General features: G+C 38.6%; 6 protein-coding genes and 2 pseudogenes across 6 annotated transcripts; 7 read left to right on the plus strand and 1 right to left on the minus strand.

Moving 5' to 3' along the window:
• The first annotated feature begins 4,152 nt into the window (after positions 1-4,152).
• On the plus strand, positions 4,153-14,276 carry LOC143879520 (polyamine transporter RMV1-like). Its single transcript, XM_077381953.1, has 2 exons — positions 4,153-4,653; positions 12,490-14,276. The coding sequence occupies exons 1-2, from the start codon at positions 4,528-4,530 to the stop codon at positions 13,933-13,935; spliced, it is 1,572 nt and encodes a 523-aa protein (XP_077238068.1). The 5' UTR covers positions 4,153-4,527; the 3' UTR covers positions 13,936-14,276.
• A 1,189-nt stretch (positions 14,277-15,465) lies between these two features.
• On the plus strand, positions 15,466-23,362 carry CLPP4 (CLP protease P4). Its single transcript, XM_077381963.1, has 2 exons — positions 15,466-15,983; positions 22,652-23,362. Exons 1-2 carry the CDS (start codon positions 15,541-15,543, stop codon positions 23,133-23,135), a joined length of 927 nt encoding a protein of 308 aa, XP_077238078.1. The 5' UTR covers positions 15,466-15,540; the 3' UTR covers positions 23,136-23,362.
• Positions 23,363-26,543: 3,181 nt separating this feature from the next.
• On the plus strand, positions 26,544-39,455 carry LOC143879544 (protein CYCLOPS-like). Its single transcript, XM_077381984.1, has 11 exons — positions 26,544-27,379; positions 28,349-28,398; positions 30,071-30,211; positions 32,298-32,346; positions 32,477-32,529; positions 33,515-34,200; positions 35,273-35,319; positions 35,428-35,473; positions 35,811-35,859; positions 37,127-37,255; positions 38,646-39,455. Exons 1-11 carry the CDS (start codon positions 27,062-27,064, stop codon positions 38,767-38,769), a joined length of 1,692 nt encoding a protein of 563 aa, XP_077238099.1. The 5' UTR covers positions 26,544-27,061; the 3' UTR covers positions 38,770-39,455.
• Positions 39,456-41,693: 2,238 nt separating this feature from the next.
• On the plus strand, positions 41,694-47,730 carry LOC143879537 (replication protein A 70 kDa DNA-binding subunit A-like). The gene is made up of 2 exons (XM_077381971.1): positions 41,694-42,222; positions 45,230-47,730. Exons 1-2 carry the CDS (start codon positions 41,954-41,956, stop codon positions 47,271-47,273), a joined length of 2,313 nt encoding a protein of 770 aa, XP_077238086.1. The 5' UTR covers positions 41,694-41,953; the 3' UTR covers positions 47,274-47,730.
• A 5,507-nt stretch (positions 47,731-53,237) lies between these two features.
• Positions 53,238-63,435, plus strand: LOC143879552 (mechanosensitive ion channel protein 10-like). Its single transcript, XM_077381996.1, has 5 exons — positions 53,238-54,524; positions 56,837-56,960; positions 57,802-58,095; positions 58,212-58,414; positions 62,886-63,435. Exons 1-5 carry the CDS (start codon positions 53,305-53,307, stop codon positions 63,145-63,147), a joined length of 2,103 nt encoding a protein of 700 aa, XP_077238111.1. The 5' UTR covers positions 53,238-53,304; the 3' UTR covers positions 63,148-63,435.
• Positions 63,436-86,156: 22,721 nt separating this feature from the next.
• On the minus strand, positions 86,157-89,181 carry LOC143881906 (SNF1-related protein kinase regulatory subunit beta-1 pseudogene; annotated as a pseudogene).
• A 9,919-nt stretch (positions 89,182-99,100) lies between these two features.
• Positions 99,101-109,203, plus strand: LOC143879560 (mechanosensitive ion channel protein 10-like). The gene is made up of 5 exons (XM_077382007.1): positions 99,101-100,387; positions 102,696-102,819; positions 103,664-103,957; positions 104,074-104,276; positions 108,654-109,203. The coding sequence occupies exons 1-5, from the start codon at positions 99,168-99,170 to the stop codon at positions 108,913-108,915; spliced, it is 2,103 nt and encodes a 700-aa protein (XP_077238122.1). The 5' UTR covers positions 99,101-99,167; the 3' UTR covers positions 108,916-109,203.
• An 11,760-nt stretch (positions 109,204-120,963) lies between these two features.
• LOC143845390 (cyclin-dependent kinase F-4-like) lies at positions 120,964-124,081 on the plus strand (annotated as a pseudogene).
• The last annotated feature ends 4,952 nt before the right edge of the window (positions 124,082-129,033 follow it).

Consider the following 129,033-nt stretch of genomic DNA (forward strand, 5'->3'; position numbering starts at 1 on the left):
TTGAAAAAGCATTGAGCGCAACATATTTAATAAAGTACGGTGCTTTCTTTCTGAAGCACCATTTTGTTGTGGTTAGGGGTGGCCAACCGGTTCGGTTCTCGGTTCTCGGTTCATTTTTTTTCGGTTCTCGGTTCTCGGTTCCATGAACCGTAAGAACCGAACCGAACCGTAGTACACAGTAGGACCGAACCGAACCGGACCGAAAATAATCGGTTCGGTCCGGTTCGGTTCTTCGGTTCTAATGGCTAATTATTAATTATTAATTATAATTTATAAAAACTTTTAATTAAAGTTATAATATAAGTTACTTTCTTATTATAAGAATAGTATTAACTATTACTTATTAATATTATAAGTAGTTTATATTATTAAGTATATATATAATAGAATATAAAAATATTATATATATATATATTCAAAGTTCGGTTCTTCGGTTCCGGAACCGAACCGAGAACATTAGACCCGGAACCGAACCGAAATTTTTCGGTTCTTCATCAGTGGAACCGAACCGGACCAAAAATATTTTTTTACAGTTCGGTTCCGGTTCGGTTCTTCGGTTCTGGTTCGGTTCTGGCCACCCCTAGTTGTGGTGTGTAGAGAGAGGATATACGTAATTGTATACCATTCATTTCGAAGTATTCTTGAAAATTAGCATTAAGATATTCACCTCCGCCATCATATTGTAAAAAATTAATTTTATGATTCAATAAATTTTCAATCATAACTTTGAAATTTTTGAATTTGGTGAAAAACTTCAGATTTACGAGTTAGTGGATATACCCAAGAAAATCGTGAGAAGTCATCTAAAAATAAAATATAATATCGATATCCTGAAAATGAAGGTACTGGAGACATCCAGACATCATAATGAAAAATTTCTAAGGGAACAGTAGGACGAGAAGTAGAATTTGACAAAGGCAATCTAGTACTTTTGCCAATTTCACAAGCTTGACACAAAGTGTTCTTACAATTAATACATTTGTAAATGAAAAATATGCTTAAAAGAAGGATTACTAGGCTGGCAAAGTCTATTATGCCATATACGTTGGGAATCACGAACAACAGAGAGGGCTTCAGCTTTGACAGGTTCAACTCGAGCGAGAGATGGAGGAAGAGGATATAATGATCCATGATTATTGCAATGAAGAAGAGGCTTCTTCATTACCATGTCCTTAACACAAAAACCAAAGGGATAAAATTCAAAACATACATTATTATCAGAAGCGATTTTTTGACAGAAAAAAGGTTTTTCTTAGTATTAGGAACTACTAAAACATCATTCATTTCAAAAAGATGATTAGAAGATTTTAAAACTGAATTTCCAATATGTGAAATATGTAATAAATTACCATTACCAACATAGATACAATCGGACCCAGAATAAGGAATTTTAGAAGAAACAATACCTTCTGAAGATGTCATATGTGATGTTGTGCCAGTATCCGGATACCATGCCTGATTGAAAGTATCTTTTTGATTCATAGCAACAAATGATAGAGGGATTTGATCAACCGTCTAGGCTTGATTAAAATGGTTTCGACATTCAAGTGCAGTATGATTTGGTTTACTGCAGATTTGACAGATTTCTAATTTAGGAATGAGTTGGGGTGGACGTCCAAGAATACTTTCAGAAGAATTTCTGAGTTGGGCAGAGGAAAAATTTTGGGCAAGATTTTGGGGTCGTGGATGAAAATTTCCTCGTCCTCTTCCAGTATAGTTATTGTTGTTGAAATTGTAGTTGTTGAAATAATTACCTCGTCCTCCACGACCATGAATACCACGACCACCTCGATAACCACGACCACGATTGGCAAAAAAAGGCATTGTCAATCGGTGTAGAAGATGGATGTTGATGTATTTGTCGATGTTCTTGAGCAAGTAGAATAGGAAGGATTTGATCGAATTGAGGAAGAGGAGGTCGAGCAGTTATGGCAGAGACGAAACTATCATATTCTAAGGTAAGACCTTTAAGAGTTTGTATTACTAAATCCTCATCTTCTAAGGGGTGACCTATGGCACTAAGAGAATCAGAAATTGTTTTGATTTCTTGAAGAAATAGTTCCATTGATTTGTTTCCCTTTTTAAGGTCATTGAAGTCGACTTTCAATTGAAGATATAGTGTGTTTGCTTCGTCATGAAAAAGTTTTTCGATTGCTGTCCAGGTTTCACGGGCAGTAAGAGAGTGATAGGGTTTGAGAATCTGTTGAGAGGGTCGCATTAAGCCAAGAAACTACTCTATCATGTATTCGTTTCCATTGTATATACTCATGATTTACAACAGGGATGCCTGAGTCATTAAGTACAGAAGGAGAAGGAGAGATAGAGGTACCATCAACATGATGAAGAGCATCATGGCTGTTAAGTATTGGAATGAAAAGAATTTGCCAAAGAATAAAATTTTCATTATCTAAAGTGATAGAAACAAGAGATTTGATGTTCGTGATTTCAAAAACAGGATGTGAAAAAGTTGAAAGAGAAGAGGATAAAATTGTTTGAGTAGGAGGATCATTTGTTTGAGAAGGAGGATCATTAACTTGGTCGGTTGGTTGGGGAGGATCAGTTGAAGGAATGGTGGAAGAGGCCATTAGGAAAGGTAAAAGATGGAAGTTGGAAGTTACTGGTGGGGGGGGGGGGGGGGGGGGGGATTTGGGCCTCTGATACTAAGGATGTTCAATCGGTTATAACCGAACCGAAATAATTTTGGTTATCAAATTTTGGGAACCAAAACCGGACCGAATAAAAATTCAGTTATTCGGTTATAACCGAATTGTGATAGAAAAAGACCAAAAAAAATCTATTTGGACGGTTTGATCGGAGGGCTATGATCAATCTATCGAAACGGTTTCTTAGGCACAGCCTACTGAAGTTGTTATCAATCAAATGGACGGTTTGGATCGTCATACGGAGTGTCCATACACCATTTTTTGAAAAAATAATGTTTATTTTTGGTTAATTTCGGTTAATCGGTTAACCGAATTTTTTCCCCGAGATAACTGAAACCGAAACCGAATAACCGAATTAACCAAAAATAAAAACCGAAACCGAACCAAATTAGCAAAAAACCAAACCGAACTGACCGAATCAATTCGGCTCGGTTCGGTTAAAACCGAATAATGAACACCCCTATCTGATACCATGTAGAAAACAACGATTAGAATAATTGAAGCCTTACAACCTTCTGTTCTGGTTGTATGCTATTTATATTGAATTATGTAACTTACAAGACAATAATGCCCTTCTAAGAGCACAATATTACAAAGATTATAATATACAAATAATTACATGCTATTAGAAACTGGGCTATTGATGTCATGTGGAAATCACCCAATGGGATGGACGTTCCTCAAGTCAGGGTGAGAATTGGATGATCTCTTGGTGCACACTGCCACAAGGAGATGGAAGCATAGATGGGGTGCTTAGTGCACCAGTTGCTAGAGGAAGAAGAAACACACCGTCCACATCCTCTCCAACACCCACAAGCTACACTAGCTGAATGGTGTTCTTGGTTACAAAGGAAACATAGAAACATGCATAATAATCTTTTGCCTTTCCCATACAATACTTATAAGAGCCCAATTTCACCTTCAACATATAGGGTGTCTTTACCAATTATGCACCCTTTTGATATCGGCCAAGAGAGTGGCCCATGCCCATGGATGGACACACATACGGGGTGCCCATATCATTTCGGAACCAAGGTAGCAACAATGTGTCTGTCTCATATCCTCTTTGTGCACTAGATGGCGCATTGACCCTAACCCCTAGATAGGGACTCACATTCCATTGGCCTCACAAGAGGCCACCGCCACACGATCCGACCCTGCGGATGATGCCCAATCCTTGCACCTCTATCCTATCCATAATACGAACATTACAAACTCAGGAATGGTTGGAGCAGGTTGAGGTCAAGGTCAACCCTAACCCAACATGAAATAGCATTCCCTCAATCATAACCCAACCCTATCAGAGCCTCAGGGTGACTCTAAATCACTCAACCCTAACCCAGCCCATCTAACCCGAAATTGGGTTGAGTTGAGCTGGCTTGGTTCGGGTCCACCTTGTGTCAAACTGAAAAATACAATAACCCAAAGAAAATCAAGATAAAATAAGAGGACATAATCAAGTTTGGGTCTCGTCGGGTTGCCAAGGCCTCACAACCTAACCCAACATGAAATTAAATTCGTTCGGCTTTTCCCAACCCAACGAGATGCCAATCCAACCCGAGCTCTAATCGGGTTGAAGCCGTCGGGTTCGGGTTGAGCCAGCCCAACCCAAGTTGCACGCCTAGACTGCCAGCTATATGCTTGAAAATATCGGCCTCCAAATCATATGTATTATTTAAATTAACATCTCCTTAAGTTCGAAGAAGAAGTATGGGCACCACTCGCCATTCTTGCTTCTCATGCCCCCCTTTTTAATCTTTCCACCCCCTTTTTTGCAGAGTGCAGACACTAGGTACCGATTCCCAAGTGCATAAAGCATCTCTTTTTCTCTTTCTCGGGAGAGATAATAAAGAGATAGAAAGAGATGCAACACGCGGCCCAAGAACAGTCCGATAAATCCGGAAAAGGATCCGAAGACGCAACCTTACAAGCGCCACCTGTCAACTGCTCTTCTCCGGGCCATGAATCCGATGGATCGCAGGAGACCCAGGTGAGGAAATTCATCCAATGGATATAATTGAGGCTATAATACGCCTCATGTTATCGAGCTTAACATACTCACCAATAACCACATGCCATTTTTTTTCCACCACTCAATCATGCGCAATTTAGATAGCCTCCCCCCGAACAGATGTTCTATACTACTGACCTTCTTCCAAACGGCTCCCTGGGATGCTAACTTGTGCCTACCGGCACGTCAAAGTATAAAAGATAAATAACACCTTTCTCCAACAACTTGAGCTTTTGGAGAAGTTGGTAAGTTAACACACTCAAGGGTCTTAGCCTGCGCACCGAGGCTTAATGTCACCTATTCTTTCTCCGAATTCTAAACCAGAAAAGAATACTTTCCTCCTATTTGTTTTTTGGGATTTTTGCTGATTAGTACGTAAATGGCAAAATAATTGCTTATTAGTAGTCATACTTTTAGAAAATATTTGCTAAAATGTCCATAAAACTCATCTACATCAATTTTCTCCGTTAAAAACTATAATATGCCCCAACCCATTTAATTGGTTTTAGCATTTTTTGATTTCCTTTCATTATTTTCGGAAAAAAACACTAGGAAATAAGCAAAATATTATCTCTTCCAATATTATCTTCGAAAATCTTGTAGAATCTTTCAAAGTTGTTAACATTTTAGCCCATTTTGATTTTCCTTTGACATTCTACCTTCTTCTTCTCTTAAGAATAGAAGCTAAACCCTAGTTCTTATTCCCAAAACAAAACTAAAACCCTATTGGTTTGTAAGAGATTTTTGGGAACTGTAGCAACTCTTTAAATACAAGATGGATTAGTGCTTCTTTTACAAAATGCCTTCCACTTAGACCCCATTGGATTATAGGAATTTTATTGGAAATGTTCGGAAAGGAAAAAAATCTAAAGTTTCTTATTCCTTATACATAAAAAAAGATAGGTAAACCAACCCTATTCAATTTTTCAGTTAGGGACCTTCGGTTTATGATGTTATCCTTCTATTTTAATGAGACATAATTCCCCTCTTAAATCATTGAATGAAAAAAAAAAATTCATAGAAATAATTTCCCATCAGAGTTATTTTCTGGCAATCTAACAAGACAGGAATTTCTTGGAAAAGTTAGAAACGAAAAATATTCCTAAATTTTCTTACTTTATTCCTACCATATTTAATTTATTTTAGAGAGATTTTCAATTTATTTAATTCCTAAAATGATTTTTTTGTTGAAGGATTTTTGAAGAGAATATTGAAAGAGATAATATTTTACTTATTTCCTAGTTTTTTTCCTAAAATAATGGAAGGGAAATATAAAAAACTCTAAAACCAATTAAATGGGTTGGGGGATAAGTCTGCCGATTAAATGGTTTGGGGGGGGGGGGTAAATTTGGCATATTAAAAATTTTAACGGAGAAAATTGATGTAGATGAGTTTTATGGACCTTTTAGCAAATATTTTCTAAAAGTAGGACTACTAAGATAATATGCTTTTCTTAGGGACTTAATAAGCAATTATTCTGCCATGCAAGGACTAATAAGCAAAAATCCCTTGTTTTTTTTCGTTTTTTAAGAAAAGCAAGAGCTTAAAAAGGTATGCGTATACATTAAGCTTTTACACATCCTGGATGCGTAAATTAGCCTTATTTAATGTTTTGCCCTTTAACGACGTAAGTCTTGTTCTTCAGAAGGGATAGGGTTTCAGATTTTCTCAGATTCCTTCTTTGGGTCTCGTATTGTTAGGTACCTTACCGATACGCCAAAAGCTCCAGAGCTGATTGAACGCGTTAAGCAAGGCCCTTTAAACCTGTCACATACCAGGCTGGTCCCACCTAGTCCCATACTTAGGCGGGGCCCCACTTAGGACCGTAACATACCACTACGCTTCCGAATCCGCCGTTCTCGGCGGCTCACTCTGTGATGGCTTTCACTCTGGCCTTTTTTCCAGATAGCCCTTTTCATAGGTCGCCCTTTCGGCGACGGCCCATTCTGTGGCAACTTCACTTTGGTGGCTTTCACTCTAGCTTTTTTTTTACTAGGTAGCCCTTTCTAGGTAGTCCTCTCCACAGGTCGTCCCTTCCGTGACTCGAACACGGGACGTGGTGGTTGGTCTGATACCAAATGTTAGGTACCTTACCGATATGCCAAAAGCTTCGGAGCTGATAGAACGTGTTAGGCAAGGCCCTTTAAACCTGTCCCATATAGGGGTGTCAACGGATCCACTTCGGGTCAGATCCACCTATGTCATAGTCACGATCCATTCAAATTCCTTATTGGTCGGGTCGGAGTCGAATTGTTCTTCGGATCCTACTTTCCACGTCATTATCACTATCCATTTTAATTCGGACTGTCCATCGGAGTGTCCTATTATGTCCCACTAAGCTAAGTAAACAATTATTTTTTAAAAAGAAAAGAAATAGAATGGCAGTCCACTATTAGTGTTTCTCTATGCATTTTCTTCAACTAAATTAAAAATTTATCTATGTTTAATCTATGAGTATAATAATGCTTGTAAACAATAAAACTAATCAAAATTACGTACACAAATATAATGTATAACTATTATCAAAGAATATGTTGCATAAAGAACAAAACCCCTCTCTCTTTTCCTTTGTGAAAGTATGAAATGAAACGACTGAAATGAGTGAAATCGCATTCCCATTCAATTCATTATGTGATAAGAGAGGTTTTGACCAAAATACCCTTAATAGAACGGTTAGCATTAACAAAATTTAAAGAGTTTTTTTCTAAACCATTTTGGATCGTGACTATCCAATGGGCATATGTGGCATGCCCATACACAATCCAAAATTTTTCAGATCCCAGATTTGATGATCCGCAATATGGCCATGGATCTTATTCATATGTTTAGATCCCGTTCATTAGCATTTGGATTTGGACGATCCATCGAACCGTCTGGATCCATTGACACCCCTAGTCCCATACCAGGCTAGGTCCCACCTAGTCCATACCTAGGCGGGCCCCCACTTAGGACCGTAACACCTATTGATGATGGGAGAGCTTCAACAACAGGAAAAATGATTCAGTATTTATTTGTTTGAATGGTTAGCCAGTCTTGTATTCCAGTTCTTTGATTTTTCTACTTACTCTTTATTTTTATTTATTTTTTTAATGATGAAATCTGGTAAGATATTATTATGTACTGGCCACAATAGGGATTTCAAATTACTGAATATACTTCAGATGAGGTTGTTGCAAGCAAAGGAAAATCTAGGGCGCTGATACCACCCCCCCCCCCCCCCCCCCCTCTCTCGGACCCAACAGCATTGGTGGAATGGTGGGCTCATCTTTGAACAACGTAGGCCCCGCCCATACCACACCATAGAATAATCCAAACCGTCTATTTGATGGGCCATAAACGTAAATAGGTTGCGTCTCAAAATATCATTTCCATAGGCTGATCCTAGCCCTCCGATCTAAATAGAAACTACATCTTATGCAACCTATATAGATTGTAGGGTTGTGATCATCCTATGGAAATGATTTTTGGGGCACAACCTATTTACATTGTGACCCATCAAATGAATGGTTTGGATCATACTATGGAGTTGGTCGTAAAGTAACAATAAGGCCCGTTCACAACATAGGATGATCCAAGCAGTCCATGTTTTGGATAATCCTATGGAGTTGGTCGTACAGTAACATTAAGGCCCAATCGTAGGCCACACCGATATTTTTGAAATTGAAGCGTACCATCCACAACATAGGATGATCCAAGCCGTCCATGGTTTGGATCATCCTATGGCGTGGTTCGTACAGTAACATTAAGGCCCAATTTAGGCACCACCCATATTTTTGAAAATGAAGTGTACCGTCCAGGCCATAGGATGATCCGATCCGTCCATTTGATGGGCCATAACGTAAATGGGTTGTGCCCCCAAAATCATTTGCATAGGATGATCACAACCCTCCAATCTATAGAGGTTTCCATAATAAGTAATTTCTCTTTATATCTGAGGGGTAGGATCATCATATGGAAATGGTTTTTTAGGACACAACCTAGTTACGATGTGGCCTATCAAATGGACTGCTTGGATCATCCTATGGTCTGGACGGTACACTGTCATAGTGGGTTGGATTTGGGCACCAAGGAGGAGAATTTTAGGGGCCGTTCCTGTTGTGGAGATAGAGAGAGAGAGAGAGAGAGAGAGAGAGAGAGAGAGAGAGGGTCTAAAGGTGGGAAACGTGAATGATTCAAGGAGGGTGAGGACACACTACGTCATACAAAAGAAAAAAAAGGGTCGTTAAAGCCTAACGTTTAAAGTTAGCCAGCGGGCGGGGGGGGGGGGGGGGGGGGGGGGGGGGAATATCAGCGCCTAAAATCATTTTTTTTGTAGCATAAGTGGACCAAGTGGTTGACCCAGATGAAAAATTAGATCTTGTCTTCTATTTTATGATTTATTATTTTCTATGCTTAAATTTAGGAATTAAGAAATAATAAAAATTGGGCGCTGATATCCCCCTCCTCCCCCGTTTGACGGCTGGTTAACGTTTTCCCACCATTTGACCGGTCTCTCTCTCTCTCTCTCTCTCTCTCTCTCTCTCTCTCTCTCCACACACAACAGGAACAGTTGGTGGGCCCAACAGAAACCTTTGGTGGAATGGTGGGTCCATCTTTGAACAACGTAGGCCCCGCCCATACCACACCATAGGATAATCCAAACCGTCCATTTGATGGGCCATAAACGTAAATAGGTTGCATCCCAAAATATTATTTTCCATAGGCTGATCCTAGCCCTCCGATCTAAATAGAAACTACATCTTATGCAACCTCTATAGATTGTGGGGTTGTGATCTTCCTATGGAAATGATTTTTGGGGCACAACCTATTTACAATGTGGCCCATCAAATGGACGGCTCGGATCATCCTATGGTCTGGACGGTACACTTCATTTTCAAAAATATGGGTGGGGCCTAAATTGGTACGAACCACACCATAGGATGATCCAAACCATGGACAGCTTGGATCATCCTATGTTGTGGATGGTACGCTTCAATTTGAAAAATATCGGTGGGGCCTACGATTGGGCCTTAATGTTAGTGTACGACCAACTCCATAGGATTATCCAAACCATGGACGGCTTGGATCATCCTATGTTGTGGATGGGCCTTAATGTTACTGTACGACCACATGATGATCCAAACCTTTCATTTGATGGGCCAACCCTTTTGGGGGCACAACACTTTACGTTATGGCCCATCAAATGGACGGCTCGGATCATCCTATGGTCTGGACGGTACACTTCATTTTCAAAAATATGGGTGGGGCCTAAATTGGGCCTTAATGTTACTGTACGAACCACACCTTAGGATGATCCAAACCATGGACGGCTTGGATCATCCTATGTTGTGGACCGTACGCTTCAATTTGAAAAAATATCGGTGGGCCTACGATTGGGCCTTAATGTTACTGTACGACCAACTCCAAAGGATTATCCAAACCATGGACGGCTTGGTTCCTCCTATGTTGTGGACGGGCCTTAATGTTACTTTACGACCAACTCCATAGAATGATCCAAACCATTCATTTGATGGGCCAACCCTTTTGGCGGCACAACACATTTACGTTATGGCCCATCAAATGGACGGCTTAGATCATCCTATGGTTTGGACGGTACACTTCATTTTCAAAAATATGGGTGGGGCCTAAATTGGGCCTTAATGTTACTGTACGAACCACACCATAGGATGATCGAAACCATGGACGGCTTGGATCATCCTATGTTGTGGACGGTACGCTTCAATTTGAAAAAATATCGGTGGGCCTACGATTGGGCCTTAATGTTACTGTACGACCAACTCCATAGGATTATCCAAACCATGGACGGCTTGGATCGTCCTATGTTGTGGACGGGCCTTAATGTTACTTTACGACCAACTCCATAGAATGATCCAAACCATTCATTTGATGGGCCACAATGTAAATAGGTTATGCCCCTAAAATCATTTCGATAGGATGATCACAACTCTACAATCTATAGAAGTTGCATAAGATGTAGTTTCTATTTAGATCGGAGCGCTAGGATTAGCCTATGGAAATGATATTTTGGGACGCAACCTATTTACGTTTATGGCCCATCAAATGGACGGTTTGGATTATCCTATGGTATGGTATGGGTGGGGCCTACGTTGTTCAAAGATGGGCCCACCATTCCACCAACGGTTTCTGTTGGGCCCACCAACTCCGCGCCCTAAAAATTACAGTAAAACCTGCTGGTTTAGTGTGAATTTTATTGGCAATCTATAAAAAACACATCTTTAAGCCGTAATGTAAATGCAGATTCTGAGTAAGAAAGCTGCGCTTGTATTGGGTTTCTCTCACCTTTCAATTTACAATGAAAAAGCCAAATTTCATCTATTGATATTTTAATTTGGCACACGGAGATGGAGGAGGAGGAAATGTTTTGATTCAGTTTTGAGTTTTGTGCTCTTGGTATTAGTCTACAAATTAAGAAAAAGCCCATGGTTATTTTTTTTACAAATTAAGAAAAATCCCTATTTTAATTTTTTTAAATTTTCTCTGCAATCTACAAAAAAAACACATCTTTAATCCGAAATGTGAATACAGAATTTAAGGAAGAAATCTGCACTTGTATTGGGTTTCTCTTACATTGCAATTTAAAGTGAAAACCCCTAACTTTTTTCTACGATTGGGCCTTAATGTTACTGTACGAACCACACCTTAGGATGATCCAAACCATAGACGGCTTGGATCATCCTATGTTGTGGACCGTACGCTTCAATTTGAAAAAATATCGGTGGGCCTACGATTGGGGCCTTAATGTTACTGTACGACCAATTCCATAGGATTATCCAAACCATAACCATGGACGGCTTGGTTCGTCCTATGTTGTGGACGGGCCTTAATGTTACTTTACGACCAACTCCATAGAATGATCCAATCCATTCATTTGATGGGCCACAATGTAAATAGGTTGTGCCCCTAAAATCATTTCCATAGGATGATCACAACCCTACAATCTATAGAGGTTGCATAAGATGTAGTTTCTATTTAGATCGGAGCTCTAGGATTAGCCTATGGAAATGATATTTTGGGACGCAACCTATTTACGTTTATGGCCCATCAAATGGACGGTTTGGATTATCCTATGGTGTGGTATGGGCGGGGCCTACGTTGTTTAAAGATGGGTCCACCATTCCACCAACGGTTTCTGTTGAGCCCACCAACTGTTCGTGTTGTGTGCGTGTGGGGAGAGAGAGCGCGGGGGTGGGGCGTACCCGCGCCCCAAAATTACGCCAAAACCTGCTGTTTTACTGTGAATTTTATTGGCAATCTATAGAAAACACATCTTTAAGCCGTAATGTAAATGCAGATTCTGAGTAAGAAAGCTGCGCTTGTATTGGGTTTCTCTCACCTTTCAATTTACAATGAAAAAGCCAAATTTCATCTATTGATATTTTATTTTGGCACACGGAGATGGAGGAGGAGGAAATATTTTGATTCAGTTTTGAGTTTTGTGCTCTTGGTATTATTCTACAAATTAAGAAAAAGCCCATGGCTATTTTTTTTACAAATTAAGAAAAATCCCTATTTTAATTTGTTTTTTTTATTTTCTCTGCAATCTATAAAAAAAACACATCTTTAATCCGAAATGTGAATACAGAATTTAAGGAAGAAATGTGCACTTGTATTGGGTTTCTCTTGCATTGCAATTTAAAGTGAAACCCCCCAACTTTTTTCTATTGATGAATGATTTGGTACGCAGAGATAGAGGAAATATTTTGATTCGGCGTTTGAGTTTTGTGCTCTTGGTCTTATTTTACAAATTAAGAAAAACCCATGTTTATTTTGTTATGAATGTGATTATGAATGCAGAGAGTGAGTAAAATATCAGAAGGGCAATCTTCTGTTCAGATGGCAGCGTACAATGGTTTACATTATGAAGGGCTTGAAGGAGGAAAACCTAGAATGGAGAATTTCAGAAAAGTTTCAGTTTTACCCCTAATTTTTCTGATATTCTATGAGGTATCAGGCGGTCCTTTTGGCGTTGAGGATACTGTAAAGGCAGCTGGGCCCTTTCTAGCCCTAATGGGCTTTCTAGTCTTCCCCTTTATATGGAGTATTCCAGAGGCCTTAATAACTGCAGAGATGGGCACAATGTTCCCAGAGGATGGAGGCTATGTCGTTTGGGTCTCGTCTGCTTTGGGTTCATATTGGGGTTTTCAGCTGGGTTGGATGAAATGGCTGGGTGGTGTTATTGATAATGCTCTGTACCCAGTTTTGTTTCTAGACTATCTAAAATCAGACATTCCAGCTCTAAAGGGAGGTTGGCCTAGGATTATTGTCATCTTAATACTGACGGTCGCGCTCACCTACGTGAACTATAGGGGTTTAACTATAGTCGGATGGGTTGCCTTTCTTCTCGGTGTGTTTTCTCTCCTCCCTTTCGTAGTTATGGGATTCGTTTCCATACCGAAACTAAAACCTTCACGATGGTTTGTGGTGAACATTCACAATGTGAATTGGGGACTGTACGTGAACTCACTTTTTTGGAATTTGAACTATTGGGACTCAATTAGTACTTTGGCGGGGGAGGTGCATGAGCCCAAGAAGACTCTACCCAAAGCACTCTTTTATGCTCTGATTTTGGTTGTTTCCGGGTATTTCTTCCCACTTTTGATTGGTACTGGAGCTACTAAGTTCGATAGAAAAAAGTGGACTAGTGGGCACTTTTCAAAAATGATCGCGGGGGCCTGGTTGAGCTGGTGGGTGCAAGGGGCTGCAGCAATGTCAAGTATGGGTCTGTTTTTGGCTGAAATGAGCAGTGACTCTTTCGAACTGCTCGGAATGGCGGAACGTGGAATGCTTCCCGAATTCTTTAGCAAAAGGTCTCGTTATGGAACTCCTCTTGTGGGGATTTTGTTATCTGCCTCAGGTGTGGTTTTGCTGTCTTGCCTGAGTTTTCAAGAGATTATTTGCTCCGAGAATTTACTATACTGTTTTGGAATGATCTTAGAATTTGTGACATTTATAAGGTTGAGGATGAAGTACCCTAGGGCCGTGCGACCTTATAAGATACCTGTGGGAACTGTTGGTGCTGTTTTACTGTGCATTCCTCCCACTGCTTTGATTGTTGTGGTTTTATATCTTGCTTCTCTCAAGGTCATGGGAGTAAGTCTCGCTGCCGTGTTGATCGGGCTTGTTTTGCAACCGTGTATGAAATACATTGAAAAACGGAGATGGCTCAGGTTCTCCACAAACTCTGACCTCCCAGATTTTAAACCTGCTGAAAGTAAGAGTAGTGACTCTGAGCCGAAGTGAATTAGTCTTCTATATGGGCAGGTGAAGTGAAAATCTCGTTGTTTTTCGATCCCGATGCAATGTACAGAAGAATCTCCATACAAGAGAGTTTCTTGATGGCTAAATTATCTAGTTTCTATCAACCTTTCCAGGGTGACACTTAAACACGTATTGTAGCTTTATTTAGCCAAACTTTGTATTATAGGCTTATATATGCTGGTTTTCTTGATGGCTAAATTATCAAGTTTCTATCAACCTTTCGTGGTGGCATATAATCACGTATCTTAGCTTTATTTGTATTAGACGCCTATATATACTTTTTGTAATTTGCAAGCTTGCAATCAAAGGAAATATATTGACAATCTTATCGCTAGGATGATCCAAATCGCCCATTAGATGGGCCACAACCTACATAAACTGTGCCCCTAAAATCATTTCCATAGGTTTATCCTGACCCTCCGATCTATAGGGGGTTAGGATCAACCGTCTAACATTCAGATCGGAGGGTTAGGATTAACCTATGGAAATGATTTTTCGGGCACAACCTATTTAGGCTGTGGCCCATCTAATGGACGGTTTAGTTCATCCTATGGTGTGGGCCATACCTTACTTTTAATAAAGTGAGGAGTTCCCTCATCAAAATACAGTAGTGCTGATAACATTTCCATCTATTTATTTAAAGGATTTAAGTTGAAACTATAGGTTTGTGACTGCTGATAGGGTTTTATATCGCTCCTTCACTCTTTTAGGCCAAAGCTACTTAAGGCAATAGGTTACTTCTCTCATGGTATGTAACGCAATGTAGTGTCCTTCTTGCCACTTGGAGACACTAGTTTCGTGATTTTTGTTTCCTGATTTTTAGTCACTTCACCCACCGTACCACTCTCTCACCACCTGGAGACACAAGCTTATCTCATGGTAGCCAAATGTGCCCTCATAAGAACAGGTCCTTCATCAATTGTACAAGAAACCAAATAGGTTGTAAAATTTAGGATCTTGGTAGCCAAATGTGCCCTCATAAGACACAAGCTTTGAGTTGTTCTACCTTGTCTTTGCCAATCACATATCTTGTATTGCCATTAGGTCTCCGACTCTCAGCATTCCCTCGGCTTGCTTATTGATCCAATGGGAGCGCACTCGGAGCTGGTTTTTGCAAGGATTTCCTTCCTCTTTATTTTACGAGAAATGCTAATGAGGAATGATAAACTGAAGGGCACCCCCATTAGACAATCTCATCAAAGGGCATTTTTAATAGCAGAGAAAAGTATGTCATCAAAGGAATAATAAATTCACTTTTTCAAGATGGTCCAATGGTTGCGCCGTTTTAACTGTTTTTTTTTTTCTTTGCAAGCGCGCCTTTCAGTCTATCATTCGTCACTAAATAATGGTTGCTCTAGGGAGATGGTATATTCACACCCTTAACACCTTTTTTTCTCCCCGGGCCCTTGTACTGTAAAAAAGAGTCGACAAAAATACACTAGAGGAGGGTGACCCGGGGAAGAAGAGGGGGCGAATATATAATTTCCCTTATAAATCCTTTTATATTAGTAAGTGGCTGATTAGGGAGACATTTTGGGAGGCCATCTACATATATCTTGAGAGGGTTACTTCCAGAGAAACAACACCATGAACTCGCTCTCTGTTTCAACTCCTCTCACCCCCCCTTTTCTCCCATCTTCACCCTCTTCCCCATCCCTTAAACTCCGAACCCCTCTCCGCAAAACCCACATTTCCCCAATCCAATCTCATATTTCCTCATCCGTCGCAAGCGCTTATGGCTACCGCCCTAAAACTCTCCCCGTTGCCCTAAACCTAGGGTTAGGGTTTGATTTCGAATCTTCATCTTCTTTCTACCCATCTTCATCTTCTCCACAGACTCCGGCCACCGCCACGAGAGGCGCAGAATCCGATGTCATGGGTTTGCTGCTGAGGGAGAGGATTGTGTTCTTGGGAAGTAGTATTGATGACTTTGTTGCAGATGCGATTATCAGTCAGCTTTTGCTTTTGGATGCTCAAGATCCCACTAAGGATATCAGACTCTTCATCAATTCCCCTGGCGGGTCGCTGAGGTATAAGCTTTTGTCGTAAATTAGGGTTTCGTTTTGTTTTCTTTTGGTGATTGAGTTATTGTTTGGTTTTTGTGATTTTACATTTGGTTGTTAGTAGGATTCCCGAGCCTCTTTAGTTTGCCATGAGAATTTGCAGGACATAGAAGAGAAATATAATAGAGAAAAATATATAAAAAAGTTGTTTAAATTCGAGAGAGGGAGAAAAACCTCCAAACTTTCATTCAATGAAACTTCTCCCTTTTTACAAGCCATAAGATGGCTATTATTTAATAGCAAAATAACTAAAATCTAGGCTAAAGAAATGTAACGGAAGTATTTATAAAAAGAAAGATAAAGATCTAAATAAGATGAGATAAGGGAAAGATAAAAGAGAGTAGAAGATAGATTTGCGGGATCCTCACATAAACATGGTTTGATCGGTGAATATGAGGAAATGGCATTCGGGTTGTGGTACCATTTTCAGCAGCAATCTGTTCTAACTTATAACCATCTATACAATGTGGGAGCTAAGATGAAGTTCTTTTAAAAATTGCTCTCTTCAGTTTCTTTACTGTAATGCCACTTTCATGCTTCACCCCTTTCCAAAATTGTACAATTTGTTTAAGTTTTAGGGGCTTGTTATCTTGCCATTTATAGTTTTGCATCAGTATCATTACTTAAGCTGCATAATTTCTGATTAGTGACTTGCTTTGATTCATTATGCTTGCATTTTTCAGCTTTGGGACATTGTTTAGTTAGATATTCAAATGGTAACTTAGCCAGCACAGAAACCATTGAGCAACCTCTAGCATCTCCAGATATACTCAACATTTGGGTTTTTGGGTTTATTTCGCCATCCATTTCAAATGGACATATGGCCCAATTGATCAACGCCATCCAATCGATAATCTAACAAATCGCTTAGATTGCATTTTCTATTTTAGTTAGAGGGATTCGCTATGGACCATTGCAAAAGTCATTTCGCCTGTCATCAAGCCCATCACGATCCTGAGAAGTATTCTACCTCAACTCTTTAGGCCAATTCATCATCGGTAATCTTAAGACTATTTTCCTAAATCTATGGCTTATTTTTGCAAAAATATGTTACCAACGATCCTCATGCGGAAGAAGCAGTGAAGCACCCATGTACCTTCTTTTCTTTTTGGTTCTTTTGATTTCCATTTTGTTTTCGCACTTTAATGGATTATTCTTTAGTGATGAACTAATTCAACAATGAAACTACTAAAGATGGCAAATTCAAAAGCTTCTCTACGAATTTTCATTTCGTAATAGCAAGCAGTGTAACAAACTCTCTTCTGGAATCCCACCATATTCAAAAGCTTCTCTAGGAATTTTCATTTCGTAATAGCAAGTTCTGAAATCCTACCATATTCAAAAACTTCTCTAGGAATTTTCATTCCGTAATAGCAAGGGTAACAAACAGTCTTCTGGAATCCCACAATTCATTAAACCCATTTTTCGATACACCTATTCTAAACCCCAACATATCTCCATTCTCTCTATATATTTGCATATACATTATTCATCGTACATTCAACATCTTCTCTCACTCCTTCGTTATACCTCAACCCATCTCCCATTCTCTCTCTATTCATTGACTCAACAATAGATAATGGAGAAGCTTCATAGCTTTCTTCTCTCACTTCTCGTCGTGCTCGTTCTACCAACAACTTCTTCTCACTTGAGCGAGAATTTCTACAAAAGCGTATGCCCCAATGTTGAAGACATTGTCCGTGGTGCCGTCACTCAGAGCTTTTTTGGGTTCTTGGATCTGCTGAACGAAGATCCAAGTCACCATCTAGTTTCAGGTGAACCATCTGACGACAAGAAATGGTGCTAGGCAATGATCTCGATTTCAGACACGACGATGAGGGCATTCTTGATCTTAGTGGCAACCAAGGTTTTAAATTTCGGTTTCGGGATGCGTTTCGGTCCTTGTCGAAACTAAAATTTCAGCCAAAATTTCGAAATTTTGAACGAAATCAATTGAAATCATATGACATCATATTTTGTAACGTACCAAATTTCGACGAAATCCCCAAAATTTCTGTAATTTCGGCTGAAATTTCGGGATAATATTAAATATTAAACAAAATCCATATTTTTCTTGATATTCCTTAAATTTCTGGGGAAAACAAAATTTCGATCGAAATTTCAAAAAATTCGGTCGAAATTTTGTTACATTTCGACTTTATGCCGTTTTGGTTTCGCTCTCGACTGAAAGCCGAAATTTCGAATTTCGGTTGAAATTTAAAACCTTGGTGGCAACCTCCTATATGAAACTCGTCTTTGGAAGCAATATCCATCTTTGATATCCATAACATGGTAAACAGAAGGGGTTGACCTTCTAGCCCAATTGGTTAAGGCTCTATTCTTCAACTTTGAGGTCGGGAGTTCAATCCCAGTGTACCTACCAAAAAAACATGGTCAACAGAAATAACAATGGAGATCATGTTACAGTTGCTAGAGAAGTAGAGGCCATCGTATTCGTGGTGATGATGAGAACTAGTTGGTGTGCTCAAAATGGTGAGAACCTTGAGAATTTTTTGTTATGGAAAGCAGAGAAGAAGTTGAAGAGTCTCTGGGTTTCAAAGGCTAGGGATTGTGAGGGACTAACAAAAAGGTCTCTATTGTGTAGAGGTAGGTTGAGGTTCTTGTAGCTTTGTAGGATTTTTTTTTTCTTTTCGTCTTCCTTGTCAAGATCTCACTAACCATTGGATGTAATTCCCATCCCAACCTTCGGTTCGATGTCAACGTTTATCTTCCGTAGTTGTTGAAGGATGTAACGATGTATCGAACCATTGTTCTTTTCATAAATGCGATGGGTGACTCTTGTTTCTCATGCTCGCAATGTAAATCTTCTGAAAGCTACCAACCCTAATACCCTATCTAGAATACATTGTTGTTTCCATAGAAGCAGCTATGACATAGTTTTTATATGGGTCACGTGGAGCAAGCTCCTACAAATCACCTTGAACATGCTCTTTTGATTTTCTATTCTTCACAATATCAATCCAATAAAGAAGTCCGGTCTTTCTCGATCCCTCGATATGAGCTGAGTAGGACTTAATGAATTCATGAGGCGAACATATATTTTATAGTTCTTACTGTCTCCATGGATGTAAGGCATGCTGGGGCATAAGCTCCGAGTGACGGCGCCACAGACAATCTCTTCAACATTGGGGCATATGCTTTTGTAAAAATTCTCACTCAAGTGAGAATGAGTTGTTGGTAGAACGAGCGCGGTGAGGAGGAGTGAAAGAAGAAAGCTATGAAGCTTCTCCATTCTCTATTGTTGATCCAATGAATGGAGAGAGAATAGGAGATGGGTTGGGGTATAATAAAGGAGTGAGAGAAGATGTTGATTGTACGACGAATAATGTATATGCAAATATATAGAGAGAGAATGTAAGATGGGATGGGGTTTAGAATATGTGTATTGAAAAATTGGTTCAATGAATTGTGGGATTCTAGAAGACTGTTTGTTACCCTTGCTATTACAGAATGGAAATTCCTAGAGAAGCTTTTGAATATGGTAGGATTCCAGAACTCGCTATTACAAAATGAAATTCCCAGATAAGCTTTTGAATATGGTGGGATTCCAGAAGAGAGTTTGTTACATTGCTTGCTATTACGAAATGAAAATTCGCAGAGAAGCTTTTAAATTTGCCCTGTTTAGTAGTTTTATTGTTGAATTAGTTCATCACTAAGAATAACCTATGAAAGTGCAAAAACAAATTGGAAATCAAAAGAAGCAAAAAGAAAAGAAAGTACTTGGGTGCTTCACTGCTTCTTCCGCATGACGATCGTGGGTAACATATTTTTGCAAAAATAAGCCATAGATTCAGGGAAATAGTCTTAAGACCACCGATGATGAATTGGCCTAAAGAGTTGAGGTGGAATACTTCTCAGGATCGTGATGGACTTGATGACACGCGAAATGCCTTCCGCAATGGTCTCTACAAATCCCTCAAACTAAAATAGAAAATGCAATCTAAGTGATTGGTTAGATTATCGCTTGGATGGCGTCGATCAATTGGGCCATATGTCCATTTGAGTATATCCAAGTCACTTTCTAGTTTCAGGTGAACCATCTGACGGGAAGAAATGGTGCTAGGCAATGATCTCGATCTCGGACACGACGATGATGGCATTCTTGATCTTAGTGGCAACCTCCTATATGAAACTCTTCTTTGGAAGCATTATCCATCTCTGATATCCATAACATGGTAAACAGAAGGGGTTGACCCTCTAGCCTCAATTGGTTAAGGCTCTGTTCTTCAACTTTGAGGTCGGAGGTTCAATCCTAGTGTACCTACCAAAAAAACATGGTCAATAGAAATAACAATGGAGATCATGTTTTTTGAAATGGAACAATGGAGATCATGTTATAGATGCTAGAGAAGTAGAGGCCATCGTATTCATGGTGATGATGAGAACCAATTGGCGCGCTTGAAATGGTGAGAACCTTGAGAATTTTTTGTTATGGAAAGCAGAGAAGAAGTTGAAGAGTCTCTGGGTTTCAAAGGCTAGGGACTGTGAGGAACTAACAAAAAAGTCTTTATTGTGTAAAGGTAGGTTGAGGTTCTTGTAGCTTTGTAGGCATTTTTTTTTTCTTTTTGTCTTCCTTGTCAAGATCTCGCTAACCATTGGATGTAATTCTCATCCCACCCTTCGGTTCGATGTCAACATTTATCTTTCGTAGTGGTTGAAGGATGTAACGATGTATGGAACCATTGTTCTTTCATAACTGCGATGGGTGGCTCCTGTTTCTCATGCTCCGAATGTAAATCTTCTGAAAGCCACCAACCCTAATCCCCTATCCAGAATACATTCCATAGAAGCAGCTATGACATAGTTTTTATATGGGTCATGTGGAGCAAGCTCCTACAAATCACCTTGAGCATGCTCCTTTGATCTTCTATTCTTCACAATATCAATCCAATAAAGAAGGCTGGTCTTTCTCGATCCCTCGATATGAGCTGAGTAGGACTTAATGAATTCATGAGGCAAAATGTATATTATAGTTCTTACGGTCTCCATGGATGTAAGGCACGCTGCGTCAGAGCTCCAAGGATAAAGGATATTCAGAAGAAAAGCTGGGTTGGAAAAGAGGCGAAAAGGGATAGGGGAGAAGATTTGGGAGGAGAAAAATCTGCAGGAAAGAGACCATGTTTTTTCTTCTCTATACCAAAGAGATAGAGAGGTAATATTTCCACTCCATTTTAGCCATTCCACCTCTTTTGTCCCATTCTAATCTGACCGGTTGGGATGGTATTGGTTTGCGCTAAGCCAATTACCGTATCATTAAAAGAAATGTCCCTATATTTTTCTTTTCCTTTGCAGCCCGTTCTCTTCTTAACACATTTTCTAGTGAACATGAAGATATACAGATCGTTAGTGTACAGAAGAAACATCGCCTCGCTGGACTAGTTGCAATCGTGGTGAGAGATTCAAGTGAGGGTACGGAACATGAACCTGGAGCAGGCGCTGGCGGTGATGATGCAGAAGATGTGCTGCAAGTTCTTACGGGCCAAGATCAATCCGTATGGGCTCTTCTCTGGTGCACATTCTCGGTTCTTCTTATTCATTGATGAGGGCAATTTGGGAGGTTGAAGCCCTATTGGGCTAAGAAGCTGGCTAAGGTGATGCGGTTCATCCTACCAAAAGATTCGAAGGAAACAGGTTCCAGAGGAGAGGGAACTCGGTCTGAAAATGGGCCCTACATTTTATAAGGCGGTGTTTTCGTGTTAGTTTTATTTAAGTAGAGAGCCCACTAGGTAGCTTTTTTGTTCAGTGCTTATTTTGTTTTAATTTGCTTTTAAAGTTTGTGATAGGGCCCACCCGTTGGTATTTCAAGTTAAAAATGGATTACTTGTGTTTATATGTCGCTTAAGTTACTTGACCTGTGTTTAATGGTCACTTAAGTTCACTTAAGGGGGTCCACTATTGAGTTGGACGCAAGGCTTAAAGTGGAGAGAACATTGGTTGCTCTCCGCTCGTCATTTGAAGCAAATTTCTGTCCAGTACCAAATGAGATCGAAATATGAAATGAGAAGCAAGGGAAAATCTTCACCCAGGATATGGTGAGAGAGAGCTTCACATTTGTTTTGGTTTTTTAGTTGCTTTTGGGGTTCTGCCTCTTCTTGCACATTGCCTTTCATGGTTATTGCTGCAATTGTAAGAGCAACCCTACCATTGTGCCTGCGTAGCTTGAACTTGGTCTTTCCTTATCCTTAATTGAAAACCAGCTGTCGGAGATAGCCGGCTAAATGCCGCCATTTAGCTTTGTTAGACACACACACACACACACACACACACCGAGGCCTGATCGGTGAAGTGCTTCTTCATATGAAGTGGGTGACTGTAGGTACCCTTTCTCTTGCTTCTGGAATATTATGAGCATGCATGACATGGTGATATCTTGAATGTGCTTTGGGAACCTCTATCTGCATTCTTTATTACCAACTATGACAGTTGTCTGAAGTTGTGTTTCGTATTAAAATTAGATGTCATTAATGTACTTTTTCTTCTATTTCCTCAGATAATATAATTTATAGTTGTTTTGAAATTTTTTTTTTGTTTTCCTTTCCTTGATGCTATTCCGTGATTGATTGATTGTCCTTTTGTTTTGTTGAAACTTACTGTTATTTTATTTACATTTTCAGCGCTACTATGGCTATTTACGATGTGGTTCAGCTCGTGAGGGCTGATATTTCGACTGTTGCACTAGGTATTGCAGCATCAACTTCTTCAATCATTCTTGGCAGTGGCACCAAAGGCAAACGGCTTGCAATGCCCAACACACGGATTATGCTTCATCAACCTCTTGGAGGTGCTAGCGGGCAAGCTATAGATGTGGAAATTCAGGCCAGAGAAATTATGCACAACAAGAATAATGTCACTAGAATTATCTCTAGTTTCACTGGCCGCTCGTTCGAGCGAGTCCAAAAAGATATCGACAGAGATCGTTATATGTCCCCGATTGAAGCTGTTGAATATGGAATCATTGATGAAGTTATAGATAGAGATGCAATTATTCCTCTTATGCCTGTGCCGGATAAAGTTAAACCGAAACTGAATTATGAGGAAATAAATAAGGACCCACGTAAGTTCTTGACACCTGATATTCCTGATGACGAGATATACTAGGTGACGGGGATTTTGAAGCAATTATATCAGTCTGGGTTTTGATTTTTAATCTGCTTGTCACTTGTTTGTACAATTTAATTGCAGTAGCTGGAAAAGGCATTTTGTGATGTTAATTGCCTTGGATTATGAAACCACTTTGCTATTCCAGCTGTGATTCAGGAATTATGTCTGCAACTTTTCCAGTACTCTTTTTTTAGAGTTAAAAGTCAGAAAAGTGGGCTTTTGAAGTTGCTTTGTGAAGTATAAATCTTTGGTTATCAATTACTTCTGTTTAGTTAAAATCTCTGTAAAGCTAACACGGCAGAGTGTGGAATCTAGTGGGGTTGATTACTTTGGTAGAGAACAAAAACTATATGAAATTAGCTTGGAAGTATTTTGATGCATACCAGTCAAACTGCCTGGAAGCACTTATTGATGTATTCACATCTCATCCTCCAATCTAGTGCTACTTTTTCTTCTAATCTGTATTGTAGAAATAAGTCATTTGAAGCCAGAAGCTCTCAGAAACAGTTGAGTTCTCTTCATTTAAAACAACCTGGGGTGACTTTCTCTAGTACTGAATGCATCTTAATTGGACCTTTGAGCATCTTTTGCCCACCACTGGGATACATGATCAGGATCGTCCATTTCATGGGCCTGAACTTTGATAGGTATCAGGGGCCCAGAAACACACCAATCAGTGACTCTAAGTCCTAACGATTGTGGTACCACGATACCGGGGATGCATTTTTGCGATCGAATTTCTATGGTTAGTGTCTAATTGCAGTCTATTATTGATTGGATGGCTAAGATGATCTCGTTGTGATGATTTTTTTGGCATCACCTAACCGTGAAATGGCCCACCAGATCCTCAGCAACTGATGCTCCGTTTCTTTCGACTTGAAAATGGACATGACCCGAACTGAAGGGTCAACCCTAACCAAACCAGCTTTTGAATCTCTCAACCCTAACCAACCCATTCAAATCGGGTTGGGTTTGGGTTTGCCCCAGGCAAAAACAGAGAGAAAAAAATACAAAAGAAACGTATATTGGGTTCGGGTCGCAATAAAATCACAACAACATCAGAGGGACATGGTTGCCCAATGCCTCAAACCTAATCAAACCCAACCCAAGTTGCACCCCCACTGGAAATATAAAGAAATCCATCAACCATGTTGAATTTGTAGATGCAAGGAAACAAAAGAGTCGCTGGAGCTAATAAGGACCGGCTTAGAGTGTGTGAAGTGCAAAAAAAAACTAAATAGTCTGAAAAATTAAAGGAATTCATCAACATCTGAATCTATAGGTGCAAGGAGACAAAAAGAAAGTGATGAGAGCTAGCTAGAATTGGGACTAGTTGATCCTTCGCTAAATGACACTGAAATACACAAGTTTCGATTTCCTATTAAACTAGAAACTTGTCCATGTTGCTGATTTCATCTGAATCTGACCACAAGTTTCACAGTAAGCAACTTGATCACAGAACATTAAGTTAATTGCATCCTCAAAGTTCAACAATATTAAAAAATAAACCGGATCTGAAAATTTTGTGACTTACGATCTTTGGCAGCCGGATAGTCGGCTAAACATAGAGTATAATAAGAAATATATTAAAGTCTATTTGTTATTTTCCGTAGTTTCAAAACTCCACTGCATCAATTAACTTGCCTGAGTTGACTCCCTTTTACCTTGGCCGCGTTGTTGTTTGAGTCTGTATATTCCATACAAAGTCAGCCAAACTGCTGAGGCACAAGCTCGACTATCTACCAAAGCTCTTCGGTCTAGTCATGACCTCCTGCTACGGCGGGCCATAAGAGCAATTATGTTCTTTAACCATTCACAGTGGCGCTTTTGTGTGTTTTCCTATGTGGATAATAAAAAAATGGAAAAAAAAAAAAAACTGTGAAATGGGGTTTGGCAAATCCAACCCAATCCGCCTTCTCAAAATCCCAAATTTTGAGCAGCCGTATGTGCTGAATTGTCAAAGCGAAGCTTAGTCACTCCAAGTGATTATGTTAGGTCAGTTTTGCTTGCTCTAAATTTGGAAAATGAGAAGACTTTAATGATGCAACCTAAGCTTTTCATTTATTTATGTTTTTTTTTTAGAGAATATTTATAGAGTTGATTACTGTCCTGAGTGGGGACAAGCCTAGGTATAGGACTGGGTGGGACTTAGCCTGGTATGACACAGGTTTAGAGGGCCTAACCTAACGCGTTCCATTAGCTATGGAGCTTTTGGTGTATTGGTTATGTACCTAACATTTGGTATCGCAGCAGCCAGCACGTCTTGTGTTTGAGTCACGGAAGGGGTGACCTGTGGAGAGGACTATCTGGAAAATGGAAAAAAAAAATAGAAAAAAAAAGCTAGAGTGAAAGCACTCACAGAGTCGGCTGTGGAGGACAGCTGATGCTGATGCATGATGGAATATTATAGTCCTAAGTGAGGGGCTACCTAGGTATGGAATTGGGTGTGACCCAGGTAGGTTTAAGGGACGGCCTTTTGGCATACTGGTTAGGTACCTAAGATTCAGCAATTCTTTAGTTTTTCCAAAGAAGTGGCTGAGATTTGTTCAAAAGAATGGAATGCGCTCTACCTATCATCTAGTTGGAAATTATGTTTGCGGAGCCACACAATGACTCGTACGTTGTAGGGATTTCCTAGGCAATTGCATGGAAAACCATCCCCTGAAAAGTGAGCCAGTGTGGTTGTTCTCTCGTGCAAAACTCAGCTGCGAAATAGCTTTTATCACAAAATTGCCTAGGAAAGCCTTATATTATATCCATGGTTTTAAATTTCGAACGAAATCCGAAACAAGATTGAAACCAAAATGCACCGAAACCGAAATTTCAGAAAATTACCAAGTTTCAGTTGAAATTTCGCTATTTATTTAGTTTTCGGCCGAGTCCGAAACCGAAACCGAAAATTTAAAATCATGATTATATGTCCCTATCTGGAGTGTAGGATTTTTTTTCTTGAAAAGTATGGAAAAGATTCTTTTTTTTTTTGGGAGGATGATATTTTCACTCCCTGCAGTACGCATTCGCCCCACGGTTAACGTGATTTGACGTCAAAAAGCGTTAAAGTTGTCCAGTCCAAGTTAAATGGGGGTGCGAATGCTTACTACAGGGGGTGAAAAATATGTTTTTCCCCTGAATTTATTGCTTTTTCATTGTTTGAAAAAGCACTAGAATTGTACGGGAAGCTTCAATTGCCCTCGAAATAAGCCATAACCATATAATTTTCCCTCCAAATTGTTCGTTTTTCGTTTCTTTAGACGTAAAATGGCTGGCCTGGAAACAAATGCCGATTCCAGCGTCTGATTCGGGCAATGAAAGTTGGGGAAGGTCATTTTCATGGCTGCCGTCGTCCTCATTCTCCGTCAATTAGTACCTAAAATCTAGGTTTCTTTTGACGAATAAGACAAGCTCTATGTTTGGAATCTAAAGAATACTGAATTCGCAGATTCTTTTGCTCTATACTTGTTTATTGTCACCAAATTTATTAATTTATTCAAACATATTCATTTCCGTATAATCTTATGAAGCAATAGGGTTTTGGACGGTCTAGATCCTTTTAGATTTTCCTCTCATAGAACATATACAATTTACTGAATTTTCCAATGTAAGAATATGTCTATAGGACTTTGAGTTTATGATAATCAATCAATCTCGTAGAGATTCATATGGTTCTTTGATAGTATACCTGGGTTTCTTACAATTTCTTGGCTGGTGAATTAGCAAGGTTCTTGGATTGTATACCTGGGTTTCTGTCTTTTGTTTTGAATTTAGGGTTTCTTACAATTTTTTGGGTACTGAATTAGCAAGGAGAGTGATAAAATTGGAATTATTGATGATCTGTAAATTCGATTTTTTAGCTGTGGTGGATTCTCAATTTCGGTAGTGTAGACGATTATTCCATCCTATTAAGAAGTGGATTGTCAGAGAATATGATTCAAGATGGAAGTGAAAACGGATTAGACGATAATCATTTTCATAAAGTGGGCAGTGATAATCAGAATCTGAATTCGTTTCAATCTCAATCATCTGAGAAGAGGGAGGCGGAGAAGCCCATCATGGAGACAGAGGGAAGGACTTATTCTGAGTTATATAGGAATTCTAGTGAAGAGATGTTTCTGAAATCGTTGATGGAAAACTCGCTTGGAATGGCAGCTCCAACCATGGAGAGTCTGGGGTTTAAGAATCTCTCTCATAACCTTCGTGGAGATAGCGAAGAGCTCTTCAACAGTTGGCTTATGAATGGAGAGGCAAGCAATTATACTTGTTTTCTATTTTCTTTTTCTCTTCTTTTTTTATCCTCAAGGGAATTTTTCATTAGTTGAAGGCCTTAGAGAACAAGGACAACTGTAGGACCAAAAGGTCAATTTTACTTAATAGCGGAAGGAAACCGTGAATTCTACATACTTACACAGGAGCTTTACAAAGTTTAAGTGTAGATCCATTAAGAATTTTCCCTTAGATTTTGTGTTTTAAGGGTTTTAGTTTTTTGTGTTTTACGCTTTCCTTTAGAAACACATGATAGTTTTAAGGGAACATGTGGTAGTTGGAATTACAGTTGAGTGGATACAGTGAAATTGTGACCATGAGAAAGAAACATAAGCACATAGCAAGAATATCTTTTGACAGAAGCCAAACACGGTTTGTAAGTACTTGACAAATCCTGATTTAAAATCCTAAATCTTCCATGTTCATAGAGAAGGTTATTGGCAACTGATTGCCTTACATGTCCTCATTTTCCATTGGAAGGATATGGGGAAAGTATGATTAGGAGATATACAGTAAGTATAAGTGTAAGAAAATTTATTGATATGTCACTGGTGAAAACTTTCTGAAGTGCTTGAGGAAACCTGATTTCAAGATTTAAATTACTGGAATACCTCTATGGTTCTTCTGTTGAAAATAATTTCTGATTCTCTGGTCAAATGTGTGCCACATTGAAGTGGCCAATTTTGGAGTTGCTAAGGTGGTCTGTTAAGGCGTGGGTTATATCATTTTATGCTACGTAGTTTGGTATCTGATTTCCTATCTTTCATAGGCCCATTTGTATATGTTTAACAAATGCAATAAACAAAATGTGGAATGGAGAACTTTTGCTGACCATCCTCACGGTCACTTCATGAAGGAAGTTTAGATGCTACTTGAGATTCTATTTTCTCCTTGTAGATTTTCTTTTTCATAGATATGTGTTTCACACATATATCTCTTTGCATGTTCAGGGCTACAATTCTACAAGCATAGCACATCGTACTCGACAATCATCTAGAAGGTAAGTTACGCTGATTATTCACTTACAATGATGTTATTTCCCATTGTTGAGTGTCTGTCCGTAATTGTTTGAATGTATTCAAATCTATAATTACTTTGAATGAATCCAAATATATAATTACTTTTAAGAGGCTAATTGTAGATTATGGCAGAAGTCCATTTACATCTTTGTATTAAGGGATGATGTAAGACCCGCAACTTATTGGGAATGCAAAGCTGTGGATCATTTGTATGCGCATAATAATAATGGGTACTCAGACATTTTTTTTAGCTTGAAGAAATTTAAATACATAGGTGATTAAACTATTGCCATAAAAAATATTTAACATGCAAAACTTCAATTAGATTTTTTTTCTTTTTAAGCATTGACTAGAAATTTAGTAAAGGAAAATCAAAATTACAAAATGAGCAGAGAATTCCCCACATGAAAAACGTCTCTATTTGACCATATCTCACTATTTAATCCACCACCCTATTAGCATCTCTTCGTACATGAAAAAAAGAGATGTACATCTCTCTAAAATTCCCAAAATCTTGCCAATAATGTCTGCCAATCTCCAGGGAATGGGCCTTGCTAGCACATTCATTTTATTATAGTAGAGGAATGATGACACAAAAAATATAGTAGAACAATTATTGTATGCTAATATTTGGTTAATTGTAGCCTTTAAGATCTAATGTATTTGACTATTTGTGAATCATATTTATATGATCAAATACTTTTAGATTATTTGGTAAATAACACTTATTCAAACTGGAAAAAATGTGAAAGTACTTAGACAAGAGGCAGAGATTACTCAATACATACTTCTTGCTTTGATACATCTCTCACTAGGTCATCAGCTTTCTCCATTGCTCATTGCTCTTGCTGTTAAAGATACAAGAAATCCTCACGGTCCCTTGATTTCCTTAAAATCCCAAAACATCATCACAAGGGTCCCCTTTTAACTAGAAGCTTCCCACTATCCCACTCAGGAAAAGCCTTGAACCTTCTGTAAGTGCACTAGTCTCCGCTACATTTGAATCTTTTATGCCTCGGATGCCTGAAAAATTGGAGCAAATGTCTCTTTTTATCCCTAACACCACTTCAATTCCTTCAAACTTTGAATTGCAAATCAAACTCCCATCAAAGTTAGTTTGATAGTGCCATCCAAGGGTTCCAATGAGCGGATATTGTCGCTTGATTTCCTAAAAAAATTTGCATGTAAAGGATTTTTATTTCTCCTTGGAAATTGCATTATTGAAACTTAAAATGGACCCTTAAAAGATCATCGACTTTGGATACAGAGAGAAAAATACTCTCTAACTTGAGATGGACTTTTTAAATTATTTTTCCCTGTTATATTATCTGTTCATTACATTAGCATAATATGCCACTTGACATCCTTTGGATAAGATTCTCACAAAATTAAAACTTTGGTAAAAAATCAAGTTATTGATGATGCAGTTATGATCTTATTTTCATGGATATCAACTTTAACGAATCATTGCATGTCTCTCAGGGTGATATTCCTTTTGCTGACCATCCTCTCTCTCTCTCTCTCTCTCTCTCTCTCTCTCTCTCTCTCTCCTTACTTTTAGATGTAGATTCCATGTGTTCAATTTTCAAGCATCTTCCTATGGGATATCTGGTATACTTTCATAGATCACTAACCTATATGAAATAAACACAGGATATCAACTGAACTTGCTGCTTTGTCAAGTCAGCAACATGGGGGCACGCTTCAAAACAGAAGTAGTAATGATAATTTATCTCAACAAAATTTGGGCATGTCAGATGAACTGTCAAGTGGACTCAACCAACGTTCACTCAGGTGGCTATTTTAGCTTTACCAGATCTTCAAATATAGTACTGCCCCCTCTTTTGGATGGCTATGTGGTGTTCACATTCAAGTGATATATCACGATAGACATCAGCGATAAGATTCTTGTATCTATAAAATAATGCTTAATTTTCTGGTTAATTATATGATCTGTCTTCTCTTGTTGACATTTCTCATTTGACACCATCACCAGTACCCCTCCCTCCTTTACATACATTTGCTACATGTACCTTGTTCAATCCCTGGGCATATTTGGTTATAATTCAGATATATTTGTGATGTGGATTGTAGGCCCAATAAGAGGCATATTTGCCGATTAGGACATTTAGGGATTTATTTCCATGTTATTTAGTTTCTAGGATTATTTCTCTTCCCTGGCCTGCATCAATTTGTTGACTGCCGCTAACTTTTACTAAGTACTACATATATTTGTTGACTGGTGCTAATTCTGTAAAGAAGTTTCTTTCTGTAAAGGTGGAAACTGATTCGGAACTAGTACTTAAGTAAAAATTAGTGATTTTTGTTATATTACATGTATAACTGGATAATTGATGACTAAAAGCTGTTGGTTTTCTTACCTTGATCATATTTGGTGTTGTTAGCAGGAAAATGAACTAACAGCAAATTCATCATAATGTCAACCGTTTGTTTTTTGTTCATATCCGTTGTTGAATTGTACAGCTGGACCCTTTTTTAATAAGTAGGCAGTAGGCTTCTGGTTTATGCATTAATATTGTTAAAGTATAAAAGATAAATAACGCCTTTCTCCAACAGCTTAAGCTTTTGGAGAAGTTGGTAAGTTAACATGGTATCAGAGCCAAAGGTCTCGAGTTCAAAACTCCCGGATGGAAAAAATCCACATGTGATGGTCGGCCCAAAGTGGGACCCCATGTGCCACGTGTTTGCCAAGTGGGCCACACGTGCGAGGGGGGTGTTAAAGTATAAAAGATAAATACCTCCTTTCTCCAACAGCTTAAGCTTTTGGAGAAGTTGGTAAGTTAATAAATTCATTCATTGTCTTCATAGCATAATGTTCTTTGTTTGTATCTGGTGCATCTAGTATTCTTTTATTCCCACATTGGCTAGTGCTAGTGATTAATTTTTTTTACTTTAGTGCACATTTTATTTTTTACCTTTTCATTAATGAGAATCAGCACTTCTTTTACATCATCATATTCTCTAAGGATGTGGCGGGAAATGCACAAGAGTAGCTTACAAATTCTTCCAGTATGATCTCTAAATATCACCTAATTGAGTCTGGCTTCTTATATACTATAGTGAATAGTTGGGGGTTCCACGCGAAAGCAAAGGTCCCACATCGGAAAAGTTAATGGATGTGGGAGGGCTTATAAGGACTTGGGCATCCTCCCCTTAACGGCTAGCCTTTGAGGGTGAGTTCTACCCAGGTCCCAACAAGTGGTATTAGAGCTGGGGCGTGGTAACCCCAGTGAACATTCTTTTTTTTAATCTTTTCATTACTGAGAATCCCTTCACCTAATTCTTTCATTTTTTTCTTTCTATTTTCAAAGTGGTTTTGCATGATTTCTGTTCGTCTGATCTAAATCATGAAGATCTATTAGATTCCGACTGAAACAAGATTAGAAGTGTTGAAATGTGAATCCTTGGATCAAGTTCTATTCATGGAATTGTGGGATTTTTTCTGTTCGAGTTAAAATCCGTATTTCTTCTCATTTTATGGATTAATTGTAATATGCCAAAAGCATGCGTGATTCGCTTAAAAAACCTGCATATGCAATGAATATCCAATTTGATTCTCCTTGAAAGGGCCTAACCAATCAAATGAGGAAAAGTTAGCTCATAGCGGCATATATGCCAGATGTCATGTGTTACACTATAGTGTATTATAATCAGTTGATGGATTGCATGAAAGGTCTCAACTATGTTGTTCTGTTCGATAACGGATTATAAGGTGATAAATTGTATGACCAGTCTTTTCAGGAAAGGATAGTGTCATTGTCATGAGTGACTTTACCAAGCTTTCACAATAGAAGTAGAACTGGTTAAGCTTTGAGTTTGTTCTGTGAACGCTAGTTAATTCTGCTTCTCCTCTTATCAGGAATACAGTAGAAAAAGGAATACAGGCTAGTAATTTGCATTTGGCCAAGGTTAGGTTATCTTCAACCCTATGAATATCACTGAGATATGTGATATGGATTTTTTTTTTAATGGTATATGTGATATGAATTTATTGTTCATTAAATCGGCTCATGATCTCGTATTTCTTCCTTCATGCAGGCATGGTTTCAAAGTTCTCAACCAATGACAAGAAGCCGATCCTCTGAACTGAGGTAATGTCAATAACAATCATAAATGAATGTCTAATGCTTGCAAGTTTTCATGCTTGATGATGAAGAGATAACTTGGCAATCTTTGGTTGACAATTTGGGAGTCTAGAGTTCACATCTAAGGAAACACAGCGAAGTATGAATGACTTCGTTAGTTGCTAGAAAGAGAAGGCACCTTAAATGACCATTTATTTTTTTCTTGAAATGATTGATATATTATTAAAAGGAAGAGAACAAGGCCCACGACCGAGGTGGTCAGAACTACCAGAAAAATGACCATTGAGTTATGTTTGCTTTTGTTCATTTTTTGTCAAACCATGCTCATCTTAGGTCTATTCTTTAGCCATCTAAAGAAAGACACATGGTTTAATAGTGGAATACTTCTCTAAGATTTTTTGTTACGATACGCCTCTTGTTAGCCACATTTTCCTTTGAAGATGCTTTTGTGATAACTACAGTTTTTGCGGTAAAGTTGGTTCCTCTGCATGGGAAGATTGATGTGTGTGTGTGTATCATATATTCTCTTTAATTGTTACTGTTTGAGATATAAAATTCAAATTGATACACATTATCCATTTGAATGGGCTTATTTTTTGGAACTTTAAATTATTAGGAAGAAACATTTTTGTTTGTTGTATTTGAAGCTCCATTAGAGAGGAGAGGAGATGGAGAGGAAAGAGAAGAGTAGAATATCTCTCCCTCTCATAAAACATAATATATATTTATGTGTGCGTGCGTGTGCGCACTATGTAAATTACACCGCTTCATCTAACACTCCCCCTCAAGCTGGAGTGTATAAGCCATACAACCCCAGCTTGTCACACATCATTCAACTTCTCTCTACCTAATGGTTTGGTAAATATGTCAGCTGCCCGGTCTCCCGATCTAGTGAAAACGTACGTACAAGTGTTACATGTAAAATCTCAAGAATACCCCTAATCGGGTATGTAAATTGCACTGCTTCATCTAACAAATTTCTCTCTTGCAGGAGGAGATATGCTGCTATGCAAAGCTTTCAAACATCACCAGGTATGGTAGCCACACATAACATAGCAGGAAGAGGTATTAACAGGATGACGCAAGAATTTTCAACCAGGACTAGTTTTTGTGACGTTTCAATGGGCGAAATGTCCAACCAATTGCGGACATTCATGTCTCCATCCACTTCATCTGCATCTCCTTTCTGCAATCCACCAACGGCCTCTGTAGATGCAGTTTCTTCTGTTGTGAGCATGCTGAAGGGTACCCTAGAACGCAAGAAACTTAGTAACCATGTTAAAACTGTTGAGGGCAGTTCTTTTGGATTTAATGGTGCTCAAGAAGTTCTGGCCAATATGAATTCTGACCAAGGAGCGGTGAATCAGATTACTGAGCTGTCAGGGAACTTTCAAGTAGTATCCCCTGTCCAAGTGAAAGATTTTGGGAATTTACAACCAATTGAGGAATCCATAGAAATAGATATTGAAGATTTTGTTTCTCCATCAAACCCACTTCAAATGACTTCTGTGTCTCAAGAACCTTCCCAAAGTGAATCATCTGCGGCAGCCCCTGTACTCTCAACCGGTTTTGAAGCATGTGATGGTCCTGCCAATTCTGGACAAACTCTATCGGTTTGTGAGAGCTCTAGAAAATATGTTGGAAATGGGGGTTCGGAACATGGCTCTAAATCCAAAGGTGGGTTTATCACATAAAATATATTTATTCACGGGTCCTGAATTATTAAAATGCATGGTTAAGAAATTGAATTCTCCTATGATCAATGTGCCTTTCAACATTTTATCGCCTGAATTATGATTTAAAACATATTTGTATTATTTCCATAGGCACCAATATGATTTGTATTGTTAAAGTTTTGAAGAATGCTATCTGATGTGGATGACTTCTTTTTTCAGTTTCCTTTTTATTTGGCTTTTCAGTTTTCACACGTCCATTTAACTTTTCTTTTATCTGACCATGCTTCCATCTGATATGGAGCAAACTAGTAATGATTAGTTTTTTTTTTATTATTATGGAAAGCCGCCATGTCACCATGGGGTTACATTCCATGATGTGTGGAGCAATTAGCTCTTCCTGATTCTGGATAAGTGGGAGCTCTCTGAAACCGAAATGTTTCCGTTTCCATGCCGACTGAAACCAAAACCAAAACCAAAATTTAAAACCTTGGTTCTGATTATCCACCTTGTTGTGGTAGGAGACTGCTAACAAAATTAAAATGTTTCAAGACTACTTAGCTGCATCTAGGCTCATATGTTGACCATAAGAATTGTTATATGTGTGTCGATATTTTATCCAAAAATGCTATCAATAGTTTGACACTTTGACTTACTTTTAACAATATATGTGCTTGATCTTGTTATAACAACCATGTCTGAAAGAATTAGCATTGATGGAACTCATTGAAATCTATCCCATGGAAATGATTGAAAAATTCTGTAAATAGTTCGACTGACTTAATCTTGAAATAATTGAAATAATCATGATTGGTATTTTAACTTCAGAAAGAACTGTAACACAGCTCTTTGACCCATGTGGCATATACAGCTACTGTTCTCCTGATGCAATTATAAAAAAGTTGAACGTATTTGTATATAATGTCTTTTCAATATGTTAGTTTAATTGGACTGCTAAGCATGTCACTTTGGAGGGATTTAATAATGCACATTCAAGTTTTTTTTTCTAATTGATATCCACAGTGAGACATCCATCAACATTTTGTGGTGATCTACCTTTCTTCTTTGAAATGCAGAACTGAGGGAAAGGATATTTGAGAATAATATTAATGACGAACGAAAGGTATGTTCCATCAGATATCAAGATCTGAGACAATGCATCCTGCTTGTATATGAGTAAGTTTTTTGGATTATTTCACTCATTTTTCACCACTGTGATGCTTTCTGACAGAAAGGAAATCTAGTTCGGATGGGATCGGTAACTTCAGTAGGTTCAGGTAATCATTCATTATCAACTTCAAATAGATTAGCCGTCCATCCTTTTCAAGCAATATTGTTCGTACAACTGTTTAAAAAAAATACAAATATTAAGCTCTTCTTTTCAGGGGACTATCATATGAGAAGAAATCCCATACATGTGTCATTTTGTCCATAAAGCCCCCAAATAATGAGAAAAATTATAACATGATTTTCATACTATTCACTCATGTTAAAATGCTCTTTACATACTAACTCCAAGAGCTTAACTACATTTAAAATCTATGTTTAAAAACTTATTAATATAAAAGCTATGTGGTCTCATATCATTTTCTCTAACTAACATAAGTTATGCAGTGGACAAGGGGGATCCGACAAAGAAGCGCAGGGTGGAGCGATCGCGCAAGTATGTACTCAACTGTTGTTTTATGGGTGGAAATCTGCCTAGCGACACCGCTATTTTTATGTTAGGTTTTATAAATGTAGAAAATGAATGTTCCCTATAATCTATTTTTCAGTAGGATTTCCAGGTTCTAATTATTTTGAGTTAGTCTTTCTAGATCGTAGCAGATAAAAGAGTTTCTTACGCATGGAATTTATGTTCTCTACTTTCAAATCTCGGAATGATTCTTGTGAGACTAGGAGATGAATGGAAGGCTGCCCTCAAGATGAAGGATGAATTTTAGAATCCTAACCCAATAATAACATATCCATAAAAAAGAAGCGGGAAATTTTGCACAATTTGTTGATCAATGGCACGATTTGTCAGTCGATCATCGAGCCCCATAAAAAAGAAGTGGGAATTAAAAATAGCAAAAAACAGCTTTTGCTATTGTTCTTTTCTTCAATTTGTTGATCAATGGCACGATTTGTCAGTTGATCATCGAGCCCATTGATTGCACAATCGCATCAGCAGTTATCACAAATTGTGAACTCCTTAAGTCCTTGTTGAGTTTCTTCTTAGGTCAACCTAAACCATCAATATGCTCATGTGCAAACTGATCTACATCATTCTCCTCGGGTTGGAGAGAACTCACCTTTGAGTTCAAGTTGTCTTCTTCCGAGGAAATGGGACTGATGCAGAGCCAACCAAGTGCTTGACATTGACTACATCATGGGTAAGGATATGATTTGGAAAATAATATCTGTATAAATCGTCATTAATTTCCTCAAGCATTTCTCAATGATTAATCGTTTAATGACTAAGCTTGCTATAGTCACCGGTTGAAAAACGGTCCTTTGTGAGGACAGACAAAACAAAATCACCAACATCAAAAAGTAGTTTTAGACGATGTTTATCCACATTAGCTTTATACTTTGATTTTGTACGCTCCAACTGATTGTGGACATGTGAATGAATCTAATAAAGATTAGCAACAATCCATATTATCGATCCCTTATCTCTTGACAAACTATATCTTCAAGATTGTCTAATAATTTTTTTTCTATCTCTTAAATGTTACATTGTAGATCTATATTATTAAGTGCCTTCGAAACTTCACTATGCGTTATGTGTACTCATGTATAGCAGTCATCACTTCGATATTTATTCATTCATCCTTGCAGGCAAAGGTTGAGTAGTTTCTTTTTTATGCTAGATGCAGACTTTTAGCTTGTTAGCTTATGTAAAACCAATATACTTCGGTTTCAACTAATATTTCTTGGTGGTCTAGAATGGCAGAGGCAAAGGAAAGAAATCAGATACCAGCAGTTCCATCTGATATGCAATCTATTCTAAAGCGTTGTGAAAATCTTGAGAAGGAAGTCCGCTCACTCAAACTTAACCTATCATTCATGAATAGGTAAATGCAAAAATTACATTAATTCATCAAAAATAGGATTTCATATAGTGATCAATTTATTTAAGTTGATTCTCATGTTACGGAAGAAGCATGACAATGCTCTTTGCAAAGTTAATTGCTTGGTGGTCAATTTTTACTTAGGCATCTTTTACTTATCAAGAGCAATATCTCTATGTCAAAACTTCTTCTATGATTTATCCTATTAATAACTCCCCTGTTGATACTTGGTGGAACGTCACTGTGATGATGAATTCGGGTAGCAGCTTGAATGGTTTCTTTCTGAAGATAAAAGATGATGTTGTTTTTGTGAAACAACCAATTACTCCAAAAGCTTAAGCCGTTGGAGATGGCTTTATTTAATCTTTTATACTTAACACTCCCCCTCACGTGTGGCCCATCTTTTTTTAGGGTTGGCCTACATGTGGCACATCCGCACATGTGGCCCCTCTTTTGGGTTGGCCATTATATGTGGATTTTTAATATCAAGGAGTTTCAAACCCAAGACCTTTGCTCTGATACCACGTGAAAAAACCAATTGCTCCAAGAGCTTAAGCCGTTGGAGATGGTGTTATTTAATCTTTTATACTTTAACAGTTTTGACTTGATTGATTGCTTGTTTCATTGTGTTATGTGGGCTCCGCTCGAGATTTTTTTATTGCTTGCATTGCGAAAAATCCCTATATGTGGGTTCCAGAGGCATCTAAAACTATGAACCATCTGGTCTGTGTGGTATTGGGTTTACCTTATCTCTGTATGTGGTTCCTTGTTGGTTAATATTCATTTTATTACTTATTTTATTAGTTTCATACCGCCATTTTTCAATTTTCATGCCAGACTTGTATTAGTCAAATTTATCAATGCACCTATAATCATATTAAGGTGGTATTAGAGCATAATTATTTCTTGTTTTTTCCATTTGTTTGGTCATTGTTTGGTTGTATAAAGATAATATGTTAGCATTTAAAAATGTCAAAAATATTTTGATGTTTGGATAGAACCTACATACTTGGCACTCAAGCTACAGATAACAGTTAAAATGACATCAGTAATGCTTTACAAATGTAAGAATGGAATCTATACAAATGCAAGAATGAAATAATTGATAAGCTGACATAAGTCTCAAGATGGCATACGGGCAAACACTGCGACATAAGTCAATCACTTTCAGCTTCCCTATCAAGAATAGAGAGTTCTATTAATTAATATATAAGCTCATAACAACTACTTGTGCCTTCTTTATTGGACTCTGAACTGTAAGCATTATCAGTTTTGGTTTATGGTCAGTCTCATAAAAAGCTATGGACAGACCATTTGAACAGTATCAATTTTAAGATCCAATACAAATCCATAATCTCCTAATTTCTTAAGCTGGTGTTATGTTAAACTTCAGGAAGGATTCCGAGCAGACCAAGCAAATCGAAGAGCTTCAGAAGCAAAATGAGGACTTGGTAGATGAAAAGGAGCGCTTGTTAGAAGAGATTGAGAGGATCCTCACGGAACCAGGCAAGATGTGAGCCTTCTTTATTCCGTGTGAACGAACATTCATGGCTGCTTGAGAAGGCATAGATATCAGTATTTAAAAGAACATTTGGTTGACCCATGGATTGATTGATTCATGGGTGTAACATATCGATGATCCCTCTTTTCATGAGATGGGAGAAGAGATGACTAGCAAAGCTACTTATCAATGACCTCCTCCTGGGGATCGATATATTTTAAATGTAACTATGGTTGATAGATTACAGTCTAACTAATCGCTTGTAGATGTTATTTCTCCACATAAAGAGGACATTGGTTTTAATCTTCCCCTTTCTGCTATGTTGGTAAAGATTTGATGAGGCGAGACCAAACTGGGGGACTGCTGACCTACTACTAAAAGCTTCAAACAAACCAAGCTGGTTGTTGGCTAACGTAAAATGAATATCTGAATGACAAGGAACCTATCTAATTTTCTTGTTTTTGATGCGGGAGCATCCCTGAGCACTTTATATCAGCCCCTGACTCGGTCATGAGCATTGGTTTTATGTGTTTCTGTTAGTACTATTGATGTATGATAGTTTGGGTCATGTCTTTAGTAGTCATTTTGCATTAGGTAATGGTAAGTTTGTCTTTTCCATGTATGGGCACCTTATAAAAGCCCTTTCCCTCTCATTATGTGGATTTTGAAATTGAATTGGGAAGTAAATCACCATTTGGAGAATTTGGAGGGATTTTCCCCCAACTTTGAGATTATTCTTCCTTTTACTAAATCCGTCCAAGAAAAGCGATTAGAAGCTTGATTTGCAAGCTTATCTGTTCATCATCTCTTTCTTCCTTGTTTAGCAAGTAATCTATGAATGCAAGTTGAGCTTTGCCATCCCCTTGAAAGGTCTTTCAATTTCCTTTGAGAAAGTTCAATGCCTTGAAGCAGATTGCAAAAGCCTCATGGATTGTTCAAGTCATTGTACGTATTTGAAGCTGAGATTTCCAAAGGCTGTATTAAGAGGCAAGAAAATCGTAGAGTTCACACTCAGGCCCTGTTCGTTTAAGATGATGACAACCGATTGTGAGTGTCAAACTGGTTATTGGATTGAAATTTAAACGTAATTTCGAGTCCAATAATCGGCTCAGTACTCACAATCGGTTGTCATAATCTTAAATGAACAGGACCTCAGAATACAAGCTGGAAATCAGCCTCATGTTCAAATGAGATTTGTGTAGTATGGATGAAATTGAAATACCAGATCTAATGCTCAGAAGCTTGCCTTTGTATATGTGTACATCCTCATTGGCAGTTAATCTGGCTAACTTATCAATGCTCAGCGGAGAAAGTTCATTTTCTTAATATAGTCATTGTTAAACAGTGTCATTAGGCTTTCATGTCATTATGGTGCTTGAGATCTAGGTTTTTACTGCCACAGAATTGTTTCAATTGACATGTCGCGCTTTGAGAATTGATCAGTTTCACTGCAGGTTTTCATTTTTTTAAAAATCTAGTACCGTATTAAACTCAAATTTTCGCCGTCCCGTTTTTTTCTTTTTTGCAAAATCACGTTTTGCTAACTATGATTCTACCCACTAGTTTGCCTACCAAAAAAGGTATTTGTGGGGCGCACAAATACAAATTAATTATTTTGATCCATTAGTAGGGCCCATAAACATATCTAGGGTAATGGTAAAAATTGAATATTGAACCCCTAGGACTTGAAAGTCATGTAGTTGTTGACAACTAACATGTGATTTCAATGTCCGTGTGACTCTAAAAAGTCCCCACTAAAGTCTCTGTAAGTCTCAAGAGTCCGAATTGTCCACGCATTCAGTTTTGGTTTATGGTTAGTCTCATAAAAAGCTGTGAACAGGCCATTTGAATAGTATCAATTTGAAGATCCAATACAAATCCATAATCTCCTAATTTCTTAAGCTGGTGAAAGAAAATCCATGCCTGCTTGAGAAGGGATAGACCCATGGATTGATGGATTCATGGGTGTAACATCTCGATGATCCCTACTGTACTGATGTAGTTTGCCATATCAGCTTCAACGGACATGATTGTATCTTGGAAATCTTTTCATGAGATGGGGAAAGGAGAAGACAAGCAAAGCTACTTATCAATGACCTCCTGGGGATAGATATCCTTTTTACAGACCAAAAACACAAGAGCATTTGTGAAATAAAAGGAAGTCAGGTGTCATTTCCTCCTCTCTGAATTTCTTCAAAACATTACTTTTATTTTGTAAGTATCTATAGAATCTCAGAGTATGTTTAAAATTCATTGCAAGCAAGGATTGTATTTAAATCTCACAGTGACTGTTCTCTCCTGCAAAAGTGAGCCGTGTGAAATTGCCAGCAAATCCCTTTTCAATTCACAAAACGGATTCTAGGATACGAACCAAACGCTAGGGGTGCAACTCGGGTCGGGTTGAGTCCAATCCTAAACCCACCTGATATAGCATTCCCTCAACCCTAACCAACCCAACCCAACCCGAGCGTCGGGTTGAGGATGGTCAGCCCTAATCCAGCCTGCCTCCAACAAAAAATACAAGAAAAAAAAAACATAATCCTAAAAAAATAATGATAAAATTAGAGAATGGAGGTCGGGTCCGGGTCTGGTCGGGTTGCCAAGGCGTCAACCCCAACCCAACCCGAAATTAAATCAGGTTGGCTTTTCCCAACCCAAACCCAACCCAACCCTAGAAAATGCCAACCCAATCCGAGCCAAAATCGGGTCGGGTTCGGGTTCGGGTTGAGCTCGACCCAAGTTGCACCCCTACCAAACGCCAACCGTGGTGGATTCTTGCCAAAACCACGCTTGGGTCTCCGAAGCTAGTCCGAAAGCTGATAACCAAAGAGGGCCTAACATAACCCGCCAAACCATGAAGCGGGAAGCTATACGCTATACAGGGATATTTTGGGAAATTTCTCACATCTTGCTGACCTTTCTATTTCATTCAACGTAGCGGAACTAAAAATAAATAAAAATCCGCGCGGTTTCCCTCTTTTGGTCGTGGCGGTTCTCTCTCTCTCTCTCGATCTCTCGAATTCTCTGCAGATCCATTTCTCTGTTTAAATTTTCCAAAGCAAAGAGTTTCGTCCTTATTTCGCTCTTGATGAAATGACTCGTGGTTACGGTCATTGATTTTGAGAAATTCGTTTGTCAACATTGATCCTTGTTTTTCGCCTTTTATTCTAGGGTTTCTGTTTTCTACTAGTTGGGAAACAATGGCAGTTAACCTGACAAAAGGGGCGATATCTATGGTGTGTAACGGAGATGTGGAATTGAAGCCTATTCTCCAAGTTTATGATATCAGATTGGTAAATACAGCCCAAAACAACAACGAACGTTTTAGGATGATTCTCTCAGATGGAATTCATCTGCAACAAGCGATGATTGCTACGCAGATGAATCATATCGTGAAATCAGGGAAATTGCAAAAAGGATCGATTGTTCAATTGGTGGAGTCCATTTGCAATGTCATTCAGAATCGCAAGTGAGTTCTGATTCTGTTCCTAATTTTATTCCCTTTTGGTTTTAAATTTTAATATTGGTATTTACTTGTATTTCATATGAATCTGTTTTTCTATTTCTAATGTTTAGATGCTACTGTGTATTTATGCACGTAGTACATGGTTTTAAATTTCGGCCGAAACAAAACAAAACTAAATGGCCGAAATATTTCGATTTCGGCTGCCACTGAAGAGAAATCCACTTGGATTTTGAAAATTACGAGAATTCGCCCAAAATTTCAATATTCAATTAATGTTTCGGTTGAAATATGTGAAACATGCAACTTTTCATATGTATAAAAAAGCAAAGTTTATGTCGAAATGTGAGAGACCCTGACAAAAATCAACTTCACTAGCAAAAAAAGGGAAGAACGGCGAGATTCCTTTGAGATATTTCTTAAAAAAAACGTAAAAAATAAAAAGAAAAACCAGTGGTGAAGAATTTCTGCTGAAATTTTCTACCGAAACAGAAATATTTCCATTTCACTGATTACCGAAACCGAAATTTAAAACCTTGCATGTAAGTTCTCTTTCATTGTCAGTAGAATGAACTTTTAAACTCGGATTCCAACAGAGCTATAACCCTACAAATAATCAGATTACCATTTACAGCAAATGTATGTTATGCAAAGTATGTACAGAAATCTCTTGGAATCTAACAAGCTGATCTTCAACATATGTAAAATGTTTCACTGCATTGCTTTTATCTCCAAAAAGAAAAATACCAACCGCCCCTGATTCATCTTCGTGCTAGTATTATTCAAGTTTAAATGGAGAACTGGAGAGCCTGGCCATGATCTGGACTCTTTTAGATGTACTATGGACTTCCATCACAAATCCCTATGCAGGCTTCCAATAACTGGTATAACAATGAAGCTGTGCTTTGCAAAGATTATGGAAGTGAACGTCACCAGCTTCCAACATTTCCATTAATAGATTATACCAGTCATCTCTGTGTAAATCTGCCATTGGTAGCTGAAAAAGTAATCGTTTACTACAGCATGAGTTGATTCTTTCTAGGCACTACTAAAATGTCAGATGGTTTGAAGGAGTTAAAACCATTTTGGAAGGAATCATTCTGTGAAAGAGATGTCAGCCCATTTTGTTCATTTTATGGATTTTATTTTACCATTTGAAATCTTGTAGGGTGTTTTGACTTTTGAGTCCAAAGGCTTTTGCGTGCGCTAAGGAGAGGAGAGTGGGCGATAAGTGGGGTAGAATAGAAACGGCAAGATGCAAGTCAAACTTGAATATAGAGGACCATCCTTGCAATATGATGGAAGTAACACAATTGCACTGTACCTATATGGTGGTGGTGGGTTTCTTGTCAGTTTCCATGCGCCATAGGATGCAATTCTTGGCTATATGCCTATGTGTTTGTGCAATTATTCGGAAGACTTCTGACTGTAAAAATCTGGATATTTTGGCTAGGGAGTGTATGGAGATCCTCATGGGTTGGAATTCTGGCAGAGTTTTGGCTAAGCGAAGCTATCTGATGTTCTAAAAAGACTTTGTCCCTGTCACATTGTTGCTAAGTGCATTTTAGTTGTTCAATTCATGCCTGCTGGTTGCACAAGGAACATTAGTCAGTGGTTGGAGTTGACAGTTCAGTTAATAATTTAGCTAGCTCTTCCTCTCAAGGCTTGGTATAGCGGTCTCCATTTATGATAGGCTGTCACCTCTGTGGTTTTTCGTTGCCAGATATCTGTCACAGACACCTCTGACATTTGTATTTGTTGCTTCGATGAATGTGTCAATTGGTCAATGAAAGTGTCAAGTGGTCGGCTGGAAGGATACATGTCGTTGTCCCTTTGTAAGACAAACTGAGTATGAGGTGCAACCTGCTTTAGCATTTTCTTTTGCATGCTATTTTTCGAAGCACAGTGTATTGTGAGATCTGATGCACTAGCCACTGCTGAAGTAGGAGCGAAAGGTTGGTGGATCATATGGTGTTTTTCGTTGTTTAATTGTTTGTCCATCAGCTGGTCTGGAGATTAGGGGTTCTTCACGTGTGTGACTTCCTTATTGAGATAGGTCCTATGATTGTGGATTTTTCTGTTGGGGATAAAAGCGTTTGAGGCAGTGAGACTTGGTAAATGATGGAGTGGGATAACAACAAATTGTTTTTATAAGATTAAGAATTAGTTGATGTATGATCTCAGCAATGTCCCTCGGTCTATCATTAGCCTAACATTGTTTCATAGATGTGTTTATTCATGTGGACCAGCACAGCCAATCTGTTAAAATACTCTGGTATCTAAATCGGTAACGATCAATCAGCTCGTCAATCTTCAATGGGGCATAATTGAAACCTAGCATTGAACACCTTGGGGATGAAAATCGGACGAAAATTAAAAGTTATAGCTTCAATTTTTATTTTTTTTGGAAAGGCAACTTTATTAATACAAATCAGAATTAAGAGGGGACAAGATGTCCCCCCAGACAGAAGGGCAAACAACCCAGTACATACGATATCTTAATCAAGGTTTTAAATTTCGTCTGAAATCTGAAATTTAGGACCGAAACTGAAACGACCGAAACCTGAAATTAGCGAAACGTACAAAATTTCGGCCGAAATTTCAGAAATTTGGGCGAAATTTTTTTAAAAAAAATAATTTTTTAATCATTTACCAAATTTCAGCCGAAATTCCGGCCCAAAAATCGAAATTTTGGGATTCTGTACCGAATTTCGGCCGAAATTTTGGGATTTCGGCTGAAATTTCGGTTTCGGCTGGGTCCGAAATTACCCCCGAAACCAAAATTTAAAACCTTGATCTTAATACATAATGTAATCTACCCAGCCCCACCACCCGTTACAGATTCCAGAGTTACACCCTGTTTAGCGAATTCGTCACCCTGTTTATAGCTTCAATTTTCTTTGGTTGAATTTATATGCCTTTGCTTAATTGTATCTTTGTTTGTTCTTTTCCTTTTTCGCTGCACTTCATTATTCTTTATTTGTGACTTTCCCACACCCATCAATGCAATCAGGATCATTATCATCCTCAACTTGGAAGTAATAGTTGAAAAGTGTGATCCTATTGGTGAACCAAAGCAATATGTAGATGGTTCTATTGCTGCTACTGCTTCACAGGGAAGAGTTCCCATTCCTGCACAGTCATCTTCAATGGTTCAACCTGGGATAGCCTCCGGGAATCCACAATCTTATGGTGGTTCACTTGCTGGTGGTTCATTTACTGGGGGTGTTCCCCCTGGACGAAATGCAACTAATGGAGTTTCTATGTACCCCAAAGCAGAGCCAGGAGGACCACAACCTCCCATCAATAACTCTGGGCGCTCAGCTCAGACGGCATATCACCAACCAGTTCCAATGTATGCAAATAGAGGACCTATAGCCAAGAATGAAGCTCCTGCTAGGATAATTCCCATTGCCGCTCTGAATCCTTACCAAGGCAGGTGGACAATCAAGGCCCGAGTGACAGCAAAAGGGGAACTTAGACGCTACAACAATCCAAGGGGGGAGGGGAAGGTATTCTCTTTTGATCTTCTCGACTCTGATGGTGGAGAAATACGTGTGACCTGTTTTAACATGGTTGCCGATCAATTTTATGACATGATTGAGGTTGGGAAAGTGTACTTGATATCCAAGGGAAGCCTAAAACAAGCTCAGAAGAATTTCAATCACCTCAATAATGACTGGGAGATATTTTTGGAGTCTACGTCGACTATTCAGCCTTGTTTGGAAGAGGACAACTCTATACCAAGGCAGCAATTCCATTTTCGATCCATAAGCGACGTTGAGGACATGGAGAGTAATTCTATGGTGGATGTGATCGGTATAGTTTCATCGATTAACCCTTCAAGTACAATAATGAGAAAAAATGGTACTGAAACTCTTAAAAGAACTCTTCAGTTGAAGGATATGTCTGGCCAAAGTGTTGAGTTAACTCTTTGGGGAAATTTTTGCAATGCAGAAGGCCAACAGCTACAAGTTATGTGTGATTCTGGGGTATTTCCTGTTGTGGCTGTGAAAGCTGCTAGAGTCAATGATTTCAACGGGAAGACTGTGGGAACAATTTCTACATCCCAGTTATTCATAAACCCTGATTTTCCAGAGGCAAAAATGTTAAGGGAGTGGTTTGATAGAGAGGGGAAGAATGCTGTTTCTCATTCTATTTCGATGGACACACCAAGTATGGGAAAGACAGAAATCCGTAAAACTGTTTCACAAATCAAGGATGAGGGGCTTGGAAGATCTGCGAAACCAGACTGGATCACCGTCAAGGCAACAGTTTCATTCATAAAGACTGAAAATTTCTGCTATACGGCTTGTCCTCTGATGGTTGGGGATAGGCAATGCAACAAGAAGGTTAACAATAATGGTGATGGAACATGGATTTGCGAGAGGTGTGATCAGTCTTTCCCCGAGTGTGACTATCGTTATCTTCTTCAGTTTCAAATACAAGACCACACAGGCTTTACAGCGGTTACTGCATTCCAGGAATCTGGTGAAGAGATCATGGGCATTTCTGCAAAGGATTTGTACTTGTTGAAATACGAAGAACAAGATGATGGAAAATTTGAGGAAATTATAAGGGGGGTTCTCTTTACTCAGTATTTATTCAAGTTGAAAGTGAAAGAGGAGACCTTTAACGATGAACAGCAGGTAAAATTAACTGTTGTCAAAGCAGAGAAAGTAAATTTCTTATCTGAGAGCAAGTATCTTTTGAGTTTGATAGATAATATTCCAGAAGAAGAACCCAGTTTTGTAGGTCAGAGGAGAGGTAGTACAGGGGTGTACCTGCTATGTAATGGCTGTGGTGGTTCTGGCCACAATTCCCAGAACTGCCCGAGGGTCATAAGTGGACAGGGACAGCCAATGGGAGGAGGTTATGGAAATAGGATCCCTCATGCTGGAGCAAATACTGATAGTGCTTCTGGTAAATGCTTCAAATGCAATCAAAGTGGTCACTGGGCTAGAGACTGTCCAAGATCAAATTCTGTCTCTACAGCATATGGAAACAGCAGTGTTACTGGTAGATATGGAATTGCAAAGATGGGAGGAGGATTTTGAATATTGTGCTAGAGACTGTCCAAGATCAAATTCTGTCTCTACGGCATATTGAAACAGCAGTGTTACTGGTAGATATGGAATTGCAAAGATGGGAGGAGGATTTTGAATATTGTAAAGATGAGAAGCTCTCGCTATAACCACAAAATGGAATCCCTTGGGGAAGATGGGATCCATCTGTAATGGATCTTAACGTGTCTGTCCTCATGAGCATGCTTGGTACTACTGCGATTCTATGCATATAAGTTGAACTTTGATGGACATATTATCACAAGGCAAGGCGCTTTTGCTGGCCAACCTGGCTGAAGTTCAACTGCCAATCTCCTTGAGCTGTTTTCATTTCTTCTAATATATAATTGAAACTATGTGAAAAGGCATGTTTCAGTGTCTTTTTCTTTTATGCCCATGGTATATTTTCAGATCGCTATTTGATTATATGATCTTCCAATAATTTACATGATTTACATGTACCACCGACCCCAACTAGTTTGGGACAAAGGCTTAGTTGAGTTGAATTGCAGTACTTATTTATTTATTTGCACATATTGATTGTGTTGCATTTATTCTCTTCTCACATCGAATTGGTTCCTGTGGAGGAGGGAGAGTTATATGATCTATGAGGGAGGGAGAGTTATATGATCTGTGTGCATCTTATCTTGGAAAAATACATGTGGGACTGTTCAATAAGCACCGCGTCAGTGTTATATGACCTGATATGGCTACCATGTTAAGGATATTACTTGCTTGCGCGTTCTCTACTGCAAAGCGACATGGGAAAGAGATTCATGGCTGCATTCTCCAATGTAGGTTGTAAAGCAGTGTTCTAATCAAGAATGAAGTTGTTAACATGTATTCGAAATTGCTGTTGAACTCAGTCCATTCTTTTGGAGCAAATGAATGAACTCAGTCCATTCGAAATTTCTCTGGACGGCTTTGATATGGTCAAGGGAAGAAAGCTTTTTGAGCTTTTAGGGAGATCGAGGAAAAAGGAATCAAACCACATCATATCACTACATTGCTGTTATTTTGTCAAGTTGCCATGAGGGTGAGGCAGAAGAAGTCTAGCTAGTGCTGAAAAGAAGTTATAAATTGTGATGTCTGCTATTGGTGTTCGTATACATTAGTTTATTCAGCCGAATCGGTCCTGTATCTGTGACTACTCTAAAGTTCTAAGTCCCTAAAATAATTGTAGAATTAATCTGTCTAACTAGTTAGGCTTAGAATGAATGTCCAACTTCATTCATATTTGATTTAGAATTTTATATGATGAAAATATCCTTAAAAAATATTCTTTCATTTAGGCCCTGTTTTTTTTCTTCAAAATCCAAAATCAGTTTTGGACTCGCAATTGATTCTCAAAATGCTAACATTCTCAAACTGATTTTATAGAAATTTTCCATTTTACAACTAATAAAACAAGTTGTAAACTAATTAAAATAAGGTGATAGAAATAGAGAATTTGCAATATCAAGTAAGTTGATTCTAATACAAGCTTTGTATAATTTTTTTTTTTTGGTGTTACTACTATTATGCCAAAAAATATTTTAAAATTGAAAACCCTGCTGCTTTCTACTATATATTGGTATCATAGTTCTCAATATTCATGAAACTCCTGAATAATAGGGAAAATGATATCCTGCATTTCTATATTTTGATTATGAGACTCCTTAGCTCTCACTATTTATGCAACCTGAATAATGGAAGGAAAATGATATACTGCACTCCCATAGTGAGATAATGACTCTACTTGCTTTGTACATCTAACAAGTCTCAAACTCAGCAATCAGATAACACTTGATATAATGCAATCCAAACAACAGCCTTCTGTCAATCTTATTGATTTTCCAATTAAGTTTTAGTACATAAATAATACAAATACCCCCCTAACCCAATAAAATAAAAATTTTAAAGCCAATTTAGGACCAAAATAGCAAAATTATGAAAAACATAACATGTAAAAGTGGTACTAAGTTTATGTAATTAAATCCCTTTGTTGTTTAAGACTCTTTAAGTTGTGCCTATAGAAAACATTAATTATTATATAAATCTCATTTTGGTCTATGTCTAAAATCATAAAAATGTGATGCCTATTTACATGGTTCCCCTTTAAAGTGGATATTTTGAATGGAAATTATAGTAAATTTCTAGTTTTCTATTACTGTATTTTGTATCAGCTTTTGTTAATGAATAATGTATCTAAATCTTTGAAATTAATGTGTTTCATTGGATTGTTTGCATAATTTGTAAATTTGTGTACAACCCAGTGTTTTTTATTAGCATCATACAAAAATCCCAAAAATTTGTTGATATTTTAAGAACGTATAACATAGTTGGTATAATAGATAAAAAGAATATTTGCATCTTACAAAATGCAAATAATGTATGGCTACATCCATCTGAGTTGAACATAAGACCTAAGCCACCTAAACTTTAATTTTTCTATCATTAAAAATATTAATTAATTTCTTCTTTCTGCAGAGAGCAATAAGAAACTGGCACTGAAAGTAAAGCTTTTAACTTCTATGCTACAGACATGAAATTTCAAACCATAAAAGATACTTTTAGAATAGTAACTCCAAAGATGATCCTAACCCTCTATAAATCGGAGGGTTAGGATCAACCTGTGGAGATGAATTTTGGGGCACAACCTATTTAGGATGCTACCCATCTAATGGACGGTTTGGATCATCCTATGGTGCGGGCCATACCATACTTTTAAAGAATGAGGAGTGCGGTTATCAAAATATAGCAGTGCTGATAACATCTCCCTAAACATAATGAAGGAACAAAATCACAAGGCTCTGTAGAATAGTCTCCTGTTGATGGTGTCAATTTTGTTGATAAATTGAAGGTCTCTAAACAAAAATAAATGATTAAATGGGACAAGGTCCCAGTCAATAATAAATACATTCAAATTATGAAAAGTACTATTTTAAAACTACAACAGTTTTAAAATGGGACAAGGTCCCAGTCAATAATATTGGACTGGTTAAATGGGACAAGGTCCCAGTCAATAAATTGTCTTTTTCTAACAATTTGGAAATGATTACCCCAGCATTTTCACCGTTGTTTGTCCTGTGCCTATCCACTTCCTTTTGGGTTGTTTGTCTTTTGCCTACAATGGGGCATCCACTTCCTTTTGGGTCATAACCGTGTTCCCAAAGGACACTTTCTTTTTGAGGCTTGCCAGCAAGAGGCCGATGAGATGGACTCAGTGGGATCACCACTCCCTATATTCCATCCATGTGAGCTTAGCTAGACCGTGGAGACTTTCTAGTCCACATGTAGGGAGTGGTAGCTCTGTGTTCTCGAGTCATTTTCCACTCTTTCTGTACAAGTACAAAGTGTTGGCCTCGTGTTATGGAATTGTCACACCCGAATCATTTACCCATACCTCATGTTACAGTCCAAAATTTATCGAGTGCCCTGGTAAATCTTTTGAGACGCCCCGAGGTTCAAAAGTGCTGCAAGGACCTGCGTGGACCAACAAAGGGCTAAGGCCACTAAGAGTTTGGGAACTCCTAGGACCCTTCGACACTCAAGTCAGCTCTAGACGTCATAGATGGAACTAAGCTTCAAATTAGAGCTCAGGCGTACTTTGGCTCGGTTTACCTTGGCTCTTTTAGCTCTTCCCCCCCTCCTCTGACTGCTATGTGCGGATCCTCTTTTATAGATGATATTCCCTTGGGTGGTGTGTTTACTGTGTGCCAGGCGAAGAATCACATTGGTGCTTTAGGGCGGTGCCGAGTCTCCTCAACCATTTTCAGAGTGGCTCTGACCATGGACGTGACCTTTCAAGTGACGGCCATGATTGGCATTGTTGTGCCTATTTCCGAGATTGGCTGGTGTCCTTTGATTAGCTTGTTGGGAGGTGCGTGGCCTATTGAAAGTGGCGTGTTGGAGAAGATTGTTGTGCCTGCAGCTTGGGGATTGTCATGGCTGGCGGTGACATGTCTCCCCATGTGACCTCAGGGCCTCTGTGGGCTTAAGGACCAGGTAGGAGGACACGTATCGCCTCCGTGGCCTCAAGGCATCTGTGGGCTCAGTGAGCAGCTAGGATGACGTGTCTCACCTACGCGGCTTCAACGCCTCGGTGGGCTCAAGGGCCAGGTGGGATGACGTGTCACCCCGTGCGACCTCAAGACCCTTGTGGGCTCAGGAGCCAGATGGGGGTCTATTGTTGGTGATCTGTTTTTGTCCCCAGCACTTCAATCTCAGCATATCCCGCATAAAATGTTTGAACCCGAGTAGAACTCACCCTTAAAAGCTCACCGTTAAGGGGAGGGTACCCAAGTCCTTGTAAGACCTACCACATCACTCTACTTTCCTGGATTGTTGCTTTCACATGGAACCCACTAGGCTTTGTTTGGATGCTTAAGCATTTTTTGGGCAAGTAAAGTCCATGGAGGGGGCAGGATTTTAAATCCTTGGTAAAACCGAGTAAAGTCCAAGTAAAGTTCCTGTTTGGATGAAAAGCTAGCCGGGAGAGGGAGAGATGGAGAGAGATAGGAGGGGAGTATTACCGATGAAATTTTTTCCTTTTTGGGGATATTTAATATGTAAAGATATGTGATATCATGTCACTAGACGTGCAATTTGTCACGCGCCGATCCTGATGTGTAAATATTGTCCAGTTCTATATTGTCCAGTTCTATATCACATGGTAAATATTGATACCATGTGAACAAACCAACTTCTCCAAAAGCCTAAGCTGTTGGAGAAAGGCGTTTTTTTTATCTTTTATACTTTAACATGATGGTAAGTTATCTGATTTTTTCCAATTTAGTGTTTTGTTGCCCAAATGCAAAAGAAAATATTTTCTAATTAATTTTTGTGTAAAAAAAAATGCACGATGCGGCGAAAAAAAGTATATGATACCCAATTTTTCTAATGAATTTTTGTTTAAAAAAATAAAAAAAATGCACGACACGGCAAAAAAAAAGTATATGAAATAAAAAAAAAATGTTATTTAAAAAATATGTTGAAAAAAAATAAGGGAAGGGTAGGATTGAAAATAAGTGGGTTGAATGAGTGCCTTTGTTAAAAAGTATAAAGGAGGGGGTAGGATTGAAAATATATGAGTTGAATAGGTGTCTTTGTTAGAAAAAGTAAAAAAAAGTGAGATATAAATCCCACCGAATTTTAAAAAAATTCAAAAGAGCCTGGGCTTTTCCTCCCAGCTTATTATATATATCAAGTGGTATTTTACACAATTATTACACCCGTCTTGTCTACTAGATTTTAGGGATTTACACAATTATTACATCCAAGCAGCATAAAGTGGAAAATGGAATCTTTCCGGATATTATTGCAACCCATGAATACTACAACAGTTGCCTCCACTATCAACACTAGGGCTGCAACAGGGTCAGGTTGGGTCGGGTTTTTCAAAACCCTGGCCCAACCCTGGATCCCATTATCTTGGCCCTGACCCACCCTGACCCTGAGTCAGGGCCGAAAAGCCTCAACCCATTGCCCGGCCTACAGGGCTCAGTGCTGGCCCTGGCCCACCCTGATTGGCCCTGATTGGGCAGGGCCGGGCCGGCCCATAATTGACTCTAGTGCAAATACCTGTTAAGAGTGCCAAAAATAAAGCAACCACTTATCATATAGAACAAAATGATCAATAAACAGAGAAAGGGAACAAAATAAGACAATATGAATTCAACAACATGACGGGCAACAGAGACAATTAATAATAATAATCTAAAGAAATATCAATCGAAGATAATAGAAAACTTTAGCAAAAGAAACACGCACAGATGGTTCAATTCTATAATAGAAATCTTAGGGTCGGGCCGGGTCAGGGTACCCGAGGCATTAACCTAGAACCCGACCCGACCAGAGTCGGGGTCTAAAAAAAATGAACCCTGACCCTGTTCGGGCTCAGGGCGGGTCAGAGCTGACAAGGGTGGGTCAGGGCTGACAGGGCCAAACTTGCACCCCTAGTCAACACCATATGTATAAGCAGCAACCCCCACTATCCTCACTCCCAACAAAATTTCAAAACCAGTAGAACTCTCAAACCCCAGAAATGGAAAACCCAGATAAAGAAAAAAGAACCTCAGATCAATTCATCCTCCACTTACCCAAAACCCCTGAGAATCCCCCCGATCACATCGACAAAGTAAAACCCTTCAACTTACCAAGACACCGCCCCCTCCGTCAATCCACCTTCAAACCCAAATCTCGATTCCTCGAACTCAATTTTCCCCTCGCCCTAAAACCCACTTTAGACCACCCCTCAGATTGCCCAAAAGACAACAAAACCCAATTCTCCGACGAAGAAGCCGAAGAAGAGCTCTTCAAAGAAGGAAAAGAAAAAGAAGAAGAAGAAGAAGAAGCTAAGCAATTCGAAAACCAGAGGAATAAAAAGAAAATTGGATGGAGAGGCATTTTTGAATGGATAGCATTTTTATCTATCATGGCCTGCTTAGTCTCGAGCCTAGCCGTGGCCTCTGTAAAGGAAAGAATGTTATGGGGGCTGGAACTTTGGAAATGGTGTCTAATGATTCTAGTAATTTTTTGTGGGCGACTCGTATCGGGGTCGGCCGTCTGGTTTTTGGTTTTTCTAATCGAACGGAATTTTACACTCCGTGAGAAGGTCGTTTATTTCGTGTACGGTCTCCGTCGGAGCGTACAAAAATGCGTGTGGTTAGGATTGGTTTTAATGGTTTGGACCCTAATGTTCAAATCTGATATCGAACGGTCGACTTTAAAGCACAAACGGCTACTTTCTATGTTCTCGCGCGCGCTCCTCGCGATCTTGATCGGGGCCATTATTTGGCTCGTTAAGATTTTAATGGTCAAGATTCTCGCATCGTCCTTCCATGTGGCAACCTTCTTTGATCGGATGAAGGAGAGTGTTTTTCATCATTACATTCTCGAGGCGCTGTCGGGTCCAGCTCTGGGCGAGTTGACCCGGTCTCCGAGTGAGTGGAAGCAGTCCGCGTCGATGGCTGCGAGGCCACCGTTGGATTGGAGGCTATCGATGAAGGAAGGGAGTACTAGTGGGGCCGGGTCGAGGCGGATTGACGTGGCAAGGTTGAAGAGACTGAGTCAGGCTAGCGCGTCGGCCTTGGGTGTGAAGAAGCTGGTGAGTCATGTTATGAAATCAGGGCTTTCCACAATTACGCACACGGTGGACAATACCATGGAGCGATTCAAGGAGACTGAGTCGGAGATCACGAACGAGTTCGAAGCTAGGCTTGCGGCTCAGCGCATCTTCAAGAACGTTGCCAAACCCGGTGTGAAGTGAGTTTTCTTGGTTTTCTCAATTTGGTTTATTACGTTTCGGTAAAAAGTAAGGCCCGTGATCCAAACCGTCCATTTGTTCGGCCAAATTGTAAATAGGTTGTGCCTAAAAATCACTTCCATAGGATGATTGTAACCCTCCAATCGATATATAGAATTTTTCATAATGTGCAGTCCTTCTATAGATCGGAGGGGAAGGATCGTTCTATGAAAATGATTTTCAGGGCTATTTACGTTGTGGCCCCACAAATGAACAAGCTTGATCATCTTATGATGGGGGCCGTACCGTACTTTTTTTTAAAATACGGGGTTATATGGCCACACATCATATAAACTCTCAATTCTTTGGATGGCACCAAAACTGGTCTTTATTTGCAAGTAAGATTATTTTAATTTAATCCTTTTTGAAAATTAAACATTAAAGGTTTAAGGCCTTTTGATAGTCACTAATTATATAATTTACAAGGCTATTATAACCATTATATATTTACAAGTAATTATACTTAACTTCAAAACCAGTTTCTAATTTGGCTGTTCACCACTGGGATAAAATATTCTTGGATAAGCTGTTCCTGGGATTATTTATTCTTGTAGAATAAGTTTCTCTAGAAATTATCTTTCCCGTCATCTTTTTTATTTTCTCACCACCTATTTAGTGGCGAGGGTTAGAATCGTCTAATATATTTTGCTCCAAGTCCCATCCATAGTTGGAAATAGTTGGAATCATTGAACAAGTGGCCCGACAAATACTTTTGCGCTGGGCCTCCAATTTGGTGTTTAGGGGTGTAACTTGGGTCGGGCTCAACCGAAACCCGACGGGTTCAACCTGATTTTGGCTCAAGTTGGCTTGGCATTTTCTTGGATTGGGTTGGGAAAAGCCAACCCGATTTAAATTCGGGTTGGGATAGGGTTGAGACCTTGGCAACCCGACCCGACCCGAACCCGACCTCGGTCTTCTAATTTTATCATGATTTTCTCAGGATTATGATTTTCTTTCTTGTGTTTTTCTGTTTGGTCGTAGATGACCCGATCCCAACCTGAACGCAACCCGACCCGATTTGGAGGCGGGTTGGTTAGGGTTGACCATCCTCAACCCGAGGCTCGGGTTAGGGTTGAGGGAATGCTATCTTGGGTTGGGTTAGGGTTGGCCTCAACCCAACCCAACCATCAACCCTAACCCAACCCGGGTTGCACCCCTACTAGTGGTGTTGCCGACAGTATTTTTAAGGGTTTTTTTGCAAAAGAAGTCTTCTACTTCCTTTTATTGCAAGAAGAGTCTTTCTAGACAATTTGCAAATAGGGTCATCACATTTGAGTGAATTTCGCAAATAAGGTAATGCCATAAATTTCTGACCCAATTACTCATGCTAGATTTTCTGACTAGTTAAAATATCCGCAGAATTGTCTGTTTTTTATTGCCGTGTGCGTCAACCTAAGCATTCTGTTTCTGGTATTAAAAATCTAAATCTAGAAAAGCTATTGATATTGGCACTTGTCATGCTAATGGGCAGAACTCGCTTTGTCTTTTATGAGATCTAATATGCTGTGTGCGTGAGAAGTCCAGTATTTTCAAAAAGTATAGTGGGGCCCACTATATATAATTGTTGATTTTCTAGTTTTGAAGTAGTTATAATTAGGGCTGCAACTCGAGCCGGGTTTTACCCGACCCGCATCGACCCGACCCGAAAATAGCCTGGGTTGGGTTCAGGTTTCATGGGATTCGGGTCGAGCCGGGTTGAGCATTCAAAAGCCCGCATGAATCTCGGGTCGAGCCGGGTTTGAAGGGGCCCGACCCGACCTGACCCGAGTTATATAAGTTATAGTATATACATTTTTTTCTATTGTTAGTTAAAAGTTAAAAGTGAAAACCCACGCACCCACTGTTCTTGTATGTGAGTGTAATTTCTGCTTCTATGAGTTGAGCTGATTCAAGTGTTTGATTCAGGATTGTCTGATTGTAATTACAACATTGTTTGATTACAACATTGTTTGATTCAAGTGTAATGTGAGTGTAATTACATCATTGTTTGATTCAAGTGTAATGTGAGTGTAATTTCTGCTTCGTTGAGTTGAGTTGCCTTGCCAAACAAGAATTTTCCTTAAAAAATTGCGTCAACGTGAAAAAACCCGACCCGACCCGAGATTTATCATGGGTAGGGCCGGGTTTGGGAATCGTGGGTTTTCCATAAAAAAAAAAACCCGACCCGACCCGACCCGAGATATTTCTCGGGTAGGGTTGGGTTCTCCAAAACCCGACCCGCCCGACCCAACCGAGTTGCAGCCACTTATAATGTGTGATATTTATCATGTAGGTACATTGAAGATGACGACCTGTTGAGGTTCTTAAATAAGGACGAGGTTAACACAATATTCCCTCTCTTTGAAGGAGCTGTTGAGACTGCCAAAATCAGAAAGTCCTCTTTGAGGAACTGGGTGGTAAGCTATTACATAAAACTCTTATATATACTTCAAGGAACAAGGGCAGTAACAGAGTGCCGGCCATAATAACTAAATGAGTCAACTCAGAACTCAAGACCATTTGGTTGTAGGGGGGTATTATCGCATTCAAAATCCTATGCAAGCTGTAGTCGCTAGTTTGGTTCCGGACGAAGGATAGGTTCTTAATCCTAATACCATGAAGCAACTTCGGAGTGAAACTCTCCGAAAGCCGTGACGAATGTACTGGTATAAGGGTTCCATATCTCGGCCGGAGTCTAATTCAAAACCCGGCTGTGATAGATCACGTCGAACTGAAGCACTTTAGAAAGAAGCTGAAAACTGCAGGGGATTGCCAGTTGAGTCAATCACCTCTTTTTGAAGTTAACTGGACAAATATTTGAGTCCCTTGGGTTGATGTCTTGTATTCTGGCAGTGATCTATCACCTGGTCGGATTAATGTGTGAGGCACAAACACTGATAGAGATAATAAAACACTCTTATTCCACGGGCATAAGCACACTACTGAACCATGTTTTTTTGCTATGTGTTTGTGTTTCTTGCATCTCATCTTGTCAGTGGTTTGGATAGACATCGGCTTTGATTCTATTTTTGAGACTAGATAGGTAATTAATTTTCTAAAAAATATATAGAAAATATACAAATTAAGAAATCTCCCTTACAAAGAGAGGCACCCTCATCAATTATTGACTTGCTTATGTCGGCTTTATTTTTGTTGAACGAGTTCTCATCCGAGTCCGAGTTTTTTAACACTAGTAGCATCCTAGTACTTTGAAAAAAAATAATGAAAATACTTATCGTGGGGCTTTACTTCTTGCAGGTGAGAGCTTATATTGAGCGAAAAGCTCTTGCTCATGCCTTGAATGACACAAAGACGGCAGTGCAACAGCTTCATAAACTGGTGGGCACAATCGTATTTGTCATTATAATATTTGTATCACTTATGGTAATGGGATTAGCCACAAGCAAAGTCCTAGTTGTTATCACTTCCCAATCACTGCTCCTTGGATTCATGTTCCAAAACACTTGCAAGACCGTCTTCGAATCCGTCATCTTTGTCTTTGTCATGCACCCTTTCGATGTTGGTGATCGTTGCGTCATTGATGGTGTCCATGTAAGTTTTCCTATGAGTCAAGCTTCTCTATTATCTTATTGGAATGAAAAAAGAAAATGTTTTCCATTTTGTTTCCTACTCCTTTGATTTGAATTGAGATTGCTGATTTTGTGTAGATGATTGTGGAGGAGATGAATATTTTGACAACGGTATTTCTTAGATATGACAATGAGAAGATTTACTACCCCAACTCGAATCTGATCACAAAGCCCATCAGTAATTTCTATAGAAGTCCAGAAATGGGAGACAGTATTGACTTCTCGATAGACGTTTGGACTTCAGTCGAGACTATCACTGACCTAAAGAAATCTATACAATCGTAAGCAATGCTCTCACACATCCTTTCCTTACAAGTTTCCAAGATTAATTGACTTGAGAGAAAATGGGGTTGATATTGACACAATGACACCCATAAATTTGTACACTTCCACCTATGTCTATTTGTCCTATTTGATATGCTTTTACTGTCTACAAGTAGGACAAACAAAGTGACATTGATTGAAGTGTCTAAATTTATAAATTTATCAGTGATAATGCCAGCCCCTTATTGGTTGGATGGGGTTGTTCAAAAGTAGAGGTTTTGGGGAGATGATCCATCCATTGTGGGTCCCATCAGATGAATAATTTGGATCATCAAACGATGTTCCCAATCTTTCGTGAGCCCAAAACTTTTTTGCTTGGGTTGAGCAAAGTTTAATCCACTATATCATTTGATTCAACTGGGATATTAAATGAGGCATGTGTGTGATGGAGGGAAAAAGAACAAGAGGTAAAAAAAACAAAGAACTTGAGGAAGAATGACCAAATAGGAGCAATGCTCCGCCACAAAAGAATTTCTTTTTTTCATCCCAATATTTTCTTCAACTGTTCCAACATACATTCATCACCTCTTTTTAACAAATTTTTGCACTACATAAACCGTTTACACCCTTACAACTTCCAACCACACATTGTTAACCTAAGAATTTGACCCAGCTTGGAAACTACAACAATAACAACTTTCAAAACATCTTGTAACTCTAAAATCTTATATTCCAAGATAATAACTTTCAAAAATGCCATAACTACATGCAAAACTTAAGTTCCAAAGCTTCCTAATACTTTTACCACCATTATAACACGAAAATTGAGGCCGCCCATCAAGCTAGGCACATATGTATGCCACCACCTGTGCTCCATCAATGCGGCTTTTATTTCTTTACTTATTTCTTTTTCTGATTTTATTTTTCGGGTGGAACAAGATTAAATTTTTCCTCACAAGATTAGTAGTCAATTTTAAATAATATCCATTTACATAGTGTTTTCTAAGTGTAAATAGTGGTTAAAACTATGTACATAGTGGTTCAGAGGGTATAAATAGTGGTTCCAACTATACCATCCGTGGTTCATGGGTGTATGTAGTGGTTAAAATAATATAAATAGTAGTTTAGGGTTGTAAAAAGTGATTCATTAGATCCGATTCCATCTAGTTTAAATTGGTTCATTGGATTAGATTCCATTTACTTGAACAGTGGTTCAGGAGTGTTGAAATAGTGGTTCATAGTGTTCGAATGGTGATTCATGTGTTTATATAATGTTTCCTAAGTGTAAATAGTGGTTCAGAGGGTATAAATAGTGGTACAAACTCTACTATCAGTGGTTCATGGGTGTACGCAGTGGTTAAAACAATATAAATAGTAGTTCAGGGTTGTAAAAAGTGATTCATTGGATTTGATTCCATCTAGTTTAAATTGGTTCATTGGATTGAATATCACCTACTTGAATAGTGGTTCAGGAGTGTTAGAATAGTGGTTCATAGTGTTGGAATAGTGGTTCATGTGTTTACATAGTGTTTCCTAAGTGTAAATAGTAGTTTAGAGGGTATAAATAGTGGTTCCAACTCTAGCAATAATAGTTTATGGGTGTAAGTAGTTGTTAAAAAAACAACAACCGAGAGTTGACTCAAGCTTTGACTTTAAAACTTCTGTTTTCTCTAGCAATAATAGTTTATGGGTGTAAGTAGTTGTTAAAAAAACAACAACCGAGAGTTGACTCAAGCTTTGACTTTAAAACTTCCGTTTTCTTTAAAAATTGAACAGAAACGTTGCAAGGCGCCTCAAGAGTCAACTTCAAAAGAAAATGAACCTAAGTCGACTCTGCAACTATTGTTTTGCTTAAAATCGACTCTAAAGTTGACTCCAAACCTTATGTTGCATATCATAATAAGTAGAAGCCTTTTGAGCCACCCAAATCATGCAAAGATATATATTGACACACCCAAATCTTGAACATGTAAGAAAACAATGAACTTTTACTTCTACGTATATTCAATTACATAAAACAATTAAAGACATTAAAGTGGTCATTCATCTGTTCCTTCCATGTATATTCAATTACAGAGAACAATTACAGAAATTAAAGTGGTCATTCATCTGTTCCTTCCGTGTGCATTCAATTACAGAAAAAATCAACGACATTCAAAATTTCCTTCCATGTACAATGTTGGCAAAATCGTATATATTGACTCCCATACACACCCTCTAAGAATTCATCGAGTAGAGTTCTTCTCATAGCAGTAATATCAGCGTGCACGAAGTCAAAACTTTCATATCTGCTCAGGCATTCCATTTCCTTAATAACAAATAACCTACAATCAAAACTACAAGAAATGAAGACTAAATAAAGTTAGAACTGAAGATATTTCAAAGTTGTAGGGACCAGTTGAAATCAGTTTACATCTCCGGTTTTTTTAAATGAGCCGTTGAGCAGGTCCATCCACTTAAAATGCACTTATATTTACATCTTTCACCTACCATACTTTACTCTAAAATTTGTGCTACATCCCTAACTTCGAACCACTAGTATCACACTACCTATTCTAAACATCCTAAGTTGTTTTTGCCAACACAGCACTAAGACAGTCATAAGTTTTTTGTGTAGTTCGACTCCTTATAGTTTGACCAAATGTCCAAATGGGCTACTTCTTATTAAATCTTCATGCTCTTCCCAAAGTTTTAAGGACTGTATGCAGTTGTGAAAACAGGAAGGACAACATCTAGATGAAAGATAAATAGCCTGCACAGAAATGCATTATCGTAAAAGCGTAAACACTTACAAAAAATCGCTAATGAATGAATAAATGTACTGGCCGATGTCATAGTTACTCACCATAGTGTCAGCATAGCCTTACTTACTCTGCCCTTCTCTGCAGAAACAAAACCATTATAGTATGTGAACAGATGTTATACCGGCATAGATGCATACTAAAGACAATAAAATATAGACACTTGCAACCACTAATTACATATTTCAACTAATAAACCACTACTACACCACTTTCAACTACTAATTACAGATTCCAACCACTAATTTCTCATTATATTCAGTTTGCACAAGTATTTCGACTTCAGACCACTACATTGACACTTTCAACCACTAATTACATATTTCAACTACTAATTTATCTCTATAAACCACTATTACACCTATTTGAACTACTATAGTAATTCTTAACCAATTACAAACAATAATTACAGAGTTCAACCACTAGTTGGACACTTTCAGCCACTAAATAGAAGATTTCAACCACTATTACACTTGGTTGTGAATTATCATCCACTATTTACACACTGTACAAGCACTAAAACGACACTTTTGACAAGTAATTATAGATTTCAACCACATTTCAAACAATAATTACAGAGTTCAACCACTATTTGGACACTTTGAAGGACTAAAACATATTTCAACCACTTGATTTCACATTTTTAACCACTATTTTACACACTATAGACAATTTGAATAACTAAAAAGACACTTTCAACCACTAATTATAGAATTCAACCAAATTCCAAACAATAATTACAGAGTTCAGAAACTATCTGAAAACTTTCAACCACTAATCATACACTTTCAACCACTAAATACAAAGTTTCAACCACTAAATAGACACTTGTAACCACTAACTTGTAACTGTTAACCACAATATTACACCTGCTTTCTCATTTCCAACCACTACTTGGACACTATAGATCTTTGAACCACTAATTACATTTTTCAACGAGTAATTTATCACTATTACACCTATTCCGACCACTATGGACACACACTTTGAACCAATTTTAACCAATAATTCAAGATTTCAACCACTAACTCCTCACTGGAAACCACTATTTCAACACTATAAACTACTATTTAGGAACTTTCAACCTCTATTTGAACACTCTAAACCACTAGGGTTCTCAAACACAGAAAAACCCTAACAGAACCCTAAATAGTGGTTGAAATTGGTTTTGCAAAACCCTAACAAAATCCTAAATAGTGGTTCATATTTGCAAAACCGTAACAAAACCCCTACATAATGGTTGAAATTGGTTTTGCAAAACCCAAAAAAACCCTTAGTAGCGGTTGAAATTTGTTTTGCAAAAAGTAATAATAAAATAATGAATGTAATTTATAGATGTGATTGAAAAGGAAGAGAGAGGTAAAGGAAGAAAGTGGTAAGTTTCAAAAAGTAATAATAAAATAATAGATATGATTGAAAAAAGGTGAAGAGCATTTTTGTCCTCCAAAATTCATGAACAGTGAAAAACACTCTTCTTTGGTCCTTTTCAAATCACCACTGCTTTCTTAATATTCGTGCAAAAGAGGGATTTTTTTGGTCATTTTTAGAAGAAAAAAATTGACCATTTATTCCATATTCAAATTATTATTTTTAACGCGGAATTTATCTAGGAACCCGGGGTCCCTATTCAAGTTATTTAATTTTCAGTACTGTATCCTTAAAACCGAAATGTTTGTTGTGAATGCAGATACATAGAGAGCAAGCCTAAGCACTGGCAATCAAAGCACTCCGTGGTGGTGAAAGAGATCGAGAACGTGAACAATATGAGAATGTCTCTCACCGTACTACACACCATCAACTATCAAAACTTCCCGGAGAGGAACAACCGTAGATCGGATCTTGTCTTTGAGTTGAAGAAGATATTTGAAAATCTTAGCATAAGCTACCACCTTCTCCCTCAAGAGGCCATGTTAGCAGGATCAATTAATGCCAGCGTCCCGATGCCTTGATGACATGGATGTTGTGTTGGATCACAAGAGTAATCCATGCATGCCGTGCAAATGCCATTGGAGGGGGTTATCGACTGTAATCCCGTTGTTGTAATGCTGAGTTGGGTTAAATCATCACCTGTTGTAATTAACATTTTATTTTTTGAATTGGACGAAGGGCTTGTAATTTCATGATGTTGGTGCTCTCAAGTTCAGAGAGGGAGAGAGGGAGAGAGAGTTGGTATTTTACATAGTTAAAAGGTAGTTTTATCATTTTAAATAATATTTGAAAGGGATATCATTTTAGCACTCCGCTCTATTGATCTGTGGCGAAAGCTTCTTGTCTTTAGTGTTAAAAGGGCTGTCAAAAGGTTATTTGCAGTTCCCCAAAATCTCTGACAATACCAATTAAAAAATTAAAAATAAAACGACGAGAAGCTTTCGAGACATATCAAACAGTGGGTGGAAACAAACATTAATTTTTAGATGTGGATCTATTCAAGGACCCTTCTTTAGCCCTTGTGTAAAGAGGGCCCTTGCATCTATCATTCTTCTTATAATTTTATAAAGCATTAATTTTTAGAGCCCCAACCGTTTTCCTAATGGTTGTGAAACAAACATGCACCACTCGCATATCATATCGATCTATGGCGACAAATACGTGTGCATTTAACTTTTTTTTTTATGGGTATACGTGTGCATTTAACGAATCAATGGATTATAATGAATTTACTAGCTATTGGAGCTGCATATTTGGATAGAATGGCTATAGGAAGATGATCTTAATCTCTTATATCTTGTTTACTAGCTAGTAATTAATGCCCCAAAAATGTAGAGTCTCTTATATCTTATTGCTAATACCAAGAAATAACATTGTTCTTATGGTGTTAGTTTATATTCTCTTATTTCTAACAGTTAATATAAAAATTCAATGATAAAGAGAGTACTTTTTTCTTAAGTGAAATGAGAGAGTATTTTCTTAGGAAATGTTGTTCAAAGTACATGTAGGTAAACATTAATGTTTTTCAAAAGTACATATTATATGTCGGTAAATATGAAACGTCCTTAAAGTGGCACCAACCGAATATGCATGCATGAGTCTTCATGCCTGGCAATAACAGTGGGAGGCTGTTGAGTTTTCTTCTTGTCAGCTAGAAATACGAGCTCTAGGCAAGGATAGAGTTGGACCGAGGAAGCACCACATGACGAAAGATAAAGGGCATGAGTAATGAACATTACCTATCTAATAATTAATATTTTCTAATACCTAATATAAAATGCGACCACCAACAATATTAATTATTAGAGCTCCAATTGTAACATGAAATTGTTACTTGAGATAAACTGATTGGACCTCAACTTGTCTTTAAGCTTATCAATTCATTGACACATTATTAACTTCATATGTTCTTGGGATTGTCTTTAAGGCAGTTGGCCATTTTTCTATTCATGAAAATCAATTTTATACATGGATGAAAAATTGAAAGAGTACATGCATGTTATTAGTCCTTGTATGAAGGAAATTGATGCTTTTAACCTACTAGGGATCTACTTATCATCCCTAATTGTAGACAGCCACCCACCGTAGCAAAACTAGTTGTCTGACATCTTGAAACATGGCTGGTCACCAATTTGATATTTTTCAACTGAAATGTGTTAAGTTGGGCATCTTGAATTCAACCCGGTTGGGGTCTGAAATATTGTGTATGACCCGGAAGCGGCCTGTTGTTTCGCCCGGCCCGTTTTAAGTCATTTCAGCCCTACTCGAGTAAGTTCTGGCCCGCTTTATTTAAAGGGATTTAGGGATTATTTTCGTGAGCTCGTTCTTTCGAGAAGAGGGTTGAGAGTAAAAGGGGAAAAAGAGTGCACTAGGGTTTCTTGGTGGGTTTGGTGAGAGACACTGATCTTCTCTTGTAATCTCCTGTTTCTATAGTGGATTTTCTGGTTGCTGTAGACACCCCATTTTGACCGGACCCTATTTCCCCAAAATTGAACCAAAATCCCTAAACCTGAATAAAGTTCCAAAGCCAAATCTTAAAATCTCTGAAGAATTGAACTCAAATGCCAAAAGAACTTGAAAACCCGAAAGTGCCCATTCGCATATAATTCTTGAAGTCTTTTCGGAACCCTTGGAATCCCAAAGCTCCTATCGAAACCCCTCGTTTAGTTATCCCATTCTTATCCTTCATTTCTTAAAAAAATAAAAATTGAAAAGGTACAAAAACATCCCTGAGCATTGGCATTGGCACTTCCCTATTGAGGTCCCCCAAACTCCGAAGGTTACCCGTACAATCTTGTTTTGATATTTTTGGCTAACCCATCTTCTCTTGGTGTTTAAAGAGCCATCAATGGTCATTTCTATTTTTGAAATGCCCCCAAAAATCATAAGAAAAGAAGAAAAGACAAGTTGGGCTGTGCAAATTTCAAAATTTGAGGTGCCAATATCATTCCCTATAAAAAGAAAGTGATTTGTTTTACTCTTGTCATTACATGAACCACCCCCTTTGTAGTGTACAAGAATAGTAAAAAATACTTTGAGAGGCTGTCCAAGTAAGAGGAAGGGGGTGCAAAAATATATCACTTCTCTTTTCGTTTAAAATACCCATCTACTTTACCCAGGCCACCCCATCTTTTTGTAGAATAAAACGAGTAGTCATGAAATACATTAGAGGGGGCTGTCTAGAGAAGCAAAAGGGGGGGCATTAATATATCATTTTCCCTTTATAAGGGATCGAAGGAGAGCAAAACAGAAAGGAGGAAAAAAAAAACAGATCAAAAAATTAGAAAAAGAGGGTTTGAGAGAGAGAGAGAGAGAGAGAGAGAGAGAGAGAGAGAGAGAGAGAGAGAGGAGATCTCATTCCCCAAATCCATATTCTCCGGCCAAATTTCATTTTCTCCGGCCGTTACTCCAGCCGGTCTTCACTTCACCACCGGCTAGCCACCGCACTCTTTCATCTCCTGCATCATCTTCTCCGACGTCACTCTTTCATCTCCGATCAGTAAATCTGAGCTCCGGCCATCTCATCAAAGATCCGATCGTTATTCTTGCCATTGCCGTTCACCTTCATCTTTTATAACCTCGACATCATCTGTTTGCAGCCATCTCTACTATTTTTGAAACTCCTCTTGCTATTTTTCTTTATTTGAAACCCATTTCAACCTTCTTCTCCGGTCAAAGCTCATCTTCTCCGGTAGAATTTCACTCTCCTACCGGTCATCATCAAACCCTTGCTTTTGCCTCATTTTCTGCAACATCGAAGAGAAGAGAGGTTTGCTGATTTTGATTAGAAGAATTAGGGTTTCTAAATTGAAGAAGAATAGAGATTTTAGATCTGAGAGAGAGGGGTCTCGGATCTGAAATTTGAAGGAAGTTAGAGATAGAGATTGAGAGAGAGAGAGAGAGAGAGAGAGAGAGAGAGAGAGTAAAACCCTAAGATCCGTTGTTGTTAACCTTGGAACCCTAGTTTAGACACTCAAATTTCAGTTTTGAAACCTTTGAGTCATTGTTCCATTCTCGGATCCACCGAATTTGTGATCTGTTGTGTTCGAAGCCTAAGATTTAAATTCTTGAAATTTGGATTCAATTTCATTTTCTCCAATGTTATAAACTTCAAAAAGAGAAGAAGAAAGGAGTTCATCTGCTATAGAAGATAAATTGAAGTTGCGATTGAAGGAAGGTAGTTCAAGAATTTCTCGTAAGGTAAGTAATTTGATTGAATCATCTTTTAGATTTTCTAATTCATGATAATTTCCTTAATTTGATGGTTCTATTCATGTTTATTTGATGATACTTAGTGCTTTGATTGGATCTGATCATAATTCTGCTCTTGATCATGATGTTATGTATGATTTGTTCTTGAAAGATTAATTTTTACAATTATTTTCAGTTCTAAAACAGAGTTAGATGGAAAAATAATAAGTACTTCAAAAATTCATTTTTGCATAATTTGTATTCCAATGATCTATGCCTGATTCAATAATTATGTTTTAGCATGTCTGAAAATTTTGGTTAGTATCAAGCTTTTAAAATGTAAGGGCAGAATGATAGGTCACGTCAAGTTGAAATTTATCAATTGAATTAAGGTTGAGTTTGTTCATACAAATTTCGTAGGAGGAAATCACTGGAATGGGGATAATGTTAAGAAACCTGTATATGATTACCAAACAGATAGATATTCTCTGAAAATGTCAAATAGTGAGAAGAGATTGGGAGCTGTAACTAAAGAAGCATGGTTATGTCCAGATCCATTTTTTCAAGGTATAGGAAGCTGTTATTCATATGATGTGTTGGGTGGACCCTGTTTTGATGAGAGCTCCAAATTCCTCTCATGCTACCCTTGTTTGGATAAGTTTACCAAGCCCACTTGTTTTCTGTTGGAGTATCTGTGATCCATTTGCCTTGTTTTGGGTTCCATATATATGATCCTCGCTCGAATATCAGTCAATGAATTTCAATTTCTAGTGTCCCAAGACTTGTCATCTTCATTTATACTAGACATCTCAATATGTTTGTAAATGTTTTGAAAATGATAAGAGCATGATAGTAGTAGTTTAAATCATCATTTTGATAGTTTAAGAAAGAGAGTTTCAGCTGTGGGTCTGTAATTTAGAGATGGATTCATTGATGTTCTTTGGCTGCTATTCCATGGTTTAATCTTGGTGATAGACTCATCTCTTATATTTTCCAAAGAATAATAGAGAGTAAGAATAAACCATTTCATCAATACCCTTATTTTTTTTGTTGTTCAAAATTAAGGCATTCATTACTTGTCCACACAGTCATGGATCATCTACTCGAGTTCTTTGTGTTACCAGCCTCATATACCTTGTTGCTTTGATTATCCGATCCTAACAATTGTCAAAATGTGGTCCATCGGTTGGTTTGCATGTAAAGTAACTTGAATGGGCATTAGGTTTTAGTTGCCAAATATTTCACAAGTGAACCGGGATTGTTATCTTCTCGCTATCTTTTATGGAATGTTTTCAAAGCATGCTGTAGACACCCCATTTTGACCGGACCATTTTCCCCAAAATCGAATAAATTCTCGAAATCGAATAAAATCCCAATCCTGAAGTTGAGTCGAGATCCTGGAACCGAATCTCAAAATTTTCGAAAAATCAAACCCGAAAACCCTAAAAATGCCCATTTCCATATTTTGGAAATCGTTTGAAAGCCTGGGTGATCTCTGAACCCCATTGGCATCCTCCGTTCAATTGCCCTGATCCTCTATCTCATTTTCGCAAAAATTTGAAAGAGTTATAAAATACCCGTGAGTTTTGGTATTAACGTTCTCCCATTTTTGGTACCACTAAGCTCCAAATAGCATTTTCGCTAGCCCATCGTGATTCTCGTCTCGGTGTTCAAAAAAATTTGTCAATGGTCATCACCGTTCCCAAGGTGCCCTGTAAGAGGATATCATGAAGAAAAGACAAGTCGAGTTTGTGCAAAAATCAAAATATGGTTCTGTCAATATCATTCCCCCCCTTTCAAGCGTAGAAAGTACGTTAAAAAAGGTTGTCCATGGAAGAAAGAGAGGGCAAACATATGTTTCTCTTTATAAAAAAGGGGTGGGATAGCCGAGCGCGGGTGCCCATTAAAGCAAATAAAAAAGGGGGGTAATAGGGATGTTGATAAAAATGTAAATTCCTCCTCTCAGGAGGGCATTTTTGGAAGCTTGCATTTCTTTCTCTACAAGCCACAAGCATAGGCCATCAGATCAAAGAGGTGAAGTGTAGGGCTCAGATCATCTAGAATGTTCTAGGTTTTAGGGTTTCTAGGGGGGCATTAAGGCTAAAAGAGAGAGATGGACGGCTGAGATGAGAAGGGAATGAAATGGACGGCTCAGATTAGGAGGAGGGTTTTAACCCTAGCTATAAAAAAATAGGAATCTCGTGGGTAAGGGAGAAGGCCGAAATTTTTCTAAAGAAAAAAGCAGAGAGGGAGCTGAGTGAGAAAAAACCTCTTCCTTGACCACCACCACCATCCTCAAGTCCACCACCTCCATCGAAAACCACCACCACCGGCCATCTTCTCCGGCCTCACTCCGACATCCTCCACCCATACCACGACCCCCATCCTCCACCATCACCATCTACATCACAGCCACCCAGACTTATAAAACCCAAACCCATTTCATTTGCATCTTCTTCTCCACCCAAACCAGCCACCAACTACCACCGCCACCCTCAGCCACTATCAACCACCCAAACCCACAGCCACTATCTCCCAAACCACCACCACAAGCTACAGCCACAACTCCGGCCGGCCACTGCACCTCTACCATCTCTGCAAACCGAAACTCCACCCCATCACTACCACCAAAAATCCCAGCCAAAATACACATAGAGAGGAAGATAAAGAGAGAGCAAGCCGAGAGAAAGGAAGAGGAAAATAGAGAGAAAATCCATTTTCGAGTTGCAGAGAGAGAGAGAGCGATTTTTTATTTTTATTTTTTGGCTTCTCCTCCGGAGATCCAACCAACCCCATCACCACCACCGCACCTCCATCTCTCATCTTTCCCCCTCATTTTCTCTGGTCACCCAAACCCACCCCCATTAAACCCATTTCGATCAAACCCTCTACTCATTTCATCACAAACCCACACCCATCTCCTACACCACCGAAACCCCACCAAAAACCCATCTCTGCAACCGGCCAACCCCACTTTTGGCCGGCCAACCCCCACCAATCCCCAACCACAAAACCCATTTTCTAAAAAACCGAAACCCATTTCGGTATTTCGAAAATCCGGCACCACCACCACCGTCCTCTACCTCCAGCTCCACCACCACCCAACCCTTCGAAAATCCTCCATCGCCCTCCATCTACACCTTCCTCAACCCCCAAAGCCGAAACCCATCTTCCCCACCTCCAAAGACCGAAACCCACTTCAGACTCACCCAGATCTAAACCCCAGTTCTGCCCAACCTAGAGCCCATCCATTTCATTAAAACCCATTTCAAGACCCCATTCAATCCAGCCACTTGGTTTCCTCCGACAATTACCTTGGATCTAACCACCCCTCTGTAGCTGAAACTCTTGTCATTTGTTCATTCATTTCTTGCGGCAACGGCGAGGGGATTTCGCAGAATGGATCTTGATTCCATCTCGGACAACGATTCAGGTAACATCTATCCCCATTTGTAGCTTTCATTTAGAGGATAGATCAAGGTGAATTGATAAATTTAGTTCGTGCAAATTCCTTGTGATGATCAGCAGTATGGGGTCTCTCTGTTAATATCTTGTTTAATTTTTAAATTTAGAGGAATGGATCGCATCTGTGATCCGAGTAGCTAGACCCAAATACTAGCAACTGAAGAAGTTTCTTTTTTTTGGTCATCTCCCAATTTCATGGTAGCTGGTGTTTCTAATGCGAATGGGCCAAGTAGTTTTAATGACTCCTGATGGCCTCTAATCGTAAAGGGCATGGTGAATTTAGTGTCAAAGCATTATAGTGCTCATATCCATGCCCCTGGACTTGTGGTGTTAGCACTAACCAATTTTAGCACCAATGAACTTGTCTTTTTTTTATAGAAATTGGTTCATCAGAATCCATCTTGGAGGTAAAATGATAATCTCGTATGGAGTGTTGATGGATCTAAGACATGATGAGATATTGCATTGAAAAGAGAATGGTTGTAGTTATATCATGATGGAATGTTAATGCTTGCAATTTTAAATGGCTTATCGAAATCTGAATCTTAATTTCTAAGTTTAAAATTTCCAAATGTCTTACCATAACCATTTACATGAAATTGATTTTTGTTTCCAATTTTGAGCCACCACAGCCTTCATGTATACTGCTCATTTTAATCCATACTTTCATCAGGTTTTTAGCTTGGATTGTAAATTGCAAGTTGTTAAAGTTAAGGGATCTTTTTCACAGACAAAATAAAGTAGAAGACTTCCTTTGCAGATACCCTTTCTTCTCCCTTTTCGAGATGTACTTTGGCTTTGGTTGAGGTCTCTTCTCTGGTTCAGAATTTTATCAATTTTATTTTTTGAGGGTTCTTTGTCGATTTCCAGAGTTTTCTTAGGTTTAGGAGGCGATGACGGGATGTTTCCTGAGCCAGCCCCTTACCCTTCTTATCCCCTTTCTTGTCCTAGGACTTTCCAGAGGGTTTAGGATTCCGTCTTCTTCAGGATAATTGCTTCTTACAGGGTTAGGGGTTTCTTTCCTTTCCTCAGTTTCGGGTCTTCTCTTCATACGTTCCTTAGGGATTTTCCTTGCATTTCGGGATCCCTATCGATTTTCGGAACACTCGTCGGGTTTTAGGCGACGACGGACGACAACCTCCTGAGCCAAAACCCCCTTTCAATCAAAAGGGATAAAAATACATAAAAATCAAATAACAAAAATCCAAAAAACATCAAAAAACACTCAAAGCGTATTTCGAAAAGCTGTTTCGAACTACGTTGGCTTGATCCCTTTTCACAGGGTACGTAGGCAGCTTGGGATCGTCATCCCAAGTTCAGTCAAACCTTTTCAATAAAATCGTTCAAACCTTTTCAATAAAATCGTTCAAACCTTTTCAATAAAATCGTTCAAACTTTTCAATAAAATCTTTTAAACCCTTCAAAAAAAAATCATTTCAGCATCTGAAAATATCTTTCAAGCTTTTCTCAAAAATACAAAAAACCAAAATCGGCAAGGATGGTGATTGCCAGGTCACTCGGAGCCTTCTTTTCCTTTCATTTCCGATTTTGATCGTGGTTTGCCGGTGTTATCGGTTTTCCGACGTTTCATCGGGTTTTGGGACGGGCGATGACGTAGCGTGGCCCCTTCACAGGGACTGTCCTCGCTGAGCCCAACGATAGGCTATGACGATCGTGAGACTTATCCGATCTTTAGCGGATCAGGATCGCTGAGCTTGATTCATTAGAGTCGCCCCCTAGGCCTATCGTACGTTCCCTTTTATTTTCCCTGGCATTTTGGGGCCTGCGCATATCGTCTATTTTCTGATTCCTTTATTTCGTCGCATCTTTTAGCTTATCGTGTGTTTGTCTTTGATTCCTTGTGTGTTTACTTTCAGCTTGCTTATTCCTTGTGCGTTTAGTTTCACATGCTTAGCTGTAGATGTTTACTGCTTTTCTGCTTACCATATCTGATATTGCTTGCTTAGCTGTAGCTGTGCATGCGGATGTTACTGCTTTCCTAGATGTGATGAGTTAGGACTAGATGCGATGAGTTAGAATTTCGATGTTTATCTTCTTTTGCCCATCCCCGGGTCATGCATGCTTAGATAGACGTTTTCTCGGGGATACTCGTTCCCATTTCACATGATTTTAGCCCAAAACTCTTCAAAATTAATTAAAAATGGCATAAGAGACCAGGTGCTTGCACTTGGGCGAATTAGGGGCGCTTAATACCTTCCCCATTCGTCATCAGGCACGGACTTTTGTATCTCTGGTTATCCGTTGCAACAGAGCATTTCATGGGATCCAGGGCCTACTTCCCTGGATGGCGACTCTTCTTTGTTATAGGTACATCTGGGTTCCGGGCCGGTCCTGGAATCGAGAGGTATCTCACTTATATCGCCACCCATGCTATGAGTGGCACCATTTCGAGAGTTCCTTGGTAGAGCTCTCCTTCACATTGTGGAGATCTTAGAGGATCGACGGGGGACCTCGTGTCCCTCGCCCATTCGTCCTCGGGATCGAGGTCCACACATACCTGGGAAGACGATTTCAACTGAATTGCATGTCATATGAGACAATTACATTCCTGATGACAATTAGGTCTATTCATGACAATACTTTCTCGGGTTGTTCTCTTTTCGAATTGATTTGCTGTTTTTTTTTTCTATTATGATGCTTTAGTAGCTTTGGGTACCTTAGCTGATTAGTTCTAGATTTTGGTATATTGCTCTTTTGATCTTGCATAGAAATTATTCTTACATGGTCATGTATCCGAGTTGTGTAATCCTTCCTAAATTTATCTGCTTGTGAATATTATGTTAGCTTGGTGGAGCTTGTATAATAATAAGGATGTGCTAGCTGGAGTTTCCCTTTTAGGAGACAAGCTGTCTCTCGATACAAAGTCATACCCTTTTTAGTAGACTTTCTTAGTCTTTTAGACACCCTTAGACACTAGCTCCTATCATTGCGGGCGATGAAGGCGATAGCCCAAGCTCATCCTTAGAGGGATTTATTGGATCATGATAGTACCCTCTCCCATCTTCTTTCCTCTTATTTAGGTAAAGAATCCTCAGTCTTTTAGATACCCTGAAACCTTTAGTTCTTCATTGCAAGGGCGATGACGGAGTCATCTAGAGCCTTTCTTAGGAGACAGGCTGTGTCTCATTAAAGAACTCACCCCTGTAGGAGACAAGCTATGCCTCATGTAGAAAAGAGTTATATCTTTTTGGAGACAGGCTTTGTCTCATTAGCAAGCCGCACCCCTTTAGAGACAGGCTTTGTCTCATTAATGAGTCACCCATAGGAGACTATTCAAGTCTCGAGTAGAACCCTCCACTCTAAGTAGAAGACCAATTCGGTCTATTAGTGGTCTAATCCTTTAATCATTGCAGGGGCAATGATAAGGATACTTGGAGCTCATCTCTGTGTTTAGGAGACTTGCCCAGTCTCACTAGCACCCTTCTTTATCTCATCTTCTTTTAGGAGACATGCCTTGTCTTATTAGCATCCCTCTTAGAGTCACTAGTCTAGGAGTCAGTCCTTTAGCATAGGAGTCAATCCTTTAGTTCAGGAGCCTGTCCTATCATCGTAGGGGTTAGGATTCTGTCCAGCCTCGCATCAAGTCATGTGATTTTTATCCGTTCTTGCAAGGTATAGGATGCTGTCCAACCCTTGCAGAGATGTGATTCCATCCAGCCCTCCCCACAAAGCATAGGATGCTGTCCAACCTTTGCGGGATATCAGGAGTCTATTCTACCCTTATGATGATAGGATTCTGTCCTCTTGTGTCAAAAATTCAAAAACACTTGAAAAATATCTGAAAAATCCAAAAATCTCAAAAATGTCAAGAGTCATAGGAGAATAGTTAGGAAATTCTGTTCCGAACTACGTTGGCTTGATCCCTTTCCACAGGGTACTTAGTGCAGCTCGGGATCTATATCCCAGGTCCAGCCAAACCTTTAAAAATAAACATTTCTGAAATTCCAAGGGTGGTCCCTAATACGGCAACTATGAGGAGTGAGAATTAATTAGGTTTCTAACAAGTTTTAATCTTTTGAAAACTCAAACCTAAATTGGAAATTAAGAGATCAAAATGAAATTCAAGCACACAAGTTAAATCTAGAGGTGCAATGCAAAGTAAAGAGCTAGAGTTCAAGAGAGAGTGCACCCGAGATTTAAAGTGGTTCGGTCCTCAAAACGCGAGGCCTACTCCACTCCACCAACAAAAACCCGTTGATGGCTTCACTAAGAGATCTTCTTAACTTCGGCGAAGATCGGTGCCGATTACAAATTCCGATCACCTTTAACCTTGGTGGCAATCCTCACCACGGAGAGTGGGCTACGCTTCTCCGAACACTCGCCCGAATACAATTTCTTGAATACGAAAGAAAGAACAAAAATCCCTCACAAGGGTTTACAACTTTGCAGAAGATGTACAAATATAGCCTATAGATCCGAATCCTAATCTTAGATGATGAGAGGCATAAACAAGTTTGATTCACTGTAAGGATGTTCAAGTAGGTTTTTAGAGTGTTAGGATTGATAGTTTGGAAGTTTAGAATGCCCATATATATAGGAAAACCAAAATATGACAGTTCAATGGCATTGTGGTAATTCCAGCAAAATTCCCAACGGCTCAAAATATGACCGTTACAGTGTTCTCGGAGTTCCGAGAATATTTCTCGGAGTTCCGAGAAAAAATCTCGGAGTTCCGGGAATACAAACAGAAGATGAAAAAAAGTCTACTGGACCATTTCTCAGAGTTCCGAGAATTCTCGGAGTTCCGAGAATTTCTCTCGGAGTTCCGAGAAGCCTATGAAGAGCAGATTTTCACTTCATGTTTTTGGGCTTCCAACTTAACACCAAGATGGGATTGCTATGAGGGTTCCAAGGTGTTGGAACTCCACAAATACAATCACTTATATTTTTATGGTGTGTGTTTATTTACTTAATTATGCCTTTCAAATCTAAAACTAAGATTGGATCTTAATACAATCTAATATAACTTGATCTTCAATGGATTCTTCAAGTCTTCATTTATCTTGGATTTTGATGTCTTTGGCCTTCATGAAGTGGTCCAATGAGTGCTTCTTGGCCTCAATCCAAGCAATGTGTCTTAGCACCAATGTGATCTACAACTTAGACAATCAAACACATTAGAGATCATAAATCACTTGTGTATTGAAATCATCAAAATAAGATGGGAATGCCAAGGTGGAAACCATTGGGCTTACAATCTCCCCCTTTTTGATGATGACAAGCACAAGAGATTTTCCAATAAAAAGCACATATATTTTCCTTACTCAAGAATTCTCTCCCCCTTTGGCATCAATCAAAAAGATTGGGGTAAAAGAGAAGCAAGGGGATGAAATATTCAATTTAAAGCTCCCCCTTTTTTAAGGAAAAAGACAAACCTAGAACTCCCCCTATTTAGAATTTTTATTCAACATAAGAGGGGATGTTTAGTTAACTTTGAAAAAGATATTCAATTTTAAAGCATTAGCCCCTAATCTAAGCACATATGAAGATGATCATATGGGGGCTTTGGGAACCCAAGATTTCTTGGTTCCAACACTATCCCAAATCTTAGATGCACATTGGAATTGGTAATGACCATTTATTCCACAATAATGGCATCTAACATGAGGGTTAGATACGCTAGTCCCATCATATGCATGTTTAGGTCTTTGACTAGTCTTCCTCAAGATTATGTCAATAATTTTATCACCATTTAGGAAACCATGGAGACATAATCTTAATCTTTCATTTTCATTATGAAGATGTGTTATTTGATTTAAAGAATCATTAAATTCATCTTCATAAGATTTGGAAGAGCTTGCCATATTTTGAACTTGTGCTAATTGGCAAGATTTCTTATCCAAAAGACCCTTAAGGGTTTCAATCTCAAGTTTGAAATTTTCAAATTGTGCTTGAGATTTGGAAGAAGATTCATTTTTCAAAAAATTAAGTTCATTTTCTAATTTTAAAATAGATTTCTTTTGAACTTTATTTTTAGAAATTTGACAATGCAAGGTATTGCACAATTCATCATAAGATATTTTTTCATTATCACTACTAGATGAATAACATGAGGGGTTAGAGTTTACCTCATCTTCATGGGTGAGTGCCATGAAGCAAAGATCATCTTTCTTTTCTTCCCCTTCACTTGAACTCTTTCCCAAGGTGCGAGTAGCATCCCATCCGGCGGCAAGAGCTTTATGTTTCTTCCATTCCTTCTTTCCCTTGTATTTTGAGGAAGATGACTTGAGAAGTGGACAATCCGGTCTTTTGTGTCCGGCCTTCTTGCAATTATAGCACCTTATTCCTCTTTCTACTTCACCTTCTTCTTTCTTCTTCGTTTTATCCTTTTTATGTTTCTTTCTCCATAAGCTTTTAAATTTCCTTAAAGCTTCTTCTTCATCGCTATCCGCCTCGCTAGAGGATGATGAGTTTGCTTTGAAGGCTTTTAGAGCTAGAGATCGACTCTCTTTCTCTTTCTCTTTCGGCTTCTTCTCCTCTTGTCGGCTAGTGAGGAGCATCTCATGGGTGATGAGAGATCCTACATGCTCCTCCATGGTTAGCGTCTTGAGATTCTTTGATTCTTGTATGGCGGTTACCTTTGGATCCCAATATGGAGGAAGAGACCTAAGCAACTTACTCACAAGTTCATCAGTAGGATAAGATTTACCAAGATTAGCTAATTCGTTAGAAATTTTAGAAAAACGAGTATACATTTCGGAAATGCTTTCGTTTTGATCCATTCTAAACATTTCATATTTGCTCTTTAACAAGTTTATTTTGGAATCCTTAACTTAAGAAGTTCCCTCATGGGTAATGGCAAGTGTATCCCAAATAATCTTGGCGGAATAAAAAAGAGCAACTCGATTAAACTCCTCCGTAGATAAGGCGCAAAACAAAGAATTTATAGCTTTGTAATTTAAATTTGCATGCCTTTTTTCTACCGTATTCAATTCTTCAAATGGTGTGGAAGGAAAAATGTATCCATTTTCAACAATATGCCAAAGTTCCAAATCTATCGAAAGAAGAAAGATGCGCATCCTTGTCTTCCAATGTCCATAGTTGGACCCATTAAAGAAGGGAGGTCTAGTTGTGGAATGGCCCTCCGGAAGTCCGGTTCCATTTCTATCCGCCATTTCACAGTTAGAAAGTTGCCAAAGATCTTATGATCTTTCCTTTGTTGAAATTTTTAAAGAAATTTTTTTCAAAGATTTATAGAAAAGAAAATCTTTTAAGAGCCTTTGCTCTGATACCAAGTGAAATTCCAAGGGTGGTCCCTAGTACGGAAACTATGAGGAGTGAGAATTAATTAGGTTTCTAACAAGTTTTAATCTTTTGAAAACTCAAACCTAAATTGGAAATTAAGAGATCAAAATGAAATTCAAGCACACAAGTTAAATCTAGAGGTGCAATGCAAAGTAAAGAGCTAGAGTTCAAGAGAGAGTGCACCCGAGATTTAAAGTGGTTCGGTCCTCAAAACGCGAGGCCTACTCCACTCCACCAACAAAGACCCGTTGATGGCTTCACTAAGAGATCTTCTTAACTTCGGCGAAGATCGGTGCCGATTACAAATTCTGATCACCTTTAACCTTGGTGGCAATCCTCACCACGGAGAGTGGGCTACGCTTCTCCGAACACTCGCCCGAATACAATTTCTTGAATCCGAAAGAAAGAACAAAAATCCCTCACAAGGGTTTACAACTTTGCAGAAGATGTACAAATATAGCCTATAGATCCGAATCCTAATCTTAGATGATGAGAGGCATAAACAAGTTTGATTCACTCTAAGGATGTTCAAGTAGGTTTTTAGAGTGTTAGGATTGATAGTTTGGAAGTTTAGAATGCCCATATATATAGGAAAACCAAAATATGACCGTTCAATGGCATTGTGGTAATTCCAGCAAAATTCCCAACGGCTCAAAATATGACCGTTACAGTGTTCTCGGAGTTCCGAGAAAAAATCTCGGAGTTCCGGGAATACAAACAGAAGATGAAAAAAAGTCTACTGGACCATTTCTCGGAGTTTCGAGAATATTTCTCGGAGTTCTGAGAATTCTCGGAGTTCCGAGAATTTCTCTCGGAGTTCCGAGAAGCCTATGAAGAGCAGATTTTCACTTCATGTTTTTGGGCTTCCAACTTAACACCAAGATGGGATTGCTATGAGGGTTCCAAGGTGTTGGAACTCCACAAATACAATCACTTATATTTTTAGGGTGTGTGTTTATTTACTTAATTATGCTTTTCAAATCTAAAACTAAGATTGAATCTTAATACAATCTAATATAACTTGATCTTCAATGGATTCTTCAAGTCTTCATTTGTCTTGGATTTTGATGTCTTTGGCCTTCATGAAGTGGTCCAATGAGTGCTTCTTGGCCTCAATCCAAGCAATGTGTCTTAGCACCAATGTGATCTACAACTTAGACAATCAAACACATTAGAGATCATAAATCACTTGTGTATTGGAATCATCAAAATAAGATGGGAATGCCAAGGTGGAAACCATTGGGCTTACAATTTCAAACCTTCCCAAAAATACAAAACATCTTCAAAACCTTTTCAAAAAGATCTTCCCCTAAAGTTAGGAATCTGTCCTAGATATTTGGGGTGTTTTAGAGTTAGGAGACTGTCTTGATTTGTATTGATATGGTGTGTCTTGTCGTGTGAGTGTCCCTAGAGTTAGGAGGCTTCGAGTTGATCGGTTAGACATTTAGTCGAACTGATGGCTAGACTAGGAAGCATATAGTCAGCCCATGGTTTTCATTAGGATGCACATCCTAGATACACATAGAATATAGGGCCCACCTGCATTAGCTTAAGGCTAATCAACTTGCATTAGTTAGGGCATATAGAGAGTCCTAAAAATTACAACTCACATGAACTTGAGCAATTGCACAAAAAGCTTTAAAAAATCAGTCGAGTTTAGTGGATCGAGTCTAGGATAGCGGTTCTAGATGGTTAGGCATCGTATTTTAGAATAGGTCATCGAACTACGTTGACTCCGATTCTTCCCGAGGCAGGGATACGTAGAGCAGCCAGGGTGGATGGCCATTCTGGTCCGAGTCAAGTACTGCATTAGAGTTTTAGGATTCATTTTGTCGAGTCGTGTTTAGAATTGAGAGGTATCTCACCTTACCTTGCCACTCATGCTGTGAGAAGCACATTCTTTCGAGAGTTCCTTGGTAGAGCTCTCCATTCACGTGGATGATCCTGAGACTTCGTGTGGGGTTCGTCCCCCGCCTCTCTCGGATCGGGGTCCACAGTTGCCTCTACCGTGGATGTAGGCTTTACGCGGAACCATGTAAATCTTTGTGTCTTCATGTGTTTGCTTGTGTTTCCTTGTTTCGTTTTGAATTGCCATTGAAATTGCAAACTGCTATTGTGGTGGTTTTTCACAACAAAATGGGATATTGCTTCCAAAATTGTATTGTACATCCAGGACAGATATTTTAAGCTCTTCTGTTCGTCTTTCTGATCTGGTGATGCAGTGTTATTAGTGTTAAGAGTTGGTTACTTGGCATCTGTCCTGATCATAGTGTGTTATTGTCTGCATTTTTTGCCAGATTGCGCCCTAGTGTGTTCCCAAGCGCTTAGCTATCTTACTTAAGGTATGGAGCAGGCAAGCCTTTGGTCAAATTGCTACCAGTACCGGGTGTTTTCATTCCAGGGGGTTCTCGACTGGCGGTTTTTCAACTTTGGAGAATCCCTTCTCATTTTGTTTGTCAACTGTACTTAGTGGCCTGCTGCTCTTACATGACCATCACCGAAGGCCAGATGCTAATTTGTTCTGAAACCGGTGTTGGATCTATATTGCACTTTCACAAGTAAACCATTTATCAATGTCTTTACTTCGACAAGTATTTCTTACTTTCAACTTGGTCTAATATTATTTATATCCTTCCCCACAGTGCATTACCGACACAAATTTCACTGGAAATTGGTTTGAAGTATAACGAGCCTGACATTGTGGGAGTATCTTGTGGGGTATGGCTCAGATTATGGATTCCATGGAATGTTTGCATGTTCAAATATTATTATTCTCAATAAATACTAACTTTGCTTCCTTTCTCTGTTTCTTTATTTCCAGGGTTAAAGGCTGCAAGTTGGTAATGAAGGTTTTTTTGCATTGCCTAGCTATGAGTATTGTTTCCATTCAATGCAGTCTTAGAAGCTTTTGCCTCCTTTTTATCACTGTTCCTCGGTTATTATTATGAGTTTTCAGGGAACTTAAATTTCTGTCCTGAATTTCTATGTATGACAAATAGAATTGGTGCTTTTGAAATCCTGATCATTCGATTCAAGTGATCTTTGAGCGACATTCATTCCACTTGGCCAGAGTAATCTTTCTATTTTGGCAACCGCAAAATTGGCGGAACAATGCATTGCAGTTTGACACCTTTTTTTAGCACTTAAAGTGGTTTGCTGTTCTGGAGCTGTTTTCGGAGAGTTGTTGGTAAATGAGGTGATGAAGACCATCGATCAGCAGAATATGAGTTTTGTGGTGAGGCATGTTGTGAGTTCAAATTAATATTGTATTTGACCATACAATTTGTCTATATTCTGTAGTGCATTCAGAAGCTTCTCCTTTGAAGCCAGACATATCTTGTGAAATGTCAAATATTTCATTATTACATTTCACATTTTTACTTGAATAAGTAAGAGCAACAAGCTTTCGGTAGCTGCTTTGGTTCCCCCTACCGCTCATGGATCGGTGAGTTCGTTTTTTATAAACCTATCTTACAGGTCACATTAATTGCGGGTATGAAATTTTCTGAGAGATATTTTACTGTTACGGGTACAATATAATCAAGGAGGTTGGTGATGGAACTTTTGGAAGTGTCCGGCGAGGTATAAATAAGCAGACTGGTGAAGTTGTAAGTGTCCTTTGTGTGGAGATTTAAGTGCTTGCTCACGTGTTTTAACTTATCCGTATTGCCGTCAAGTTTTTTTTATGATCTATTTTCTTTTTCTTTTTTTCATTTGCTTGACGACAGGTTGCAATTAAGAAAATGAAGAGAAAGTATTATTCTTGGGAGGAGTTCATGAATCTTAGAGAAGTAAAGGTGCTCTTATGATATTTTGTCATTGATTATTGAAATCTTTTCTCCATGCTCATCTCTGAATAAAGTTTATTATTTTGGCAGTCCTTGCGAAAAATGAACCATCCAAATATTGTGAAGCTCAAAGAGGTTATTAGGGAAAACAATGTCTTGTACTTCATATTTGAATATATGGTATGTTTATGAGGAACACAGATACTTTTCCCTGTTCCTGATATGAATGTGTTTTAATGTCTAATTTTGAATCCTTACTTTGTGTGTTTATTTCAGGAATGCATCCTATTCCAGCTTATGAAAGACCGGGGAAGCTTTTTTCAGAGGCGGAAATTAGAAACTGGTGCTTTCAAGTCTTTCAAGCCCTTGCTTATATGCATCAGCGTGGATATTTCCATCGTGACCTTAAGCCTGGTGAGCAAATAGTGTTCTATATCCCACTTATTATCACCTTTGCGATGCTATTAACTTGGGAATTACTCTGTTGCTATCACTTTAAAATTAGATTTGACTGATTGATCAGTTGTCACGTGTCTCTCTGGTAACAATATGAAGTAATACTGTAATAGAATACAAAAGATGTTATCATTACATATGCTGATGTAGAAACAATAGCATCTGGTAATGTATGCAAGGTTGCACATGGACATGTGATTGGCTCCACTATGCTGGCATGTGTGGACCCCGATCCGAGGACGGTGAGGGAACAGGTCCCTAACACCCTCTGGATCTCCACAAAGTGAAGGAGAGCTCTGCCAAGGAACTCTCGAAACAGGTGCCACCCTCGCAGCATAGCATGAGTGGCGATACAAAACGAATGAGATACATCCTGATCAGGAGCCAGGGCTCGAAACCAAGATGTACCTAAAAATAACTCAGAGTCGCCATTCATGGACACGCCATGGAACCAAAACAAATGCTCTGTTTGCAATGGATAACCAGAGATACAGAAGGTCCGTGCCTGATGATGAATGGAGAAGGTCCGAAGAGCGCCTCCAATTCGCCCGAGTGCGAACACTTGGTCTCTTATGCCATTTTTAGTAACTCCAAAGAAGTTTGAATAAAAAATCATGTGAAATGGGAACAATCCTCAGGACTCGTCTACCTAAACATGCATTTCCTGAGGATAAAAATAATAAACACATATAAAATAAAATGAAAGATGTGTCACCTAAGCATAGATAGGTTATGAGTGACATGCCTAATGGGTGTCTAAGTTCTGATGGACAAACACATGCATGCTACAGCTACGGGTATAGGGTCTGCACAAGAAAGTAAGAAAACACAACAAAATATACAATATAACAACACAACAAATCCTAAGACTCTAAACGATTTAGCCCGAGTCCTCGGATGGTCTGTTATTCATCCAAAGAAGCCTACGTATCCCCGCCTCCACGAGAATCAAGGCAACGTAGTTCTTCGCGCCTATTCTAAGCTATGATGCCTAAGACACCTAGCCCTCTATCCTAAACTCGATCTAAAAGACCGGACCAATTATTAAAGTTTATTGTACGATTATTTAAATTCCAGTGAATTGTGAATTTTAGGACACCCTATATGCCCTAACTAAATGCAGATTAGCCCTAGGCTAATGCAGGTGGTTTTTACAACCTATGTGTGACTAGGCTGTATTTCCTAAGGAAAACCAAAGGTGGACTAGCGTATCCTACTCTAGTCATCAGTCGGCGATGTGAATCGCCAACTGACCGGACGGAGGCGCTCCTATAACTCTAGGACAAACCCCTAACTCTAAAACAAGCACACAACAAACAAACAATCAAACAACCTATCAAAAGAAAAACCCTAACTCTAAAACTCTCTATCTAGGAGAAACTCCTAACTCTAGAGGAAGATCTTTTGAAAACAAGATTTTAAAGGTTTTTGAAGAAGGTTTAAAACGTTTATTTACAAAAGTTTGGCTGGACTTGGGATATGGATCCCAAGCTGCACTACGTACCTCGGAAGAGGATCAAGCCAACGTAGTTCGAAACGAACTCTCTACCTAACAAACACTTACAGCAAATCAACTATTTTTTATGCTTTAAGTTTCTAATGTTTTTGAGATTTTTAATGATTTCAATGTTTATGGATTTTAAAATTTCTGATGCTTTCACCCTTTTGGCCAAAGACCGGAGGGAATATACAAAATAACACCCTAGGGACAAACCCTAGGGTGAATAAGGGAAACTATGCTCTAATAACACCGTTATAAGAGCAAATGAGTCAAAGACTCTCTAATAAGAGTAACTGATAACACTGAAAATGAGTTAACGGAGTCAAAGACTCTCTAATGACTGCAAAAGGAAAGGCGAGTCAAAGACTCTCTAATAAATCCAACTGAAAGTACAAATGAGTCAAAGACTCTCTAAGAAAACTGCGAAAGAGATAAATGAGTCAAAGACAAAGACTCTCTAATAACATCACCAAAGGAATAAATGAACCAAAGATTCTCTGAAAGAAAAGGAAACACGATTCAAAGACTCTCTAAGAAAGATGAAAACACGAGTCAAAGACTCCACTGACAACAACTAAAGGATATACGAGTCAAAGACTCTCTAAGAGATGAAAACACGAGTCAAAGACTCCACTGACAACAACTAAAGGATATACGAGTCAAAGACTCTCTAAGAGATGGAAACACGAGTCAAAGACTCCAAAAACACCGACTAAAGGATATACGAGTCAAAGACTCTCTAAGAGATGGAAACACGAGTCAAAGACTCCAAAAACACCGACTGAAGGATAAATGAGTCAAAGACTCTCTAAGAGATGGAAACACGAGTCAAAGACTCCACTGATAACAACTAAAGGATACACGAGTCAAAGACTCTCTAAGAGATGGAAACACGAGTCAAAGACTCCAAAAACAACAACTAAAGGATACACGAGTCAAAGACTCTCTAAGAGATGGAAATACGAGTCAAAGACTCCAAAAACACCGACTAAAGGATAAATGAGTCAAAGACTCTTTAAGAGAGAAAGAAACACGAGTCAAAGACTCCACTAATGCTAATTAAAGGATAAATGAGTCAAAGACTCTCTAATAACACTACACTAAAGACAAATGAGTCAAAGACTCCTATAACACCACCTAAAAGGCAAATGAGTCAAAGACTCTCTAATAACACCATCTAAAGGATGAATGAGTCAAAGACTCTTTAATCAAGGGCTATGGCGAATGGACTATCGACTAAGGAGAAGCTTACAAGCAAAAGGAATAAGAGACCTTGTGCATATTTGGCAAAGGTAAAACACCCAACCGGGCCGGACAGCTACCTAGCCCTAGGGTGCAACAAATGTGCAACCCAATACCCATAAGGGTAAGGGTATGAAGCCAAGCCGAGTAGGGTGTTCTTCCAAAACCAAACGGCGCACAAAGAGGATGTTTAGCAAGAGAATGAGACCGGGCGGGTCTAAAAGGAATAAGAGACCTTGTGCATATTTGGCAAAGGTAAAAACACCCAGCCGGGCCGGACAGCTACCTAGCCCCAGGGTGCAACAAATGTGCAACCCAATACCCATAAGGGTAGGGGTATGAAGCCAAGCCGAGTAGGGTGTTCTCCCAAAATCAAAAAGCACACAAAGAGGATTAACGAGAGAATGAGACCGGGCGGGTCTCCCAAACACACACAAAGATGGGCTCTAAACAACCTTATCATTGCCCTCAAGGGGTAAGCAAGGCTAAGACAACTAATTGACCAAATTGGTCTCTAATTAACAGAGGAACAAATTGAGGTGCAACCTCAGAGAGGATTCTACAAATGAGGCCAAGCAGGCCTTCTAAAGACTAATTACTTACAAAGCCAAGACAGATGACTCCCTAATAACATCAATAAAAATCAAATAAGTCAAAGACTCCCCCGATAACATCACCACACAAACGAATGGTTCAAAGGCTCTTTAAGTGAGGCAAGGCATGCCTCCTATGGATACACCATTTATCAAAATCAAAGTAACCTCCTTGAGGTTAAGCTAAAAAAGAGGCTTGCCTCCAAAGGAGGAATGCCTAACGAGACAGAGTATGTCTCCTAGTACAGGTTCTAGTATCTAAAGAAGTCTAGAAGACTGCGCTAGTCTATCCAAAGAGAGAGGAAAAAGGATACCAGATAATCTCAAATTTTCAATCAATTATTATAAAAACAAATCAAATATCAGCAAAATATGATCTACAACTAAAGAGTGCACAACCGGTAGCAATCAGAAAATGATAAACAACATTAATTAGTCCAGACCAGCCGCTGGATAGCCTAATAAAGCAAAAACAATATCAAACACTTCTATGCCCAAACACAAACACCACCCCAATATGGGGACTCCAATGAAATCAGATGATGCCAAAGTAATCATCTGATTTCCTACACGTATAATATTTCTACAAACCGCCTTGAAATCAGACGATATTCGTGTCAAGGACATCGAATAGTGCAAATCATCTGATTTCCTTCTTCAATTAAACAATTTATTTAAAATAAAATTAATTAGCCCAGACCAGCCGCTGGGTAGCCTAATGAAATAAAAAAAAATGATATTAAACACTTCAAAGCCAACCACAAAGCACAGAGAGGCAAAAATCAATTTGTAAACCTACAGCATCAATGAATCGAATTAAAAAATACCTTGTATTAAAAACCTCTCTGTAACAGAATTATGATCTCCTTTTCAGAAATTCTCATGTAGAAAGATAGTATCAAAGTAAAAATTTATGCATATATAGATCAAAAAATTTCCAAACATGAGGCAAACAGGCAAACAGATATAGATCCAGATGAATTACTCATACAAAGAAACTTACCTAATCAAATGGAATTTGAACTGAACTACCTTTTCTTTTGAAAGTTGGATTGAAACTTGCGGGTTAAGCTGAGGGCAACCCAAGATTGAGGAGCCCATCCTTTCTCTATGGATAAGTGATTGAGAACGACCTGTTGGGGTTTCGAAGAAACCTCTGCGTTCTCCATTCCAAAACCCATGAGATGTAGCTGAGGTGGAACAGCCAACGGCTCCCTTGCAAAGTCCTCTTCTACTGGGAAAGGTTGACCGTAGCTTGAATCTGGAGAGGGAGGGAGCTCAAATTCGGCAACACTTTCGAGGTTTTCTGGCACATAGTCATGAACATCTAGGAGATTTGTAACACAGCCCATCTCATCAGCTACAAAAGGAAAATCCAGAATGTATCTCCATTCACCATCCACAACGAACTTATACTGGTATATGCCAGATGGGAGGACCAACAGAATGGAATGATCCTTGCCTGATCTTTGCAAAATTTTCCTTGAGGACCAATTGTCCCATGATCCCTTCACTACAACATCATTACCTCCATAGTTCATTATGATCATTGTAAGGATTCTTTGCTCTGGGGAATGATCCAGAGGATCATGGGTGTCATTCATCCATGGTTGGTTGTAAACTGGGGGAACATCTGCAGCCCTCTGCAAGGGCGCTACAGGAACCTGAGGAGTAAACATAAGAGGAGATTGAATCCTTCCAGGACTTTCAGGTGGCGCATTCCCCATCAAATCCAATGACAAAACGCGGGCCTTCCGATTCGAGCTCTCTGGAAAATCATTTCTAAAACCTAGATAACAATCGGATCTTCTAGAAGGCTCTTCTCCTCCATTAATACCATCTTCTCTTCCATTCACATTCCCTATTTTTTTTTTAATTTTTTTTTTTTTTTAAAATCTGAAGATCTGAAGACCAAGGCTTAGAAAATAACACAGAGAGAAGGGTTTTCAGAAAATGCCACCGATCTTTGGGTTATTTATGGAGATTGATGTGCCAGAAAGTGGTTCTCCGACAAGCAGCTTTCAGAAAACTGGGTTTTGAAGATACAGAGATCGGAAAAGGGAGCTCTCCCTTTCTCTGCAATCCCTCTCCCTCTGTTATAAAAATGAAAAACCCCCTATATCTCCCTCTATTTTAGATCTAAAACAAAATCAGATCTGGAAAAATACCTGAAAGGAAATCAAGGTTTCCATGGAGTGGAGCGGCTCTTTATGCCAGATTCCGGCATAAATTGCCGGAGAAAGTGAAGGCCGGCGAGCTCTCTCTCTCTCTCTCTCTGCATATGGGTTTGTAATTGAATTTTAGGGATAATGGGTTTTTAGAGTAATGAGAATAGGGTTAGCAAGGATGTAGAGGTGGCTGCTGTGATTGAGAGTGGCGGCTGAGATGATAGAGACCACGCTCACCAGAGCACCGACGGGATGGCCGGAGAAGAGGGTTTCGGATTTGCAGAGATGGGTTTGATGGAGGTGCGGTGGCTGAAAATGGTAGTGTTGATGTGAGGAAAATGAAGAGGGTAGTGATAATGGAAAAATGGAGGTGGTGGTAAACTTTCGAAGGCAGACGAAGATGATGATGGTTGGATCTCCGGCGGGATTGCCGGAGATGATGATCGGAATCCTCCGCCTCTCTCTCCCTCTCTATCTGCTTGTGCCTCCCCCCAAAATAAGATGAAAAAACCCCTTAATTTATGAAAATCTCAGATTTGGATCTGAGATTTCAGATCTAGATCTGAGATTTCTCCTTCTTCTCCCCTCTTTTTTTCAACCAAAATCCTCTCCTCTCCTTCGGTGGTTTTTTATCAAAAACGAAATGATAAATTTGACCCCTCTATTCTACCCTGGACAACCCCCTTGTGCAGATAATTCATCCCTCTTCCGGATTCGCGCTACGCTCACTGCCTTGGCTCGTTCACTAAGCGAACAGGCTCAGATTTCGACAAAATTTTATGAGGATCTGGACGAGACCCTAATCTATGCTGGGGTTAAATTTGGGGTACCCACTCACTCATTGGACGGGTTTGCAGAAAATCAACACGAACTTGGGTCCGGTCAAAATGGGGTGTCTACAGATGCCCCTCTTTGGCAGAGCGTGTGTAACACGCGAATGGCAAAGCTGAACAGACGACACATTTTGACTGACCCGAATGCAAAGGAAATTTTTGGTTTTTTTTTTTTTTTTTTTTTTTTTTTTTTTTTTTTAATAATGGTATTTACAAGGGTAAAACTCTACCAATAATAGGGAGATAGCCTCTCACCGACTCTTAACTCGGCGACTAAGACATCTCAAAGAGATAGTCTCTCCCTAATACTCATGACTCAAATATCTAAACTAGTTAACAAAAAACGAACGAACGATTACCAAAAACACAAGCACTACTTCTTTTTTTTCAGGCTAAGCCAAAGGAAACACAACACTTGCTCAAAGAGTACCAACCAAACAAACAAACAAATCATTTCAATCACTCAAAGAGTTTTCATTTTTTTAGAAACCACAATGCAACTTGTCTAAGACAAGTATAACTCCAAACACTCAGAGAGTTTTTCCTTTTTAGAAACCTGTAAAAATAGGCCAAAGACCAATGTATTGAAACTCGTCCAAAACAAGTTCAAAACCAAACACTCAAAGAGTTTTTTTTTTTTTTTTATATCACGCGATCAGTCTAAGACTTGACCAATTTATTAGGGTATTCGAATATTTGAGCTAAACTCAAACATCTAATACCAAAGGCGAGACTAAGTCTCAAGCCTAGCGATAGTTATACAGCATGCTTATACATCCATATCCTGAATGCTTATGTGTTAACTTGGATGTGCATCAGTTGGAGAGACATTTTCTTTCTTGATCTACCATAATTGTAATTGCTATTCTCATTTTTTTTCATAGATAGTTTTCGAAATACCAACCAGTGCCCCAAAATGGGGATACAGTTCTTATGTCGTATAGAGTTGACTACTCTATAGTGGCCATACTCTTACCCGGCAATGGTATCCATGCAAATATGAGTAATTCAGATATAAACAGATGGATTAATATTAGGTGCATCTCATACATTTTAATGCTCATACCTAGGTGCCTGCTGGGTGCTCAATTACTTCTTTCAGGGCTTCAATTTTACAGTACATTTGTATCATCCTTAGGGAGAATCTAGAGCTGTACCTGTATTTGCACGTCATTAACTTGTTTTAGCTAATAACTTGTAGATCAGTATGGTTGTATTTTGAATTGTTGAAGTGAATTTTGAGCATTTTTTTGAAGTGAATTTTGAGTATATATTTCTCTTAGTTGTACTGTGTACATGCTGCTAATAATAAAAGAACATAGCATGTTATATTTAATAGCTACCAACCCACCAGAAAAATTTTGTATCCAATAAGTTATTATTTGCTATAAATATTTTATCGCACATCTTCTGTGATTATTATAATATTACTCCTTCAGGATGGTCAGTTTATCTTTTTCAAAGAATCTACTGATTGCAAAAGACATCATCAAAGTCGCTGATTTTGGTCTTGCTCGAAAAGTTAGCTCCCAGCCGCCATACACAGAATATGTTTCAACTCGCTGCTAAGTGCCGACTTGTTCAAGTCATTCTACCCTCTGTGCCTCTCATATTGAATCAAAATCATCATTCTACATGCATTGACCAATTCAGTCATTTCTGCATCTTTTTATTTCACCTCCAGATATGTGGGCAATGGGTGCCATCATGGCTGAGTTGTTTACTCTTCGTCCTCTTTTTCCTGGGTCAAGGTACTTGTCAACCTATTTTCTGCAGTCACCCACACCTTTAAATAAATGTCCTATTATTTAGTGAACAGTTTAGAGGAACTTTCTTTTCAAATTGATCTCATGATACTTGTGAGTTGTCACAAGTTCTCAGTGATGAGAGAGATATGCAGAGCTAGTAATACTTCCGAAAAAAGTAGGGATGCCAACAGGGGGAACTAAGTAAAAAAAATCTTGTGGTTAATACTTCTGAAGAATTTTCAACTTCTGATGGTTATTTGATAGTGCTGTAGATGTACAGCTCTCCTACTTCGATATTTTTTTCTGGTATTGTCATTTGTTATTGAATTTAGGAAAAATTCTCAAAATATGTGATTTTTATCTGAAAATGTCAACAAAGGGTTGAGTTGGCTAAATTCTCAAAAAGGGGTGAAAGGCATCCCAAGGAGTGTTTTAAGACCAAAATGCCCTTGTGTTGGTTTTCCCTCCATGAAAGTAAGCAACGGATCCCAATGCATTTCACCTAACATTTTTACCCTTTTTCCTTCTTCTTCCCCACACCAAAATGAATCTCCATTGTCTGTTGTAAAAATTCATTTTATTTGGATGGCTCATGCTCTTGTTGGTTGATATTGTTGGTTCATGGTTCATGAATGTAATTCTGGATGGTTCATGCATGTAATTTTCATAGGTTCATGTAATTTCTACAGGTTCATTGGTTGGTGTACTTAGCAAAATCCTCTTTTGTGTATGCATGCTTGGATAGTGTAATGGCCATGGCCCCCCAATTGGATATCCCCCCCCCATTGAATCATGTCTGCATCTACTTCTAAAAAGAAAAAAAATATCAGGTTGACCTTTTCACCCTCTGCTCAAACAGGTACTAAAGACGAATACAGGCCGACCTGCAGGTCGACCTTTTTTCCATCTGCTCAAACAGGTACTAAGGACGAATACAGGTCAACCTTTTTTCTACTCTAGAAACACTATTTATATCTTGGAACCACTATTTATACCTTGGAACCACTACATATTGGTAATTAGTGGTTCCTAGGTATAATTAGTGGTTATGAGTGTTTAAAACCCTATAAATACACTCATTCTCACTTTTTATAGTGGTTTTGAGTGCATAACTTTTTTCAATCTCACAATTTAAACTCTCAGAGCAAGTATTAGGCCATCTAAACTATGGACCACCATAAGATCTGAGTGTTCAGACAACTATTTGACCCATTGTTCTTAAATTCATTGTAACTTTGACACCCAATGAAGTACTATTAGATTGTGTGAAGCAATATTTCTACTCTGGAACCACTATTTATACCTTGGAACCACTATTTATACCTCAGAACCACTACATAGTGGTAAATAGTAATTCCTAGGTATAATTAGTGGTTCTGAGTGTTTAAAATCCTATAAATACACTCATTCTCAGTTCCGTATAGTTGTTTTGACTGCTTAACTTTTTTCAATCTCACAATTTAAACTCTCAGAACAAGTATTATGCCATCTAAACTATGAATCACCATAAGATCTGACTGTTTAGACAACTATTTAACCCATTGTTCATAAATTCATTGCAACTTTGACACTGACACCCATTGAAGTATTATTAGATTGTGTGAAGCAATATTTGTACTCTAGAACCACTATTTATACCTCGGAACCACTACATGGTTGTAAATAGTGGTTCCTAGGTATCATTAGTGGTTCTGAGGGTTTAAAATCCTATAAATACTGTCATTCTCACTTTCTATAGTGGTTTTGACTGCATAAATTTTTCAATCTCACAATTTAAACTCTCAGAACAAGTATTAGGCAATCTAAACTATGAACCACCATAAGATCTGACTGTTTAGACAACTATTTAACCCATTGTTCATAAATTCATTGCAACTTTGAGACCCAATTAAGTACTATTAGATTGTGTGAAGCAATATTTCTACTCTGGAACCACTATTTATACCTTGGAACCACTATTTATACCTCGGAACCACTACATGGTGGTAAATAGTGGTTCCTAGATATAATTACTGGTTCTGGCAGTTTAAAACCCAATAAATACGGTGATTCTCACTTTTTATACTGGTTTTGAGTGCATAACTTTTTCAATCTCACAATTTAAACTCTTGAAACAAGTATTAGGCCATCTAAACTATGAACCACCATAAGATCTGACTGTTTAGATAACTATTTAACTTATTGTTCATAAATTCATTGTAGCTTTGACACCCAATGAAATACTATTACGTTGTGTGCAGCAATATTTCTACTCTGGAACCACTATTTATACCTCGGAACCACTACATACTGGTAAATAGTGGTTCCTAGGTATAATTGGTGCTTCTGAGTGTTTAAATACTGGTTCTCAGATATCAACAGTGGTTACGAGAACAACATATTGCTTCTACACATTTAAATAGTGGTTGTAATTGTATAGACATGAGTTTCATCCAGGTTTACTCTAAATAGAAACATAGAGGGCAATAGAGAGATAGAGTGATGATTACAATACACCATAGCATTGTAAGGAATATGTTAAACCTATGCAAATGTATCACAATGGACCTACCTAAGAAGCTTAGGTTTGATAGCCAAAGAAAAATATAGAGATCCAATAAAATCTAGATTTTAGGAGAGCTGCAATGAAATTTCGTAGGGGATTTTTACAACAGACAATGGAGTTTGATTTTGGAGTGGGGAAGAAGGTAAAAAGTCAAAATGTTAGGTGAAATGCATTGGGATCGTTGCTTACTTTTTTGGAGGGAAAACCAACACAAGGGCATATTTGTCCTAAAAACTCCTTGGGATGTGTTTCAACCTTTTTTGAGAAATTAGCCAACTCAACCCTCTTTTTAGATTTTCATATAAAAAGGGAAAATTCTCAAAAAAATATGATTTCTATATAAAATTCTCAAAAAAGGGGTAAGTTGGCTAATTTCTCAAAAATGGGTGAAACGCAGCTCAAGGAGTGTTTTTGGACAAAAAAGACCTTGTGTTGGTTTTCCCTCCAAGAAAGTAAGCAACAAATCCCAATGCATTTCACCTAACATTTTGACCTTTTTACCTTCTTCTTCCCCATGCCAAAATCAAACTCCATTGTCTTTGTAAAAAAACCCAAACGAAATTCCATTGCAGAGGGGTGGAACTCCCCCCTCCTAAAATGTAGATTTATTGGATCTTTTATTTTTCTTTGGCTATCAAACCTAAGCTTCTCAAGTAGGTCCATTGTGATACATTTGCATAGGTTTAACATGTTCCTTACAATGTTATGGTGTATTGTCATCATCTTGTTTACTTGTTTGGGATTTGTTATGGTTTTGTTAGGCATTTGTTATTGTCATCATCCTATTTATAATGCTATGATGTATTGTTTAGATGGCCTAATACTTGGATGTATGGTGTATTGTCACTCGGATGTTATGGTGGTTTATAGTTTAGATGGCCTAATAATTGTAAGAATGACTGTATTTATAGGGTTTTAAACACTCAAAAGCACTCATTATACCTAGGAACTACTAATTATACTTAGGAACCCCTATTTACCATTATGTAGTGGTTCCAAGGTATAAATAGTGGTTCCAGAGCAGAAATATTGCTTCACACAATCTAATAGTACTTCATTGGGTGTCAATGTTGCAATGAATTTATGAACAATGGCTCAAATAGTTTTCTAAACCCTCGGATGTTATGGTGGTTCATAGTTTAGATGGCCTAATACTTGTGAGAATGACTGTATTTATAGGGTTTTAAACACTCAAAAATCACTGATTATACCTAGGAACCACTAATTATACTTAGGAACCACTAATTATACCTAAGAACTACTATTTACCATTATGTAGTGGTTCCAAGGTATAAATAGTGGTTCCAAGTTATAAATAGTGGTTCCAGAGTAGAAATATTGCTTCACACAATCTAATAGTGCTTAATTGGGTGTCAATGTTGCAATGAATTTATGAACAATGGGTTAAATAGTTTTCTAAACACTGGGATGTTATGGTGGTTCATAGTTTAGATGGCCTAATACTTGTGAGAATGACTGTATTTATAGGGTTTTAAACACTCAAAATCACTGACTATACCTAGGAACCACTAATTATACTTAGGAACCACTAATTATACCTAGGAACCACTATTTACCATTATGTAGTGGTTCCAAGTTATAAATAGTGGTTCCAGAGTAGAAATATTGCTTCACACAATCTAATAGTGCTTCATTGGGTGTCAATGTTGCAATGAATTTATGAACAATGGGTCAAATAGTTTTCTAAACATTGGGATGTTATTGTGGTTCATAGTTTAGATGGCCTAATACTTGTGAGAATGACTGTATTTATAGGATTTTAAACACTCAGAAGTACTCATTATACCTACGAACCACTAATTACACTTAGGAACCACTAATTATACCTAGGAAGCACTATTTATCATTATGTATTGGTTCCAAGGTATAAATAGTGGTTCTAGAGTAGAAATATTGCTTCACACAATCTAATAGTACTTCATTGGGTGTCAATGTTGCAATGAATTTATAAACACCTGTATGACAGAATGGTGGAAAGGTCGACCTTTTCACATGTTTTACACCTGTCTGACGGAATGGTGGAAAGGTCAACCTGTAATTGGTCTTCCTACCTGTTTGGTCAAATGGTGAAAAGGTCGACCTGTAGGTCGACCTATCAAGGCAAATTCCCATATGTTTGTACATATGCTATAAAGGTCAACTTGCAGGTCGACCTATTACGGCAAATTCACACCTGATTGCAAAGAACGTAAAAAGGTCGACCTTTAGGTGTGACCCGTACAATACTATTTGCATTGTATTTCATTAGATCACCCTGTGGAAATGATTTTTTAGGCACAACCTATTTGCATTGTGGCTCATCTAATAGATGGTTTGGATCATCCTATGGTGTGACCTGTACGATACTTTTTTTGAAAAATGCTGGAGTATATGGGTTTACACCATATAAAAAACTCTTTCTCATGAAGAAACAATATAGTTCTTCCCTACCACTAAGTCAAAAGACAAAAGTATTTATGTAATTGAACACAATTTGTAGAAGGGCAGAGAAAAATTCACCTCATATTTTTCAAAATGGACTATACAGCCCACACCATAGGATGATCCAAACCGCCCAATTGATGGCCACAACATAAATAGGTTCTGCCCCAAAAATTATTTCCATAGATGATCCCAACCGTCCAATCTATAGAAGTTTCCATAATCTAAGTCCCTCTTTAGATCGGATGGTTAGAATCATCATATGGAAATGATTTTTGGGGCAAAACCTATTTACGTTGTGGCCCATCAATTGGGCGGTTTGGATCATCCTGTGGTATGGGCTGTATAGTCTATTTTGAAAAATATGGGCTAAATTCATCCTAAATGGGGGCTGTACAATGGAGTTTTAGAAAAGGCAAGACTTTCAACACTTGGCATGGAGAAGAAGAATCTGAAAATGGTGAATAGGGTTTGTGAAATGCATTGGGATCAGTTTCTCAAAAAGGTGGAGGGAAAAGCAACTCAAGAGCATTCTTGTCTTTAAACATGCCTTGGGATGCATTTCACCCCTTTTTGAGAATCTAGCCAACTCAACCCTTTTTCGAGATTTTCAGTTAAAAATCACATTTTTTTGAGAATTTTCCCTTGAATTTATTGTTGCTTGTGTTTTCTATGCATATAAGTTGAACTTTGATGGACATATTATCACAAAGCAAGGTGCTTTTGCTGGCCAACCTGGCTGAAGTTCAACTGCCAATCTCCTTGAGCTGTTTTCATTTCTTCTAATACACAATTGAAACTATGTGAAAAGGCATGTTTCAGATCGCTACTTGATCTTCCAATAATTTACATGTACTGCCGACCCCAACTAGTCTGGGACAAAGGCTTAGTTGAGTTGAGTTGAGTTGAGTTGAATTGCAGTACTTATTTATTTATTTGCACATATTGATTGTGTTGCATTTATTCTCTTCTCACATCGAATTGGTTCCTGTGGAGGAGGGAGAGTTATATGATCTATGAGGGAGGGAGAGTTATATGATCTGTGTGCATCTTATCTTGGAAAAATACATGTGGGACTGTTCAATAAGCACCGCGTCAGTGTTATATGACCTGATATGGCTACCATGTTAAGGATATTACTTGCTTGCGCGTTCTCTACTGCAAAGCGACATGGGAAAGAGATTCATGGCTGCATTCTCCAATGTAGGTTGTAAAGCAGTGTTCTAATCAAGAATGAAGTTGTTAATATGTATTCGAAATTTCTGTTGAACTCAGTCCATTCTTTTGGAGCAAATGAATGAACTCAGTCCATTCGAAATTTCTCTGGACGGCTTTGATATGGTCATGGGAAGAAAGCTTTTTGAGCTTTTAGGGAGATCGAGGAAAAAGGAATCAAACCACATCATATCACTTCATTGCTGTTATTTTGTCAAGTTGCCATGAGGGTGAGGCAGAAGAAGTCTAGCTAGTGCTTGCCAGCAAGAGGCCGATGAGATGGACTCAGTGGGATCACCACTCCCTATATTCCATCCATGTGAGCTTAGCTAGACCGTGCAGACTTTCTAGTCCACATGTAGGGAGTGGTAGCTCTGTGTTCTCGAGTCATTTTCCACTCTTTCTGTACAAGTACAAAGTGTTGGCCTCGTATTATGGAATTGTCACACCCGAATCATTTACCCATACCTCATGTTACAGTCCAAAATTTATCGAGTGCCCTGGTAGATCTTTTGAGACGCCTCGAGGTTCAAAAGTGCTGCAAGGACCTGCGTGGACCAACAAAGGGCTAAGGCCACTAAGAGTTTGGGAACTCCTAGGGACCCTTCGACACTCAAGTCAGCTCTAGACGTCATAGATGGAACTAAGCTTCAAATTAGAGCTCAGGCATACTTTGCCTCGGTTTACCTTGGCTCTTTTAGCTCTTCCCCCCTCCTCTGACTGCTATGTGCGGATCCTCTTTTATAGATGATATTCCCTTGGGTGGTGTGTTTACTGTGTGCCAGGCAAAGAATCACATTGGTGCTTTAGGGCGGTGCCGAGTCTCCTCAACCTTTTTCAGAGTGGCTCTGACCATGGATGTGACCTTTCAAGTGACGGCCATGATTGGCATTGTTGTGCCTATTTCCGAGATTGGCTGGTGTCCTTTGATTGGCTTGTTGGGAGGTGCGTGGCCGATTGAAAGTGGCGTGTTGGAGAAGATTGTTGTGCCTGCTTGGGGATCGTCATGGCTAGCGGTGACATGTCTCCCCATGTGACCTCAGGGCCTCTGTGGGCTTAAGGACCAGGTAGGAGGACACGTATCGCCTTCGTGGCCTCAAGGCATCTGTGGGCTCAGTGAGCAGCTAGGATGACGTGTCTCACCTACGCGGCTTCAACGCCTCGGTGAGCTCAAGGGCTAGGTGGGATGACGTGTCACGCCGTGCGACCTCAAGACCCTTGTGGGCTCAGGAGCCAGATGGTGGTCTATTGTTGGTGATCTGTTTTTGTCCCCAGCACTTCAACCTCAGCATATCCCGCATAAAATGTTTGAACCCGAGTAGAACTCACCCTTAAAAGCTCACCGTTAAGGGGAGGGTACCCAAGTCCTTGTAAGACCTACCACATCACTCTACTTTCCTGGATTGTTGCTTTCACATGGAACCCACTAGGCTTTGTTTGGATGCTTAAGCATTTTTTGGGCAAGTAAAGTCCATGGAGGGGGCAGGATTTTAAAACCTTGGTAAAACCGAGTAAAGTCCAAGTAAAGTTCCTGTTTGGATGAAAAGCTAGCCGGGAGAGGGAGAGATGGAGAGAGATAGGAGGGGAGTATTACCGATGAAATTTTTTCCTTTTTGGGGATATTTAATATGTAAAGATATGTGATATCATGTCACTAGACGTGCAATTTGTCACGCGCCGATCCTGATGTGTAAATATTGTCCAGTTCTTTATCACATGGTAAATATTGATACCATGTGAACAAACCAACTTCTCCAAAAGCCTAAGCTGTTGGAGAAAGGCGTTTTTTTATCTTTTATACTTTAACATGATGGTAAGTTATCTGATTTTTTCCAATTTAGTGTTTTGTTGCCCAAATGCAAAAGAAAATATTTTTTAATTAATTTTTGTGTAAAAAAAAATGCACGATGCGGCGAAAAAAAGTATATGATACCCAATTTTTCTAATGAATTTTTGTTTAAAAAAATAAAAAAAATGCACGACACGGCAAAAAAAAAGTATATGAAATAAAAAAAAAACGTTATTTTAAAAAAATGTAGAAAAAAATAAGGGAAGGGTAGGATTGAAAATAAGTGGGTTGAATGGGTGCCTTTGTTAAAAAGCATAAAGGAGGGGGTAGGATTGAAAATATATGAGTTGAATAGGTGTCTTTGTTAGAAAAAGTCAAAAAAAGTGAGATATAAATCCCACCGAATTTTAAAAAAATTCAAAAAAGCCTGGGCTTTTCCTCCCAGCTTATTATATATATCAAGTGGTATTTTATACAATTATTACACCCGTCTTGTCTACTAGATTTTAGGGATTTACACAATTATTACATCCAAGCAGCATAAAGTGGAAAATGGAATCTTTCCGGATATTATTGCAACCCATGAATACTACAACAGTTGCCTCCACTATCAACACTAGGGCTGCAACAGGGTCAGGTTGGGTCGGGTTTTTCAAAACCCTGGCCCAACCCTGGATCCCATTATCTTGGCCCTGACCCACCCTGACCCTGAGTCAGGGCCGAAAAGCCTCAACCCATTGCCCGGCCTACAGGGCTCAGTGCTGGCCCTGGCCCACCCTGATTGGCCCTGATTGGGCAGGGCCGGGCCGGCCCATAATTGACTCTAGTGCAAATACCTGTTAAGAGTGCCAAAAATAAAGCAACCACTTATCATATAGAACAAAATGATCAATAAACAGAGAAAGGGAACAAAATAAGACAATATGAATTCAACAACATGACGGGCAACAGAGACAATTAATAATAATAATCTAAAGAAATATCAATCGAAGATAATAGAAAACTTTAGCAAAAGAAACACGCACAGATGGTTCAATTCTATAATAGAAATCTTAGGGTCGGGCCGGGTCAGGGTACCCGAGGCATTAACCTAGAACCCGACCCGACCAGAGTCGGGGTCTAAAAAAAATGAACCCTGACCCTGTTCGGACTCAGGGCGGGTCAGAGCTGACAAGGGTGGGTCAGGGCTGACAGGGCCAAACTTGCACCCCTAGTCAACACCATATGTATAAGCAGCAACCCCCACTATCCTCACTCCCAACAAAATTTCAAAACCAGTAGAACTCTCAAACCCCAGAAATGGAAAACCCAGATAAAGAAAAAAGAACCTCAGATCAATTCATCCTCCACTTACCCAAAACCCCTGAGAATCCCCCCGATCACATCGACAAAGTAAAACCCTTCAACTTACCAAGACACCGCCCCCTCCGTCAATCCACCTTCAAACCCAAATCTCGATTCCTCGAACTCAATTTTCCCCTCGCCCTAAAACCCACTTTAGACCACCCCTCAGATTGCCCAAAAGACAACAAAACCCAATTCTCCGACGAAGAAGCCGAAGAAGAGCTCTTCAAAGAAGGAAAAGAAAAAGAAGAAGAAGAAGAAGAAGCTAAGCAATTCGAAAACCAGAGGAATAAAAAGAAAATTGGATGGAGAGGCATTTTTGAATGGATAGCATTTTTATCTATCATGGCCTGCTTAGTCTCGAGCCTAGCCGTGGCCTCTGTAAAGGAAAGAATGTTATGGGGGCTGGAACTTTGGAAATGGTGTCTAATGATTCTAGTAATTTTTTGTGGGCGACTCGTATCGGGGTCGGCCGTCTGGTTTTTGGTTTTTCTAATCGAACGGAATTTTACACTCCGTGAGAAGGTCGTTTATTTCGTGTACGGTCTCCGTCGGAGCGTACAAAAATGCGTGTGGTTAGGATTGGTTTTAATGGTTTGGACCCTAATGTTCAAATCTGATATCGAACGGTCGACTTTAAAGCACAAACGGCTACTTTCTATGTTCTCGCGCGCGCTCCTCGCGATCTTGATCGGGGCCATTATTTGGCTCGTTAAGATTTTAATGGTCAAGATTCTCGCATCGTCCTTCCATGTGGCAACCTTCTTTGATCGGATGAAGGAGAGTGTTTTTCATCATTACATTCTCGAGGCGCTGTCGGGTCCAGCTCTGGGCGAGTTGACCCGGTCTCCGAGTGAGTGGAAGCAGTCCGCGTCGATGGCTGCGAGGCCACCGTTGGATTGGAGGCTATCGATGAAGGAAGGGAGTACTAGTGGGGCCGGGTCGAGGCGGATTGACGTGGCAAGGTTGAAGAGACTGAGTCAGGCTAGCGCGTCGGCCTTGGGTGTGAAGAAGCTGGTGAGTCATGTTATGAAATCAGGGCTTTCCACAATTACGCACACGGTGGACAATACCATGGAGCGATTCAAGGAGACTGAGTCGGAGATCACGAACGAGTTCGAAGCTAGGCTTGCGGCTCAGCGCATCTTCAAGAACGTTGCCAAACCCGGTGTGAAGTGAGTTTTCTTGGTTTTCTCAATTTGGTTTATTACGTTTCGGTAAAAAGTAAGGCCCGTGATCCAAACCGTCCATTTGTTCGGCCAAATTGTAAATAGGTTGTGCCTAAAAATCACTTCCATAGGATGATTGTAACCCTCCAATCGATATATAGAATTTTTCATAATGTGCAGTCCTTCTATAGATCGGAGGGGAAGGATCGTTCTATGAAAATGATTTTCAGGGCTATTTACGTTGTGGCCCCACAAATGAACAAGCTTGATCATCTTATGATGGGGGCCGTACCGTACTTTTTTTTAAAATACGGGGTTATATGGCCACACATCATATAAACTCTCAATTCTTTGGATGGCACCAAAACTGGTCTTTATTTGCAAGTAAGATTATTTTAATTTAATCCTTTTTGAAAATTAAACATTAAAGGTTTAAGGCCTTTTGATAGTCACTAATTATATAATTTACAAGGCTATTATAACCATTATATATTTACAAGTAATTATACTTAACTTCAAAACCAGTTTCTAATTTGGCTGTTCACCACTGGGATAAAATATTCTTGGATAAGCTGTTCCTGGGATTATTTATTCTTGTAGAATAAGTTTCTCTAGAAATTATCTTTCCCGTCATCTTTTTTATTTTCTCACCACCTATTTAGTGGCGAGGGTTAGAATCGTCTAATATATTTTGCTCCAAGTCCCATCCATAGTTGGAAATAGTTGGAATCATTGAACAAGTGGCCCGACAAATACTTTTGCGCTGGGCCTCCAATTTGGTGTTTAGGGGTGTAACTTGGGTCGGGCTCAACCGAAACCCGACGGGTTCAACCTGATTTTGGCTCAAGTTGGCTTGGCATTTTCTTGGATTGGGTTGGGAAAAGCCAACCCGATTTAAATTCGGGTTGGGATAGGGTTGAGACCTTGGCAACCCGACCCGACCCGAACCCGACCTCGGTCTTCTAATTTTATCATGATTTTCTCAGGATTATGATTTTCTTTCTTGTGTTTTTCTGTTTGGTCGTAGATGACCCGATCCCAACCTGAACGCAACCCGACCCGATTTGGAGGCGGGTTGGTTAGGGTTGACCATCCTCAACCCGAGGCTCGGGTTAGGGTTGAGGGAATGCTATCTTGGGTTGGGTTAGGGTTGGCCTCAACCCAACCCAACCATCAACCCTAACCCAACCCGGGTTGCACCCCTACTAGTGGTGTTGCCGACAGTATTTTTAAGGGTTTTTTTGCAAAAGAAGTCTTCTACTTCCTTTTATTGCAAGAAGAGTCTTTCTAGACAATTTGCAAATAGGGTCATCACATTTGAGTGAATTTCGCAAATAAGGTAATGCCATAAATTTCTGACCCAATTACTCATGCTAGATTTTCTGACTAGTTAAAATATCCGCAGAATTGTCTGTTTTTTATTGCCGTGTGCGTCAACCTAAGCATTCTGTTTCTGGTATTAAAAATCTAAATCTAGAAAAGCTATTGATATTGGCACTTGTCATGCTAATGGGCAGAACTCGCTTTGTCTTTTATGAGATCTAATATGCTGTGTGCGTGAGAAGTCCAGTATTTTCAAAAAGTATAGTGGGGCCCACTATATATAATTGTTGATTTTCTAGTTTTGAAGTAGTTATAATTAGGGCTGCAACTCGAGCCGGGTTTTACCCGACCCGCATCGACCCGACCCGAAAATAGCCTGGGTTGGGTTCAGGTTTCATGGGATTCGGGTCGAGCCGGGTTGAGCATTCAAAAGCCCGCATGAATCTCGGGTCGAGCCGGGTTTGAAGGGGCCCGACCCGACCTGACCCGAGTTACATAAGTTATAGTATATACATTTTTTTCTATTGTTAGTTAAAAGTTAAAAGTGAAAACCCACGCACCCCCTGTTATTGTATGTGAGTGTAATTTCTGCTTCTATGAGTTGAGCTGATTCAAGTGTTTGATTCAGGATTGTCTGATTGTAATTACAACATTGTTTGATTACAACATTGTTTGATTCAAGTGTAATGTGAGTGTAATTACATCATTGTTTGATTCAAGTGTAATGTGAGTGTAATTTCTGCTGAGTTGAGTTGAGTTGCCTTGCCAAACAAGAATTTTCCTTAAAAAATTGCGTCAACGTGAAAAAACCCGACCCGACCCGAGATTTATCATGGGTAGGGCCGGGTTTAGGAATCGTGGGTTTTCCAAAAAAAAAAAAACCCGACCCGACCCGACCCGAGATATTTCTCGGGTAGGGTTGGGTTCTCCAAAACCCGACCCGCCCGACCCGAGTTGCAGCCACTTATAATGTGTGATATTTATCATGTAGGTACATTGAAGATGACGACCTGTTGAGGTTCTTAAATAAGGACGAGGTTAACACAATATTCCCTCTCTTTGAAGGAGCTGTTGAGACTGCCAAAATCAGAAAGTCCTCTTTGAGGAACTGGGTGGTAAGCTATTACATAAAACTCTTATATATACTTCAAGGAACAAGGGCAGTAACAGAGTGCCGGCCATAATAACTAAATGAGTCAACTCAGAACTCAAGGCCATTTGGTTGTAGGGGGGTATTATCGCATTCAAAATCCTATGCAAGCTGTAGTCGCTAGCTAGTTTGGTTCCGGACGAAGGATAGGTTCTTAATCCTAATACCATGAAGCAACTTCGGAGTGAAACTCTCCGAAAGCCGTGACGAATGTACTGGTATAAGGGTTCCATATCTCGGCCGGAGTCTGATTCAAAACCCGGCTGTGATAGATCACGTTGAACTGAAGCACTTTAGAAAGAAGCTGAAAACTGCAGGGGATTGCCAGTTGAGTCAATCACCTCTTTTTGAAGTTAACTGGACAAATATTTGAGTCCCTTGGGTTGATGTCTTGTATTCTGGCAGTGATCTATCACCTGGTCGGATTAATGTGTGAGGCACAAACACTGATAGAGATAATAAAACACTCTTATTCCACGGGCATAAGCACACTACTGAACCATGTTTTTTTGCTATGTGTTTGTGTTTCTTGCATCTCATCTTGTCAGTGGTTTGGATAGACATCGGCTTTGATTCTATTTTTGAGACTAGATAGGTAATTAATTTTCTAAAAAATATATAGAAAATATACAAATTAAGAAATCTCCCTTACAAAGAGAGGCACCCTCATCAATTATTGACTTGCTTATGTCGGCTTTATTTTTGTTGAACGAGTTCTCATCCGAGTCCGAGTTTTTTAACACTAGTAGCATCCTAGTACTTTGAAAAAAATAATGAAAATACTTATCGTGGGGCTTTACTTCTTGCAGGTGAGAGCTTATATTGAGCGAAAAGCTCTTGCTCATGCCTTGAATGACACAAAGACGGCAGTGCAACAGCTTCATAAACTGGTGGGCACAATCGTATTTGTCATTATAATATTTGTATCACTTATGGTAATGGGATTAGCCACAAGCAAAGTCCTAGTTGTTATCACTTCCCAATCACTGCTCCTTGGATTCATGTTCCAAAACACTTGCAAGACCGTCTTCGAATCCGTCATCTTTGTCTTTGTCATGCACCCTTTCGATGTTGGTGATCGTTGCGTCATTGATGGTGTCCATGTAAGTTTTCCTATGAGTCAAGCTTCTCTATTATCTCATTGGAATGAAAAAAGAAAATGTTTTCCATTTTGTTTCCTACTCCTTTGATTTGAATTGAGATTGCTGATTTTGTGTAGATGATTGTGGAGGAGTTGAATATTTTGACAACGGTATTTCTTAGATATGACAATGAGAAGATTTACTACCCCAACTCGAATCTGATCACAAAGCCCATCAGTAATTTCTATAGAAGTCCAGAAATGGGAGACAGTATTGACTTCTCGATAGACGTTTGGACTTCAGTCGAGACTATCACTGACCTAAAGAAATCTATACAATCGTAAGCAATGCTCTCACACATCCTTTCCTTACAAGTTTCCAAGATTAATTGACTTGAGAGAAAATGGGGTTGATATTGACACAATGACACCCATAAATTTGTACACTTCCACCTATGTCTATTTGTCCTATTTGATATGCTTTTACTGTCTACAAGTAGGACAAACAAAGTGACATTGATTGAAGTGTCTAAATTTATAAATTTATCAGTGATAATGCCAGCCCCTTATTGGTTGGATGGGGTTGTTCAAAAGTAGAGGTTTTGGGGAGATGATCCATCCATTGTGGGTCCCATCAGATGAATAATTTGGATCATCAAACGATGTTCCCAATCTTTCGTGAGCCCAAAACTTTTTTGCTTGGGTTGAGCAAAGTTTAATCCACTATATCATTTGATTCAACTGGGATATTAAATGAGGCATGTGTGTGATGGAGGGAAAAAGAACAAGAGGTAAAAAAATCAAAGAACTTGAGGAAGAATGACCAAATAGGAGCAATGCTCCGCCACAAAAGAATTTCTTTTTTTCATCCCAATATTTTCTTCAACTGTTCCAACATACATTCATCACCTCTTTTTAACAAATTTTTGCACTACATAAACCGTTTACACCCTTACAACTTCCAACCACACATTGTTAACCTAAGAATTTGACCCAGCTTGGAAACTACAACAATAACAACTTTCAAAACATCTTGTAACTCTAAAATCTTATATTCCAAGATAATAACTTTCAAAAATGCCATAACTACATGCAAAACTTAAGTTCCAAAGCTTCCTAATACTTTTACCACCATTATAACACCAAAATCGAGGCCGCCCATCAAGCTAGGCACATATGTATGCCACCACCTGTGCTCCATCAATGCGGCTTTTATTTCTTTACTTATTTCTTTTTCTGATTTTATTTTTCGGGTGGAACAAGATTAAATTTTTCCTCACAAGATTAGTAGTCAATTTTAAATAATATCCATTTACATAGTGTTTTCTAAGTGTAAATAGTGGTTAAAACTATGTACATAGTGGTTCAGAGGGTATAAATAGTGGTTCCAACTATACCATCCGTGGTTCATGGGTGTATGTAGTGGTTAAAATAACATAAATAGTAGTTTAGGGTTGTAAAAAGTGATTCATTAGATCCGATTCCATCTAGTTTAAATTGGTTCATTGGATTAGATTCCATTTACTTGAACAGTGGTTCAGGAGTGTTGAAATAGTGGTTCATAGTGTTCGAATGGTGATTCATGTGTTTATATAATGTTTCCTAAGTGTAAATAGTGGTTCAGAGGGTATAAATAGTGGTACAAACTCTACTATCAGTGGTTTATGGGTGTACGCAGTGGTTAAAACAATATAAATAGTAGTTCAGGGTTGTAAAAAGTGATTCATTGGATTTGATTCCATCTAGTTTAAATTGGTTCATTGGATTGAATATCACCTACTTGAATAGTGGTTCAGGAGTGTTAGAATAGTGGTTCATAGTGTTGGAATAGTGGTTCATGTGTTTACATAGTGTTTCCTAAGTGTAAATAGTAGTTTAGAGGGTATAAATAGTGGTTCCAACTCTAGCAATAATAGTTTATGGGTGTAAGTAGTTGTTAAAAAAACAACAACCGAGAGTTGACTCAAGCTTTGACTTTAAAACTTCTGTTTTCTTTAAAAATTGAACAGAAACGTTGCAAGGCGCCTCAAGAGTCAACTTCAAAAGAAAATGAACCTAAGTCGACTCTGCAACTATTGTTTTGCTTAAAATCGACTCTAAAGTTGACTCCAAACCTTATGTTGCATATCATAATAAGCAGAAGCCTTTTGAGCCGCCCAAATCATGCAAAGATATATATTGACACACCCAAATCTTGAACATGTAAGAAAACAATGAACTTTTACTTCTACGTATATTCAATTACATAAAACAATTAAAGACATTAAAGTGGTCATTCATCTGTTCCTTCCATGTATATTCAATTACAGAGAACAATTACAGAAATTAAAGTGGTCATTCATCTGTTCCTTCCGTGTGCATTCAATTACAGAAAAAATCAACGACATTCAAAATTTCCTTCCATGTACAATGTTGGCAAAATCGTATATATTGACTCCCATACACACCCTCTAAGAATTTATCGAGTAGAGTTCTTCTCATAGCAGTAATATCAGCGTGCACGAAGTCAAAACTTTCATATCTGCTCAGGCATTCCATTTCCTTAATAACAAATAACCTACAATCAAAACTACAAGAAATGAAGACTAAATAAAGTTAGAACTGAAGATATTTCAAAGTTGTAGGGACCAATTGAAATCAGTTTACATCTCCAGTTTTTTTTTAAATGAGCCGTTGAGCAGGTCCATCCACTTAAAATGCACTTATATTTACATCTTTCACCTACCATACTTTACGCTAAAATTTGTGCTACATCCCTAACTTCGAACCACTAGTATCACACTACCTATTCTAAACATCCTAAGTTGTTTTTGCCAACACAGCACTAAGACAGTCATAAGTTTTTTGTGTAGTTCAACTCCTTATAGTTTGACCAAATGTCCAAATGGGCTACTTCTTATTAAATCTTCATGCTCTTCCCAAAGTTTTAAGGACTGTATGCAGTTGTGAAAACAGGAAGGACAACATCTAGATGAAAGATAAATAGCCTGCACAGAAATGCATTATCGTAAAAGCGTAAACACTTACAAAAAATCGCTAATGAATGAATAAATGTACTGGCCGATGTCATAGTTACTCACCATAGTGTCAGCATAGCCTTACTTACTCTGCCCTTCTCTGCAGAAACAAAACCATTATAGTATGTGAACAGATGTTATACCGGCATAGATGCATACTAAAGACAATAAAATATAGACACTTGCAACCACTAATTACATATTTCAACTAATAAACCACTACTACACCACTTTCAACTACTAATTACAGATTCCAACCACTAATTTCTCATTATATACAGTTTGCACAAGTATTTTGACTTCAGACCACTACATTGACACTTTCAACCACTAATTACATATTTCAACTACTAATTTATCTCTATAAACCACTATTACACCTATTTGAACTACTATAGTAATTCTTAACCAATAACAAACAATAATTACAGAGTTCAACCACTAGTTGGACACTTTCAGCCACTAAATAGAAGATTTCAACCACTATTACACTTGGTTGTGAATTATCATCCACTATTTACACACTGTAGAAGCACTAAAACGACACTTTTAACAAGTAATTATAGATTTCAACCACATTTCAAACAATAATTACAGAGTTCAACCACTATTTGGACACTTTGAAGGACTAAAACATATTTCAACCACTTGATTTCACATTTTTGACCACTATTTTACACACTATAGACAATTTGAATAACTAAAAAGACACTTTCAACCACTAGAATTCAACCAAATTCCAAACAATAATTACAGAGTTCAGAAACTATCTGAAAACTTTCAACCACTAATCATACACTTTCAACCACTAAATACAAAGTTTCAACCACTAAATAGACACTTGTAACCACTAACTTGTAACTGTTAACCACAATATTACACCTGCTTTCTCATTTTCAACCACTACTTGGACACTATAGATCTTTGAACCACTAATTACATTTTTCAACCAGTAATTTATCACTATTACACCTATTCCGACCACTATGGACACACACTTTGAAGCAATTTTAACCAATAATTCAAGATTTCAACCGCTAACTCCTCACTGGAAACCACTATTTCAACACTATAAACTACTATTTAGGAACTTTCAACCTCTATTTGAACACTCTAAACCACTAGGGTTCTCAAACACAGAAAAACCCTAACAGAACCCTAAATAGTGGTTGAAATTGGTTTTGCAAAACCCTAACAAAATCCTAAATAGTGGTTCATATTTGCAAAACCGTAACAAAACCCCTACATAATGGTTGAAATTGGTTTTGCAAAACCCAAAAAAAACCCTTAGTAGCGGTTGAAATTTGTTTTGCAAAAAGTAATAATAAAATAATGAATGTAATTTGTAGATGTGATTGAAAAGGAAGAGAAAGGTAAAGGAAGAAAGTGGTAAGTTTCAAAAAGTAATAATAAAATAATAGATATGATTGAAAAAAGGTGAAGAGCATTTTTGTCCTCCAAAATTCATGAACAGTGAAAAACACTCTTCTTTGGTCCTTTTCAAATCACCACTGCTTTCTTAATATTCGTGCAAAAGAGGGATTTTTTTGGTCATTTTCAGAAGAAAAAAATTGACCATTTATTCCATATTCAAATTATTATTTTTAACGCGGAATTTATCTAGGAACCCGGGGTCCCTATTCAAGTTATTTAATTTTCAGTACTGTATCCTTAAAACCGAAATGTTTGTTGTGAATGCAGATACATAGAGAGCAAGCCTAAGCACTGGCAATCAAAGCACTCTGTGGTGGTGAAAGAGATCGAGAACGTGAACAATATGAAAATGTCTCTCACCGTACTACACACCATCAACTATCAAAACTTCCCGGAGAGGAACAACCGTAGATCGGATCTTGTCTTTGAGTTGAAGAAGATATTTGAAAATCTTAGCATAAGCTACCACCTTCTCCCTCAAGAGGCCATGTTAGCAGGATCAATTAATACCAGCGTCCCGATGCCTTGATGACATGGATGTTGTGTTGGATCACAAGAGTAATCCATGCATGCCGTGCAAATGCCATTGGAGGGGGTTATCGACTCTAATCCCGTTGTTGTAATGCTGAGTTGGGTTAAATCATCACCTGTTGTAATTAACATTTTATTTTTTGAATTGGACGAAGGGCTTGTAATTTCATGATGTTGGTGCTCTCAAGTTCAGAGAGGGAGAGAGGGAGAGAGAGTTGGTATTTTACATAGTTAAAAGGTAGTTTTATCATTTTAAATAATATTTGAAAGGGATATCATTTTAGCACTCCGCTCTATTGATCTGTGGCGAAAGCTTCTTGTCTTTAGTGTTAAAAGGGCTGTCAAAAGGTTATTTGCAGTTCCCCAAAATCTCTGACAATACCAATTAAAAAATTAAAAATAAAACGACGAGAAGCTTTCGAGACATATCAAACAGTGGGTGGAAACAAACATTAATTTTTAGACGTGGATCTATTCAAGGACCCTTCTTTAGCCCTTGCGTAAAGAGGGCCCTTGCATCTATCATTCTTCTTATAATTTTATAAAGCATTAATTTTTAGAGCCCCAACCGTTTTCCTAATGGTTGTGAAACAAACAGGCACCACTCGCATATCATATCGATCTATGGCGACAAATACGTGTGCATTTAACTTTTTTTTTATGGGTATACGTGTGCATTTAACGAATCAATGGATTATAATGAATTTACTAGCTATTGGAGCTGCATATTTGGATAGAATGGCTATAGGAAGATGAACTTAATCTCTTATATCTTGTTTACTAGCTAGTAATTAATGCCCCAAAAATGTAGAGTCTCTTATATCTTATTGCTAATACCAAGAAATAACATTGTTCTTATGGTGTTAGTTTATATTCTCTTATTTCTAATAGTTAATATAAAAATTCAATGATAAAGAGAGTACTTTTTTCTTAAGTGAAATGAGAGAGTATTTTCTTAGGAAATGTTGTTCAAAGTACATGTAGGTAAACATTAATGTTTTTCAAAAGTACATATTATATGTCGGTAAATATGAAACGTCCTTAAAGTGGCACCAACCGAATATGCATGCATGAGTCTTCATGCCTGGCAATAACAGTGGGAGGCTGTTGAGTTTTCTTCTTGTCAGCTAGAAATACGAGCTCTAGGCAAGGATAGAGTTGGACCGAGGAAGCACCACATGACGAAAGATAAAGGGCATGAGTAATGAACATTACCTATCTAATAATTAATATTTTCTAATACCTAATATAAAATGCGACCACCAACAATATTAATTATTAGAGCTCCAATTGTAACATGAAATTGTTACTTGAGATAAACTGATTGGACCTCAACTTGTCTTTAAGCTTATCAATTCATTGACACATTATTAACTTCATATGTTCTTGGGATTGTCTTTAAGGCAGTTGGCCATTTTTCTATTCATGAAAATCAATTTTATACATGGATGAAAAATTGAAAGAGTACATGCATGTTATTAGTCCTTGTATGGAAGGAAATTGATGCTTTTAACCTACTAGGGATCTACTTATCATCCCTAATTGTAGACAGCCACCCACCGTCGCAAAACTAGTTGTCTGACACCTTGAAACATGGCTGGTCAGCAATTTGATATTTTTCAACTGAAATGTGTTAAGTTGGGCATCTTGAATTCAACCCGGTTGGGGTCTGAAATATTGTGTATGACCCGGAAGCAGCCTGTTGTTTCGCCCGGCCCGTTTTAAGTTATTTCAGCCCTACTCGAGTAAGTTCTGGCCCGCTTTATTTAAAGGGATTTAGGGATTATTTTCGTGAGCTCGTTCTTTCGAGAAGAGGGTTGAGAGTAAAAGGGGAAAAAGAGTGCACTAGGGTTCCTTGGTGGGTTTGGTGAGAGACACTGATCTTCTCTTGTAATCTCCTGTTTCTATAGTGGATTTTCTGGTTGCTGTAGACACCCCATTTTGATCGGACCCTATTTCCCCAAAATTGAACCAAAATCCCTAAACCTGAATAAAGTTCCAAAGCCAAATCTTAAAATCTCTGAAGAATTGAACTCAAATGCCAAAAGAACTTGAAAACCCGAAAGTGCCCATTCGCATATAATTCTTGAAGTCTTTTCGGAACCCTTGGAATCCCAAAGCTCCTATCGAAACCCCTCGTTTAGTTATCCCATTCTTATCCTTCATTTCTTAAAAAAATAAAAATTGAAAAGGTACAAAAACATCCCTGAGCATTGGCATTGGCACTTCCCTATTGAGGTCCCCCAAACTCCGAAGGTTACCCGTACAATCTTGTTTTGATATTTTTCGCTAACCCATCTTCTCTTGGTGTTTAAAGAGCCATCAATGGTCATTTCTATTTTCGAAATGCCCCCAAAAATCATAAGAAAAGAAGAAAAGACAAGTTGGGCTGTGCAAATTTCAAAATTTGAGGTGCCAATATCATTCCCTATAAAAAGAAAGTGATTTGTTTTACTCTTGTCATTACATGAACCACCCCCTTTGTAGTGTACAAGAATAGTCAAAAATACTTTGAGAGGCTGTTCAAGTAAGAGGAAGGGGGTGCAAAAATATATCACTTCTCTTTTCGTTTAAAATACCCATCTACTTTACCCAAGCCACCCCATCTTTTTGTAGAATAAAACGAGTAGTCATGAAATACATTAGAGGGGGCTGTCTAGAGAAGCAAAAGGGGGGGCATTAATATATCATTTTCCCTTTATAAGGGATCGAAGGAGAGCAAAACAGAAAGGAGGAAAAAAAAACAGATCAAAAAATTAGAAAAAGAGGGTTTGAGAGAGAGAGAGAGACAGAGGGAGGAGATCTCATTCCCCAAATCCATATTCTCCGGCCAAATTTCATTTTCTCCGGCCGTTACTCCGGCCGGTCTTCACTTCACCACCGGCTAGCCACCGCACTCTTTCATCTCTTGCATCATCTTCTCCGACGTCACTCTTTCATCTCCGATCAGTAAATCTGAGCTCCGGCCATCTCATCAAAGATCCGATCGTTATTCTTGCCATTGCCGTTCACCTTCATCTTTTATAACCTCGACATCATCTGTTTGCAGCCATCTCTACTATTTTTGAAACTCCTCTTGCTATTTTTCTTTATTTGAAACCCATTTCTACCTTCTTCTCCGGTCAAAGCTCATCTTCTCCGGTAGAATTTCACTCTCCGGCCGGTCATCATCAAACCCTTGCTTTTGCCTCATTTTCTGCAACATCGAAGAGAAGAGAGGTTTGCTGATTTTGATTAGAAGAATTAGGGTTTCTAAATTGAAGAAGAATAGAGATTTTAGATCAGAGAGAGAGGGGTCTCGGATCTGAAATTTGAAGGAAGTTAGAGATAGAGATTGAGAGAGAGAGAGAGAGAGAGAGAGTAAAACCCTAAGATCCGTTGTTGTTAACCTTGGAACCCTAGTTTAGACACTCAAATTTCAGTTTTGAAACCTTTGAGTCATTGTTCCATTCTCGGATCCACCGAATTTGTGATCTGTTGTGTTCGAAGCCTAAGATTTAAATTCTTGAAAATTTGGATTCAATTTCATTTTCTCCAATGTTATAAACATCAAAAAGAGAAGAAGAAAGGAGTTCATCTGCTATAGAAGATAAATTGAAGTTGCGATTGAAGGAAGGTAGTTCAAGAATTTCTCGTAAGGTAAGTAATTTGATTGAATCATCTTTTAGATTTTCTAATTCATGATAATTTCCTTAATTTGATGGTTCTATTCATGTTTATTTGATGATACTTAGTGCTTCGATTGGATCTGATCATAATTCTGCTCTTGATCATGATGTTATGTATGATTTGTTCTTGAAAGATTAATTTTTACAATTATTTTCAGTTCTAAAACAGAGTTAGATGGAAAAATAATAAGTACTTCAAAAATTCATTTTTGCATAATTTGTATTCCAATGATCTATGCCTGATTCAATAATTATGTTTTAGCATGTCTGAAAATTTTGGTTAGTATCAAGCTTTTAAAATGTAAGGGCAGAATGATAGGTCACGTCAAGTTGAAATTTATCAATTGAATTAAGGTTGAGTTTGTTCATACAAATTTCGTAGGAGGAAATCAATGGAATGGGGATAATGTTAAGAAACCTGTATATGATTACCAAACAGAAAGATATTCTCTGAAAATGTCAAATAGTGAGAAGAGATTGGGAGCTGTAACTGTAGACACCCCATTTTGACCTGACCCAAATTTTCCCAAAAATTGAATAAATCCCAAAATCTGAGTCCCGAAACCAAACTTCGAGTCCCAAATGTCAAGTTTCAAGTGCCTGAAGCATATCCCTGAAATTTCCGAAGAACCGAGCCTTCAATGCAAAAGAACCCGAAAAGTATGTATCTGCAGATCATTGTTGAAACCCTTGGAAGCCTGGATGATCCCCAGAACTCCTGACAACCCCCGTTTAATCGCCCCAATTCTCTGAAACTTATGAAATTTATAAAATATCCCAGAATTTTGGTGTTGGCACCCTCCTGCTTGGATCCCCTGGGCTCCAATATATATCGACACAACCCTATTTTGATATTTGCACCCAGCTGTCATTTATCCATTGGTCGGCTTGTCGGAGTTTATTTCCGAAAAGCAATAATCTATTGACAGCCATTTAAACACTAGATGACAAGACAATTTGCAAAGGTATCAAAATGAGGCAGATATATTTTCTTTCCTAGAAGTGGGGTGGATTAGCAAAGCAAGGATACCCATTGATTAAAAGAAAAAGCAAGTAGAGCTTAATGGCAAGAGGGTAATACACCTTAGCCTTGCGGGTATTTTGGTACAGTTGATATTGCTTCCTTCCCAAGCAATAAACATGGGCCATTAGATCAAAAGGGTGAGGTGTAAGGCTGGATTGAACACTCTAGATCCTTAGGATTTCTAGGATAGAATTAGGGTTAGGAGAGTAGATCAAGGGCTGAGGATAACCAAGGAGAAAAGGGCAACAAATGGAGGGTGGAGATGAGATTAAGAAGGGCACCCTAGCTATTTAACCAAAAAAACAAATCGTGGAGAAGGGTTGGTTTTTTTTTCTTGTCTAGGCTACACACAGAAAAAAGAGGAGGAGGAGAGCTTCAGAAAAGAAAAAGGGGTTTTCTTCCCATTTTCATCAAAAAAAAAACAACAAAGAGGGAGAATCGGCTCCAACCTCATCTAACCTTCATCTTCCTCGACGATCCTCGTCGGAATCCGGTAAGCCCCATCATTTCCGACCAACTCCTCACCGCCACCTCCAACCGGAATCCGGCACCGCCACCATCCACCTTTGTAAATTCAAACCCCACCGGATTCCACCTTCACCTCTACACCACCATCCTTCCATTTTCTTCTTCTCAAACCCACTTCTTTTTTTCCTCCACCTACCACCACCATCATCCCTTCATCTTCTCCGACGGCCTTTACCTGAATTTGGCCTCCCAAACCCTTTTCTAAAACCACCTACCACCACCACTAACTATTTTTACCTCAAATCCAAGCCACCGACCCCCACCTCTGCAATTTCAGCCACCGTCCCCAACACCATTCCCATCGCCGGTCATCCACAAACCTCACTCCATTACCGCCGACCATTAAACCCAAACGCAAACCCTCTTCCCAAACCCTTCTTCTCTTCTTCGCCACCCTCTCTACAACACCACCCTCAGCCACCTCCATTTCTGCAACCATCACTATCAAACCCATTTCATTTTTTTCAAAACCCTATCCATTAAACCCCCCCCAAATCCGGAGCTACCACCGAGCCACCGTTACAACAAAAATCTCTCTAACCCTCACCGTTTCCACCATCAACCAAACCCATCTGATTTTGCCATTAACCCATACCCCAATCTATCCTCAATAAGACTCATTTTCGGTGAAAAAAATAAGAAAAACAGAGTAAGGGAGAGAGCGAGAGCGAGAGAAGAAGCTTGAGCTCCATCCCACCACCATCTTCTTCTTTCATTTCCCCTTTCTTTTTTATTTCACCCATACTACTGCCCTCATTTCCTCCTCCATACCTAACTTCCATCTAGACCTCTGGCCTCCATCTCGTCCGGACAACTCCACAAGATCTGCACCATTATCGACGCCAATCTGCGGTCAAAGCAAATCCAAACTGCCAAGAAAAAGAGCAAGGAAGAAAAAACAAGAGAAAAGATCTGAACCCTTGAATTTTTACTTCAGCAGGTAATTTCTAGTTCCTTCTCTTCATTCATGTAGTCTGGCACTTCCATAGTTCTTAGATCCTTTGAATGTTTCTATCCTATTGATGTGCTAGGCTTAGAATTATCAGTTGTGCTCGATTGTCATTTTTAACAGAGTTTGGTTTTTCCGCAAACCTTGATTTACCAATCTTGAATTTTCATTCCTTTTCATTGATTAAGTATCGTTAATTTTAAGGATGAAATGAGCTTCGGATTTTGGTTCCCAGTAGCATTTTGTAGATTACAGGTTTCTGATCCGATGTTTTCTCTGAACCCCATTTCTTATAATCCTTGGATTATTGTGAGAATTCAACTTTGACTAGTGATACTCTCATAATCATGTAATGATGATGGTATTGCTCTGTGTTGCCTCCTACTTTGAAAATCTGGGAATACGGATCATTCTCCTGGCGATGATGGAATATTTCTTGAGCCAACCCCTTGCCCTTCCTATCATTTTCTCCGTCTTAGAGTCTTCACAGGGCTCGAGGGGTTTTCTTTCTTACCTTCTTTCGGGACTATTCTCTTCACGTTCCTGGGAATACTCTTTGCATCTCGGGATTCCATCGATTTTGGGAACACTTCTCTTGGGTTTAGGCTATGACGGACGGCAACCTCTTGAGCCAAAACCCCCTTTCAATCAAAGGGATAAAAAACAACAAAATTCTAAAAACGTCAAAAACATCAAAAACATTTTTCGAAAAAGCTGTTTCGAACTACGTTGGCTTGATCCCTTTTCACAGGGTACGTAGGTAGCTTGGGTCCACCCAAGTCCAGTCAAACCTTTTTTAATAAATATTTTCAAACATTTCAAAAAAAAAAAAAAAAAGGGCGAGGATGATGATCGCCAGGTCACTTGGAGTCCCCTTTTCATTCCATTTCCGACTTCAATCGTGGTTTTACGGTTTTCATCGGTTTTCCGATGTTTTATCGGGTTTTGGGATGGGCGATGACGTAGCGTGGACCCTTCACAGGGATTGTCCTCGCTGAGCCCAAAGATAGGTCATGACGATCGCGAGACTTGTCCGATCTTCAGCAGATTAGGATCGCTGGGCTTGATTCTTTTTTGAATCGCCCTCTGAGCCTATCGTGTGTTCCATCTTCTTTCCCTTGGCATTTTTGGTTCTCACATACCGTTGATTTTCCGATTCATTTCTTTCCCTGTATCTTTTAGCTCATTGTGTGTTTATCTTTGACTCCTTATGTGCTACTTTGGCTTGCTTACTTTTCTAGCACGAGATCGATTATTATTTTCTTAGCATTATCTCTTACATAGGCTCGCATGCTAGTGTGTTTATTCTATTGCTTTGGTAGTTTACTGCTGTGCTTATCTGTCCTCTCACCTGCTTAGTTGTAGCATTTATTCACCTTATCTTGATTATCTGCTTAGCTGTAGCTGTGCGTGCGGATGTTACTGCTTTCCTAGATGTGATGGGTTAGGATTAGATGCGGTGAGTTAGGATTTGGATGTTTATTTTCTTTTGCCCATCCCCGGGTCATGCATGCTTAGATAGACGTTTCTTCGGGGATACTCGTTCCCATTTCTCATGATTTTAGCCCAAAATTCTTCAAAATTAATTAAAAATGGCATAAGAGACCAGGTGCTTACACTTGGGCGAATTGGGGGCGCTTAATACCTTCCCCATTCGTCATCAGGCACGGACTTTTATATCTCTGGTTATCCGTTGCAACAGAGTATTTCATGGGATCCAGGGCCTACTTCCTTGGATGGCGACTCTTCTTTGTTATAGGTACACCTCGGTTCCGGGCTGGTCCTTGAATCGAGAGGTATCTCATTTATATCGCCACCCATGCTGTCAGTGGCACAATTTCGAGAGTTCCTTGGTAGAGCTCTCCTTCACATCGTGGAGGTCTCAGAGGATTGAGAGGGGGATCACGCGTCCCTCGCTCACCGTCCTCTCGGGATTGGGGTCCACAGTAACTAAAGAAGCATGGTTATGTCCAGATCCATTTTTTCAAGGTATAGGAAGCTGTTATTCATATGATGTGTTGGGTGGACCCTGTTTTGATGAGAGCTCCAAATTCCTCTCATGCTACCCTTGTTTGGATAAGTTTACCAAGCCCACTTGTTTTCTGTTGGAGTATCCATGATCCATTTGCCTTGTTTTGGGTTCCATATATATGATCCTCGCTCGAATATTAGTCAATGAATTTCAATTTCTAGTGTCCCAAGACTTGTCATCTTCATTTATACTAGACATCTCAATATGTTTGTAAATGTTTTGAAAATGATAAGAGCATGATAGTAGTAGTTTAAGTCATCATTTTGATAGTTTAAGAAAGAGAGTTTCAGCTGTGGGTCTGTAATTTAGAGATGGATTCATTGATGTTCTTTGGCTGCTATTCCATGGTTTAATCTTGGTGATAGACTCATCTCTTATATTTTCCAAAGAATAATAGAGAGTAAGAATAAACCATTTCATCAATACCAATTTTTTTTTTTGTTCAAAATTAAGACATTCATTACTTGTCCACACAGTCATGGATCATCTACTCGAGTTCTTTGTGTTACCAGCCTCATATACCTTGTTGCTTTGATTATCCGATCCTAACAATTGTCAAAATGTGGTCCATCGGTTGGTTTGCATGTAAAGTAACTTGAATGGGCATTAGGTTTTAGTTGCCAAATATTTCACAAGTGAACCGGGATTGTTATCTTCTCGCTATCTTTTATGGAATGTTTTCAAAGCATGCCTGGGAAGACGATTTCAACTGAATTGCATGTCATATGAGACAATTACATTCCTGATGACAATTAGGTCTATTCATGACAATACTTTCTCGAGTTGTTCTCTTTTCGAATTGATTTGCTTAAGTTTTTTTTCTTTTCTATTATGATGCTTTAGTAGCTTTGGGTACCTTAGCTGATTAGTTCTAGATTTTGGTATATTGCTCTTTTGGTCTTGCATAGAAATTATTCTTACATGGTCATGTATCCGAGTTGTGTAATCCTTACTAAATTTATCTGCTTGTGAATATTATGTTAGCTTGGTGGAGCTTGTATAATAATAAGGATGTGCTAGCTGGAGTTTCCCTTTTAGGAGACAAGCTGTCTCTCGATACAAAGTCATACCCCTTTTAGTAGACTTTCTTAGTCTTTTAGACACCCTTAGACACTAGCTCCTATCATTGCGGGCGATGAAGGCGATAGCCCAAGCCCATCCTTAGAGGGATTTATTGCATCATGATAGTACCCTCTCCCCTCTTCTTTCCTCTTATTTAGGTAAAGAATCCTCAGTCTTTTAGATACCCTGAAACCTTTAGTTCTTCATTGCAAGGGCGATGACGGAGTCATCTAGAGCCCTTCTTAGGAGACAGGTTGTGTCTCATTAAAGAACTCACCCCTGTAGGAGACAAGCTATGCCTCATGTAGAAAAGAGTTATATCTTTTTGGAGACAGGCTTTGTCTCATTAGCAAGCCGCACCCCTTTAGAGACAGGCTTTGTCTCATTAATGAGTCACCCATAGGAGACTATTCAAGTCTTGAGTAGAACCCTCCGCTCTAAGTAGAAGACCAATTCGGTCTATTAGTGGTCTAATCCTTTAATCATTGCAGGGGCAATGATAAGGATACTTGGAGCTCATCTCTGTGTTTAGGAGACTTGCCCAGTCTCACTAGCACCCTTCTTTATCTCATCTTCTTTTAGGAGACATGCCTTGTCTTATTAGCATCCCTCTTAGAGTCACTAGTCTACGAGTCAGTCCTTTAGCATAGGAGTCAATCCTTTAGTTCAGGAGCCTGTCCTATCATCGTAGGGGTTAGGATTCTGTCCAGCCTCTCATCAAGTTATGTGATTTTTATCCGTTCCTGCAAGGTATAGGATGTTGTCCAACCCTTGCAGAGATGTGATTCCATCCAGCCCTCCCCACAAAGCATAGGATGCTGTCCAATCTTTGCGGGATATCAGGAGTCTATTCTACCCTTATGATGATAGGATTCTGTCATCTTGTGTCAAAAATTCAAAAACACTTGAAAAATATCTGAAAAATCCAAAAATCTCAAAAATGTCAAGAGTCATAGGAGAGTAGTTAGGAAATTCTGTTCCGAACTACGTTGGCTTGATCCCTTTCCACAGGGTACGTAGTGCAGCTCGGGATCTATATCCCAGGTCCAGCCAAACCTTTAAAAATAAACATTTCAAACCTTCCCAAAAATACAAAACATCTTCAAAACCTTTTCAAAAAGATCTTCCCCTAAAGTTAGGAATCTGTCCTAGATATTTGGGGTGTTTTAGAGTTAGGAGACTGTCCTGATTTGTATTGATATGGTGTGTCTTGTCGTGTGAGTGTCTCTAGAGTTAGGAGGCCTCGAGTTGATCGGTTAGACATTTAGTCGAACTGATGGCTAGACTAGGAAGCATATAGTTAGCCCATGGTTTTCATTAGGATGCACAGCCTAGATACACATAGAATATAGGGCCCACCTGCATTAGCTTAAGGCTAATCAACTTGCATTAGTTAGGGCATATAGAGAGTCCTAAAAATTACAATTCACATGAACTTAAGCAATTGCACAAAAAGCTTTAAAAAATCAGTCGAGTCTAGTGGATCGAGTCTAGGATAGCGGTTCTAGATGGGTAGGCATGGTAGTTTAGAATAGGTCATCGAACTACGTTGACTCTGATTCTTCCCGAGGCCGGGATACGTAGAGCAGCCAGGGTGGATGGCCATTCTGGTCCGAGTCAAGTACTGCATTAGAGTTTTAGGATTCATTTTGTCGAGTCGTGTTTAGAATTGAATTGTGTCGTGTGTTTTGCTGTGTTTTCTTATTTTCATGTACAGACCCTATACCTTTATCTGTAGCATGCATGTGTTTACACACCAGAACTTAGACACCAATTAGGTATGACACTCATAACCTAGCTATTCTTAGGCGACACTACTTTCATCTATTTTGTGTGTGCTTATTATTCCTCCGAGACATGCATGATTAGGTAGACGTCTTCTCGGAGATATGTGTTCCCATTTCACATGACTTTCGCCCAAAACTCTTCAAAATCAATATGTAAATGGCATAAGAGACCAGATGTTTGCACTTGGGCGGATGAGGTGCTCTTCGGACCTTCCAAATTCGTAACCATGCATGAACCTTCTTTTATATCTCTGGTTATCCATTGCAACAGAGCATAGTATGGGATCCAGGGCCCACTTCCTTGGATGTCGACTCTTCTTTGTTTAAGGTACATCTCGAATCTGGGCTAGTCCCCGAGTCGAGAGGTATCTTACCTTACCTCGCCACTCATGCTGTGAGAAGCACATTCTTTCGAGAGTTCCTTGGTAGAGCTCTCCATTCACGTGGATGATCCTGAGACTTCGTGTGGGGTTCGTCCCTCGCCTCTCTCGGATCGGGGTTCACAGTTGCCTCTGCCGTGGATGTAGGCTTTACGCCGAACCATGTAAATCTTTGTGTCTTCATGTGTTTGCTTGTGTTTCCTTGTTTCGTTTTGAATTGCCATTGAAATTGCAAACTGCTATTGTGGTGGTTTTTCACAACAAAATGGGATATTGCTTCCAAAATTGTATTGTACATCCAGGACAGATATTTTAAGCTCTTCTGTTCGTCTTTCTGATCTGGTGATGCAGTGTTATTAGTGTTAAGAGCTGGTTACTTGGCATCTGTCCTGATCATAGTGTGTTATTGTCTGCATTTTTTGCCAGATTGCACCCTAGTGTGTTCCCAAGCGCTTAGCTATCTTACTTAAGGTATGGAGCAGGCAAGCCTTTGGTCAAATTGCTACCAGTACCGGGTGTTTTCATTCCAGGGGGTTCTCGACTGGCGGTTTTTGAACTTTGGAGAATCCCTTCTCATTTTGTTTGTCAACTGTACTTAGTGGCCTGCTGCTCTTACATGACCATCACCGATGGCCAGATGCCAATTTGTTCTGAAACCGGTGTTGGATCTATATTGCACCTTCACAGGTAAACCATTTATCAATGTCTTTACTTCAACAAGTATTTCTTACTTTCAACTTGGTCTAATATTATTTATATCCTTCCCCACAGTGCATTACCGACACAAATTTCACTGGAAATTGGTTTGAAGTATAACGAGCCTGACATTGTGGGAGTATCTTGTGGGGTATGGCTCAGATTATGGATTCCATGGAATGTTTGCATGTTCAAATATTATTATTCTCAATAAATACTAACTTTGCTTCCTTTCTCTGTTTCTTTATTTCCAGGGTTAAAGGCTGCAAGTTGGTAATGAAGGTTTTTTTGCATTGCCTAGCTATGAGTATTGTTTCCATTCAATGCAGTCTTAGAAGCTTTTGCCTCCTTTTTATCACTGTTCCTCGGTTATTATTATGAGTTTTCAGGGAACTTAAATTTCTGTCCTGAATTTCTATGTATGACAAATAGAATTGGTGCTTTTGAAATCCTAATCATTCGATTCAAGTGATCTTTGAGCGACATTCATTCCACTTGGCCAGAGTAATCTTTCTATTTTTGGCAACCGCAAAATTGGCGGAACAATGCATTGCAGTTTGACACCTTTTTTTAGCACTTAAAGTGGTTTGCTGTTCTGGAGCTGTTTTCGGAGAGTTGTTGGTAAATGAGGTGATGAAGACCATCGATCAGCAGAATATGAGTTTTGTAGTGAGGCATGTGGTGAGTTCAAATTAATATTGTATTTGACCATATAATTTGTCTATATTCTGTAGTGCATTCAGAAGCTTCTCCTTTGAAGCCAAACATATCTTGTGAAATGTCAAATATTTCATTATTACATTTCACATTTTTTACTTGAATAAGTAAGAGCAACAAGCTTTCGGTAGCTGCTTTGGTTCCCCCTACCGCTCATGGATCGGTGAGTTCGTTTTTTATAAACCTATCTTACAGGTCACATTAATTGCGGGTATGAAATTTTCTGAGAGATATTTTGCTGTTACGGGTACAATATAATCATGGAGGTTGGTGATGGAACTTTTGGAAGTGTCCGGCGAGGTATAAATAAGCAGACTGGTGAAGTTGTAAGTGTCCTTTGTGTGGAGATTTAAGTGCTTGCTCACGTGTTTTAACTTATCCGTATTGCCGTCAAGTTTTTTTTATGATCTATTTTCTTTTTCTTTTTTTCATTTGCTTGACGACAGGTTGCAATTAAGAAAATGAAGAGAAAGTATTATTCTTGGGAGGAGTTCATGAATCTTAGAGAAGTAAAGGTGCTCTTATGATATTTTGTCATTGATTATTGAAATCTTTTCTCCATGCTCATCTCTGAATAAAGTTTATTATTTTGGCAGTCCTTGCAAAAAATGAACCATCCAAATATTGTGAAGCTCAAAGAGGTTATTAGGGAAAACAATGTCGTGTACTTCATATTTGAATATATGGTATGTTTATGAGGAACACAGATACTTTTCCCTGTTCCTGATATGAATGTATTTTAATGTCTAATTTTGAATCCTTACTTTGTGTGTTTATTTCAGGAATGCATCCTATTCCAGCTTATGAAAGACCAGGGAAGCTTTTTTCAGAGGCGGAAATTAGAAACTGGTGCTTTCAAGTCTTTCAAGCCCTTGCTTATATCCATCAGCGTGGATATTTCCATCGTGACCTTAAGCCTGGTGAGCAAATAGTGTTCTATATCCCACTTATTATCACCTTTGCGATGCTATTAACTTGGGAATTACTCTGTTGCTATCACTTTAAAATTAGATTTGACTGATTGATCAGTTGTCACGTGTCTCTCTGGTAACAATATGAAGTAATACTGTAATAGAATACAAAAGATGTTTTCATGACATATGCTGATGTAGAAACAATAGCATCTGGTAATGTATGCAAGGTTGCACATGGACATGTGATTGGCTCCACTATGCTGGCATGCTTATACATCCATATCCTGAATGCTTATGTGCTAACTTGGATGTGCATCAGTTGGAGAGACATTTTCTTTCTTGATCTACCATCATTGTAATTGCTATTCTCGTTTTTTTTTCGTAGATAGTTTTCGAAATACCAACCAGTGCCCCAAAATGGGGATACAGTTCTTATGTCGTATAGAGTTGACTACTCTATAGTGGCCATACTCTTACCCGGCAATGGTATCCATGCAAATATGAGTAATTCAGATATAAACAGATGGATTAATATTAGGTGCATCTCATACATTTTAATGCTCATACCTAGGTGCCTGCTGGGTGCTCAATTACTTCTTTCAGGGCTTCAATTTTACAGTACATTTGTATCATCCTTAGGGAGAATCTAGAGTTGTACCTGTATTTGCACGTCATTAACTTGTTTTAGCTAATAACCTGTAGATCAGTATAGTTGTATTTTGAATTGTTGAAGTGAATTTTGAGCATTTTTTTGAAGTGAATTTTGAGTATATATTTCTCTTAGTTGTACTGTGTACATGCTGCTATTAATAAAAGAACATAGAATGTTATATTTAATAGCTACCAACCCACCAGAAAAATTTTGTATCCAATAAGTTATTATTTGCTATAAATATTTTATCGCACATCTTCTGTGATTATTATAATATTACTCCTTCAGGATGGTCAGTTTATCTTTTTCAGAGAATCTACTAATTGCAAAAGACATCATCAAAGTCGCTGATTTTGGTCTTGCTCGAGAAGTTAGCTCCCAACCGCCATACACAGAATATGTTTCAACTCGCTGCTAAGTGCCGACTTGTTCAAGTCATTCTACCCTCTGTACGTCTCATATTGAATCAAGATCATCATTCTACATGCATTGACCAATTCAGTCATTTCTGCATCTTTTTATTTCACCTCCAGATATGTGGGCAATGGGTGCCATCATGGCTGAGTTGTTTACTCTTCGTCCTCTTTTTCCTGGGTCAAGGTACTTGTCAACCTATTTTCTGCAGTTACCCACACCTTTAAATAAATGTCCTATTATTTAGTGAACAGTTTAGAGGAACTTTCTTTTCAAATTGATCTCATGATACTTGTGAGTTGTCACAAGTTCTCAGTGATGGGAGAGATATGCAGAGCTAGTAATACTTCCGAAAAAAGTAGGGATGCCAACAGGGGGAACTAAGTAAAAAAAATCTTGTGGTTAATACTTCTGAAGAGTTTTCAACTTCTGATTGTTATTTGATAGTGTTGTAGATGTACAGCTCTCCTACTTCGATTTTTTTTTTCTGGTATTGTCATTTGTTATTGAATTTAGGAAAAATTCTCAAAAAATGTGATTTTTATCTGAAAATCTCAACAAAGGGTTGAGTTGGCTAAATTCTCAAAAAGGGGTGAAAGGCATCCCAAGGAGTGTTTTAAGACCAAAATGCCCTTGTGTTGGTTTTTCCTCCATGAAAGTAAGCAACGGATCCCAATGCATTTCACCTAACATTTTTACCCTTTTTCCTTCTTCTTCCCCACACCAAAATGAATCTCCATTGTCTGTTGTAAAAATTCATTTTATTTGGATGGCTCATGCTCTTGTTGGTTGATATTGTTAGTTCATGGTTCATGAATGTAATTCTGGATGGTTCATGCATGTAATTTTCATAGGTTCATGTAATTTCTACACGTTCATTGGTTGGTGTACTGGTTAGCATCCCCCCCAATGATTAGCAAAATCCTCTTTTGTGTATGCATGCTTGGATAGTGTAATGGCCATGGCCCCCCAATTGGATATCCCCCCCCCCAATTGAATCATGTCTGCATCTACTTCTAAAAAGAAAAAAAGTATCAGGTTGACCTTTTCACCCTCTGCTCAAACAGGTACTAAAGACGAATACAGGCCGACCTGCAGGTTGACCTTTTTTCCATCTGCTCAAACAGGTACTAAGGACGAATACAGGTCGACCTTTTTTCTACTCTAGAAACACTATTTATATCTTGGAACCACTATTTATACCTTGGAACCACTACATATTGGTAAATAGTGGTTCCTAGGTATAATTAGTGGTTCCTAGGTACAATTAGTGGTTATGAGTGTTTAAAACCTTATAAATACACTCATTCTCACTTTTTATAGTGGTTTTGAGTGCATAACTTTTTTCAATCTCACAATTTAAACTCTCGGAGCAAGTATTAAGCCATCTAAACTATGGACCACCATATGATCTGAGTGTTTAGACAACTATTTGACCCATTGTTCTTAAATTCATTGTAACTTTGACACCCAATGAAGTACTATTAGATTGTGTGAAGCAATATTTTTACTCTGGAACCACTATTTATACCTTGGAACCACTATTTATACCTCAGAACCACTACATAGTGGTAAATAGTAATTCCTAGGTATAATTAGTGGTTCTGAGTGTTTAAAATCTTATAAATACACTCATTCTCACTTCCGTATAGTTGTTTTGACTGCTTAACTTTTTTCAATCTCACAATTTAAACTCTCAGAACAAGTATTATGCCATCTAAACTATGAATCACCATAAGATCTGACTGTTTAGACAACTATTTAACCCATTGTTCATAAATTCATTGCAACTTTGACACTGACACCCATTGAAGTATTATTAGATTGTGTGAAGCAATATTTGTACTCTGGAACCACTATTTATACCTCGGAACCACTACATGGTTGTAAATAGTGGTTCCTAGGTATCATTAGTGGTTCTGAGGGTTTAAAACCCTATAAATACTGTCATTCTCACTTTTTATAGTGGTTTTGACTGCATAACTTTTTCAATCTCACAATTTAAACTCTCAGAACAAGTATTAGGCCATCTAAACTATGAACCACCATAAGATCTGACTGTTTAGACAACTATTTAACCCATTGTTCATAAATTCATTGCAACTTTGAGACCCAATTAAGTACTATTAGATTGTGTGAAGCAATATTTCTACTCTGGAACCACTATTTATACCTTAGAATCACTATTTATACCTCGGAACCACTACATGGTGGTAAATAGTGGTTCCTAGATATAATTACTGGTTCTGGCAGTTTAAAACCCAATAAATACAGTGATTCTCACTTTTTATACTGGTTTTGAGTGCATAACTTTTTCAATCTCACAATTTAAACTCTTGAAACAAGTATTAGGCCATCTAAACTATGAACCACCATAAGATCTGACTGTTTAGATAACTATTTAACTTATTGTTCATAAATTCATTGTAGCTTTGACACCCAATGAAATACTATTACATTGTGTGCAGCAATATTTCTACTCTGGAACCACTACATACTGGTAAATAGTGGTTCCTAGGTATAATTGGTGCTTCTGAGTGTTTAAATACTAGTTCTCAGATATCAACAGCGGTTACGAGAACAACATATTGCTTCTACACATTTAAATAGTGGTTGTAATTGTATAGACATGAGTTTCATCCAGGTTTACTCTAAATAGAAACATAGAGGGCAATAGAGAGATAGAGTGATGATTACAATACACCATAGCATTGTAAGGAATATGTTAAACCTATGCAAATGTATCACAATGGACCTACCTAAGAAGCTTAGGTTTGATAGCCAAAGAAAAATATAAAGATCCAATAAAATCTAGATTTTAGGAGAGCTGCAATGGAATTTCGTAGGGGATTTTTACAACAGACAATGGAGTTTGATTTTGGAGTGGGGAAGAAGGTAAAAAGTCAAAATGTTAGGTGAAATGCATTGGGATCGTTGCTTACTTTCTTGGAGGGAAAACCAACACAAGGGCATATTTGTCCTAAAAACTCCTTGGGATGTGTTTCAACCTTTTTTGAGAAATTAGCCAACTCAACCCTCTTTTTAGATTTTCATATAAAAAGGGAAAATTCTCAAAAAAATATGATTTCTATATAAAATTCTCAAAAAAGGGGTAAGTTGGCTAATTTCTCAAAAATGGGTGAAACGCAGCTCAAGGAGTGTTTTTGGACAAAAAGGACCTTGTGTTGGTTTTCCCTCCAAGAAAGTAAGCAACAAATCCCAATGCATGTCACCTAACATTTTGACCTTTTTACCTTCTTCTTCCCCATGCCAAAATCAAACTTCATTGTCTTTGTAAAAAACCCAAACGAAATTCCATTGCAGAGGGGTGAAACTCCCCCCTCCTAAAATGTAGATTTATTGGATCTTTTATTTTTCTTTGGCTATCAAACCTAAGCTTCTCAAGTAGGTCCATTGTGATACATTTGCATAGGTTTAACATGTTCCTTACAATGCTATGGTGTATTGTCATCATCTTGTTTACTTGTTAGGGATTTGTTATGGTTTTGTTAGGCATTTGTTATTGTCATCATCCTATTTATAATGCTATGGTGTATTGTTTAGATGGCCTAATACTTGGATGTATGGTGTATTGTCACTCGGATGTTATGGTGGTATATAGTTTAGATGGCCTAATACTTGTAAGAATGACTGTATTTATAGGGTTTTAAACACTCAAAAGCACTCATTATACCTAGGAACTACTAATTATAACTACGAACCCCTATTTACCATTATGTAGTGGTTCCAAGGTATAAATAGTGGTTCCAGAGCAGAAATATTGCTTCACACAATCTAATAGTACTTCATTGGGTGTCAATGTTGCAATGAATTTATGAACAATGGCTCAAATAGTTTTCTAATCCCTCGGATGTTATGGTGGTTCATAGTTTAGATGGCCTAATACTTGTGAGAATGATTGTATTTATAGGGTTTTAAACACTCAAAAATCACTGATTATACCTAGGAACCACTAATTATACTTAGGAACCACTAATTATACCTAGGAACCACTATTTACCATTATGTAGTGGTTCCAAGGTATAAATAGTGGTTCCAAGTTATAAATAGTGGTTCCAGAGTAGAAATATTGCTTCACACAATCTAATAGTGCTTCATTGGGTGTCAATGTTGCAATGAATTTATGAACAATGGGTTAAATAGTTTTCTAAACACTGGGATGTTATGGTGGTTCATAGTTTAGATGGCCTAATACTTGTGAGAATGACTGTATTTATAGGGTTTTAAACACTCAAAATCACTGATTATACCTAGGAACCACTAATTATACTTAGGAACCACTAATTATACCTATGAACCACTATTTACCATTATGTAGTGGTTCCAAGTTATAAATAGTGGTTCCAGAGTAGAAATATTGCTTCACACAATCTAATAGTGCTTCATTGGGTGTCAATGTTGCAATGAATTTATGAACAATGGGTCAAATAGTTTTCTAAACATTGGGATGTTATTGTGGTTCATAGTTTAGATGGCCTAATACTTGTTAGAATGACTGTATTTATAGGATTTTAAACACTCACAAGTACTCATTATACCTAGGAACCACTAATTACACTTACGAACCACTAATTATACCTAGGAAGCACTATTTATCATTATGTATTGGTTCCAAGGTATAAATAGTGGTTCTAGAGTAGAAATATTGCTTCACACAATCTAATAGTACTTCATTGGGTGTCAATGTTGCAATGAATTTATAAACACCTGTATGACAGAATGGTGGAAAGGTCGACTTTTTCACATGTTTTACACCTGTCTGACGGAATGGTGGAAAGGTCGACCTGTAATTAGTCTTCCTACCTGTTTGGTCAAATGGTGAAAAGGTCGACCTGTAGGTCGATCTATCAAGGCAAATTCCCATATGTTTGTACATATGCTACAAAGGTCAACTTGCAGGTCGACCTATTACGGCAAATTCACACCTGTTTGCAAAGAATGTAAAAAGGTCGACCTTTAGGTGTGACCCGTACAATACTATTTGCATTGTATTTCATTAGATCACCCTGTGGAAATGATTTTTTAGGCACAACCTATTTGCATTGTGGCTCATCTAATAGACGGTTTGGATCATCCTATGGTGTGACCCGTACGATACTTTTTTTGAAAAATGCTGGAGTATATGGGTTTACACCATATAAAAAACTCTTTCTCATGAAGAAACAATATAGTTCTTCCCTACCACTAAGTCAAAAGACAAAAGTATTTATGTAATTGAACACAATTTGTAGAAGGGCAGTGAAAAATTCAGCTCATATTTTTCAAAATGGAC

Source organism: Tasmannia lanceolata, unplaced genomic scaffold (assembly GCF_043159265.1).
Source record: "Tasmannia lanceolata isolate RefF3 unplaced genomic scaffold, GAP_Taslan_0.1 ptg000002l, whole genome shotgun sequence".
NCBI lineage: Eukaryota > Viridiplantae > Streptophyta > Magnoliopsida > Canellales > Winteraceae > Tasmannia > Tasmannia lanceolata.

What these genes read in the sequence shown, in the direction of transcription:
- LOC143879560 (XM_077382007.1), top strand. Translation starts at nt 99,168, where the DNA reads ATGGAAAACCCAGATAAAGAAAAAAGAACCTCAGATCAATTCATCCTC. An exon ending in GCGTCATTGATGGTGTCCAT is followed by an intron (nt 103,958 to 104,073) that starts GTAAGTTTTCCT and finishes GATTTTGTGTAG; the next exon opens with ATGATTGTGGAGGAGTTGAA. An exon ending in CTAAAGAAATCTATACAATC is followed by an intron (nt 104,277 to 108,653) that starts GTAAGCAATGCT and finishes TTGTGAATGCAG; the next exon opens with ATACATAGAGAGCAAGCCTA.
- CLPP4 (XM_077381963.1), top strand. Translation starts at nt 15,541, where the DNA reads ATGAACTCGCTCTCTGTTTCAACTCCTCTCACCCCCCCTTTTCTCCCA. An exon ending in TCCCCTGGCGGGTCGCTGAG is followed by an intron (nt 15,984 to 22,651) that starts GTATAAGCTTTT and finishes TTACATTTTCAG; the next exon opens with CGCTACTATGGCTATTTACG.
- LOC143879544 (XM_077381984.1), top strand. Translation starts at nt 27,062, where the DNA reads ATGATTCAAGATGGAAGTGAAAACGGATTAGACGATAATCATTTTCAT. An exon ending in GTTGGCTTATGAATGGAGAG is followed by an intron (nt 27,380 to 28,348) that starts GCAAGCAATTAT and finishes TTGCATGTTCAG; the next exon opens with GGCTACAATTCTACAAGCAT. An exon ending in GGTAACTTCAGTAGGTTCAG is followed by an intron (nt 35,474 to 35,810) that starts GTAATCATTCAT and finishes TAAGTTATGCAG; the next exon opens with TGGACAAGGGGGATCCGACA.
- LOC143879537 (XM_077381971.1), top strand. Translation starts at nt 41,954, where the DNA reads ATGGCAGTTAACCTGACAAAAGGGGCGATATCTATGGTGTGTAACGGA. An exon ending in AATGTCATTCAGAATCGCAA is followed by an intron (nt 42,223 to 45,229) that starts GTGAGTTCTGAT and finishes CAATGCAATCAG; the next exon opens with GATCATTATCATCCTCAACT.
- LOC143879520 (XM_077381953.1), top strand. Translation starts at nt 4,528, where the DNA reads ATGCAACACGCGGCCCAAGAACAGTCCGATAAATCCGGAAAAGGATCC. An exon ending in ATGGATCGCAGGAGACCCAG is followed by an intron (nt 4,654 to 12,489) that starts GTGAGGAAATTC and finishes TTATGAATGCAG; the next exon opens with AGAGTGAGTAAAATATCAGA.
- LOC143879552 (XM_077381996.1), top strand. Translation starts at nt 53,305, where the DNA reads ATGGAAAACCCAGATAAAGAAAAAAGAACCTCAGATCAATTCATCCTC. An exon ending in GTTGCCAAACCCGGTGTGAA is followed by an intron (nt 54,525 to 56,836) that starts GTGAGTTTTCTT and finishes TTTATCATGTAG; the next exon opens with GTACATTGAAGATGACGACC. An exon ending in GCGTCATTGATGGTGTCCAT is followed by an intron (nt 58,096 to 58,211) that starts GTAAGTTTTCCT and finishes GATTTTGTGTAG; the next exon opens with ATGATTGTGGAGGAGATGAA.